This window comes from Acomys russatus, chromosome 5, assembly GCF_903995435.1.
Source record: "Acomys russatus chromosome 5, mAcoRus1.1, whole genome shotgun sequence".
NCBI lineage: Eukaryota > Metazoa > Chordata > Mammalia > Rodentia > Muridae > Acomys > Acomys russatus.
In genome coordinates, this window is record NC_067141.1 from 31444453 (window position 1) to 31585576 (window position 141124).

A 141124-nucleotide genomic window follows, 5' to 3' on the forward strand; every position below is an offset into this window, starting at 1 on the left:
CAAGTCGATAAAGCGATTTTATTTTAATCCAGACCAGCCTCTGAAATTTTCGGGACTGCTGATGAAGACCCACATACCATATGCCTAAATATTCCCAAACCAAACAAGCTTCTAAATAAAATATGTTCTCTTCTCCTACCTCGACATCCACACCTTCACAGTGGCAAAACAGAAGTGTGTGTAAGGCCGGTTTTTAAACGCGTGGAAACTGGTGTTTGGGTAGCCCACTGACAGGGCCGGCTGTGTTTAGACAAGCGATAGTGCGATACATAATTCATAAAATTTTATTTCATTTTATAAAATGTCCATGTAGTCATTTCACCAAAAATGACTAATTTCAGTAATGGTAGTGATCCAAAGAAATGAAAGAAGTAGAGTTTTACCAAAAGATAAACTGAGGGGCTGGAGAAGCGATGGGCTGCTTCCCTTGCATTCTGAAAGTCCTGGGCTTGATGTCCAACAACTACAAAAATAATCAAAGGCAAATTATAGCGAGAGAGATTGTAAAAATTGATTTAGTGAATGTATGTGTACCTGCATGAGTTTGCATGTATCCTGTGTGTGCAGGTACCTGAGGAGACTAGAAGAGAGAGTTAGATTCCCTAGAACTGGAGTTACAGGCTGCTGTGAGCCACCATATGGGTGCTGGGAACCAAACCCTGGTCCTCTCCAAAAGCAATAAGTATTTTTAATCACTGAGCCATGTCTCCAGCAAATGAAAATCTAAAATATTGTCCCCAAAGATATTTTTCTAACTTTCAGAATTATTCATTGAGACAAAGAGGTAAAATATAAATTACAATTAATGTGATAGTTGAAATCCTCATTTGAAATCAAATCTGAATTAGTAATCTTTTTGAAAATGTAATAAAATCCTGTTAACTATTTTTTTTTTCTAAAACAATTAACAATCGTAATGTTCGGAATCCATAAAGCAGTAAAAAACATCAGCAGCATATTCAGTGAACGTTATATCTAAATTTATACGTACAAATACAAGAGCAGCATGAATTGTTTAAACATTGCAAAAGGTCCCTCAGCCACTGCCGGCATCGCTGTGGATATTGCATTAATTCACAAGAATCTCTGGAACTGAGAGCTAGCACACCAAGAAAAGCAGGTAAAGGGCCCCCGCCTAGAGAAGACAAGGCCGGTAATTAGCCTTTTCCCTCAACATGTCAGCTTTCTGTTACTATAACAAAACACCAGAGACAATCAACTCAAGAAAGGCCTCTGGCTCACAGTTTTGGAGGCCTCAGGTCAGGGTTGCCTTTGGCCCTGTGATGAGGCAGCAACGGTGTAAGTAAGCTGTTGACGTCCCTGAAGGAAAGAGAGATAAGAGGGTGCTGATTTCCACTCTCCCCTTCCAGGGCACACCCCGAAGACCTAAAAATTACCATTAGGCCCCACTCCACCACCAATAATGCCAAGTTGGGGACCAAACCTTTCACATATACAGGCTTTTGTCGTCCCAGAATTTGGAGGACACTTAGAGCCGAACTACAGCCTCCTGATAAACACATGTGCTGCTCGACACCCTCCCCCACCCTCAGAAGCAGGGGCAGCATTCCCTCTCAGATCACGATCTGTGATCAGAGCTGCTGTCTCCCTGATGGTGTTGGTAGTCAGAGCCACGTCAAGAGCTGTGTGTGGCTGGCTTTGAACCTGGAGGATTCTTATCTCTTCTTCCTGTCTCCCTGTGGTACTGAAGGAAACCACAGACCTTCCATGGTCACTGCCCCATGAACGTCTTCTCCATGTGGCCAACACATTCAACTTACAGAGTTGTATGGTTTTACCTACAGCCTCAGAGACTCAGAATCTTGAGTCAGGAGAAGCTGCAGGGTCTGGTAGTTCTAAGCCAGTGTGCTTCTGTCTGCTGAGACATTGTCCACTCCTCCAATGCCCTTGTGTATAAAACTCAATATAGCTCAACAAGCGCAGGGCTGGCTTCTCACTTCCCATTAACTTCTTTCTCCCGTCCCTCACAATGTGCCAACAAGGCCTCCTCACAGACTGGTTTCTCTCTCTTTATCCTGGCCTAACCCTGAACTTTATTGTTGTTGTTTTTGAGACAGGGTTTCTCTGTGTAGCCCTAGCTGTCCTGGACTCCCTTTGTTAGACCAGGCTGACCTGGGACTCACAGAGATCCACCTGTCTCTGCCTCCTGAGTGCTGGGATTAAAGCCATGAGCCAGCCTGGTGTGGTGGTGCACGCCTTTAATCCCAGCACTCAGGAAGTGGAGGCAGGCAGATCGCTGTGAGTTCGAGGCCAGCCTGGTCTACAAAGTGAGTCTAGGACAGCCAAGGATACACAGAGAAACCTTGTCTCGAAAACCAACAATAACAACAAAAAGCCATTAGCCATCATGCCTCGGCTGACCCTGAACTTCTATGATGCCAAGGGAGACCTTGAACTTCTGACCCTCCTGCCTCTACCTCCTGAGTGCCAGGATATAGGCGTGCACATGAGGCCTTTGTGTGGTGCTGGGTATTGAACCCAGGGCTTCACATATGCTAAGCAAGCGCTCTACCTACTTAGCTGCATCCCCAGCCTCTTCTCTGCTTCTTGCCTTTCTCCTCCATCAGCTTTAGCTCTGGCTATTCCTTGATCCTCCATGTTGGAATCGGGTTCCTTCCCTCCAAGCAGTGTATACCCATAGAAACAGGGACTAATGGCCTAATGGCTTCTCCACCCCAGGACATCCCACTGGCTGTGTTGGTGTGGCTGGCTGAGCAAGTGAGTGCCACATGCTAAAGGTTCTGGGATAGACTGGCCCTGACTTTCTCTCCACACTCTCTTCCCTGGTTAGGTCACAGGGGAATAAACAGACATCAACCCAGAAGGCCACCATGTAGACAGAGAGGTGGGACTTTGTAGCACCGTGAGATCTCAGAAGCTGACATCAGAGGCCCATGGTATGACTCCTTACAGACTGGCCCACCATGAGCAATCCAGTTGCCTCTCTCCAGGTCCCCTCTTTCATCCTGCCTGGATCCCCAATCTGAGCACAGGTACATGTGACAAGTGAGACCCAGAGGTCCCTGGAGCATCTCTATTCAACACCATTGCTATCTTTTCCATTAAGTTCTTAGGACAGGAGACTTTAGACCAGGCTGGGCCCCTGGCTGGGCCCCTGGAGATCAGGGGAAGGAGGTAAGGGACTGAAGGCACGCTCTGGAGCCAACACGCTCAGGCAAGCCTGTTCACCACCTATAAACCATGGAACCTATTTTGGGACTTGGTTTCTGTCATCTGTGAAATGGGGGCAGAGTTCTGCTTTGTGGCATCTCTGGGGACAATGTGAGATGGTGCTTCGTGTAGAGGACACAGCAGGTTTCTATATTAGTGATGTGGCAGCTGCCATCCCCATGAACTTCAGCAACCTTGACCCTTATTTCTTCATTCAGCTTTCCCATCCACGGGTGCCAAGTAGTGCCACTCAGGCACAGGCCTAAAGTGACCTGGCACAATGGGGACATCCAGAGCTAGAAATGAACCTCTTGTGTCTTTGATCTCAAGCCAAAGAACACCAGAAAGCTGCGTCTGACATAACAAGGGCTTGAGAGGTAAAGGCCCAAGGCTGGAATACTGGCTTCAAGATGTCTCTGGCTTTGAATGTTGGCTTTCTACCTTGCAGTAGCACAGTGGCTACTTTACCTCCATATATCATGTCTGCAATACCTGGCCATAAAAATGGAGGTTGAGGCTAAAAGAAAGCTACCTATCCTAGTGTGTCTTTTACTTTTCAAGAGTAATGTTTCTTCTAAATTCCACCTGGTCAGTTTCCAGTCATGCTCCTTGGTCAGCCATGGAACAAAGAGCAGGTAGGTAACTGAGGCTAGCCCTAATCCACCCAGGGCTGTGGCAGCCATGTACACACTGCCGTGTGACTAGCATATGACGTGTGGGGTAATGGGTATGCTTTGGGGAGTGGAGAGCTTACATCATCACCCAAGGGAAGGACATCTCCAGGCATCATGTCTTCCAGGTCACTGAGCCCCACCCAGAGCCCCCTGTACCCCTGGCACCAGGGTTTATAGAAGTGACTTGATTACAAGCACAGCAGAACAGGAGTGGACTGGAACTCAGGCCTCCTAAAGCCCCCAGCATGAGATGATGTCATGGCTGGCCAGCTCCTTTTAGTGGACTTTGTGGCTAGTACAGGGACCCCTGTACCCAGAACTGTGATAGGGAGGGAGACACTAAACACAGTTGTCACCAACCCCCCAGCCAGCTCATCGAGGTGGCTATCTGGCAGGCAACTAATTACCCTTGTCACCCACTGTCTTCTGGGAAAGACAGCTCTGTAATCTGCTTGTCAGATGGTGAGGGGGGAATTGCCCCTTCCCTGCCCCCTGCTGAGGTCATGGTTGACAGGAGATGACAGGGCAGCCAATGGGGGCTCTGGGGACCAGCTAGACAACAGACAGAAAATGACAAAAGGCAATGGGAGCAGGGGATAGAGAAATTGCACTAGGCAGCTGTACCATGGAGCTAGATAAACTGAGGCAAGATCCCTACATGCCTGAGCTGCTGTCACCATGAGGAAAGGATGAGGTAATGGGCATACTGTCTCCAGTAGATAAGTCTCCAGGATGGGAGATGTCCCTGAGAGGGTTTGGTGTGGAGATAGCTAACCCAAAGAGCTAGAGCAGAGGATGCCTCCAGGTAGATCTTGAAGGAGAGCAGAGAATTCTGGGAAAGGCACCTAGTCAAGGGCACAGGTGAACAGTGATAGGGAGCCACACCAGCAGATCAAGATCAGCCTGGAAACCTCATCAATAAGGGTAGAAGGAAGCCCAGTGGAGACCTGCGGGCAGGAGACGTCCAGTTTCTGTGGATCACAAAGCCCTCCCTCAACTATGGTGCCCTGGTCCCATTCCTATGTCACAGGTGAAGTGCCAGGGTCAAAGGTCACATTCATAAGTAATGAAACAGGTAGCCTAGCTTAGCTCAACTTTTCTGACTCACTGACCACCACTGGTTTCTCTGCAGCTGCAGCAGGGTGAGAAGCAGGTGTGTGGGTATATGGGGGGGTGTCCCTCGTGTGCCAGATGAGGAAGCTTAGACTTAGAAAACGGAGCCATGGAAGCTCTCTAGAGGAAGGTGTTGCATGACAAGGTTGTGTTGGAAAGAACTCTTAGTTCTTTCTCTCTCCACGTGGTTCCTACCTCATAGCCTTTAACCCCTTGCTTGTTTCTTACATAGAGTGATAGTTAAGTGTGTGGGGTCTGGTGTCCAGGGTCTTGGGTTCAAATCCTCCCTTGCCATAGACCAGTATGCACCATCAACTTCTCTGAGCCCCACCTATAAAACCACAGCACAGCCTTGGCATCGAGATTGGTAGGATTCAGTGACTTTTGCCTGTAGACCTGTCACAAGCCAGTGCTGTGGCCCACCTCTGCAGGCTCAGCCTCTTGGGAGGTAGAGTCAGGAGGACTCTGGAGCACAAGAATTCTGGGCTAGTCTGGGCAACACTGAAAGAAACAGAAAGATCTGTAACGGTTCCAGGTAGGAGCAAACGAGTGCAAGACTGGTTACTTGCTCTCTCAGCCCCCAGCCCGATGCTGTGTTTTTACCTGCTAACCTCCTGGATTGTTGCCATCTCTCCCTTGTTCTCTTGACAGCACGGCAGCCTGAGGCCCTTGTCCCTGCTTGCATTCGTGTCTTAGGGCTGCTGTAACTAATGACAACGTGGGCGCCTTCAAACAATAGTGGATTACCTCCTGGCTCTGAGATCTTTAATAAAGTCCTGGTAGGGCCTCCCTCCAGGCCTGTCCTGGGGACACAATCCCTCCCTTCCCCTTCTTGGCTCTCCTTACTGTTCCCTGACTTGGAGCCTTGAGGCTTCAGCCTGCGTTTGCTGTCATGTGACATCATCTTCTTGTGTCAATATCTTTACTATTTTCCCTCCTAAGGATGCCAGGCATATTGGAGTCGGGATCACCCTACCTCAGCAGGTCTGCATGGTCAATGCCAAGTTCCAAATAGATCCTACTCTGAAGTATTGAGGGCAGGCACTTCAGCATAGTCTCTAGAGGTAACTCAACCCCTGATAATCATCAAGCCACAACACACACACACACACACACACACACACACACACACAGAGCAGGCATGCACACACACATGCACGAACGAATGCACCTACATTTGCACACGCATGTACACTTGGCCAGAGTGGTATCTGGCCATGCCAGTGAGATGCTTCAGACAGTAAAGTCACCTGACAGCTGAGTTCCATCCCTAGCACCCACAAGGAGAAAGGAGAGAACTGACCCCTGCGAGCTGCCCTCTGACCTCTACACATGTGACATACCACACCACCCCCACCACACAAAGCAAATAAGTAAAATGATAATAAAATGCTATTTTTTTTTTTTTTAAAGAATGAGTCAGGCAGGGGCTACAGCTCAGTGCTGGAATACTTACCTGGCAGTCCCCAAACCCTCAGCTCAATTCTTCACACTAATTAAAAGGAGTCAGTGTTCTGTCTGTGTTCCTGGACTGAGTAGAGTACCCCCTCCCCTCCCCTGGTCTGAGGCATGGGCTTTGTTTTTAGATTTGTTAAGTCGGGGATGGAGAGATGGCTCAGCAGTTCACAATACTTGTTGCTCTTCTGGAAGACCTGAGTTTGATACCCAGGACCCACATGGCAGCTCACAACTGTCTAACCCCAACACCAGGAGATCCAACACCCTCTTCTGGCTTCTGAGGGTAGCAGGCATACATGTGGTACATAAACAGACATGCAGGTAAAATACTCGTGTACACAAAATACTGACATTTAAAAAGAAAAAGATATATTTTGTATGTGCAGGTGTACATGCATGTACATATGGTCAGAAGCCAGAGGAAGACATCAGATGTCATGTTCCTTCCATGATTCTCTGCCCTACACCCTTGGGAATCTCACCGAATCAGTCTTGGCCTCTCCATAGTACCCTCTACCACACCCAGATTTTCTGTGGGTTCCAGGGATTCGAACACAGGTCTTTAGGCTTGTAGAGCTAGAAATCTTTTGCACTAAGCCATCCTGGAGGTGGGTTTTAATTTATCAAAATCTTGTGGGATTTGCTTAGTCAGCTAGCTAGCCAAGCCACCCGTGACTAGAGTCCTTGGGGACCAGGTGGGCTGGGAAGCATTTCTACTCTCAGAGGTGCAGGCCTGACTGCTGAGCCCAGAAAAGCTGACAATGCTCAGTGCTCAGCATTGCTGCCACTCAGCATAGACGGGGATTCCCCGGGGAGACGTCACAGCAGCCCGGGGGCGGGGGCGACTGACAGGCTCCTTGACATTGCTAATCCAAGGGCCCAGGCTGCCTGTGCTTCTGTCAGTGACTCGCTGTGGGGTGGGGGTGGGGGGTGGGGGATGGGGGCAGCAGCTGATGTTGAGTCAGGATACACTAGGACAAGTGAGGATGGTAAGGTGAGGGGGTCTGCAGGGCATTTCCCAGGACCCTGGACAACTGCCTATGAGGCTGGGGCATTGATGGTCAGCATGGTTGAGCGAGCCCAGGAGGCCTGGAAGAGGGGCGGAAGTAACAGCTGTAAAGGTCAGAGGCCCTTGGGACCAGGAACATCCAAATGCAAATGTGGAATTTACCCTCCTGCAGTGCCCGCTGGCCAGCCAGCCTGCCTGCCGGCTTGCCTGTCTGTATGCCAACCAGCAGCCTGGGCCTGGCAGGAATAGCAGAAGTCCTGGACCCTGCCAGGAGCTCGGCAGCTCTAGGAATTCCTCTCTGCCCTGAGAACCGCAGGAGAGGCCCTGGGTGTACAAGGGCTGGGTGCGACCTAGCACCGGGGATCCTAGTTGTCTACTGTAGCTTTTTCTCCCACCCTAAGCTCTCCTGGCTCCACTGATAAAGGACCTCAAGGGCCAGGAGATAGGACCAATTCTCTTTCCCACACATTCTCCCTCTCCCGCTTCCTCCTAGGGTCGAGAGCAGCCAAGGGGATCTTATGGTCTTTCCATGACCTTGGGACAAAGGTAAGGAAGACCGATGGAGCCCTCTGCTGTGCAGGGGCACCCCATTAATCCTCCAGCAACCTTGTCATTGTCCTCTAGGACTGGGTTTGGAAAAGAGAGTGCCTTGACAAGATGGTACCCCAAACAATGGCAGAGCTCAGTCTGGTCCCTATCACCCACCCTACAGAGATCTATACCTTCCTTCTCCAACTTTTGTGATCAGACTAGGATGCCCCAGGTGAAAGGCCATCCACCATCACTCACAGCAGACACCAGGCAGGCTACACCTCCTCATGTGTGTTTGAGTAGTGAGGAACACACACACACACACACACACACACACACACACACACACACACCACACACACACACACACACACACCACACACACACACACACCACACACACACACACCACACACACACACACCACACCACACACACACCACACACACACACACACCACACACACACACACACCACACACACACACACCACACACACCACACACACCACACACACACACACACCACACACACACACACACCACACACACACACACACCACACACACACACACACCACACACACACACACCACACACACACACACACACCACACACACACACACCACACACACACACACACACACCACACACACACACACACACACACACACACACACCACACACACACACACACACACACCACACACACACACACACACACACACACACACACGGCTGTGCAGCACTGTGCTTCCATAGAGAAGTCATTGTGATAAAGATCTAGGCATACATTTACTTCTAGTTTCTGCCAATGTGGTCCCTAGAGTCATCAGACAAGGGCTCCTCTGAGCTAACCTGTGCCAATTTCCTTGTGTGCTTCCAAGCCCCAGGGCAGAGAGGCCATCTCCTTCTCATCCTGCCAGGTCCCTACCTGTCCCTGCCACCTATAGCTAAGCTTGACACCATGTGGGTGTTCGATCCATCTTATTCTCCCCTGAGTGACAAACCTGCCACTCAGAATCCTCGGGAAGGCCATCCACAGCTTCCTGAGAAGGCTTCACAGGCCAGAGTGCTTCTAGTAGCTCAATCTTAATTTCCTCCCACTGTCTATAGACCCATTCAGCCTCTGAGTGTGCCGTCTCTCCTTTTTTCTCGTTTTTCTCTCCTCCATCCTGGGTATGTATGCCTCTGGGTTCTAAACACCTCCCCCCTCGCATCCCTCCTCCCTCTCAACATCTGTGCTCTATTTGCCACAACTCCCACCTGACCCCCACAGGGAGTCCTTTCCTACCGTCAGGTGATGTCACTTGGGTATCCTGGACCATCTGAGCCTTTAATCGTATTGACATTCACTTAACAAGCTTCTCCCACTGTTGACAGAGCCTCCAGCCCCACCCGTGATGGCCAGGATCAGAGTTCAGAGTTTGTGTAAAGCCATTTGGGGTCATGGAGACGGTGACTCCATGGAGTCACCTCAAGGATTCCACAAAGGGAACTCCTCCCGGCAGCTGGAGTCTTCTCCGTTACCCTGGTGACAAGGTCAGCTTTAAAAGAAGAGATGGCGTGTCATGGGGCAATGTAGTGTGGATGGACGGCTGGGGCTCAGCGCTTCCTTGGAAGGACCCTGGGGATGGCCCTGGGGAGGGAAGTCCTCAGGGAGAGGCTGAGGAAGTCAGGGCCTGGAAATGAACTCAGTACTTGCCAAGGGAAGTGATGGCGACCTGCCCCTATCCCCCACTGTCCTGAGGACAGACCTGAGATTCAGGGGGCCTATATCAGGGAGGGCTCCACATTAGGTGAGGCGGTTGGGGGACCAAATATCTGTCCATTACTCCCTGGTGAAGAGCAATAGCTCTGGATGGGACAGTGCCTTCAGCCTGGGTGACCAAAAGCCTAGCACCAGGAGGCAGCCTGGGACAGGGCAAGAGCTTCAGGGGCTATTTAGGCTAGATGATCTGGGTTTAAATGCCACTCTGCTTTTTGAGGCAGTGGGACCCTAGGAAGGCACCTGGCTCCTCTTCGTCTCAGTCTCTTCCAGTATGGAATAGGCAATGCTCTCTCGGTCCAGTGGTCCTTCAGGAGAAAAGAGAGGCATGTCACGTGTGCCACGTGCTTGGCACAATGTCCTCCAGCTCAACAGACAGCCGGCCATGTAATTGCTGCTTTAAAGTTTCTTACCGCACTGACACAGCCTTGTTCAAATATCAGATTGGCAAAGCTCTTAGTTTGATAACATGCCTGCTGGCAAAGCCACAGGGGAGCAGAGCAAGCAGACAAAGCTGGGCTGGTACAGCTTGGGGACACCACTGTGGAAGGCATTGTGACCCTTTCCACCCAATCAGGACCTCAGACCATCACACCTCCAGGAGGGGCTCCACTGAAGGTTTACAAGCACCCACCGAAGCAGCACATTGGGGTGGGGGGTGTTATTTATTGCAACATTTAAAGTAATTGCCAAAGGCTGGAAACAAGCTAAATGGGCATCAATAAGATCTGTTAAATAACTCATGGTTGCTCCAAATAAGGAAGTCCTGCACAGCCATAAACTAGGGACGAGGGCACTGTTTAAAAAAAAAAAAAAGCCTAGCAGTAACCAAGATGTATCTTCCAGGGAGGAAAGACAGGGACGGGTAGGAGAGGATGTGAACACATGGTAAAAGACGACGGGTGTGGACACCAACGAAGGCCATGGTTCATCCATAATGTATCTCAGGAACTAAGCATGGTGGTATATGCCTGGAATCTCAGAACTTGAGAGGCAGAAGCAGGGGTTCAAGGCCAACCTTGAAAAATTAAACCTGCCTCAAAATTAAACAATACACACCACTTCAGTTATTTTATTTATTTATTTTGTTTTGTTTTGAGGTAGGGTTTTTCTGTGCTGCCTTGACTGTCCTGGAACTCACTCTGTAGACAAGGCTGGCCTTGAACTAGAGAGACCTTCTGCCTCTGCCTCCTAAGTGCTGGGATTAAAGGTGTGCACTTCCACTGCCCTGCTATTTTATTTGTTTTATTTTTTTCAGACCCTCCTGGCTGAGACAAAATTTCAAGTGTGTTTTTTTTGGCTACATGAAATTTTCTAGAATTAGAAATGGCATCTGGGGACCTACCTGAGACAAGGACAGTTGGGACAGAGGCTACCTCTGCACCTTTATCGCCATGGCTCCAGTGCAGGTTTCAGCACCGTGAAAAGGTTTGTCCTCGTTAGCATGCATTCCATATCCTGTCCACTGAGGCTGGCCCAAAGGAAGCTGGTGTGCATAAATGGGCATGTTGCATGGAGCCCACCGCTTTCACTCACATCAGAAAAGGCTGAACAACTCTCTTCCCAACAGGCATCGTCAAAAGGACAACTCCCCCAGATGCTCTGACCCTCCCCGCTGGTGGCCAAAGTGCTCAGGAACCCCACTGAAGGATGCTGCCCCTAACATCTGACACCTGCCACGCACCTGTGCCAGGCGCCTTCTCTTACCAAAAAGCAGGAGCCACAGCGGCTAGGGCAGCCCCTTCATCCACTCCCACGTCCCAGGGGGATGCTGAGCTCCTGACAGAATCGGATCCCTAAACCCACTCCTAGGGTCTAGCCAGCTCTCAGTGGGTGTGGCATCGTCAAACACACCCATGCAGGGCAGCAGGAGATCTGCTGCCAGGAGACCGTCTCCCTGGATTCTCAGTCTTTGAGGTGGTGACGACAGCATGGAGGTGGCAGGGTGCCACCTACCTTTCCAGCACCGGGGAGGGCGGGTGCTGGGCTCCAGCAGATAGGGTGAGGCTTGTCCTCCACAACAGGTCACAAGGGGCCACCTCGAGAGCAGTGCTCTCTGTTTCTGGTCCTGCTATGAGTGTAGGGCTCCAGCACAGAGACACTAAAGATAGGTGGCCTCTTGAGATCCACTAACCCAAAAGGTCCTGGCTCAACTTCACAAGTGGAAGAGAGGGACCTTGTGACTCTGGTCACGCTGGCTGCTTATGAATCAATTAGGTACAGGACCTTGGAACTTAGCATCATGAATTTTTCCCCTTACCTTTATTTTATGTGCATTGGTATTTTACCTGCATGTATGTCTATGTGAGAGTGTCAGATCTTGGAGTTACAGACAGTTGTGAGCTGCCATGTGGGTGCTGGGATTTGAACCCGGGTCCTCTGGAAGAGCAGCAGTTGGTACCCTTAACCACTAAGCCATCTCTCCAGCCCAGCATCATGAATTTTCGAGGGAAGCTGGGAGATCTCACTTTCAGAGACTGGAGCTCAGGGAGGTGACCACTTCACCCTGAGTTTGTAAGGTCCTTTTCCTTTCTGTTCCTCCCCTGGCCTAATGAGTGCTCACGTGCTGGGCGTGGTGGCGCACGCCTTTAATCCCTGCACTCGGGAGGCGGAGGCAGGCGGATCGCTGTGAGTTCAAGGCCAGCCTGGTCTACAAAGTGAGTTTAGGACAGCCAAGGCTACACAGAGAAACCCTGTCTTGAAAAACATAACAAAACAAAACAATGAGTGCTCGTGTATCTGGGCCAAATCAGGCACACAAGGTGATGGCCTTGAAGTGAGACTTTTACCATGCATAGAGCCTAAGCCAGCCCACAGGGACAGAACTGCTTAGAACACAGAAGAAGAGTGTAAAAGATAGGTGGGGTGGCCACCGCCTCTTTAGAACACGAACATAAGGGAGGGAGCAGGAGCTGACTCGGGTAGAGAGGTCCTGGGACAGGTGTCATGAAGTCCTGTAAGGCTGAAGTCGAAAGAGAGGCTTCTAGGGCCAGGATGCTTGGGTGAAAACCCAGCTGTTTTGCTCACCAGCTGTGTGAACCCAAAGTCACTAACAGCCTTTGTGGGCCAGTTATTGCATCTATAAAGTGGGGATGACAATGTACCAGCCCTCAGAGCTGTTTTGAGGACAGAGTAAATTCAAACAAGCCTGGCAGAGACCAGGGCAGTTGGGACAAAGCAAGCACTAAGGTCCAGCCATCTGTCATTTGTTATTAGGACTGCTACCCTGCTCCTCTGCCTCGTATCCCAGTGCTAAGCCACTTGGGTATGTGGTCTATTTCTACTGACTGGAGCCAAAGCAAAGACACAAAGCCAAGCTGGGGAGAAGGGACAGCCCTCCCTAGACAGTGAGGTGTTCCAGCCTCTGCTGGCTTCAGAGCCCTGTTAAGTGACCAAAGTCTGACCTTGGTGATGGTGTCCCTGCCATACCCTATCTGTGTATCAGCTTCAAGGATCACTGTACCCACCAGGGCCCCCAGGGCCTGGCTCTGTGTCCCTAGCTGGGCCCAGGGAAAGAGGTGGGAGAAATGATGTGTCTGGGGAAGGCATGCCCAGGCAGCTCTAATGAGGCATGTGGAGGCCAGAGACTAAGGGTGGACAGGAGGGCAGGGGTGAGGGAGGCAGTTTGACAGCCAAGTGGGATAAGCCGCTGCTGGCGGTTGCTCGGGTGAGCGTGCACGCTCCCAGTCACTAGGCAGTAATAACTGTAATCCCCTCATTACCACTCCCAGAGCTGATGTGTGACTCAGGCGGGAGCTGTCAAGGGTTCCTGCCTTCTAAACCTGGTTCCACACACCCTCCCCTGCCCCACATCTGTGCAACAGCTGGGCTCCAAGGCAGCCAGTACCTGGCAGGCTCTGGCACCATCTGCTTCCCCAGAGCCAGGCTCCTCAGAGGGGGTGCTAGAGTGGCTGGCAACCTGGAAGAGCAGGGCAGGCTCCCCTGTCTAGAGTTAGGAGCTTCCACCCTGCACTCTACTATCTACAAAAGGGATCTTAATAGGTCCTAATGGATGTTTAAAAAAAAAAAAAAAAAAAGACTGGTTCTCCTAACCCTTGAGGCTTAGTTTCTCCACCTGCATGGTGGGAAGCCTGCCCAGCCAGCACCCTCATGCTTCTCTGACCAACCACAGCTAGCCAGGATCTGACAGGATCCTAGGCTTATGTGTGCACATGCACATATACATGTGGGAGGGTGCACATGTGCATATAGATGCCTGTATGCACATTCATGTGAGATCAGAGGATAACTTTGGATGTTGGTCTTCATGTGCTTTCTGGTTTTGTTTGAGACAGGGCTTCCCATTGGTCTGGAACTGCATCATGTTGGCCAGGCTAGCTGACGAGGGAGCTCCAGGGATCCACCTGTCTCCTCCCATCCTGCCATTATTGGGATTACAAACTCAGACTTCGTGATGTGGCATTTTATGTGGGATCCAAGAATGGAGCTCTAGTTTCCACACTTGCGAGGCAAGCACTTCACCAACCAAGCTGCTTCTCCAGCCCGAGGGGGCTCTTCTAAGGACATCTGAACTGCAAGCTTAATGGGGTGTGGATAGGGTGCAATGGAAGGGGGAGGGGTGTAATGTTGCTTCCCACAGCCTTCTGTACCACACAGCCTCAGGCTGCCCGTTCATTTGGAGACACTTGATTCACTTTCTCTTACCCCTGCTAAGGTCAGAGATTTTTCTTCCATGGCTGAAGGGAGTTCTCAGGATTCTCAGCTACAACAATAACAACCAAGGCTTTCTGAAGACCATCTAAGCATCCTGAGAAGGCACAATGGCAGGGCTAGGTGGCATCACCGCAATCCAGTAGGTTAACATCAGTATCCCCGGCTCAAAGATGACACACAATGCATAAGATCACATGATTAGCCAGCGGTGGCATCAGCATGTGACCTAAGCTTCGTGTGGCTCCAGACCCTCTGCAGAGTCATGGAGCCCCAGGTGGCTTCCCTTCTAAAGGAGAAGTTCACCGAGGCTGGAGATCCAGGTGCACCCTCATGTCCCCACCATCTGGCACCCAGTAGGTGCTGACCATTGGCTAGTACACAGAGGAAGTCAGCCAGCAAGTTGCATCAAGTAGAAGATGCAATTTGGTCCCATGGCCAAATGGCTAATGTATTATCTCCCGTTCTCTCCTTTCAGGAAGTGAGACCACACCTGAGACAGGGAAGGGACAGGCCCAGGGTCAAGACTGAGCCTAGGTGCTGGTGAAATGACTCACTGGGTAAATGGTGCCAAGCTAGATGACCCAAGTTCCATCTTCAGGGCCCAGACAGTGGAAGGTGAAAACCAACTCCTACAAGCTGTCCTCTTCCGGCCATGTGTGCACTATGGGGGTGTACCTCCTCATACTCAGTGAATAAATAAATAGAGTAATTAAAATAATAACAAAGATTTAAAGCTGTGTACATGTGCCCAAGGTGCACAGCAGGAGGCCTTCATTGCTGGCATGGGCTGGGGTAGGGTGGGGCTTTCCTTTCTTGAGGGACGCACCACTCCTCCTCCTTGCTGCAGGCTGAAGCCTGGGAAGAGAGCTGGATCGCAGCTCAGGCGGATCCTCACTTTATTGGGCCATTGGGCTCCAGAGGTCTCTGAGAGCTGGCTCCGGGGACAGGCTGTGTGTGCAGTGAAGGGCCACCTCATCCTCCATTGTTGACACACCCGGCTCTTGTTCCAACAGCAAACACTGGGCCTGGAGAGATGGTCTCATTGGCTGGCAGTGTCCTACTCCGAACTCCCCTCCTTACTTAAACAGACAGCTGCTTATCCTGCCTGCCCAGCCCCCAGGGCCTCACTAACACCCAGATTGCTGCCCTATGGACAATTCACACCTCTTGTTCCAGTGGGATCCCCCTCTTCATTACGGGAGAAGCTCATACAATTTTTGAGGCCAGCCTCAACTCTGCCCCCCCCCCCCCCACTAAAGCACCATGTCAACGTTACAAATGAGGAAACAGAGACTCAAGGGGAGAGGGGACCAAAGCACACACAGATGGGCAGGCCAGCAGCCAGTCACTCACTGTGACAGACAACCTCTGCAACTGGGCATATGCTGTTGCTTTTGCCTCAGTGATGCCTGAACCACCAAATAAATGGTACCCCAAATCACCCCACCACTACCTCCAGTGGTTCACAACACCCTTTATAAGCTTCTGGAGGCCCAAGGTCTGGGATAATTTATGAGAGAGAGGGGGAGGGAGAGGGGGGAGGGGAGAGAGAGAGAGAGAGAGAAGAGAGAGAGAGTGTGTGTCTGGGGTTCCCAGCCTAAGATCTCCCAGAGTGAGGCCCTGTCTAGGGGTAGGAGATGAATGGACTTAAACAGAATAGGCCCTTTCCATCCTGGCCTAGCTTGGCTTCTCAAATCCCCATCCCTGCTCCTTAAGGACTGAGGAAGGCTGGGAGACCTTTGGGTTCCTGCCTCAGAATCTCAAGAAGGTGTGTGTGTGTGTGTGTGTGTGTGTGTGTGTGTGTGTTTGTGTGTGTTTATGTGTGTTGGTGTGTGTATGTGTGTGTGTGTCTGTGTGTATGTGTGTATGTATATATGTGTGTGTCTGTGTGTCTGTGTATATGTGTGTGTCTGTGTGTCTGTGTGTGTATGTGTGTATGTGTGTATGTATATATGTGTGTGTCTGTGTGTATGTGTATATGTGTGTGTCTGTGTGTCTGTGTATGTGTATATGTGTGTGTCTGTGTGTGTCTGTGTGTATGTGTACATGTGTGTGTCTGTGTGTATGTGTATATGTGTGTGTCTGTGTGCGTGCGTATGTGTGTGGCAGGGGGCATTCACACACATGTGCATGCATATGGGCACCTTTCCAGGCCCAAGGTTGGTGTCAGGAGTCTTCCTCAATTGCTCTCTCTACCTTTCTCTGGAGCGGGGGCTCTCAGCTGAACCCAAAGCTTGCTGGTACGGCTAGTCTGCCTAGCCAACTTGCTCCAAAGAGTCCCTCTCCCCCGCCTCTACATTCTGAGCACTGATACCACAAGCAGGCCACCATGCTCTTCTAGCATTTATGTGGGTTCTGGGAATCCAGACTTCTGTCTACATGCATGGGTGACAGGTGCTTTAACCACTAAGCAATCTCTCCATCCCTCCCTCTTCTAATGACAGGGTCTCATATATCCCAGGCTAGCCTCGAACTCACTATTTAGCCAAGGATGACTTTGAACCTCTGAGCCTTCTGCCTCTACCTCTAGAGTGCTGGAATTACAACTGGCTGGGCAGGACTGCGTTCTAGAACCTTGGGCTTCACGCATGCTAAGCAAAACAAGTCTACAAACTGAGCTACATTCCCAGCCCCAAGGAAGCTTTCAAGACGTGGTTCCAAATTGGAAATGTAGTTTAATTATCAGAGTGCTTGCTTAGCACGTGTGGAGTCCTGGGATCAATCCTTAGTAGCACATAAACTGGTTTGGGTGGCGTATGCCTAAAATCCCCGCACTCTGGCTGTCCACACCACCGGGAGGATCCGGAGCACAAGGTCACCCATAGCTACACAGTGAGCTGGATGCCAGCCTGAGCTACATGAGAAGATCTAAAAAAAAAAAAGGAAAAACAAAAACAAAAACAAAAAAACAACCAAAACGGCATGGTCTCCTTGTTCCCATTCCTGAGCCCAGGCCTGCCCAGCTTTCTCTGGGCTGTTGTGGGTGATTCACCGCCGGCTGTAAACAACCCTCTGAGCACCGGCTGTACCACCAAGGCCCTGGCACTCATCCTAGCCGTGCCGAGGGGAATCTAAAAGAAGACACTGTGCCCACGCACCCCTGTTGAAAAAGAGAAGGTGGAAGAGAAGCAGGGGGAGGCTTCCAGATCTGTATCTCAACACGTGCACAGGAGCCCAGGATACAGCCCAGGTTTTGCAGGGCCCAGCTGAACCTGAATGTGCGGGGAGGGGGTGCACCAGCAGGATTCCTGGGAGAAGGAAGCTGGAAGGCGGAGGTGGGCTGGTCAGTAGCATGTCCTGTGCAACAGGAACCACCCCCACCCCACCCCTGCAGGGAGGCTGTAATGAAAGAAACCAAGACCCCAGGAGCTACAGACATGGCTCCCACCAAGCCTGAGTTTGATCCACAGAATCCATGTAGTAGAAGCCAACTCCTACAAGCTGTCCTCTGACCTGCTGTGGCTGTGTATGCTGTGTCACATGCTTATGCTTTTATGAATGGTTGGGGCACACACAATCACAAATGCAGAAACAAAAAGACTAACAGCTGGGCGATGATAGCACACGCCTTTAATCCCAGCGTTCCCGAGGCAGAGGCAGGCAGATCTCTTTGAGTTTGTGGCCAGCCTGGTCTAAAGAGTGAGTTTCATCTGGGCAGTGGTGGCACACGCCTTTAATCCCAGCACTTGAGAGGGCAGAAGCAAGTGGATCTCTGTGAGTTTGAGGCCAGCCTGGTCTACAAAAGTGAGTCTAGGACAGCCAAGGCTACACAGAGAAACCCTGTCTTAAAAACAAAAACAAAACAACAAAAAAAACAAAACAAAAAGAGTGAGTTCCAGGACAGCCAGGGCTACACAGAGAAATTCTGTCTCAAAAAACAATATTACTAGTGGTAATAATAATAATAATAATAATAATAATAATAATAATAATAATAATAATAATAATAATAATTTTAAGACAAAAAGAAACGAAGAAACTATCCCAAGAAGAGCAGAGAAGCAGATGTGGTGGTGCAGGGAAGATGTCTCCTTCATCACAGATGAGCAGGACCTTGGAAACCTTCCCAGTCATTTGACAGGTGGAAGAAACTGAGGCACAAAGTGGACTGGAGATTTGCTTGAGGTCCCCAAGGAGCTGGGATGGAGGAAGATCCTAAAGCCACCCATGTGGGCTTAAGGTGAGGGTGACCTCTCTGGCACTCAGAAAGGACTTGAGTTCTGCCCTCTTCAAGAAAGCCCACGAGTAGCCTCACTAGCATGGCCCTGGGTGGGGAGGCACTATACCATGTGTGAGACAGGTGATAAGGGACTTAGAGAAGCAGCAAAGTCTCATGGGAAGAGCCAGGCTCTGTGGGCACTGAGCAGTGAGTCCTCACAGCTGAGCCTCCTCCATGCCAGTCCTAGGTAGGGTTACTATTGCTGTGACGAAACATCATGACAAAAAGCAAGTTGGTGAAGAAAGGGTTATTCTACTTACACTTCCACATTGCAGTTCATCACTGAAAGAAGTCAGGACAGGACCTCAAGCAGGACTGGAATCTGGAGGCTGGAGCTTATGCAGAGGCAATAGAGGGGTGTTGCTTACTGGCTTGCTCAGCCTGCTCTGTTATAGAAGCCAGGACCACCAGCCCAGAGATGGTACCACCCACTATGAGCTGGGCTCTCCCCAATCAATCACTAATTAAGAAAGTGCACAACAGGTATTTTCTTCACTGAGGTTCCCTCCTCTGAGATGGCTCTAGCTTGTGTCAAGTTGACATAAAACTAGCCAGCACAGTCCTTCTCTGCACCAGTGCAGCTGAAATTTTTTCCCCCTGCGGAGCCTTGGTTGTTCTAGAACTCCCTCTGTAGACCAGGCTGGCCACAAACTGAGAAATCGCAGAGGTCTGCCTTCCTCTGCCTCCCAATTGCTGGGATTAGAGGTGTGCACCACCACTGACCAGCTTGCAGCTGCAATTCTTAACTTCTGTCCATGCCGCAAACTGAAACGTGTTGCCTCTCTGGAAATGGCCAGCTGAGGCCTGACGGACTGGTCCAAACATTCAAGCATCTTCAAGCCTCACACCCCTACTCCCCACCCCTGCAATATTGTGCCACACACAACACTTTATGCTCCTCTACTGACTCAGTTTCCCCAGTCTCAACAGTCTTGACAGGTATAGGGCCAGATCTCGGCACTGACATTTCAGAGGCCTGCACTCTCGCTAAGTCAACAGTAGACACAGATTACTTAGCCGCTGAATTTGTGGCTGCCTCCTATGTAGTGGTTTGATAAGCTTTTATTGTCACCTCCCTCTGATGCTGCATCCATGGAGCCCGTGGCAGCTCATTTACCAAGAGACAGGAGGCTGCTAGATAGGGAAAGCTGGGCAAGGAAGGCACAGAGCTCTGGTCCGGAGCAACAACCCAGGCACATTACCTTGAACATCTTGCTAACTCTCTCTGCACTCTTCTGGAAATGGCTCCATGGTAAATTTCCTGAACCTGTGGACCACTCATGGCTACAGTCTTGGGCCCAAAGCAAAGCAGCACATTCTCAGATCCCTAAGACAGTCCTCTGGCCCCAAGCCTTGCTCCATTGATTTGCCATTCAAGGTCCCTGGCCCCTCTCTCTCTCTGGGTGACTAGTAGCCAATCCCAGTGTCATTGCTCCCTTTTCTAAGCTCCCACCATACCTGACTAGATTCATGCTACACATATCCTGGGCCAATGTGTGTGTCAATGCTGGCCTGAGTCCTGTTGGCCCTGGATACCTCAGCAGCACATAACCTGGGTGTGGCCCAAACCTGTAATCCCAAAAAAGTTAATGCTCATATTCTATGACATACACAGTTCAAAGCCAGCCTAGGATATGGGAGACCCTGCCACCTGAGAGAGGGTGACAGAGACGGAAGAAGGGAAAGAGGAAGGACGGAAAAATTAGAAAGGGAACAGGGAGAAAAGGGAATGGAGGGGGGGAGGAAAGGAGGAAGAAGAAGGGAAGAAGGGAAAGAGGAAGGAAGGAAAAATTAGAAAGGGAACAGGGAGAAAAGGGAATGGAGGGGGGAGGAAAGGAGGAAGAAGAAGGGAAGAAAAAAAGAAAAAGAAAGAAAAGTTACTTCAAGAGAAGACTGGGAAACTTATCAAGACTTTTGTCTCCCAATTAAAAATTCAAACCAGTCTAGGGATGCTGGAGAGATGACTCACTGCTTAACTACACTTGATGATGTTGCAGAGGACCTGGGTCTAGCTCTCAGCACCTACTCTATGGCACACAGTGGCTTGTACCTCCAATTCCAGGAGGTCTAGTGTCTTCTTCTAGGCTCCATGAGCACCAGGCATGAACATGGTGGTGCACATACACACAAAACCCTTACAAAATAGAAAGGAATGAAATCTTAAAAGAAATTAACACATAAGGGTCTGGGCATATAACTTAGTGGTAGTTGGCTTCTCTAGCATGCATGGATTCCTGGGTTCATCCCTGCCTTCCAGTGCTGCAAAAATTAATTAACATAAATAATTTAAAAGCTTAAAAAATAAAGATGTCTATTGATGCCTTAGCAAATGATTAGTAACCTAGCAGGGAAGTATAGCAGGACCACCAGAGAAACCAGGGAGGCGTCCTACAGGAGACAGCACCTCAGCTGACCTGGAGGAGGGCTGGGAGTTAGCCAGACAGGGGAAGCTGTTTGAGGGTGGGGAGGATATGTGATGGAGTGCCGGCACGATGCTTTCTGGAGTCTCACAGTAGTTTGTAGAGCAGCCCTTCTTCCTTCTCTCTTAAAAGACTGATTTTAAGTGTGTGTGTGTGTGTGTGTGTGTATGTGTGTGTGTGTGTGTGTGTGTGTGTGTGTCCCAGCAGAGTCCAATAGAGGGTGTTGGATTCCCTTGGATTAGAGTTATAAGTAGTTGTGAGCTGTTGGATGTGGGTGCTGGGAACCAGTCTTGGTTCCTCTGCTTTTTACCACTGAGCCATCTCTCCAGCTCTTCTTTGCCCCTCTCTGATTCCTTTCCATCCTGAGAGTAAAGTCCCCTATTATTGAATAAACATTCCAAACCCTAGGCGTCCAGGGAACCCCCTAGGAGGCTTGAGACTTGGCACATACCCCAGGGTCAGCCACGCACTTCTCTGATCTGAGTTTTGGTTTGCTTAATCTGTTACCTAGGACAGGGCCAGGACACACACACACACACACACACACACACACACACACACACACACACACACACACACCTCTTAATATTGTAATTGACCTAGATGAAAGGAAATTCAGCCAGCATTTCTCTCCCAGCCTGGAGTTGCAGCCTGGGTTGGGCATGGTCTGCAGCTGGACACGGTCTGCAGCTGGGCATAGTCTGCAGCTGGGCAGTGTACAGGAGGTCCTAGGGTTACCGTCACCCCGTCACAGCCAAGTTGTGGACCCCTGGTTCATTTTCCTTCTTGGGAGCCTTTATCAGGGATTTTTAAAAATTAATTAAATTTTTAAAATTTTATGTGCATTGGTGTTTTGCCTGCATGTATGTCTGTGTGAGAGTGTCAGATCTTGGAGTTACAGACAGTTGTGAGCTGCCATATGGTTGCTGGGAATTGAACCTGGGCCCTTTGGGAGAGCAGTCAGTGTTCTTAACCACTGAGCCATCTCTCTGGCCCTCTCAGGAATTTTTTTTAAAAGAAAGGAAGAAATGGTCTTCCTACTTCCTAGCAGGCATGCTTTTGATAAGAAATGTCTTTCCAGCCAAGCACGTTCTTTCCTCAAGAGTCTGCATCACTACTCAGCCCGACCTGTCATGATTCTATGTGGTCCACTCCATATTTTCCACATCTCTAGTCTCCCCCTGAACAATGGGAAGGAGCTAAGGATGTAAAGCCTTGGGGGAACAGATGGGCAAAGGAGACACCAAGACTGGGTAAACAATGTCATTCTTCTCCTTACCTATCTTAGTCACTGTTTTATTGCTTTGAAGAGACAACATGACCAAGGTAACTCTTACAAAACAAAGCACTTAACTGGGAGCTCTCTCATAGTTTCAGAGGTTCAGTCCATTATCATCATGATGGGGAGGAGTGAGCTGGTGGCAAGCAGGCAGGTGCTGGAGCAGTAGCTGAGAGCTCTACATACGAGTCAGCAGGGAGAGAGAGAGATGGGGGGGCCTGGTGTAGGCTTTTGAACCCTCAAAGCCCACTCCCAATGATACACTTCCTCCAATGCCCCACCACCACACTTCCTCATTTATAAGAAGATGGATGGCCCAGGACTGAGTAGAGTTTGTGACAGCAGACACTTGGCCTGAGTGTGTTCTTATGAAAGGTTTCGTTTGTATCTACAATTAGTCAACTGGGCTGAGGGAACTCAGGGATAAATAAACCCTAAAATCAGAGGCCCAAAAGAGGGGCTGGAGCCTCCTCAATCATGGCAAGGTAGTGAGGGCAGCGTGCAGATTAGAACTTGGACCTTCATATTCAATCTGGGTCTGACACTGAATAGAATCAGTGCCCTAGAGCAATGCTTCTCAACCTTCCTAATGCTGTGACCCTTTAATACAACTCCTCATATTGTGGTGACCCCAGGCATAAAATTACTTCCAATGCTACTTCATAACTGTAATTTTGCTGCTGTTATAAGTCATAATGTAAATATCTGTGCTTTTCAGTAGTCTTAAGTGACCCATGAGAAATGGTCATTTGACCCCAGAGGGGTTGTGATCCACAGAGGCCTAGAGGGTAGTGGCAAAGCTAGGCCAGGCTGCTCCCCAAAGGTCACAGACCAAATTTCTATTCTTCCCCTGCTCTTTAAGGCTGGACTGCTGGGCCACCTGCCTGGATTCAGTGGTAGGAGAAAGCTAATCCTTGGCCACATGTTTTTAGGAGGCAGATTTCCAGGTCTATCAACAGCCCAGATCTGTAGTGTTGCTAGAAGCTCCTGGACCCTCCACAGGAGGAAATCTGACAAAAGGCTACTTACTGAGTGACCAATGTCTGTGTTGTGATTCCCAGGGGTTAAGAAGCCAGGCTGCGGATGGAATCTGACACGCAGGAGTTCGAATCCCTACTCTGCCTCTCATTGGTTAAAGAACTTGAATTGTTCCCTAGGCATTTTCATCCCCTGAGCCTCGGTTTCCCCATCTGTAAACTGGGAATGTCAGTGACAGGGACCAAATTTAGCAATATGGGCTCTAAGGGAAGCTTTCCATTCAGCATTCTTCCTGACATCTAGATCGCTGCCTGACACACAGTAGGTCCTCGGTAAAAGGAGCAGTCGTTGTCACCCTGTCCTACTCTGCTTTTGACTCGATACCATGCGTACAGTTGTCTCAGTCATCTGAGGGAGAATGAAGAGTTAGAAGTCTTCCTAGGAATGATGTCTGCACATCTGTAAGCAAGTCCCACGCCTTTCTGTTTGTTTTGCCTCACGTTGCAAGCCAAGTAGGGTTGGCTGGGTGATACCCAAAGGCCCCAGCTTGCAGATTGCTCCTGGACCCACTGTTATAGCCTTCTTGGGAAGGAGGGGAGGGGGGGGGGCCAGGGGCACCTGAGAACCAGCTCCCCATTAGGCTGCCTGCTCGCAGGACACGAGTGACCATAGCAGCCAAGCATCAGTGCAGGAGCCACTCTCTGCTGAGACCCAAGTGACCATGAGTGACCATGGCAGCCCAGCATTAGTGCAGGAGCCTCTCTCTACTGAGACCCGAAGCCAAAGCTTCCTAAGGCTCTCTGGCTGGTCATTAAGGGGTAAGCGGCAGGGCCAGGGCTTTGCTGAGCACTTTGTCTGTACCCACCTCACTCAAGCCTTACCCACCACAGGGCACTTAGCAGCTCCAGCCCAGCCCTCCTCTAGGCCTTTGGATGAAGAGGAAATATTTTGGCTGTCCTCCCAGGCCATAGAACTATTCTGGCCCATTAGCACTTGCTCCCTGAAGGCCCCTAAGATGAGGTTTTATCGCTGCCACCAGGTTGCAGGAGGTAGAGAGTGAATTAAGGCCCTGCTCTGCACGTGTGCTCAGCAGGTGTCTAGGCAGGACCCCGAGGCCTTTCTCAGGGATGTTTTTCTGAAGTGTTTTTGTGGGCAGGGAGATAGACCATATCATCTCCTTCAATCCTCCTATCCCCTTCATGCACGTTCATGCATATACAGACACAGTCATGCATGCGCATATGCACATATATTCATGCTCACACATATATACACACGTGTACACATAGACACGCACACACTCATAGAAACACTTATATACACATATATCCACATGCGCACACGTGTACATACATATATGCATGCACACTGGACACACTCTCACCAGGGTAACTCTAGGCTCTTAAGAGAGAAAGCCACACCTATCCTGAACTCATGAAGGAAATGTCCAGGGGTAGGGAGGTGAAGAGCAGGGAGGCAAACAGGAAGGGCCAGGCTGGGGAGGAAGTCCAAGGGTGGGGCAAAGGGAAAGAGGCTTCATCACCCTGGTCCTATGAGCTCTGTTGAAAGTGAACTTTGACTGTTCTGAGCTTACTGGTGGGTCTGTCGCCAGGGTCCACACCTAACAGTGCCTTTCAGCTCACCTAGGGGAAATTGAGTGCTGGGGGCTCAGGAGTCCCCTCTCAGTGGGAAGGCAGGTATGACATGACCCTCTTCTTTGAACTTGGCATGCAGGGGTGAAGAAGAGGCCCACCCCATGCTCCTCCTTCACTCTTCATCCACTGCCCCTTCATCCTCTCCACAGGCAACAGATACAAAACACCAACAACATGGTACTGGCTCCTTCTTCTGGCCCTGCTTCACAGACTGGAAGGCACAGGGTATTAAGATGGTGATGATGATGATGATGGTGATGATGATGATGGTGTGGTGGTGTGGTGATGATGATGATGATGATGATGATGGGGTGGAGGGGGTGGTGGTGGTGATGATGAAGATAAAGGCCCAGATTAGATTCCTTCCAGACCTGGCTATCTGACTACACAGCCTACACAGTCACCAAGCTCAGAAACATAAGGACCCTATTCTGATAGAGTCACAGGAATGAACGTTTTAAAACTTAAATCTAAGGACTGGAGAGCTGGCTCAGTAAAGTACTCGCGATGCAAGTGCAAGGACCCGAGTTCGATCTCAGTAGCCACACACACACACAAGCCTGATGTGGTAGAACGCACTTGTAGTCCCAGTGTTGGAGAGGGGGAGGCAGGCAGATCCCTTGGGCTTGATCATCAGCCAGTTAATCCTAATCAGCAAGCTCCAGGCTCTCAACAAACAAGGTGGACAGCTTCTGATTTAACTTCTTCTTTCCCTGCTATCAAACACAGCTGAAGCTCATCAGGGTCGCGCGCGCGGGGGGGGGGGGGGGGGGGGGGGGGGGGGGCGGCGCGGGGGGGGGGGGTAGGGCTCAAGACCCGGCAGTGGACAGTCTGGTCTTGTGATGAGAAGCCTGGAAGTCTCAGGCTGCAACCACATCTCTCTTCATCCACGCCCTCACCACGCACGGCCTCCCCTCCCCTTCTACTCCTCTCTCAGAGGCTGACTTTGCTTCCCAATCCCTGAAGGCATGCCTCCTCACCCACGTCTGCACCACTCTGCCTATGGCTACCAATGCCCCTAGCCATTCAGACATGGAGCCCGGATCATCGCTCTGTTCAAGGACATCCCCATGTCACTGAATCCCCAGCCGTTCCCTCTGCGCAGATCATCTCTCCCTGCGCAAACCTGATACCATTCCTCCCACCTCACCCAACCCCCTGGGGCCTGGCTTCTCCTCTCCCTCTCCCAGCTACTGCCCCATTTCCTTGCCTTCTCTCCACAAAACCTCCTGCTGGAGTCTCCTCTGTCAAAGATCCTCTCATGAAGATGTTGCGTGCTTCAGACAACCAGCTTTCTGGAAGCCTTTGACAGTTCTTGTTCATAGGAACATGGTTTCCACTACACTCCCAGGAGTCATCAGTCTCCTTGCCCTCCCCTGCCCTCCCCTCCCCTGCTGACCCCTCCCCACCCCTCCCCTCCTCTCCCTTTCATCTCTGGTTGTTCTTCCCAACTTCTGTTCAGCTTTTCTCTCTCCTCCCAGACATTACTGGGTGCTCCAAGCTCAACCTTTGATCTTGGTCTCTCTCTTCGTTTACTCCCTTGATAAGCTCATACGTTCTGCTCTCCTGGCTTTAAACAGCAGCTATAGATTTATCACTTCAAATCCTCATTTCCAGCCTTGTGCCCGCTCCCTGGACTTGGGAACTCTGACCCAACACAGGCAAAGCTGATCTCAGTTCTCCCTTCTTCTACTTGACTCATCATATACAGCCTCCAGGGAACACACACACACACACACACACACACACGGGGAGGGGGTGAATGCAAAAGTTTGTCCTTGGAGGACAAAAATCATCTTTCATAGCGTAATGGTTTGTGATTTCTCAAAGTTTATTGACTTACGGTAACTTTGGAATTAAAATTCCACAGGGGGAGCAACCGGGTGGGGGTGGGGTAGTCTAAAAAGCTTCCTTGGCCGTGGGCGATATGAGAAAGGATTGGGAAGGAGGGTTGCTGGAGCGAGAACCTCCCAAGTCATCCATTGGCAATCCCACCCTGCCATCACTCAGGCCCAAGCCTGCTGGCTGCCTCACCTCCTCCCTTTTTGTCACAGCTCACATCCAATCCATCAGGAAATCCTTTTGGTTCTGCCTTCAAAATAGATCCGTAATCCACCTCCCCCATGACATCCAACCACCATCGTTTCTCGCCTGGATTACAGCAACAGCATCCACCTTGCCCCTCTCTCTCTGCTTGCCCAGCTCTTCCGCACAGCCACAGAGGCTCTCCCACCGTGGAAGGCAGCTCCCATTTGTCCTTGTTCTTCACAAAGTACTCAGTGCCCCTCTGTCTCCCAAAGTCCTTGCTGGAACTTATCTTTCTCATTTCGTCTCCCTTCCTCTCCTTCTCCAGATCACCAGTAGCCCTGCTGTCACTCTCACAACCCAGGCATGCTCTCACCTTGGGGTCTTTGCCTCTATCCTCTGACCCAGTATTACACCCAGGGCCACAGGGCCACATCCCTCCTTTCCCTCAAGCCTAGTCACATGACCCTTCCCCAAGGTAATTTACATGTCCACCTAGTGGATATCGCCACGGCCATCCCTCAGTCCCACAGTTCTCATGATATCTAATTTATTTTGTATTCTGTATTCGGATGCTTAGCTCTGCTTGCCTGTCTCCCCTGCAGGGCTAGGGTATCAGCTATCCAAGGGCAGAGATCTTTATTTCAGACCCTGCTGCATCCCCAGTATGAGAACTTAGAACTTAGCAGGTGTGCCTGATAAGCCCTAATGCCCCATCCCAGTGTCCTGTTGTATCAGGTTTCTAACTCTTTCCACCCAGGCGCCATCACATGTTCCTACCTTTGTAGCCAGGGTCTGAAGTGAGACAATGTCTCATGTAGCCCAGGCTGACCTTGAGCTCTTTTTGTAGCTGAGGATGACCTTGAACACCCAGTCCTCCTGCCTTCACTTCCTGAACACCAAAATTGCAGGTGTACACGACCACATCTGGCTTATGGGGTACTGGGAATTAAACTCAGGGCTTCTTATATGCTAAGCAAGCACTCTGTCAGCTGAGCTATACATCCTTAGCCTTCTTTGATAACCCTGCAAAGATCTGGTTAGATAAAGAAGAGAATCTGAGCTTTTTCTCAAACACAGAGAGGATCCATGGAGGGCTCTGAGCCCTCAGATGAGCACATAGACAGAGGAGCTAGGTTGGAGGCTGAGAGGGGACCATGAAGGGCAGGGATGGGGACAGTAGTGTGAGGGCAGGGGATAAGGACAGTGGGATGTGGAGAGATGAGGCCATAGGAGAAGGGCAGAGGAGAAGGGTAATGGGAGGTTGTGAACTGAGGAATACTACGTGGGGGAAACGTCTCGCTTCTTACAGTTTAAGTCTGAAATGCCTCCCAGGCTCATATTAAAGTGCTTGCTCCCCTAGCCGATGATCTACTTTTGAGGACCGTGGAGTCTTTCGATTGTGGGGCCTAGCTGGAAGAAGTAGGTCACGAAGCCTGGGACTCTAGAGGTTGTAGCCTTGTTCCTAGTTCCAGCTGCTGTCTGCTTCCTTAGCCAAGGCCATGTGAACAGTTTCTCACACTCCCACTGCTGCAGATGGAGCTGTTCCACTGAGACTTCCTGGCTCTAACAGACTGAAACCCCCTAAAACCATGAGCCAAAATAAACCTCTTCTCATGAAGAGTTGTTTCTGCCTACTATCTGGTCATAGTGACACAAAAGTAACAAATGTAGCACCAGTAAAATGTGCTGGTTAAAGAAAAGAGGTCAAGAAGGGATATGGTTGATGTTTTCTGTACAGAGTCAGGAGGTGACAAGGGAGGGAAATGGAGGCCCGTATCAGAGGGGACACAGTGGTTCTCTGGAGGGGCTTCTCTCCTGCTGCAGGCCCCACTCTTTCATCAGGGGCTTTGGTACTCCAAGACTCTGTGGATTGATCTGTAATCATGAGGAGCTGTTTAGATCCGAGAACCCGTGTAAATAGCTCGCCACAGAGGTGCACACTTGTAATCTGAGGAGTGAGAAGAAGGCAGAGAGAAAGTGATGTCTGGGGTTTGTGAGCCAGACAGTCTAGTCCAATGGGCAAGCTCTAGGTTTAGTGAGAGAGCCTGTCTTAAAAACTAAGGTGGAGAACAACTGAGGAAGATATTGACTTCTGGTCTTCACATGTATGCACACATGTGTACATATATCTGCACACATATGTAGGTATACACATGTGAAGAGAGACACACATACAAGAAAGAAAAATATCTGTAAGCCCATACTCCAGGATTTACCAGGGTACTCACTTATTGAAAAAAAAAATTACTCATGGTCTTGTTTGACCAGAAAGGCAAATATGTCAGGGAGTGACCTTGATGACATTGTGTGGACAGCTTGGCTCAGTCCAAGGTGTGTCCTGGGCAGATACTGTGGTTACCAGGAGGATCAGCAATCCTCAGAACCACACCTTCTCACATCTTCCCGCTGCAGGTAGAGAGAGAGAGACTGAGGCCCAGTGAGAGAAGTGAGCTGCCACAGGATGTGGCTGCTTTCCTCAGGGGTGGATGATGCCGAGGCTTCATAGGTTGAAGGACTTACCTGGTCAGATGGGGACAGGTTAACCATGGCTCCAATACGTTTGTTTAGCTCTCTTCTTCCTGAGAGTTCAGAGCAGTATACGTCCATGATTTCATCTATCCCCGCCCCTCCCCCGCAGTAAATGGTAAGGCTACTTTGTGCAGATGTTAGGAAAATGCCCTGCCCGCCCCCCATAGCCTTCCTTTTCCTCTCTAGGCTCATTTATGTTCCCTTTAGTCTTCAAATCCACTTAATTCAGCAAAGATTTGTGAGACTCATGCTTGATGCAACACAGTGGGCATCTGTGAAGCTTCTGGATTTCCCCCGGGCAAAGGTCATTGTATTGCTTTCTCTCATCCAAGAGGACTTGACTCATACCTGCAATTGTGCACTCTGCACTGTTCATCCCAGATGGCAAGGTTTCATCTTCAGTCAGCTGCACGTCACCACCTAAAGTCAGGCCTTCTGGAGGCTAGTGGACGGACAGGCATACGTCTGGCAGGGCTGTCATGCCGAAGTACTCAAACATCCCTCACCGACCCCATTCTACTGCATGCCTGGCATCCAGAGATTGTCCAGGGTTGGGCTCTCTTCTTAGCCAATGCTTAGCATAAAGTAGCTATTCAACCCATGTTTGTTGGATGAATCGATAAAAATGTGAAAGCAAGAAAATGAAGATGGATAGTAGTAAGTAATCCTTGCATTTAAAGAGTTCCCACTGCCCTCTGTGACAGTGCCTGCCTAGAGTCACAGAGCATAAAGGTCGGGTGGAGGGACAGGCAACGGAAGAACTCAAGGTCAGTCTTAAGAAATAAAGTGAGAAATTAAATAAAGGAAGGATCTCTGATGCACTGTGGGATTAGAAAGCTAAATAAGCTAGGCAGTGGTGGTGTCCGCCTTTAACCCCACACTTGGAAGGTGCGGACAGGGAGTTCTCTGAGTTCTAACCTGGTGTACAGATTGAATTCTAGGATAGCCAGAACTCCACAGAAAAATCCTGTCTCAAAACAAAAACAACAACAACAGAAGAAAAAAGAAAAAAGAAAGAAAGAAAGAAAGAGAAAAGAAAGATGCTAAATACTATTAAGCGAATCCATGGAGGAGTACATTCGAGCTTCAGAAGACTCTGCTAAGACAATCAGGAAAGAAATGTATTGCCCGATGGGCCTCAAAGGGTGGGAATTCATAGGTGGAAACTCAGAAAAAGTTTTTTAGCTAAAGATGAGCCACTGGGCCAACAACAAGGGGCCAAGAGAAAGAAGCCGTGCCAGGGAAGATACCCCTTAGGGCAAAGGCACTCATAGCTAATGTCACTGGTAGGAGGGAGCTATCTAAGATCCTCAGGAGTTGGGGGCCTGATCAGGTCAGAAAGTCACAGCGGAGAAGGACTGGGAGGGAGGGACAGGAGGAGGCACGGTATAGGTCAGGAGCCATGGCTGAGGTACCGGGTGAGAGGCTGTGAGTGTGACTTGGGGAGGTGGCTGCAGAGTCAGAGGCAGGGTGTGAGAAGCTCTGCGGAGCAAAGAGGCTGATTGGATGAGGGGAAGAGTTCCAGGAGGATCTGGGAAACAGATCTAGGGCTTGGGAGAGTTAATGAGGCCTTCTGGGGGTGGGCGGCTGTGTGATCTAATGGGGGCTGCTTCCCCCCCCCCGGGGGGTAAGAGAATGAGTTCACTTCACCTGGGTGGAGATGCTTCATTAGGAATGCAGATGCCAGGCTCAGGAGGGAGGTCAGGGCTCCAGAGACAGGGCTGAAGCAGGAGCTGAGCCTGTGGGAGTGAATGAGATCACAAGGAGAGAAGCAAGGAAGATGAAGGCTGAGAACAGAGCCTTGGGGGCCACCCACAGTTGGGAGGGATGGGAGCGAAAGACAGGGGGGCCTGGGAGAAATTAGAGCAGCCAAGACATAGGGGGTAAGAACTCTTTTTTCCCTCTTCCTACCTTGCTGGGGGCCACGGGTGGCTGAGGGCCTGCCCCTGGTACGTGCCCAGTTTTGCCTCCAAAACTTCACAGAGCCACAGGCAGCACAACCCACTCAGATGACTGGCTCCCATACCACTCCCTCAGGCTGTGACTTTGCGGAGCCATGGCAGGGTGGGGGGCGGGGAAGCTTGACCTCAGAGGCTCAGCCTCCTCACCTTCCTAAGGGGATAACCACCGCAGGATTTCTATGTTGGTTGTTGTGACTATTAAGTGGGATAATGTGTGTTATGCATTTGGCACTCGGGCCAGGCAAGCCCTCAGAGCTCAATAAATGTTGGCTGCTGTTATAATGATTATCATATTGCCGGGACTGGGTTCTGGCACTGGGTCTGGCACAGCCAATGTGCCCAGCAGCCTCTCTGGAGGTCTTGGTGAAGGAGGAGCTTGGTGATCTGCACTAGCCGCTAATAGGGTGCTGGAACTCATCCTAAGCCCAAAGCTAGGGAGGATGGTTGTAGGACAGCAGGTGTCCCGTAATCTGAAGGACACTCACACCCACTCTGGTCTTCAACTTCAGTAAGAGCTGAGGTAGGCCTTGGGCCGAGGTTTGAGCACTTCCCAGTGTGCGATGCTTACTGGCTCTGTGATTGGGTCTCCTCCTCCTGGTAGGACCGGGTCCTGGGTCCTGTCCTTTCCAGTCTGTGGCCAATGTCTACTCCTGAGGGCTCTGCCACACCACCTTCATGCACGTATGCACGCACGCGTGCGCCCTCCCAGGTCTCCACCTGTCCTGACCCTGACTCTACTGACATTTCAGCACCGGGTTGGTCCAACTTAAAGAGTTGGGCTCCAGTTGAGAGGTGGTAGTCCAGGCTCCCAAGCTGGGCGATTACAAGCTTTCCGCTGTTAGGAGCAAAGGCACCTGGTTTCTCTCCCAACCCTCTAATTTTGGTTCTGAGCCCAGCCCAGAGGCGCCTTGCAGATTGGAAGCTGCCCACTACTGGAGCACGGAGATCTTGAGACAGGATTTGGAATGTATGTAGTTCAGTTGGTAAAGTGCTTGCCTCGTATATATAAAGTCCTGGGTTCCATCCCCAGCATTATATAAACCTGGCTGTGGGTGCTTGCTATCTCAGGTCTGGAATGATAGGGGCAAAAGGATCAGAAGTTCACCGTCATCTTTGACTATATAGTCTGTTGGAGGCCAACTTGGGACACAGTAAACGCTGCCTTGGAAGGGTCAGGGAACAGGACTGAGTGAATGTTTTAGTTTCTGTGCCCTCACACACAGAACCCTGAATCTAGGACTCAGAGCCTCAATCCCACACACACACACCCCGTCGGCATCAAGCTAAGATAGATACCTCACTAACCAGGTCCAGAGGCTCCATGGGCACTCTGCTCTGTCACCTACTCCTATCCAGACACCAGAAAGCTCCCTAGGAGGAGCAGGACGCAATTCTCTATCAACTAGGCTGGGGATGGGGGTCCCAAAACAGTCCAGGTGGGAGTTTGATACTGGGAGGACCCTGTTAACTAGGCCATCAGTGGGGATGGGCCATGAGGGCTGGAGCTGGCCAGGTTGGTTCTCTGGAGGAGGCAGTGGCAAGAGCGAGCGAGGGCTTTGAACAAACCACAGACAGTTTCTGCAATATCAAAAAAGAGCTCTTAGAGGCTAATCACATAGGGGAATGGGGCAGCTGGCGAAAGAGCATCTGCTTGGTTCCCATCAATGGAGGATCAAAAAAGCATTTGGTCAAAGAACCTTTAAATACCTTGAAAGGCAGGTGAAGCCGGTTCAATGGGTTCCAAGAAGGATTAAAACACCAGTCTGAGCTGCAGACAGGCTGGCACCAGCCGCAGCAGTGCTGAAGGGAGAGACCACAAAGGCTGGAGGAAAACACTTTTGGAATAGATCCCCTAGCCCACCTCTCTCATGACCCAGAGTCATCACAAGGGAGGGCAAGGAGTGCAAAGCACCTGGTTGAGGCTGTTGGAAGCCACCTTGTAGAGCCTCAGGATGAAGGAGATTTTACTGGAAATGCTAGACCACACGCTTACTGATAAGCAAAATGTTGTACTTGGTTGTATCTGCATTTTTTCCCCCAGAAGGGCCTCAGACACTATCAAGACTGTAAAACGGCCTGAGACACCTATCAAGATGGTAAAACAGCATCCCTACGGCACAGAACGATAAACTGATTCTCAGAAAGATTGAGGTCCTACCCCAGCTCCCTGAACTCAGCATCAGCAAGCTGAAGAGTTTCCAAGGGGCCTCAATCAGTCTCAGGGGTCTGGTATAGGCCAAGAGTCAACACAGAGGCCTGAGAGCAAGCTCCCAAGTAAGGCTGTAGCTGTCCCTAGAGGGGTTGACTAGAAGAAGGACACCTGTTTTCAGCTTTGGGAACAGATGTTACAAGAGCTGAGCCAAGCATGGATGGCTATCAGCAGGAGGGACCATGGAGAAAAGAGAGCCAGGGGCCCAAGATGGCTTGGCAGGTAAAGGCACTGGCCACCAAACCCTATGATCTGAGTTTGGTCCTGGCAACTTGTGCAGTGGAAGGAGAACTGACTGCGACAAGCCATGGCATGTTCATGCCCACACACACATACGCACATTTTTTTAAGTTTAAAAAGAGAATCAAGATGGGTAGAAACACATGGGAGGAAAGAGAATGCTTCTGGGCCTGCAACAGCCTGGGGGACCCTCGAGGGGTAGCTGTGAAGAGATAAGCCTGGGTCAGCGTCCTTGATGCTTTGGGGTCACCTCCAGGGAGCCAAGAAAGACACCTTCTCATGTCTCCAGTGTATTTTGACATCTCTGCAGTACTATTTTTAGGCCTACTATACAGATGAGGAAACAGAGGCCCAGAGATATATAGCAAATGACCAGTGATTGACAGCTAGAGAAACAGAGGCAGGAGCAGAGCACTGCTCTTGCCGTTGTGGAATGGATCCTCTCTTTAGGACTAGGCCTGCAAAGCAGGACTGCCACAGGCCTGGGCATGGGTAGGAAATCCCAAAATACTGATTATGCTTCCTTGGGATGAGCCAGACACAGTGATAGCTGATGCCACCTTCCAGGTTCTTTCTATCCTATCCCTTCAGGGTAATGACATCTGCTTATTGTTTTTTGATTTTTGTTTGTTTGTTGTTTTGTTTTTGGTGTTTGTTTGTTTGTTTTGGTTTTTTGAGACAGGGTTTTTCTGTGTTAGCCTTGGATGTCCTGGACTCACTTTGCTCGCTTTGTAGACCAGGCTGGTCTCGAACTCACAGCGATCTGCCTGCTTCTGCCTCCCAAGTGCTGGGATTAAAGGCATGCGCCACCACGCCCGCCCGGAGCTGTTTATTGTTTTAAGACAGGATCTTTTATAGCTCAGGCTAATCTCGAACTCCTGATCCTCTTGCCTCAACCACGCCCGCCCGGAGCTGTTTATTGTTTTAAGACAGGATCTTTTATAGCTCAGGCTAATCTCGAACTCCTGATCCTCTTGCCTCAACCTTCCAAGTACTAGAATTGGAGGCATGTAGCACCACTCCAAATTCTGGGCTTTGCAGAGGAGGAAGGGGCTGGCTGAAGACAGGAGGGACAGGGTTGTGGGACACGTGTTTGTTGCTGGCTTAGCACATTGTGTGGGCTCTGATGTGACTGTGCCAGTTGGTCTCAGCCTGTCACTCCTGGATCAGGCCAATACTCAGTCTGAGTCTGTTGCCACATGGATGTGACAAGGAGAGAGGTGTGTTTGTTCTGTCACATGCACACACAAACAGCTTCCTCAGCATTTTTATTAATAATTCATCCTGTAGCCTGGTGGGTGGGGGTGAGGGCACAGGAGCTGTAGGGAGGCAGCAGTATGGAGAGATCATACCAGAGAAGAAGCTGACGAACCCAGGAGCCCTGCCTCCGTGCTGTGGCCTAGCAACACAGCCAGGTGGCCGGGGGGGGGGGGGGGGGGGGGGAGGCTGTTTGAGAGAGTGGAGGCCTGGCATCTGCTCTGGAGGGACAGAATGTCCCTCCCTGCTCCTACTCCCAGCCCACAGCTGACCCAGGACACCTGATTTCAATGACTGTGCCAGATGGGAAACAGGCCTGAGGGGTCTAAGGCACACAGCAAGCCTGTGTTCCTTAGGGAACCAGGTGCTGTGAACACTTCCTGCCACGTCATAGAACTCAGGACACAGGGGCCCGGCAGCGTCATGGAAGGAGAGGGCCTCTCTTGAAGGCCCCCCTCTCCAGAGGTCCATGACCTCTTCTAAGTCAGAGCCTGAGGATGGGGCAGGGGTAAGTCACAGTCTCCTGGGTCCTTTGTACAAGGACCTGCGCTGTCTTGCAGACTTCTTTCCCTGCATCCTACCATCCCTTGTGAGTGCTTAGAAGGCACGAACTCCCAGTTGGCTGGATGCTCCAGCAGGAGAGAGTAGCCCTCAAATGTAGCAGAATGGTTTGAGGTTAGATTCTTTCTGAAATGACTTCTTCAAACAGCAAAACATGAGAATGGAGAGTATGCAGCGTCTCTCTTAAGGGTAAACAATAATAATAGCAATCAATATCAAGAATGAAACTGATGCTTCAAGTGTCACTAATGGCATCAGCACATTTAGTCTTACAGTAATCAAAGAAATAATTATTATCTTCATTATATAGAATGAAAAAACCAAAGCCCTGGGACATGTGTCTGTGCAGGCTAAACGCAGCTGTGAATGGCAGAGCCACGTGAATCTGTATTTCTTCTTCCTCTAAACAAAGTGCCTGAGACCCACAGGAAAAAGGGTTTCAAAGTCTTAGGGGGGGTGTGAAAATTTAGCTCGGAAGTAGAGTACTTCCATAGCTAGCACGGGCCCTGGGCTCAGTCCTTAGTATTCAAAACATAAAAATAAGAAAGAAAGAAATCAAAACCCACAATGCCCTGGAGTCTTGTTTTGCGCAAAGCAATCTCATGAGGTTTTCTGTAGCATATCTGAGGGACTGTCCATCCCGGATGTTTGGGAATAGTAGCTATCTGAGAGAGAACGAGGTGACTTTTATTTTTATAAGGGGTAGGAACAAATGGAAGGGTCTATTCATGAATCTCAGAGTGGCAGGCAAAAGTCTGGCATTTAAACCCTAGCAGGTCCATAGAGCTCCCAGGGCATTTGGCTCCCTGGTTTCCTGTAGGGGCTTGGCTTTCACCATTTGTCTCCCGAGGAAGTGGCCAAGGGGCACTCTCTCTGATGTCCTCTTCATCAGCTCTGAGAGACTAGGAGCTTCCAGATGCCCAGCAAAAGACCTGTCAAGTTGCATCATGGCAAGGGATTATGCTATTCCCTTCTCTTCTCTCTCTCAAGAGGGTGGGAGGGGTCTGGAGTGTAGGGAGATTCCTGAAGAGGAGCCCTTCCTGTATCCTCCTGACAGCTGGGATATAGGATGGGGGCACTCTTTACAAGGCATTGAAAAAGGCAGCTGGATTTGAGAGGTGGGATGAGTGAAAATTAGAGAGTCTAGAAACTCAGTCTGATGGCTTGGCTTCTTAGGATTTGCTGGGCCCCCAAAGCAAGCTGTGGCTAGCTCCTGAATTCTTGGCTACCAGTGGACGGTTAGCAGGACGTGGGACAGAAGAGCCCTTGATCCTAGGGTGAGGGCTGAGATTCTGGCCACTGGGGAGGTACAGACTCTAATCTACATATGCCTTCCCTCCCCTCCACCCCGATTCCATTTTTTATTAGACTATTCAATTCCCGGAAATATGTTCTCCACTGGAACAGTTTTAGAGAAGGTTTGCTGGGGGGACTTTCCTTATCTGTTTCTCAACGGGAAAAGCTGTGGGTGGAGGTGAATATGTGTCCGTGGTGGTAGTGGTGGGGTAGCTTCCATGTGAGCTCCAGGGAATGGTGTGTGTTGTGTGTATATGTGCGTGCACAAGCACGATGACGGACATTTGCAACAAAGCTTTGTCCCCATGGAGGTGGAGGTATGGCAGGGCATGAGCCACACACACATAGTATAAAGCCAGCTAGGTGGCTTTCTGGGAGCACGGAAGTGTGTGTGGGGGGGCTGCTGACATTTGTAACCCAAAGATTGTGCTGTCTTACCCACCCCTTTTAGTGCAGGGTAGGAGTCACACCCGCACCGTGGGAAGGGTCTTTGGCTCTTTGTGAGCTTGGTTGTTTTGCACGTGTGTGTTGGGGGGCGAGGAGGTGAGTCCTTGTGTCGATGTGTGTGTCTGGAGGCCTGATACCTGATCCCCGTACTTCGGTCCTGGGCCTTTAAAGTTCTTGAGACATGAGTCTGTCTCCCCCCTGCCCCAGAATCAAATAAACTTTATTTTGTAGAGAAAAAGCAGAGTCTGTCAGATTTGGAGAACGTGGAAGAGATACGGGGGGGGGGGGCAGAGAGCACGCCAAGAGAGCCTCAAAGTTAGCAGGAGAAGGGGATTTCATTCCTATCAGGGGCGTATTAGGTCAAGGGAAATGAGAACGAATAAGGGCTGAATGGGTGCTTTCTTTTGTCATGAAGCTAGAATAAGTGGGAAGGGTCGCGATACCTAGTACCCAAGGAAAAATGAAGATTCTAGTCCTATGCGCTTCTGCAGCGGGCCAGCTCTGGGAAAGGCAAGCCCGTCAGACCGAAGTCCAGCTCGGGCAGCATACTCCACTCCTGGTTTTGATACCCACCAACCCTTCTTCCCCTGGCCCTCTGCTGTTTCCAGTCCCGAGCTAACGCCCTCGAGCGGCCACCGAGCGGAAAACCCGGTGCGGATTTCCAAGTCTTTGGAACGGAGTCAGAGGGCACCTCGGAGGAGGTGGCTAGCTGGGCGACCCTTTGGCATAAGAGTCCACTGCCACCCGTGGCGCACGGACCGAGTAAATCACATCTTCCGTAGGCTGGACTAACCTAGCCATGGCACTCCGCCGTCCTTCCAGCGGGGCCTACCCGAGAGCGCCTGAGGTGCGCGGGGCGGCGGCCGTGCCCTCGGGGCGGCTCCGGGCGGCGGCAGCCAGTCCAGCGCTGCAGTGCAGCCTGCGGCCGGCAGTGGGCGCAGCAGTGGCAGTGGCCGTGGCGCTCGGCGGCGGGCGGGCGGCGCCGGCGGTGCCCCGGGCGCGCACACACACATACACACATACACACACACACATACACACACACTCACGCACGCACGCACACACACACATACACACACACACACCGCCTCGTACACACTCACACACGCTCCGGCGCGCACACGCGGCGCGCAGGCCAGAGGGAGGAGGCTCCGCGCGGTTCGGCGGCAGCGGCGGCAGCGTGCTCCGCGGGCGGCCGGGAGGGCTGGCGGGCGGCCCCCGCTCCCCGGCTCCGCGGCTCTGTGAAGCCCGCGCGGCCCCCGCCTTCGGACCCGCCCCCGGGGGTCGCCCGGCCCCATGCCCTGCAGCGGCGGCAGAGCAGCGCGCGGCCGCAGGCGGCTCTGAGGAGCCCGGAGGGAACCGGCAACGAGGGGACCATGTACCGGGACCCGGAGGCGGCCAGCCCAGGTAAGCGCGGCCCCGTGCGGGCTGGGGCGCCCCGCACCGGCGGGCAGGACGGCTGCAGCGCCTGAGCGCCGTCTCGGAGCCCCAGCCTGGGGCTGCTGTCGGCTGGAGCCGCACGAATTGCACCCCTTTCTACCCGGGTCATCCCTGCCCCGGGGGCGTGGGTTCTAGCGGCAGAGACTCTCAGACCCGGCGGTCGGGACATTGCTAGGCTGGATGCCCGGGGCCGGCTTCGCAGTGTCCCCACAAGGACCTCCCCCCCACCCCACCCCCAGCAGCCCAAGGACAACGTGTGTGGCGGAGCGAGGAGCTGCTGTCCCCGTGAGAACTGGGTAGTGCCCTCAAAGGTACCCCTGCTCCCCATCACCAGTACCTTGGGGATGTCAGTATTGGGGGACCTCAGAGCAAAGAGGATTCTGACAGCTCTGGGCCAAGATTGTGGGCACAGGGGAGCGGAGTGTCATCTGCGGTGCCAACTGTGAATTGAGAGGGCTTCAGGGGGCAAGTGGGAATCTGGTGCAGTGGCGGGGTATAGAGGCTTCTTGGGGGTGGGGAACTGCAGGAGCGATGAAGGGGAAGGCAGGGGTACCTGAAGAGAAAGCGCAGCGGTAGATGACAATGGGGGTGGTAAAACAGTGTTCTCCTAGGCTTGGGGAGGGGGACGCAAAGAACACTAAACTCACTCCAGTCCTACCAAGAAGGGGAAGGGGGCCGCACCCCTTTGCCTTTCTGAAAGGGAGTGGCCTGGGAGCCCACTGTCGGCTTAGCATCTATCTAGCTTCCTTAAAACCCAAGCCAGGAATCTCTCCTTCCTCGGGAAATTGCTCTGCCATTTCCTCCTTGGCTCCTGGCGCCTCCCCTACGCAGTGCCCACCTGTAGACAGGTCCCCTGCAGCTCCTGTCCAGGCTCAGTTCCAGCTCCCACCTGGGATACGCCTCCAGACGCATCAGAACCCCTCTACCCCCACTTTTGCTAGTTCACACCTCCTACCCTCAGGGGTCTGTGTCTAGGCTGCTTTCCAAGGCTAAGACCTATTCCTACCCAAGAGTCTCCAGGTTCTCTGTGGAGGGCCCCTGGGGGAGGGGAGAAGAGCCAAGCTCCAACCCCTCCGCAGAAGGGGACTAAAGACCTGAAACTGCACAGCAAGCTGCTGGACATTGGCTTTGCCTATTTGTGCCCAGTCCACACTTCTACTTGCTGTTTTCCCTCAAGGGACACTCCAAGTTCACTGAGGTTGACCTACTAGGTGCCAGACACTGTACTCACTCAGCACTTGGATCTGAGACTGTCTCCTCTGGAGCTCCCTGTCCTTCTCTGAATGTCCTCTAGGTGTGGGATGAAGGGACATCACCTTTGTGGGACCCTCTCCTCATCTGTCTGAACCCAGGTCACCTACCCTGACATTTTTCCCCAGGGAATGCCCACTTCTTACACTTGGACCAAAGGCAAGGGCATCCTCTTGTTTGGCTTACTCTCAACAGGCAAGCTCAGAGCCCAGCTCAGGAATGAGGGTAGGAGGGGTACATTGGGGACAGTCTCCCTCGGGGCCATACCTTCACCTAGCCACTCTTCTCCTGATACTTTGGCATCATGACGTCCCACTCCTCCAAGCACCTCTGCCCTCTCCACAAAGAGGCAACTTGACGTGCTTGGCATCTTCTGGGCAAAGGGCCTGGATTCTACAGCTGCTCCTGACAGGCTGGCAGCTCCTGGACCATTCCTTTTCAGCTTGCCCATTTTGCCCCCTTGAAACTACAGGGTCTACCAATGCCCACAGAAAGGGTGGTTCTGAGTGTGAAGGAAGCTGGTGAGGTTTTCTTCTCTCTCATGTGGGCACTGGCCTGGGAGAATCAAAAATAGGTTGGAGCAGGGAGGGTAAGTTTGGGTCCTGATCCTTTGGGACCTCTCAGGGCCTTTTGGACACCTTAGTATCACTGTCCACTTCTTAGAATCACTGTAGTTCCATGTCAGATTCCCATCCCTAGCAGCTTACTCAAGGTCTCCCAGACTCTGCCACCCACAGATAGGGCCTTGTGTCCCCCATTTCTAACCACCCACAACTCCCCTTTGCCTAGCACCAGGTAGGAGTGAGATATGCAAATGAATTCCTGTGTGACTCAGACCAGTCTCTCATCTCCCCTCTGGTCCCACAGGAGCCAGTACCTCTTACAGCCTGGTCCCCTCATCCACCCTTCTCAGGAACACCTGTGGCCCACTGTTGTTTTATTACAAAAAAAAAAAAGAAAAAAGAAAAAAAAGAAAGAAAGAAAAAGAAAAGAAGAAGAAGAAGAAAAGAAAGATATTTACCTGACAGGTGCTGTTCCTTTCCCACCTGGTCCCTGGCCTCCAGGCACTATTACTTCTGTTGTTATAAAAAATAATAACAGAAAGAGCGCAGGAGCCAGGTGGAGAATGCAGACCTGTTCCCTCCTGTGCACACCCACCAGCTCCCACTCCAGACTGCCCAGCCACCCCTGGCCTACCTGCAGCCTCCTCTGTCCTCTCCCTCCCACCCTCCATTCTGTGCATCCCAAAGCTGGCCTTGCCTGCCTTCTAAGTCTGTCTCTCTGAATGTCCCCAGGCTGGGCAAGGCCTCAGCAGGCCTGCAGGGGTCAGCGTTGCAGTGGGCAGGCAGGACAGGCAGGACAGCAGTGGGAAGGAGGAGGGAGGGAGAGGTGACCTTGCGGTGAGCTAGTGAGCAAGGCCAAAGAGAGAAGGGCTGGGAGAGAGAGGTCAGGTCCTGAGGACTTCCTGCTCGGTCACCAAGCTTCTGGGACTTTGTTAGTCCCACTGGACAGCAGTGCCTGAAGCCTCCATCTGTCCCACCTGTTAGCGGGCTCTGTCCCTTGCTGTTGGGCAGGACATTCCCTAGGGGTAAAGGGGACACACTTATTTATATATCATATAGGGCAGAGGGCCTTGGCATGGCAAGGTAATTGTCTAAATCAACTGTCTGCTCCCCGGCACAGTTAAGGGTAGAGTCTGATGAAGGGTTTGGCAGGAGGCTGGAGTTTGGACTGAAAGAACAGATGAAGTTTATGGTATAGGGGCCATGGATGGGCCCAGGGCTAAGGCTGGGTGCGGAAATCCAACAAGGCCAGACTATCCCACAATTTCCCTGACAACTGCTCTCCAAAGGACACTCCTCCCCTGGCTGACCCCATCTGCACAGCCTCCATTTGCTGTTATGCCTGTGTCCTGGGCTTGGGGGCAGAGGTTAGAACTTCAGAGCTCTTGGTCCCCATAACAGGTATGGCAGGAAGGGTGTCTGAAGCTGAGCAGGTCTAACATTGGGTTGGGAGAAGATGACCTTTATGTACAGGGGCCCTCTAAGCTGTAGTGTTGCTGTGGAGACAGTCCTCTCATTGACTCTGGTCTGCGCTGTTCCATGGCCTTGTGTGTGTGTGGGGGGGTGGGGTATAGCTTGACCATCAGGCTAGGTGCTTCAGGACCCAAGGATTGAGAAAAGAGATAGCCTTGATGACCCTCTTTGACAGTAGGGACACAAGAGAATATTGGATCATGGCAATGGGCCAGCTTATGATAGGTGCAGGGGGGAGGGTAGCTAGAAGCCAGAGGTGGGCATCAAGTAAGCAAAGAGGTCTTTGGACAGCCAGTCCTGGTCCTAGCTGACCCATAAGCTCCAGGGGCAACAGAGCAAGGGTCCTCTAGCCCTGCTATTGAAGAGCATGTCATGGGGGAAGGGAGAGGGAGCGTATGGTCCCCTCCTACCCACCCCCACTCTCCACCCACCACCTATTCTCTCAGGGACTTTGAATCCTTATTGAATCTGATGGACCATTTTCAATAACTGCTTCCCCCAGGGGGATGAGGCCTAGAACAACAGGGGAGTGTAGCTGGTGAGGGTGCCGTGTGCTGGCTGGGAGGCTCAGTCCTGAGTGGAGGAGGGGGAGTTGATTCCACGGCCTCCTCAGAGACACAGATATCCCATGTGGGCACCGACATCTCTGTGTGTAGTCGCCATTCCATGATCAGTGCCCACAGGTGGCACTCATGGTCAATGAGGTCAGCTTTTTCTGTCAGGGCGGTCACTGCTCTGGCCAGGTGCCGGAGCCGGCCTGTGCCAGGCCAAGCCTGGGTACCCTTCTGCCTTGCCAGGGAAGCCCAACCAGTGGTGCCAAGCGAATTGTGCCAGTTCTATGGACAGGGAGGTGCTGACCTTCAGGCAGCAGGGGGTAGCCCTGCTGGGCTCTGTCCAATTTGCCTCTGGAGGGCCAGGCTTTGTCTCACCCAGCAGAATTCCCTGAGGGTTGGAACGGAGTTGGCAGACAGCATGGGACCTGTGGAAGGGACTGGAGAGTGCCCAGCATCTATGCCTGTGTTTCCAACTCGTTGATAGGAAGGTGGGCTGGCTCTGGTCCGCGGCTGCTCAGGAAGGCTTGGCAGCTTCTACCTGGAAGGGACCCTTGGGAAAGGTGTGCCGCCTGCAGTGGTTGGGCCTGAAACTGAGTTATATGGTGGGCTGAGATGTTTGGGGAATTGGTATATCCACATGATAGAGCATGTGGGGCTCCAGTGAGGGGGAAGGGGAAGACGGGGTGGTGGCAGAAGCTTGGTGATTGTGTGTTACCTACATGTGTGCGTGTGTGCGTGTGCGGGCGGCAGCTGGCTGGCCGTAATAGCTGTGCTCCTCCGAGTGCCGAACGCCCTGCCCGCTGTAAACAGCAGCTAATGAGTGTATTCATAGCGAGGTGCATTGAGGTGTATGGGGAGCTGTGACGGAAAGCTTTGGGGAAGGCCCCTCCCCTGGCCCTGTACTCAGCCTGGCAGGGTGTAGGCTCTCTAGGGATCATGCCTGCCCCTGCCACACCCTCAACCTGCCAACTTGGCCATCTCTGAGACTTCCAGCTTCAAGGAGCAGGGCCTCACCTAGCTGTAAGCATGCATGGGTGCGAACACAGGATGGGCTGTGGGAGTGTTCTGTGTATAGAGATGAGACTGTCATGATGCTGTAAGGCTGTGTGTCTCTGTGTGTGTGTGTGTGTGTGTGTGTGTGTGTGTGTGTGTGTGTGTGTGTGTGTGTCTAGCTGGGTTAAACTGAATTCTTCTGTGTTTTGGTGACTGCTTGATTCTATGCATGTGTGTTTGCACCCCTCCCCCGGGCCCCAAGAAAAGGACTGTCCCATGTATCAGTAGTCACCCTGATAGTGACAGAACCAAAGGTATTGTCAGAGCAGGCTTGTGCTACTGGCTCTGTTCCTTCAGTGTCCTTGGAGTTTGGGGGGTTGGTGAGGGCCTCTGGGGCTGCTTGATGGAGAGAAAGGGGTAACCCTGTTCCTCCTACTGGAGGAGACAGGAGGGGGTGTCTGATACTTGCCTTCCCGAGCTACTGTTTGCATCAGCAAAAGGTGGCCTCTGGTTCTTGTGTCTCCGGGAACCCCAGAAAAAAGAGGGGTGCCAATGAGTCTGTCCTAACTGGTTGATGGTGTGTGCTTGCTCCCTTGCCTGGGCTGGGTAAGTGTGAAAGGGGTGTCTGCATGAAGCCCCAAACGGGGGAGTAGAAGAGAAAGCTGTGTGGCTAATGTGTCCAATTAAATTATTTCAAACCCTGCAGCGGCAGCTGCTCCCGGTGGGGCTCTGGGTACAAATTGGATCCGTCTCATTACTACGGGATAGTGTCAGCAGGGCCAGAGAGCTGTGGCTGTGGCAGGCTTGGCCAGCCTGGAATGGGGCCCTCTTCTGCTCTGCCCAACCTGAGTACACCAGAGCCCCCTAGAGGAGTTGCTCATCACAACATCCCGTGGGGGTCTCTAGGCCCAATGAGATATTAGGGTTCCCTGTCTATCACCTTGCCATCCCTGACCTTATGTGTGGCAAACCCAGGACCCCTCTGAGCCCCTGTTTTTTTCCTCCAGAAGTAGAGTAGGCTGTGCTCTGCAGGTCATGTAGGTTAAGGGAGTCCTTCTCAGCTTGCGCAACACCTCCCTGCCACTAATATTAGCAGAAGCACTGTAGTAGCACACTCTTATTTGTGGACCGCTCAGTATATGCCTGGTGCCACCAGGGAAGATTTGCTTAGGCCAGGGCCCCTGAACTCACCTGCTGTCCATGTGAGTTCATGCAGAGGTAATTGTTGCTGTCTCACTCTTCCTCTGCCTCCTCAGTTTCTTCCTCTGTGAAATGGGCATGATGACATTACTTCTTTCCTGGATGACTGGAGGATGAGGAGAGATGAGGCAAGAGAAGCAGTCATCCCAGAGCTTCGCACGTAGTAAACACTCGTGATATGCAAGGGCAGCTGTTATCAACATTACCCCATACTGAGAGATTGATGTGTGGGACGGGGGTTCCGGCAGCTCCGGAAGGACAAGCGTGCTGCTACTTCCTTAGTGGAAGACTCGGGGAGGATCTCACGGGAGGCCATGGTGGATCAGAAACTGTCAAAGTAGAGCACTCGGCTGGGTGACTGACAGGCGCTCCTCTGCGCGCACAGCACAGCCATCGCAAGCTCGCCCTGGCAAGAACCTGCGATTGCAAGTCAGTTTGGGGGATCCAGTCATGCTGCAGGATCCAGGAGTTTTTGGGTGCAAAGCTTTGGGTCTTGAAGACCAAATAAGAGCTTGATATAGGAAGAAACACAGGTCAGGCACTGGGCAGCTGGGAGAGGGCATGTGCAAAGGCGCAGGGTCCTGAGAGGTCTTGGCCAGTTGAGGCAGCAGTAAGCAGTTCCCGAACTTGACTGTAAGGGAGACCCTAGGTGAATTGTGCCAGATTAGGAAAGGGCCTGGCTTCCAACTGGGCTGTTGACACAGAGAGCAAGACGGTCTCGTGTATTCCAGGCCGGAACATCTTCCATAGCCAAAAAGGACCTTGGATTTGTGGTCTTCCTGCCTCTACCTCCTGAGTGCTGGGATTCTAGCTTTATACCACTGCACCTAGATTGTGAAGTGCTGGGGATCGAACCCAGGGCCTTTGCAAAAATTCTACCCACTGAGCCACATCCCCAGCTTTATTTTGTTTCTGTGAAGTAATGGGAGCCTTCTGCAGAGATTCCTGTAAAGAACTATAACAGTGTGGCCGTGTGGGGGGGATGGGAAGCTTGGCAGTAAGCTGGTAATAGAGTTGATCTCACCAGGGAACATACCTGCCTGTCTCTGTCTTAGTCTCCGGGCCTCATTCTCTCACCTGCATGGGGCCTTAAATTTTCAGGGCCTAGCTGACCTGGGGGCCCTGGCCTCAGCAAACCTGTGTTGGAGAGCGGCTATCCAGATGGCAGCCAATGTGGATGGGCATCAGTAAAGAGCCTGAGAGGGCCTTCTAGCACTGGGGTCACTAGAAAAGGCCTCTTAGAGATGGATAGGAAGCCAAGTGAGTGGCCCCGGGGCCCCGGGGATGTTAGTCGATACTCCTCATGATTAGTTCTGTACCCTACACCCCACTTTGGGTATCAGGGCCAGGCCATAGCAGAAACCACAGAACTCACACTCAATCTGCCAGGTCTGGGCTCCAGAGTCCCAGCAAATCTAAACTGTCTCCATGACAACTAGGCAGGGCATCTCCCTCTCCATGCCCACAGCCCCTGGCACAGGGGCCCATTTCCAGCAGGGTCTGGATATATCTTCCAATTTCCCTTGGGAGCAGTCATCCCAGGACAAATAGCCTTACACTGAGGTGCTGGGAGCGTGCGCGCGTGCGTGCGTGCGTGCGTGCGTGCACACTAGCATTTGAATCCATGTGCATATACATGCATATGACTGTGTGCATGCATATATGTATATGTGTTTGTGCATGCATGCATGCTTTATCTTGATTTTTTCCATCTAAGCTTCACAGCTAGCCTAGGTTGTATAGGTGAGGAAACTGAGGACCAAGGGAGCTAGAGGGTCTTGGCTAGGTCATTGCACAAAGCAGGATAAAGAATTTGAGTCACTCTTACTCCACAGGCTGGGTGGTAACCACTGAGATATGCTGCCTAGAGCTTCCCTTATCCTACTAGGATCCCAGCCAGCCTGTCTCTCAGCCCATCTCTCAGAAGGGAGTGCTTGGAGTTGGTTTGGCTGCAGAGCTGGACTCAGAGGGTGTCCCCAGCACCTTCGTTAGTGCTTAGGGCTGTCCCTATAAACCCTTAATTCTCCACTCCCTGAAGGGAGGAGAGGTCCCTTTTCCATTCTTCTTCAGGTAAAGAGGAGAGATCCTCTTGCCAGAAGACCTGGGGGAAGGGGGAGGAGCCCCTCACTCCCTGCTTGGCACCTGCCAGCCTGGGCGGAGCCCAATGAATTGTCTGTGTGGCCCTCCCCAACCTCATTCCTCCCTTTCCAGCCCCCGCCTGGTTGGGGAGGTGCGAAGGGAGCGATTTCACAGCCTGTCAGCTGAGGCCTAAAAATACCCAGAACTCTGAGATGTTTGGGCAGGGGGAGGAGAGCGTAGGGACCAGGGATTGGGTGGAGGGGTGCAGTTAACACTCAGCCAGAGGAGCCTTGGTGGTATCATATCCCTGCTTGAGAGTGAGGACTAGACCCTCTCTCTGTTCCCATGTCCCCCATCTGTCTCATTTGTGGAAATTACTAAAGGGGGGGCTGGTATCCCTGGGGTTGTGAGAGTTGAGTTATGACAGCCAGAACTGAGGGAAGGCTTGGTCCTTGGTAGGAATCACAGACCCAGAGCCCTCCAGAGCCTCGTGCTGATGCCTCTTTCTCCCTTTCCACCCCCGAGTTGGCTGGCATCTTCAGGCCGTGGGAGCCAGGCTGTGCCTGAGCCTGCTTCCTTCCTGGAGAAGGTGCTTGCTTCTGTTAGAGGAGAGGCGTGAGGAAGGCAGTGGAGGGGGGGGAGGCTGCCAGCAGGTGTGTGATGTGACGCATCAGCCACCCAGGCACTAGAGGGAAGCAGAGGAGAGAGGGTGTGGTGGCCCACGTCATCACCACGTGGCTGTGCAATGGAGCGTGGCACGAGATCTCCACCAACCAACCAAAACCCAGAGGGGTGTGTGTGTGTGCGCGCGTGCGTGCGTGCGTGCGTGTATGTGTGCGCGCGTGTGTGTGTGCACGCGCACGTGCGTGTGTGTGTGTGTGCGTGTGTGTGTGTGTGTGTGTGTGTGTGTGTGTGTGTGTGTGTGTGTGTGTGTAAGTACACACTAGAATTGGCCTCTTCTTGGTGCTGGAATACTTGTGGGCATGTGTGACCCAGCATGGCTATGCCAGGTATATGCTGATTAAGAGCAGATAAACAGGTAAGGAAGGATAAACCTCATGCAGAGAAACAACCAAGAACATGGGGGCTCTGGGTGAAAAGTCGTGAGAGGGAGATGGCTCAGTTGGTAAAGTGCTTGCCTTGCAAGCATGAGGACCTGAGTTCAATCCCCCCAAATACACATTTAAACACAAAATCCCGCCACAGTGGCAGACGCTTGTAATCTTAGTCCTGGGGAGGCAGAGACAGGAGATTCCTGAGGCATGCTGACCAAGCAGCCAAGCCATCTTGGTGCGCTCTAGGCCAGTGAGAGACCCTGTTTCAAAAAAGCAAAAGCAAACAAAATAAGATAGAACTGGTGTGGTGGCTCAGTGGGTAAAGGCACCTGCCACCAAGCCTGAGCCTGAGCTCATCCCTGGGACCCACATGACAGAAGCAAAGAAAAGTTACTGCAAGTTCTCTGATCTCCACATGCATGCTATGGCACCTGGATACCTGCCCCCTGCGCCCCCAGCCGCAAACAAAATCAATAATAAATAAAGATGTAATGAAAATAGAATAAAAACAAGGGACAGCTCTTGAGGAACAGCACCCACAGTTTTTCTCTGGCCTCCATGTGTGTACATGCAAGTGTGCACCTGCATGTACATGCCTGCGCACTCATGTGTGTGTGTGTGTGTGTGTACACATGCACACAATTGATGCACCAGCATACACATTGGCACCCACACATGTAGACATACAAGTAATGGGGTTCAGATCCCACATCTGCTGTGTATGGATTCACTTTGCGGCCTTCGCCAGCTTAACCTTGCAGCGCTCCCATTCCTGTTTGTGAAATAGAGAAAACAGTGCTGCCTCAGGGGGGATCTTGGTATGTAAACCACCTACAACTATGTCTGTCAGCAAGTAAGTACCATGCATGCATGAGGTGTCATTGTTATCTGGCCCCTACACTTAGATGTTTCAGGTGAGAGCACCAAGACCCAGAAAAGGCAAATGACCTTTCTTAAGTCACAACAGTAAGTGAGTGGCTGAACTGAAAGTTAGGCTACTGCCTAAAAATGGGACTTGCTGAAATGTGGGACCTCGTGGTACTGCTCCCTTTCAGGCACCAAGGAAAACTGCAGCTCCGTTGGCATTTGGGGCTTAGATTTTCAGAACTGGGAACTCAGATAATGCCATAGCAGGTGGGTCTTCTGGACAGTGGCCTCAGTATGGCTGGCTAGCCAGCAAGTTGGAACCATATCACTGGCTAGCCCTTCCGCTCAGTTTCCTCACTAAAATAAGGCGCGATAGGGTTGTCATGGGGATCAAATGGGACCCTACACATCACATGTTAAGCAAGTAACACACTGCACCTAGTAAGTCTTAAAAATGTTAGCTGCCATCGTTGTCCTTGCAGAGCCTTCCTACCCAGTGCCCCGACCCTTTCTTGGCTTCTCTTTCAACCCCTGGCCACCCTTGCTCCCTTCCATGTGGTACACCACACACCACAGGGATTTGATCAAGGTCTGACTTGCTGGCAGCCAAGATCCACATTCATCTGCCGTTGCTGCCTAGCAAGGCATAGGACCCCCCTCTGGGACTTAGCTCTTGAGTCCTCTGTGTCCGGCTCTGTCACCCACTTGCTATATGACCTTGGCCAAACACTGCTTCTTTGTACTTTGACCCTACTGCTGAGACACAGAGACTGAAGCACACAGCCACAACTGTTCCAGTCTTGTTACTGTGACCCAGCAGGGTCCCCTGGCTCAGCTCACTGAAAGAGGTTACAAGTTGGCATGGAAGAAAGTCATCTGGCTGTCCCCAGAATGGGAAACATCTGGGGCGTGAGCTAGCTATTGGACTGTCATGCTTGCCCTCACCTGTGGCTGTGTAGGAGGGTGTGCAGGTCCAGCTGGCTGCATACTGACATCATGAAGGCTCAAGGACAGTGATGTGGAGATAACCCTTCTTGGGGCTTTGGGAGCTGCCACTCCAAGTCATCCTCCCCCGTTCTCCACTCCTCTCCTGGGATTTCTTGCAGCCATTCCTCCTTCTTCCCTGCCCTTCCTTTCTCCTTCCTCATGGAGTCTCCTGGTACCTCCCTCTCTGCCATCCTTTTTTGTAATGTTGGCCATTTTATGGGATGACTTCTTTTTTCTCTTTGTGAAGAAGGGAGATCTGTATGTCTCAATGTCGGTTCCCTAGATTCCTTCCTTCCTTCATTCTTTCCCTCCTTTATCCCACCCCTTCCCTTCCTTTCCTTGTATCTATGTTTCTCCAGGTATCATGGCCCTTTCCACTGCCCAGGCCTCTATGGGCATGTCTAGACTGCTTCTAGCTCCTGGTCTCCTGACTCACTACCATTCAGGGACCATCTTCCTAGCATCTTCACTTCCCTTCTTTCTTGTCCTTGAAACTCCTTGATCCTTCACTGCCCCTGCTGCCCTGACTGACCCTGACCCAGGAAGCTTTTGTGACTAGCACCTCCACATACCCTCATCCCTGTGGGTTGAGAAAGGGGTCAGCCCAGGGCCCTGGGACTGGCAGCCTCGCTTCCTAATTAGCAGGAGGTAATTGCCTGGAAGAAAAAAGCCATTTAGAATGAGACTCCAAGACTCCAACTTAAAGCTGAGCCAGCTGGTGGCCTCGAGGGATCAGGAAGAGGGCGAGCAGCCCAGGTCAGGGCCTCAGAAGGCCTCTTAGGAAACGAAGCCCCTGAGGATTTTCCTGCCTTGTGTGCCAGGACCCCAGGCTTGAGCAAGTGGGAAGTAAGCACTATGCTCGCAGGCCCACCATCTTTAACTGAGTTCTGACTCAAATGTGACCTAGGGCAAGCCACTCATTCCTTTGAGCCTTAGTGTTGACTCCTGTGAAATCAGAGTCGGGCCATTCCTGCTGCCCTCACCCCGCAGTGTCACAAGGCTCAGTGCAGTCAGTGGCTGTGACAACACTTAGTAAGGCTACAATACTGCGAAGTGCAAGGCGTTACTGTCTCCTCTGTGTGGCTCCCAGCTGAGAGGCCAGAGCGATGGAGGGGTAGAGTGGTTTGCAGATACCCGAGGGATGGTGAGGCCCCTCGAACACTGGAAGATAGTTGAAGCCTAAGGATAGACAGATGGGGTTCATCTCCACCAGCAGCATCACTCCTAGGCATCACTCTTGCTCTCTGAGCCCCACTTTCTTTGTAGGAGGCTGGACATGATGCTTCCTCCTGCAGGTGTTTGTAAGGCTAAAGACCACGATGTTTGCAGAGCTCTTTGCTTGATGCTTAGCACATAATAAGTGCTCAATGAATGGTACTACATAGCTTTACTGTAATTAAAGCAAATTAACTTGATTCCTTCCCTGAATTTAGAGAATCTGTGGTTTAGTATTGTCTTCAGTGATTTTATCTGCTTTGCTTTGCTTTGCTTTGTTTGTTCCAAGGCAGGCTTTCAGGTATTCCAAAATTAATCTCCTGATCCTCCTGCCTCCACATCCTGAATGCTGCATCATAGGCGTGCAGCATTATTCCCAGTTTACTGGATGCTCTGAGAACCAAACAGTAGGACCTGGTGCATATTAGGCAAGCACTCTAACAACTTAGCCCCTGATCCCTGCTTTCTGTTTTAGGTAGTTGAAGGGAATTTCTTCAGCCAGGCAGGCTAACTTCAAACAATGCGTAGAATCACCAGGTGCAGCTACTTCTTAAAGAGCCTTCCACCTGTAGAATAGGAGTGTCTTGTGGGTGTGGCCACCACCTCAAGCACCTTCTAAGGAAGGACTATGAGAAGGTTCTCGTTTAGGTGGCTGTGAGGTATGGAACTGTCCCGAGGGAAGCGAATTATAGGCGTTTTCTGGCCTAGAAGTGGGTGGAAAGGTTGATGTTTGTCAAGTCAACACCACCCACCACGTGGAGGAGGAGTTTTGGCTTGGTGCAGTTTGGTCATCTGAGTTCAGTCTGCACTGTGACCCGGGCAGCATGACGCCCAACTGGGCCAGGACAAGGACGGACAAGTTGGAGCGTGCCTATGTTGGGCAATGATGCAAGCTCAGAGTGCCAGATTGCCCTAGGAGCAGTGAGGGGGCGGCGGGGGCCAAGCCGTCTGCTGCTCCTTCCCCCGCGCACCCTGCACCACCACTGGGGACCTTCTGTGCTCCTGCTCTGGGTGCAGTTCCAAGACTGCCACCAGGAGGCGGTGTGGCAGACTGCACTAGCGGGAAGAAGGCGTGGTATTTTCGTTGGGGGAAAGACCTGTGACTCGCTGAGACCTCACCATCTAAAGAAAACGCATTCTGGCAGTGTTCTCGAGGCTTCAGCTGGGGGTTGGCCGGGAAAGGCTGGCAGAGAGAGACCGAGCTACTGCGCTGTAGCCTTCGTCAGAAGGCTCCAGTTTCTTGAGTCCAGTGCTAAGGGCGGTGCAGTGGAGGCCACAGAAGACTATTCAGCACCAAGGACAGGGATAGTCGGGCTGCATCAGTTTCAGTACCACGGGCAGCGCCATAGCACACTGTCGCTCAGTCCAAATCGCTAACCCTGAGACCGTCATCTTGTAATATAGTGAAATAACACACACAGGAGGGAGCCTCAGGTGCCGTAAGTTCTAGCAACAAGGCTGAGAACAGAGAGGTGAGTGAGTATCCCAAGGTCACACAGCTGGTGAGTGGCAGAGCTGGATTCAGATCCCAACCAGCGTGGAGTCCCTCTCCAGTTACCTCTTTTCCTTCTTAAGCATCTCTGGAAGCTGCTTCACATAATGTTGCATCTTCAAGAGCCCTTGAGCTGGCGAAGATTAAGTGTACTCCCCTCCCCCACCCAAAGCCCTGGCTGAGGATTTGAAATTCAGCATGGATGAGTCCTTACTCATGTGGCTTTAGTGGCTCCAAGCCTCAGGTAGGAGGAAGTCAGGGAAGGACAGGTGCCCTTTCTGGCCTGTAAGGAAGCCTGTAGCCTGGGGAGGTAGAGTTGAGTCATCAGTATTGAGGAGTTGTGCAGTGCTCTGAGATCCTCCAATGAGATACAGCGCAGCGTTCCAACCTCAGGCTCTGTTCTGCTGTGTATTATTAATAACAATAAGATGCTGATTTAGGCCAAGGCACAACAATGCATTATTCATAGGAGTAACTAGTGGTCAAGGCTCCTACTTAATCATCACACATCCCTGATGCTGCCCCCGCTCCACACCCCTGCTGGAGAGGCCCTTCGTGCAAGCTCCTCCTTTCTTGGGTTCCTGCTGCTTTGACGGATGCAGTCGTTTTCATGGCTACCCAGGCAGCTCATCAGCTTTGGGAACAAGGTGGGCAGGGAGAGCAGCAGGTTCCTGGATAACTTGGCTAGCTATCCTTCACGGAGCTGACACTTGAACCCGTCCATCCTGAACGGCCTTGATCCCCCACAGCTTCTGGCCTCAACAGATCTTTGTGGTCTACAGATGGTCTGTCTCCCCTCCTCTTCTTTTGAGGCAGAAGACCAGTGCTCAAAGCAATTCCAGGCCTCCCTGAGCCAGAAATTGAGGGAGGTGAGGGTGGCTGTGCTGTGGGGAGGAGGTTACTGAACAGAAGATGCCCTCATGACCTCCATTAAATGCGATAATGGATGTGAAACCTCTGGTAAACTGTCCAGCACTTCACAAACTGTTCCACACAATACAAATGTGAGCCATTATTCCCCAGGCCATGATAATGTCTGCTGAAAGAGAGGGCAGAAATAGGAAAGGCGTGGATAAGATCCTGTAGCTCGCTAGGCCTCGCCCCTTGATGAGGAGTCTGAGTGCTTGTGGATCCTGACATGTCCCTATTCAATTCTTGCTGGACCGGCTCCTGGCCCGTCCGGATAATCCTTCATTCGCTGTTTACTCACTTGGCATCTCTTCTGAATTCTAAACTGTCTGCATGCAGCCGGCCTCTGTGGCCCCTGCCAGCATGCTCTCCCTAGCTCACTCACGCATTATCTGTTTTTATTACAGTTAAGGTTGAGGAGGCTTGCTTGTGTTAAGCCCCTATTTTCAGTTACTTGTAACTTTCCAAAAACAATTCCCCTCAGGCCTCCTCGTGTTCTCGCTCCAGGTGAGGCACAGGGTGTTGTGGGCTCCTCCGCTGCTTTCTGAAGGACACTCCGAGACAATGTCCAGGAGGGCACAAGGGAGGGCCAAGACCCATCCTTCCTTGGAAAGGCATGCTGGGATCTCTCCCTTCCTTTTTCCTGTTCTCCTACCCATCTCATTTTCTCTTTCCCTTGCAAGGAGAGAGCTGCCAGGCTCCAAGGTGGGTGGCCTGGAAGGAGGAGTTTCTGAGTGAAGAGAGGACAGAAAATTCTACTGGCTGCCAAACAGCAGAGCTTTGCCTGCCTGCTTGGGCTTCAGGGTTTGGCTGAGTGGTTCTGTCTTCCTTTCTCACCACTTCCTGGCTTTCTCGTGTACAGTGGGTTGGAGGAAGAAGGGAGGTGACACAAGCACCCAAAATGTCCCTTTCCCATGTCCACATTACCTACCCCAGGATGGTAGGCTCTGTCCACTTGTAAATGCTTTCCCACCCCCCTGAGTTTCCATATATTTAGCATGCACTTGTAAGGGGGGCTGCTTCCTGTGGAAAGCTATGACTCCACCTTGAAAGCCATCCTGGGGGCTGAGGGAAGCACTGCACAGTGCAGGTCAGGTGAGAGGATGCAGGCTCGGGATGGAAAGGTGCTGGGAGACGTAGACCCAGCCACCCCCCAACTCTGTTCCACCCCTCCATACTGGCCCTGGGCACAACCTCAGTGTACTCTTTTTTTTTTCCACTCCCAGTTCCAGCACCTGGCCCCCAGCTTCTTCTGGGGCTCTTAAGCGGGCTGAGCTTGTACCAACTGAGAGTACTTTATCGGGCAGGCACCCGGGGGAAGATCCCCAGGCAACATATGCCAGAGGGGTGTCTGAAGTGCTGGGGAAACAGCTCTGGCTCCTACTGGGCAGTTCTTGAGAAAAAGCCCTGTCTTGGTTAGGGTTTCTATTGTGATAAAAGGCACAACGATCAAGGGCTACTTGGGGAGGAAAGGGTTTATTTTATCTCGCAGTTCTCTATCACAATTCATCATTGAAAGAAGTCAAGGCAGGAACTCAAGCAAGAACCTAGGTGCAGAAGTCACGGAGGGATACTGCTTACTGGCTTGCCCTCCATGGTTTGTTCAGCCTGCTTTCTTGTACCATCTAGAGCTGCCTCCCAAGGGATGGTGCCACCCACAGTGACGTAGGCCCTCCCACATCAACTGTTAATTAAGGCAAGTGTGGTGGGGACATTCCTCAGTTGAGGTTCCCTCTTCTTAAATGACTCTATCTTGTGTCAAGTTGACAGAAACAAACAAACAAAAATCTAGCCAGGGACAAGCCCTTTCCCTGACTTTTTTTAAATCTTGTGTTCACTCTGTCTATTCCTTTTCCCTCTAGCTGTGGAATGTTTTAAGACATAGCTCCCCTAGAAGGGAACAGAGGACAGCCGTGGGACATAGGTCCTGCAAACCTCAGGTCCCATTCTAGTTTCACCTCTCTTTTGCTGTGCGCTCCTAGGCAGGCTCCGAATCCTTCGGACCCTCAGTTTCCTTCACTGTAAAATGGGCACAAGAAATTTACTTTCATTCAAGTGTAGTGGCCTCATACCTTTAGTCCCAGAAACGCTGGAGGCAGAGGCGGATGGATCTCCGAGTTCAAGGCCAGCCTGGTCTATATATTGAGTTCCAGGAGAGCCAGGGCTACACAGAGAAACCCTGTCTTACCAGCCCCAATGCACGCGTGTGCATGCAGGCACACACACACACACACACACACACACACAACACACACACACACACACACACATTTCTTTTCAAAGAGGCACTGATGGCTATGGACCTGATTCAGTGTATGAACAACTATGACTAAAAGTACTTGGTAAGGAGGTCAGTGGCGTGCAAGCTGGGGATGCCAGAAGGAGCTGCCAGGAAAGGGGAAAGTCCAGGTTGAGAGCGATGGGAAGGAGGAGGCACAGGCAGTATGCATGTCACCATCTATTAGTACAAACGTGAGTGAGAAGAGCTATGTATATATTTCCGGTGGGCCCAGTAGCCCTCCTATAGCATGATCTGGGCTACACGAGCAGTTGGAAGACATGGCATTACCTTCATGGCCTTGGTTGAGGGAACAGGTCTATGCCCAAGAAAGGGGAACAAAACAGAGGTCAGCTAGTTCTTTCTTGGAGGAAGAAGACACTGCTGTGTCCTTGGTGGGGGCTTCCTGAGGGAAGTGGACTTTCCTGGACCTGGATGCTGGCATGCATTTATTTAGCAATTATCTCCACAGCCTCTCTGTGGGTGTTTGGCTGCAGAGGTTGTGGACCTGGGGTCTCAGACCTCCAGGTACTCCCAACGTGGGAAGGATATGGAGAGCTAATTATGAATCCCAAATGGTGAGCTGTCATAGGCCCAGTGCATAGAAAAGTTTATGGGAGGGCTGGAGAAATGGCTCAATGGTTAAGAGAACTGGCTGTTCTTCCAGAGAACCAGGGTTCAATTTCCCAGCACCCACATGGCAGCTCACAACTGTCTGTAACTCAAATTCCTGGGGACCTGACATCCTTACACAGACGCATAGGCCAAACACAGACAGGCAAAACACCATTGTATATGAAATAAAAATAAACACTTTATTTTTAAAAGTCTCAATAGTACTTTAAAAAAAAAGAAAGAAAAATGAAAAATGAGAGGCAGTGAAGACCATCTTTGGTCAAGCGCCTTGAAGAAAAGACTGTAAGGGTCAGCCATCCAGTCAGCTTGACACAAACCTAGACATATCTAGGAAGAGGTGGTCTTAATTAAGAAAATGCCTCTATCTAGATTGCCTGTAGGCAAGTCAATAGAGCATTTCTTGATTAATGATTGGTGGGTGAAGGCCCAGTGCACTGTGGGTAGTACCGCTCCTGGGCAGAGGGTCCTGTGGTGCATAAGGAAGCAAACTGAGTGAGCCAGGAGGAGGGAGCCTGTAAGCAGCATTCCTCTGTGGCTCCCGCTGCAGTTTCTGCCCCCTGCTTGAGTTCTTGCCCCGATTCCCCTCACTGATAAAGTGGTACCTGAAAGTGTAAGAAAAGCCGGGCGTGGTGGCGCACGCCTTTAATCCCAGCACTCGGGAGGCAGAGGCAGGCGGATCTCTGTGAGTTCGAGGTGAGCCTGCTCGTCTACGGAGTGAGTCCAGGACAGCCAAGGCTACCCAGAGAAACCCTGTCTTGGGGGAGAAAAGTGAAAGAAAAAAAAAAAGGCCCTTTCCATCCCCAGGTTCCTTTTGGTCATTGTCTTTATCACAGCAATGGAAACCTAACTAAAACATCATGTAAAGCCCCCTACACGTGAAGTGACTGGCCTGGGTGGGAAGGAGGGAATTGGGTATGGCTAGGCAGGACAGTAGAGCATGTCTCGTGACGTCGATTCACTCAGAGAGAGGTCACTGTAGCATGGTGGGAAAGCACAGGCTCAAGGACCTTGCTTCTCCAGGCCTCTGCTTCCTCCCTGTCAGTTGGAAACAGTGAATAGCCCAAGGTTCTAGAGGTTGTCTGTGGAAACTCCCTGGTGTGGTATCTGCCACAGGGGTGCCCCAATGAATGTTGGCTGCCATTTAGTCCTGGTGGCCCCACACCAGGAGAGTGGAGGCCTGATCATCAACATGGGAAGAGAGAGCACTGAGACCTACCCTGGGCAGATGGTCAGTGATGGGGCTGGGCTTGAACCCAGGTCACAAGCTTCCAGGAAGCTTACTATACCTGCTTTGCTCTATCAGGGAAGAAAAAGCCAGACAATATGAGAGTGTGCAAATGACAGCCAACTCACGAGCAAGAATTCCAGGCCAGAGGAAGCACCTGAAAGCCCTGGCCTCTTGAGTGACAGAGTGGACTGGACATCTGCTCATGGCCCTGGCCATGAATATGCGTGCATATGTGTGTGCAAGTATGACTGTCTGTGTCAGAGATGAGTCTCCATGCTGTGTGCGCACATGAGAGGGCTGCGGTGCCTCTGTCTGTGGTCTTTGTGCATATCCCTGCCCTCCCCCTACCAGGCAGCCAGTGAGCTTGCCCTCAGAAGTCCACTGCCTCTCCAGCAGCCTCCCCAGGGCATCCCAGCAGCCCACGGTCCTGTTTGATTCTGTTCATCCATAAATCATGGCTCACTGACGAGATGAGAGGCAGTGGAAGCAAAGCCTTACCAAGGACTGCACTGGGTCTACAGTTCACACCTGAGGCCCAGCCTGGCTTCCAGCTGTTGCTCCGACTCCAGATCCTTATGTCCCAGCCCTTCCCCCTTCCATTCCAGAAGCACCCACTGATGCACGCCATAGTTAAGCTTCTAGAGGGCTACTTCCTGGGGTAGGGGGTGGATAAACATGCAAAGTAGCCAATAAAATATGACCCTTGGCCTCTGCTGTCCTGGGGCAAAATGAGACTAGACCAACTGGTGCTTCATTGACTTCTCAGTGAGCTCAGCTCTCTGTCCCAGATATCTCTGGTCCAGGGCACAATGCAGTAATGCTATGATAATAGCTAGCATTTACTGCTTACTCTGTGTCAGGCCCTGTGCTAAGCACATTATATGTGCTAATTCCTGTTAGTCTCCCAGTCGTCCAAGGAAAACTGCTATTTTTAGCCCTCGGTCACAGGTAGAGAAACCAAGGCATGTAGGGATCAGGTCACATGGTTTGGAAGAGTCTGAGTCAGAATTTGAGCCCAGAAGTCTGCTTCTAGAACCACAGCTCTCAATCACTACACTCTAAAGGGTGCTGCAGGCATGGTGTAATGGGAACACTGACACAGAAGACAGCACCTCTCGTTGAGCAGATTAAGGAAGGCTGCATGGAGGTGTTTTCATCAGGGTCCTGACAACTCAAGGGTTTGTAAGGCAAAGTTTGTCACAGAAGAAAAAATAAATAGGGTCTTGGTTTGGAATGTGTGTGCATGCCCATGTGCATGCCTGTGTGTGTGTGTGTGTGTGTGTGTGTGTGTGTGTGTGTGTGTGTGTATGTGTGTGTGTGTGTGTGTGTGTGTGTGTGTAGAAGAGAAAGGCTCTAAGAACTGTCATTGACGCCTCTCCCATCTCTTCCCTTCTATCTTGTTTGGGTGACAAATGAGATAACATATGCAGGCATTGAACATTCAACAAATATTTACTGAGCACGTCTTTGTGTGTCACCAAGGATACTGGAGAGAGTGGAGCACTGACAGCCTCTGTCTTGACAGGTCCAGAAGGGTGGTACACAGTGGGTGCTTAATATATGGCAGCCTCTCAGGGCTATTCATTCATTCTTCCCACACCTAGTATATTATTAAATACCTACTATATGCCAGACTCCAGACTCCATGATGGAATAGTGTTACTTAAAGAACCAATCCCCACCCTGTGCCCCCCGCAACCCTGAAACCCACCCCCTCCCTGCTGCTGCTGTGGAGCTGATATGCTAGAGAGAGAGTTCTATGCATGGACAGCTAGGCCCCTTCAGAAGGGGGCCACCTCCTTGGTTCTCCTTTCTTTGAGGTCTGATTGGGGGTGGTATGGGCCAGAAGACAGGACTCGTGTTGGTCATGAATGCTGAGTTCCCGTGTGATAACATAGGCAGCACAGCCCTGGGGGGTTGGAGGGGGACTGTGAACAGCAGCAAGCCTGAGCCCACACCTCCCTCCCTGGACACCCCTACAATTGGCTCAGCATGCTGGTTCTGCTTAGTTCCTGGTTTGCCCTGCCTCCCAGGTCTCCCAATGTCATCTGTCTGCCCTTGTCTGTGTCTCACCCCTGGGGACCCAGGAAGTCTCCTCTGCCCAAGGAGAGGTCGCGGAACTCTTCCCTGGGCATAGGCTGTCTAGGGCTGTAACATTTCCTTTCCTCAAATGTTAATGTGCTGGTGATAAGGGGACTTAAAACCATGTATGTCATCTGAGGAAGGGATAGAAGAACCGAGGCGGCTTTGCCTGGAGAAGACTTGAAGGAGACATGAGAACTGTCGGCAGGGATTCAGAGACCTGTCATGTGGCAGAGCAGCCCGGGGGGCAGGCTGAGGACCGCGGCTGCGGCTGCGAGTTCCAGGGAGACAGATTGGACTGAGCACAAGCCACAGCAGCCACCTCCGTGGTGTCTGCAGGAGAGCCAGCCTCCTGCAGGAGCAGCTCCCTGTCACCACCAGGGCTATCCAGAGGGGATCATGCATCATGGGGCCTGGCTGTTTGACTTCCAAGGTCCCTTGCAGCCCAGGGACACAGTGACTCCATCCTCCGGGAGCAGTTCCTTCAGGCTGGCAGGCGAGAACAGGCGTGTGCCCCTTGATGGTAACAGCACTTGAGGGCATGCTAGCCAAGGACATCGTGTCACTTTTATCCCCAACATTAGTGCAATTTGTAATGGCAAGCGTTTGTTTCACCCTGCCTTCAAGGGCTGCACGAAGGATGCTGAGGGGGGTGAGGGATCCTGTGGGGGGAGGAGTCAGCTCCTTGAAAGATAAAAGCATCCGTGCTGCAGGAGACCCTAGAGCCACTATTCCAGAAGGAGTCAACTTTGCTCAGCACCCCCTTCTCTTCAAATGTAATTTTCTACAAAAGCCCAAGATGTAATGCCAAGGGAAATGATGCTGATTTGATTGAAGAAGGCTTCGGCTTTCTCTGCATAGAATCTACCTCTACAGCCCCCAAGAGAGTCCCGGAAACACTAGGTCCTCCAAAAAGCGCACTCTGAGAACCACCAACCGATATCCAAGGCAAGGGGTACGGACTGCAAGCCAGGCTTTCTGGGCTTGGACCTCAGTTCTCATCCACTAGCTGGTTGACTGAATGTGATGTCCGAGCCCTCTACGCCTCAATTACAGCATCTGTAAAATGAAACTAACTTCATCTTCATCTCATTTATTGCTACGAGGATGAAGTTGTCCCCATAGGTGAAGTACCCTTGCATTAGGAAGGGTCAACTCTTTCACATATGTTGACACTGATGTCCCAGATATCAAGGACTAATTCATGGCTATAGGGCAGGACCATGGCCTTAGGGCAGCTCATGCTTGCTGCAGTAAGGGGTTTCTGTGACTAGGGATGAGCAAATTTGTATAGAAATAGACTTTGTAGGCTGGCAGGTGGTGGCCTGGTGAAGGCTGTGTAAGGGTGACATTTCCTGGGAGGTCTTAGGAAGTTGGTTTGACCCAAACAGCCTTCTTGAAAGATTGTGTAGTAAATAGACTCCACGGGGTGCTGCAGTGGTGGTGGGAGGGAGCCTAGGGACCTGAGAGCTGAGAATGACCACCCAGCCCTCTTCTATGAGGCCTCTATGAAGGAAAGACCCAGAGGAGAAGAAAGGCAGAAGCTAAAACCACAGGAACCAGGACCAGACAGATATTGTCAACTCTTAATTACCACAATCACTGGCACTGAGAAACCCAGGCAGGCTCCTCTGTAAATAAACTGCATCTTCTTGATTTAGGACACATCCCAGTACACACATATTTAGAGCTTATGTGTGCTCCTTGGTGCTTTTTCTCCGCTCACTCCCCCACATGGTCATTTTTGGTCCAGGTTTTGCATTCTGTACATTTGTTTTGGGCTAATGTTTACAACCCCCTGTGAGGAAAACAGGGGAGGCTGTTAAATATGCTTTTCCAGAGGAGAGACCTGAGCTCATACGAGAACCACAGAGTTAGGAAACAGGATCTGTGCAGAAACCTGGGTTTTCCTTCCACAGTGGCTCTCCGCCCCTAAAGTATGAGACCCCAGAATGCTTAAGATGGAAGCTCCAAGTGGCTCTTGTGAACTTCTGGGACCTTACAAATACTGCTGAGGAGGCTGGAGCCCACAGGCATGAATGAGAAGGCTGAAAGAAAGCCTGGGGCTTTAGGATGGAGCTGAAGGCAGGAGAGGGCTTCCAGCCCAAGGAGAGTTGATGTGGGCAGAAGATTACAGAGACTCCCTTTTGATTATACATGTCATTGTTGGGTCTTGGCCAAGCCATAAGGGAGCCTGAAGGTGCTCAGAAGGCAGATGTCCTTTGAGCCCGGTTGCTGTTCTGAATTGGGTGTGGCATGTGGAAGCACAGGAAGACCACACAGAAGTAGTGGCTCTTCCAGAGTCCTTGACGCACCTGAGGGGCCCATGTGTCCTCTCCCTTTGCAAGGGCAAATGTTTAGAGATACACAGATAGAATCACCAGGCAGTGGGTTTCTTCCATTTGTATTGATGAAGAAGCTGAGGCACTGAGCAGGGAGGGACTTGCCAGGTTCAGGTAGCAAAAGGCAAAGCTGGGAGTGGAAAGTGCCAGAGAGAAGGTGGTAGTGGTGAGGTTGTTCTGGGGGCTCTAGGGTTCGATGTGGCCCTGGCCCATAATGCTCTGACTGTGCCTGTCCTCGTCAGGGGCGCCCACCCGCGATGTCCTGCTGGTCTCTGCAATCATCACCGTCAGCCTTAGCGTCACTATCGTCCTCTGCGGCCTGTGCCACTGGTGTCAGCGCAAACTGGTAAGGCTCTTGTTGGGAGACCCTTTGGGGCCCGGGCCTGACCCTGCACTCTGCCATACTGCAATCACTGGCTTCCTAATTCTATGGAGCGCTTAAGCTGATGACCTGTCTGCCCACAGTCAGGAACATGTGCACAGAACTTTACACTGCAAGCCTGCACATACTCACCCCCTTCCTTTGCCTGGGTCTTGGTCCTATACATTTTTTTACACTCGGACACACACACGGGGGGGGGGACACATTTGCAAGAGCATTGCACGAGCGCGTGCGCTTACATGGCCCACCTCCGGCATAAAGAACTGCAGACACACACGCGTAGACTGAGAATTGAGGCCCTTGAAACCCCGGTGCGTCTCACCCCTCCTTTCCCTCCCCACCCCCAGTGGGCGTGGCCAAGGCATGTAGCCTTCTGACCAATGAGGAAGCACCTCCCGCCTCGCGCGCCCCCCCCCCCCCCAGCCGGTTGCACATCCATCCTGATTCTCCTGGTTTGTACAAGCACAAACGGCTTCTTTTCATTTTTAACGAGGGCTGGGGAATTAACGAGCGGGATTAGGCTATCAATAAGTAACGAGATTGTCAGGAGAGACATTCATCACCCGAGGGCGCCGGGAGGAAGAGCTGTGAGCCACCGGTTCCTCCCGAACTCTGCTGCTAGGCAGGTGCTGCCGTGGAACGGGGAGGGGAGGGCGGGCGTTTCAGCCTTCAGTCCTCCCTCCCACCCTGCCCAGAAACGCAGTAGGACTTGTGAGGGCTACGGGGAGCGATCTCAATAGAGGCCCCGAGATGCCCCAAGTGCAGGCAGGGATTAGGCACTCTCCACCCCTTATGCCCACCCCACCTCCGGCTCAGAATGAGATAGTTGGGGGTAGCATACACAGGACAGGCTGAAAGCTGAATCGTGGACCCTGAATGAGTAGAGGCTGCATGCCCCGACCAATGTAGGAAGAGAAAGGGTAGATACCTTTGGGAAAGGATTTGAGGGCTCCTAAGGAATCCACGAAGCTGATAACCCAGCATGGTTCCTTCAAGGGTGCAAATTCATTTTCTGTGTGAGTCTCTCCATTCTGGAGAAGAACCAGAGCCTCAGCTCCCTGTGTGAGTGTGATCCACCCCCTGCTGTGGGCAGGTGTGTAAGCTTGCTAGCTGCCTTCCATTGTTCCTTGGTCCACTGTATCTGCCTCAAAATTCCAAGAGAGGTACCATAGGGAGTTGAGCTTCGTGCCCTGGATACCAGTGTCGTCTGAGACCTTGGAAGTGGCTGCTATGCAGCCTAGTGTGTGCCTTGTTGCCTTGTTGTAGGGAACAGTTAGACTGCCTGTCTGTGTTTGGAGGCAGAAGAAGGTCGCATGAGCTGATAACTGGGTGCGTGCGTGCGTGCGTGCGTGTGTGCTGAGCCGGGGGTGTGTATCATTTTGTTAGATCCTTGTGTAACTGGAGCCTGCCCTATGTCCTATTCTCCCCTGCATATGCACTGGGCCACTCTGTGGGGGGGGGGGAGGGGGCGTGCTGCGCACACACGTGTGAAGGCGCTCTTTGAAAGACCAGAGTACAAATAGCCTCAATCCCACAGGCACTCATCTCCAATGGGAACAGAGTATGAGGAAAGTGTGTAGTGGGTGGAAACTTCTAGCATTCAGTGCCTGGGGCACCTAGGAGGGTCTGAGGCAGCATTTTTTTTTTTTTTTTTTTTTTTTTTTTTTTCTGGCCTGACCACACTACACCCTCCAGCCAGGAACCTTCCCACGACTCTAGACCTGCTCTTCAGAGAGCATCGCTTTCTCAGTGCCCTCCATCCCAACCATACCACCCCAACCTCCTGGCACTATGGATTCCCCATGGCATGGCCCTTTTTACCCAGACTATTTCCTTGGTCTTTAGAAGGAGCTTTAAATGCTATCCTCACAAACAGCAGCTGGGCTCTCCTTTCTTTCCTGTCCCCTCAGTCCCAGTGACATGATACCTTGACAGCCCAGATCCCATTTCCAAACATTAATAACTTCCTTAATCTCCAGCTGGCTTTCTCTAGAACATCCTGGCAAGCCCCTACCCTCACTTGGGCTCCTTCCAAACCACCCTGCAGACCAGCCCTTGAAGCTCGCCTGGGTTTTCTATGATTTGCATTGTCCTTTGAAATTCTCCCTGCCCTAATCCCAGCCCTGCCCTGGGTCCTGTCCCACATAGCATGCACCCAGGCTCCTGCTCTGGAGTTACTCACTGAAGCCAACAGGAAAGGTTCTCTTAAGCTGCAGAATCTCTCCCAAACACCTCAGGCCATCAAGATCACCAGCTCGAGCCCTGCGTGGCCTTGAGGAAAGGGCAGCTGGGCATCCTCAGAAGAGGATATTAGCCAAAGCAAGCTCTCCTGCCAATATCTCAAAGGAAGAGAAGAAGGTGTGTTTCCAAGGTCTCCCTCAGAAAGGCCCAGCCCCATACTGCCCTGATGCTGGAGAAGAGTGTGACTCTGGCTCCTACCTAAGGTCCTTCCGAAAACAGCCCTTGGTTGACCACAGCATGGTCCTGCCCCTGATGGTCCCAGTCAGTGTTGTGAATTCTTTGGGATTTGAACCTCTAAGTAGTGAATGGTGAGAGGGACCAGAGAAAGGTGAGAGGAGAAGTGTGGTTTTGTGGGCCTGGGAACCCCAGCATCTCTGTATTTGAATGTGAAGATTTGAGCTCAAGGAAACAGCTTGAGGCCTAAGCCCCAGTGTGGATAGGGAAATAGAAGGGCGCTTCTAGTTGGTACTGTGAACTACCTGTAGATATCAGGTACCACTCTAGGTGCTAGAGAGAGAACAGCCTTGCTTTTGTGGGGCTTTGTACCAGGGTATAGGAGCTGACACAAATAAACAGAGAAAGTGATGCTGTCTGTCTGGACCAGGAGTCTCTTCTCCAGTGGACCCACCTAGTGACATCAAACTATTCCCAGAGAGTAAAGAGAGGTCAGAGAGGGGGAAGACTTGGCCAGGATGACATGGGGCACCTGTGGCCTTCCTGGGGCCAAATCTAGGTACTCTGAGATACAGAGGTGCCACAGGTAAAATGGAGGGAGGGCTATGCATTCCACATACTTCCAGGAGTTTTGCTGCAGTTTCCTGAGATTCCAGTGGCTGGGAAGGGGCTGCAGCTGGCAGAGGCAGGTGGGAACATGGCCGTGGCAGCTCTTATTCAGTTTGGAAGAATGGAATAATTGACTGTTATGGCTGCAATGTTGGTGCACGTGAGGAAATGTTGAGCATACACGTGTGTCTATATGTCTGTGTTTCTGTCTCCACTCTGCTAGGTCAGGGTCAGTTAGTATCTAGTGGTAAAGGGGGCTGCAGGACAGACCTGGTCCCTGTCCAGCCTGCATCCTCGAACTGCCTGCACCAACCGGGGCCTGGCCCATGGGATGCTCGTGAGAAGTGAGGACGCTTGGTGGCAGCCAGGAATGTTAATGGGGCCAGGCTCTGCATGAGCTAAATTTAGAAACCCAAACTGAGAAGGTGAATGGTGCTCACCTTCCCAGCAGCCGGCCTAGCGGGTGCTGTTCTTCCCTGCACTGGTGGACCTAGGATGCCCACCCCTGCCCTGCTTCTTTACTGCCCACACTGAGCTAAGCAACTCAGGGGAGCTGTCTAGGGGCCAGGCTGTCTTGGAGGCCCCCAGGGTTAGGATGTACTCTCTCTTCTGAAAATTATCTCTTCCGGAGGCCTTGTCCCTCCTTCCTAGCCCTGGAGTCCTCCTAGCATGAGGACCCCCCCAGGGAGCCCCTAGGCAATGACCAACAACCCTGGCAGGCCCAGGCACGTGGACTGCTCCCCGCCCCCGCCACTCACGTCATTGGCCACTGCCAACCTTGCCCTGCAGGATGCCGCCCCCACCATCTGGGGGTGGTGACGTGGACATTGTGACGTGGCCAGGCGCCTGAGAGCCGTCTGTCCATGGCAGAGGGAACTGTGTTTCTGGGAGCCGGGCCAGAGGCCCAGGAGACAGGCAGACAGGATGGCCTGATACCTGAGGGTCAGGCATAAAGGATCCCTTGTGGGTAGAGGCAGGTCCTAGAACCCACAGGGGGCCCAGCCAAGGGACAGATACCCCACAATGGCATCAATCCCTCACACTGACTCTGGGTTTTCTAGTTTCGCTCCTTTCCTTTGGTGGCCCTGTTCTGGGGGCATGGGGAATGTCCATATCTTACCCCTCAGGAGTAACCCTGATACTGTCTCCACAGGGCAAACGCTACAAGAACTCCTTGGAGACGGTGGGCACGCCAGACTCGGGGCGTGGGCGCGGTGAAAAGAAAGCCATCAAGTAGGTGCCAGGCTGCTAGCTTGTGGGGTACACAGATAGCCCAAATGGGAGAGGCCCCTTCTTCCTGTCCTTAGACATGGCCACACACATATCTAGTGTCCTTCTCACTCCCTGAGGCCATGGATGTTCCCAGCTCCTTGGTCTCAGAACCCTGGATGACCCCAGGGCTCCCTTTTTCTGCTTATGCCCCAGACCCCTAGACTTTGCAGCCTCCTCAAGGTTGCCTCTCACCCACAGCTCTGTATGTGCCATGCTGATTCTTCCATCCAACTCTTAAAGTCACACACACTGTCCCCGCCCCGCTGCCAGGCCCCTGGGCCCTCCAGCCTCCTCCCCAGGACCTTACTGATGGCCATGGAACCCCTTCCTCATAGGCTGGAGTCTTTTTCTCACATTCCACTCTTGCTCCCGAGGGCAACCTGGAACAAACCATGAGGGCTTCACCCAGCCTCAGTGCTGAGCTCCAGGGAATCAGGCCCATGGGGAGAGGCTCTGCCCTCCTATTGTATCTTGCCCCCCTTCGAGTCTACTGGTTGTAGCCTAACTAGGGTTCCCTACTGAGATCTAAGAGCCTAGTCCATAGACTAAAAGTACCCTGGCCAGCTCTCTGCTGAGAGTCACTGGGAGACAATAGAGAACCCCAGGTATACCTAGGCCTCAGGCTCTGAGATTAGAGCTCTCAGCACCTTATTCTCCATGGAGACCAGGTCTTCACAGGGAGTTCTGTCCGGTCCATCTTCCACTCTAACCTGGATGGGATCAAGCCTGCTGGCCAAGGGGCTTTGCCTGGAAGCTGAGCCCCACGCCCCCAGTCCTACCTGTACCCCTCTCCTGTCACCTCTAGGCCTCCACTTTCACTGCCCCTTCCCCCGCACCCCTGCATACCCTTGCCCTTTGTGCATCTCTCATTCTTCCCCTTGCTCCCTTATCCATTCCCGGGGGGCTCCCTCCCTGCCCCTCCTCTTTTTTCATCTCTTGCTCTGACCCTGTTTGGGGCTTTCAGAGAAGTTGTGGGGCGGTTGTCTGAGGCGGGGGGGGGGGGAATGACTGGAAGGGTGGGCCGACTGAGGGCCTGGGTGGGTGGAAGGCTCAGAAGGAGACCACGGGGAGTCTTTGAAGCTGAGTTTGGTTGCACGCTCTAGTGTTCAAAGACAGGAGCTGGTGGGACTCAGGGGCTGCTGCAGAGCACAGGCTCTGAGCTTTCTGAAGGTGGGGGTTGAGGATCACGTGCGGGGGAGCAGGAGGCCATTTCCAATCTGGGCTAGTTGAAGCCCCAGGTGAAGACAGGTTCTCATAACCTGCCTAGACAGGGGTGTTCATGACAAAGCAGGCATTCTAGACAGGGTCCTTCTTAAGAGAAAAGGAGGGCATCAAGGCAGGAAGCGGGCTATAGCCAGGACCCAAAAGGGCTCTCTTTAAAGCACAGTGAGTGAGGGCAGAGTGTTCCTCTGATACCCTATAGACCCATGGTCCACAGCTTAAGCCTGATTCAGCCTGAAGGGCTATCTCAGCCTGCTTCTACCTCCCAGACCCTCTGCCCCCGAGCACAGAAACCAGTATTCATGTCTGTGTTCATGTGTTCCCCGTCCTGGGCAATTTATTTACTGCACAACTCCCCCCATGGGCTTAGGACTTCCTCCGAAGGAATCAGGTTGTCCAGGGTTCTGGAACACTGCATTCTCCAGCAGTGATTTCCCAAACTGTGTTCCTCAGAGTACCTGTGCCTCAGAAATGATGACCACATCCACAGGTTCACAGCCACCCTAGTCTGGGAAACACTGCTCCCTCCAAGTCCCTTTCGGTGATACTGATGGTCATTGACACATTTAAAATTCGGATAAGCTTCTGCAGTAAAGGAACCAGTTTCCCCAGCTTTCTTTTATGAAAGATCTTTTGGAGCACCATAGTAGAAATCCAAGTGGCCCCAGCACTCAGGGGCAATGATGCTGGGTGGGGACCTGGAGGCGGAGTGAAAAGAGGGAGACTGCCAACCTGCTGCATTCCTTTAACGCCTGATGCAGAGAGTCTCCATCCAAGGAAGGCCTTTCTGGGGTGCAGGGCCATCAGAGTATTTCTGATGGGCATGAGATCATTTGTATTGGGAGAATTTTCCACTGGAGACCATGGTGCCTCCCTCCCCTACCCTGCTGCCCCACTGTCTCTGTGAGCTGGCTCACTTCATGCATACACTCTCCTATGAGACATTTTCAAGGTGTATCTAGACAGCCAGGGATGTCAAGGCCACCATCTCCTCTGGGCCCATGGTGGCAGCCCAGCTTCTCATCTCTCTCTCTTTCTTTTTTTTTTTTTTTTTCCTTCTTTTTTTTTTCCTTCCTTGTTCCTGAGTCTCAGATGGAGCACCGAGGTCAAGACCTAGCTTTTAGACATATGAGAAGCAGCTCCCCTCACAACAGCTGAAGACTCAGGGGAGAATGCCCCATAATGCCAGGCCCCTAGTCATGTTTCCCCTCACCTAAGCAGGCACACGGGCTAGATCCTTCCCCTAGACCCTTACTCCAGCAGCATTCCTGTCACCCATGCATGGCTCCCTTCTAGAATGGTTGGTCCTGTGTCCTGGGAGCTACCTCTTTCCCTCAGCACTGTCACTTTGGGATCCCAGGAAGTTAGCAAGTTGTCAGTAGCTTCTGGATGTCCAAGCCATGTTCTGCAGGAGCTCAGCTGATGTCTCCTCTATATCCCCACACAGAAATCTCTACATCCTTTGTGATCTCAGCATGTCAGCAGGGAAGGACAAGGGCACAAGAAAGCATCCCAGCAGGCCAGGCCAAGTGACATACTATGAGTCCAAGGCTGGGCAGGTCCCATTGGCCCCACTGACTCCTTCCACATAGGCCCCAGAGCAAAGGATCTTGATGACCCTTGATGACCCTTGATGATACCCTCTCTGAGGTCAGAGGCCAGACTACCTCCCTCATCTGGAAGCCTCAGGCAATTGGCCCAATCACCCTATTTGTCTCAAGTCCCCATTTGTTTAAAATGATGCCTTCTGCTCACCCAGTCTCATGGAAACCCTGTTTTCCAATCTCACAAGAGGTAGGAGGAAGCCAGGGGACATGGTAGGCCACTGGAAAGAAGATAGGAAAAGAAGAAAAGCAGGTCTTCTCCTTTGATGGGAAACTGAGGCCAGAGAGAGACAGGTCCAGCTACCAGCAGCAAGACTTGTCCTACTTTCCAGCACCTTCCAACATTAAACTAGCACCTTCCCCCTTCTCCCAGCGTACCTTACCCTTTGCCATCCAGGCCTTGCCTGCCACCCCCACCCCCATTCTGACCTCCCTCCTCTCTCATGGTCTTTCTCTCTCCCACCAGCTTCCTAGGCACGAGGCTCTCCCGTCTGCCTGCAGCCTGTCTCCTTCCTGTGCGGCTTCCCTGGCCAGCCTTCCAGTGCGTGTGTGTTTGTATGGAGTGTGTGTGAGTGCAAGGATGCCTGGCCCAGGTTGCAGTGCCCATCCGCCCTCCTGCCTTTCTTCCTCTGCAGGAGCAGACCCTCGAGGCCCCACCCTCTGTGTGCCCCCAGGGGCCCCACGTCCCTTCTGGTCCCTTCTGCCCCCACAGGACTTGCAGTTCTGGTCTCTTCTTGTATCTCCCTGTTTTCTCCCCTCTCTCTCTGCCCCTCCAGCGACCTAGACAGAGACTTTTGGAATAACAATGAAAGCACAGTGCAGCAGAAATGGAGCTCCTATCCTCCCAAGGAGTTTATTCTAAACATTTCACCCTACGCCCCTTATGGCGACCCTCGACTGTCCCTCAAGTGAGTGACTTTACCTGGTTTGATCAATATGTACTGAGTTATCCGCGCACGACCCACCCTTCCCTTCTCCTGCCCACCCCCTACTTCCTCTCCTGCTCCTCTCCTTCCACTTTCCCCTCCATTCATCCCATGGGCAGGCTGGCCATGGAGACGAGCAACCCCTCCTGTCCCCCTGCCTGCCCATTCCTCTCCTGTGACCTCCCCCAAGGGCCAGCCATGCAGGAGTGCCCCCTCCGCAGCCACGCCTGGTCCCCGGCCACGCCCCCTGGCTCCCCACCCTCTGTGCAGTCAGGATGGGGTTGCCCGTTTTGGTCCCTCCCTCTCGGTTGTGGCTCGCTTTTTTCCTCCCCCCCCCCCCCGCTGTGTGCTGCGGCCGTGGCTGCTGGTGGTCGGTGGTCGGTGGTCGGTGGTTCGTGGCGGTGGTGGCGGTGATGGTGGTGGTGGTGGTGATGAACTCTGACTAACACGGCTTTCTCTCTCTCCCTGCCTGGGGGCCTCCTGGCCTGGACAGCCCGCTCTTCCTCCGTCGTTAACCCTTCGTTGTCCTGTGGGATAGAGTTGGAGGTGGCTGCCCTCCCCCAACCCCCACCGCTCCTGCCCTAGGCGGTGGGGAGGGGCCCCCTCCATTGTCGTGGTGCGTTGTTCTCTGACCCCAGCCCGCCCGGTCCCCTCTCTCCTCTGCAGGCTCCACTGTTAACCCATTTGCAGTGCTGATGTCTCTCTTTCTCTCTGTCTGTCTCTTGTTCGTCTGTTTCTCTCCTCCTCTCTCACTGTCTCTTTTTTCCTTTTATCTGTCGATGTTTTTCCTCTTCTCCCTCCCCCCAACCCCCATGTGTGGCCTGCCCTCTCTCCCCCACCGCCACCCTCGGTGCTCCTCTGGCCTGGCTGCCTCCTGCCTCCAGTGGCACCCTCCTGTCAGGCGCCAAAGTGGCCACTGCGGCGGCGGGGCTGGCGGTGGAGCGGGAAGGCCGGCTGGGGGAGAAGCCGGCGCCGGTGCCACCACCCGGAGAGGACGCCTTGAGAAGCGGCGGGGCTGCCCCCAGCGAGCCGGGCAGCAGTGGCAAGGCGGGGAGAGGCCGCTGGCGGATGGTGCAGAGCCACCTGGCCGCAGGGAAGCTCAACTTGTCCAAGTGAGTGATGGCACCCCATGGCTGCCAGAGCCGAGAGCTCAGGCCTGTCCCCACCAGGGTGGACAGCTGGACCCCTGGCATGCCCGCTGCTGCCTCCAGAGGTGCCGTCCTTGGCCCCTGGTTCATTCCATCATCCACGAGACTGCCATCGTCCTCGCAATCCGGCACAACCAGCTCAGCCATATGCTGTCACATTCAGGCCTCTGGCAGCCTCCCATTAACGTCTTCCTTTGCCGGTGACCAGGTCATTCCATTCTCTGTTCCCAAAGCAGCTTCACTCCAGTCCTTGGGCCATCCCATCCTCTTTGACTGGCCACGCCATCTCAGCCATCAGGTCATTCCTCTGTGGGCAGCAGGCCCTAGGTTGTCCCACCATGGGACCATCCCATTCCTGAGAAAGCAGGCCCATCTCTCCTAGTGTTTACACGCTCATCAGCCAGTGGGCCTTTCCTCTTTTGATCAGCTGATGGCTCTAGACCCAGCCTTGAGCCATTCCATTTTGAACGACATCATCTGCTTGCCCCAGCCTTGCTTGTACCATGACACCATCTACCACAGGGTCTCATCTGTGAGCAGCAGACAGGCCACCCTGAACGGTCATCTCATCCCAGCCATCCCCACTGGCTGGCCCTGTCTTGGTCAGTGAGTTGTCCCACTGTTGGGAGTTCTTGGGGGTTGAGATTATTGAGCCCCAGCAAGCAGCTCCTTTAAAATATCAGAGGGTGGTCAGAAGAACAGTCTTTTTTTTTTTTTTTTTTAAGTGCTGCCTGGGCTTACCAAGCAGTAATGGATTGTTCACACAGCCTGGTCTGTTAGCCTGCTAAGGCTACCTTAGTCTCCTCTTGGCTTTCAGAACTTCCAGTCTCCCACAGCAGAGCTTTTGCAAGCCCCAGAGCTTGTGAGCCATAAGCACCTCACAATTTTGAACATGGGTTCTACTTTGAGCTGTTGACACTGTCTCATTCCCAGTCAATGAACTACCCTCCCCCTTAGAAGGCCAACAACTTTGACACCTTCTTAGTGTTGGGCCACCCAGCTCAATTCAGGGCCCTCTTGGTCCTCTTCAGAAGACCCCAGCCCCACCCCATTCAAGACCACAGAGGACTAGCAGGCTGAGTGCTCATTTGTTCATTGCCTCAAGTGGACACAAGTCCATTTCTTCCTGATACATGGTCTCAGGAATGTCCCCTAGAGATGGATGCCTCATAGCCCATCAAAGAGCCAAGCCCCCGCCCAAGCCCCAGGCTCCCCCAGCCAGTCTCTAGGTTGACTGGGCTTCCGTGGCATTCACCCACTGGCTTCAGGCCTGGAGGATCCAGTTTTAGTTTCCTGTGACTGAAAGATTGTAAATTGGACTAATTTGGGATGTGATAGGAAATTGAAATGAGGTCGGTGAGGAGACAGAGAAGACGGTGTGCACCCCTCCCCCAGCTGGCCTGCCCTACCCACATTGAGCTGTGGGCCTACCAAGGCTGGCCAGACCTTGGCCTGCCATGGAGAGAGCCCTGATTCCTAGCCCAAATCAGGCTAGGCGGCTGCCTGCCTAGAACCCCAGCTACAGCCACGTTTTGCTTTCTTCTCTCATTCTGTCCTTCTCTCTCTCTCTCTCTCTCTCTCTCTCTCTCTCTCTCTCTCTCTCCTCTCTCTCCCTTTCCCTCTCTTTCTCTGCCCACCCCACAGGGGCCACCTAACTATTGTCTTTTGGTTCCCAGAGTAGGTTCAGGGGGGAGCATGGCTGAGGTCTGGCTGCTGTGGTGAACGTGGCTTCCAAGGGCCCTGGGACCTCCTTCTACTACTCCTGGGAAATACTTTGTCATCCCATGGCCCTAGGGGTGGACCAACCCTCTCTGTAAAGGGCCAAGTGACATCTAGGAAATATTTAGGCATTGCAAGCCAAGCCACATCTTTCACACTGCTCAGCCCTGCCATTGTAGCGGAAAAGCAGCCTCAGATGGAAAGTAAACAAACGCCAGTGGCAGCGTTCCAGTAAAACTTTATTTATAAAAGCGGGCAGTGGGCCAGATTCAGCTTATAGGTCATAGTTCACCACATCCCGCTCCAGACAGCAGAGTTGGAAAGGAAGAAGAGGCTGGAGCCTCAGACCTGGAGAAAAGGGATTTGCTTGGAGGTGTTCAACACAGGGTCTGGCACTTGAGTGATAGCTTGCCCCAGTCCTGTTGTATGAGTTGCTAACCAGAGTTGATCTCTGGTCAGAGCACAAAACAGGCAAGAACACAAAAGCTTAAGGGAAAACACAAACTCCTGCCCCCCAGGCCCAGGCATGGGAGCAGTTAGTGGTACAGACCTGATCTCAGCTCTGAAGAAGGCCACTAAAGGCCTTCTTAGCCTTCTGCCTACAGCCAAGCAACTAGGGCCCAAAGAGGTATAAAACCTCATGTAAAGTTGCCCAGTTAATAGTGGCAGAGATGGGCTGGAGAGATGGCTCAGTGGCTAAGAGCATAGTCTGCTCTTTCAAAGGTCCTGAGTTCAATTCCCAGCAGCGTGGCTCACAGCCATCTATAATGTGATCTGGTGCCCTCTCCTGGCCTGCAGGTAGACATGCAGGCAGAATACTGTATACATAATAAATAAATAGATAGATAAATCTTTAAAAAGAGCTTTGAACCCAGGTCTCTCTGGCTCTACATCACCTCTCACCAGTCAGGACCTGCTTTCCTGGCTATCCTTCCCCTGTTTAGAGATGCTGGTGGGACAGTGCACAGGCAACTGCCTGTACGTAAGAAGTGGGATAGCTCACTCTCAAAATTAGAGTGAAGTCAGAACAGTGCTTCCTAGAATTCCCCACTCTTGTCTGCTCTTTCTTTGGTCCGCACATCTGAGTGGGACTGGTTCCCTAAGTACCAGGGCAGGATCTTCTAGTAGGAAGTTAGAGACCTGCCCCAGAACTGAACCCCAAGACTGCTCTGGCCATGGGGCAGGCTTTTGTGTGTGAATCTGCCTTCTCTTCCCCTCCCCTCCAACAAAGGATGAGGAACGGCTGCCCTGCCTCCTCAGCCATTACTAGGCCAACCCTGTGCTGGCCTGGATTTCTTTTCTGTCTCCAAAGGACAGTAGTAGCTAGAACACAGAGGCAGATGTTCCTAGTGTCCCCTAGTGACATGGCAAGGAGGTGGCAGCAGCTCCCTGCCCCTCCCATTCCAACATGACAGGCAGTCATAGGGCCCTGGGGACCTGCCTTCACCACGCAGCTGCCGCAGCTCCTGCGGCCCACTCAGACCAGCAGAGAGGTCGGCCCAGACAGAGGTACTGGGGAACCAGCAAGCTAAGTCCAGAGGTGGGTGGGTGGGGCCAGCCTGGGGACCTCAGGGTGGGTGAGGTGGTGGCAGCGACTGCAGCAGTGACAACTCCGATGGAGGCCTGGCGAGGTCCAGCCGAGCGTGCCCTGCACTGGGGCCTCCCAGCCCTGGCCCTCGGCTTCTTTCTCTTCCACTGTGATCCCTTCACCTGCTTCTCCTTTCTCTCCTCTCCTCCACCTGCCCCAAGTTTCGAGGACTCCACCCTGTCCACGGCCACTACCCTTGAGTCTATCCCCAGCTCCGCGGGAGAGCCGAAATGCCAGCGACCCCGCACACTGATGCGGCAGCAGAGCCTGCAGCAGCCGCTGAGCCAGAACCAGCGGGGCCGGCAGCCCAGCCAGCCCACCACCAGCCAGAGCCTGGGCCAGCTGCAGGCCCATGCGGCCTCGGCACCGGGCTCCAACCCCCGGGCCTATGGTCGGGGTCAGGCTCGGCAGGGCACTTCAGCCGGCTCCAAGTACCGGGCAGCTGGGGGCCGCAGCCGCTCCAACCCAGGCAGCTGGGACCACGTGGTGGGGCAGATTCGAAACCGAGGCTTGGACATGAAATCCTTCCTGTAAGTCCTCCCCTTGACAGGGGCAGCTCCCCACCTTCCCCACCCAGCTTCTTTCCCCACAAGTCTCCTTGGGAGCCGTAGGAGCAGAACACTTTCGTTCCTCCATGTCCTCAACAGTGTGTCTGGCAGGTTTAAGGGGTCCTCTTCCCCAGCCTTTTGTGACTTATATCCAGAGCCCCACTATGAAAGTCTTTGTATCAGAGCCCCTAGACCTCTGAGAAGCCTAGAACGCCCTCACTGCCCCTGAGGCTTGAGAAGAGAAGCTCCCCTTCCCAAGTTTAATGAGAATACAAAGTGCTCTGGAGGTCCCTGAGATCTACCCCTCCCCCATTAATGCCCAGCGGCTCCTGTCAATGTGCCAGCCTTGCCTCACTCTGTCCTTCCCTCCTCCTCTCCCCAACCCATCCCTGTCACTAAATCTCCAGAGCTCTGCCATCCTCCCTCCCATATCCCTCCTCTGTAACTGGACTCTGCTGACCTTTCTGCCCCAAGCATTCTCCCTCGTTTCCCCGTCCATCTATGCCTGACCTCAGCCCTATCATAATGACCCCTTCCCCGATGAGGACAAACCTGAGCCACACCTGCAGAGCTGCCAAGTATGGTATTTCTCTTAAGGACCCAGCCTGGAGAAGCAACACCAAGGTCAAAAGCCATTGACCTTAACTGCTCCCCTGGCACTTGGCTGACCACCCCCACCCTCACAGGGATAGTCACTCTAGGAGCTGAGATATGGGCCTATGTGCCTTGGTCCAGCCACGAGGGCATCATAACCACCACACAAGTGTTCCCTGTCCTCGCACGTAGGGCAGCACCATAAGTCTGGGAGGAAGTGGAGAAGCCCAGGGCCAAAGTGGAGCTCACTGGAAAGATACAGGGCTTCCAGAAAGCAAGCAAGTTTCTCAAAGCACATAGAGAGCCCAGCCAGAGCTTCCGGCTCAGACACCAGCCATGCTTCAGAAAGACCCTCCCACAGAACCAGCTACCCACACCTGGTTACAAGAGGCCTGTGCTGTGGCCTACCAGCCATTCTGCCCAAGGCTGCCCCTGGGAAATCGAGGAAGCCTGTCCAACTGCCTCTGGGGAAGGCAGTCAAGTGCTGGCACCAGAGAAGATGCCCAGAAGGCCTCCTGTCTTGGCAGTGGATTGTTCTGGAATGGGTGCTATTGGCCATGGAGTAGGAGGTCAAAGGAACTGGTTCTGTTATAGCAGGAACTGAAGTGAGGGTCAGCTGGGTCCCACCTGACCGTAGGCTGGAGTACGCCCACCCTCTTTCTGTTCTTCCTGCATTGCTTAGGCCAGGGTCCGTGCCTAAGCCCCACCCCCACCCCCCAGCAGCAGGAGAAGCCCAGATACCAACTCTTCCTAAGCAACCAGAATCCTGATGGGCATGACTTAAATGCCAGCATCCTGGGGCATGACTCGGATGCCAGCATCACATGCCCACGCTCCTGCCCCCACAGCAGCTCTCTCGCCCTCTTACCTGCTGGCCACCTCCAGGCTCAGCGCATCTTCTATTTATCCCTCACAGGAAGGGGTTGTGTGCTCAGTCTGTAAAGGCCAGATACTTTAGGCTTCGCAGAACACATTCAGTCTCTACCGCATGAGGTTTTCCTTTTCCCCCTTAGTATTTTCAGACTTCAGAACCCATTTCTAGCTACGTACAGTACAGAACCATTGACAGGTTGAGGTCGGTCTTGCTGAGGCCCCAGAATCCGCTTGAGAGGGCCATACAGGCCTTGCAGGAACTTGCCCTCCCCTGGCACGAAGAGTGCGTCCTTCCTACTTGATAGGTATAACCTCATCCAAGCAGACCAGCTTGTCTCACCCACGTCCAGCTCTGCCCCTCGTCCTTGCCCTCGTGGCCTGCGAAGCTGCAGAGAATGACAGTCTGGGTATTTATGCAGAGGAACAGCTCGGTTTTCAAAGAAGACCAAAAGCAGTATCTGAAAAATGCATTAACTGGGGGAAAAAAAAACACACGTGTTTTCACTGAGTTCGCTTTCCCCCAGCTCAACTAGCTCTGAACAGCCAAATGGAATTTTACCGACTTAGACATTAGCGATAGGCAGGAGCAAAAGAAGCCAGGATCCAGCCTGAGGGAAGGGGAGAGCTGAGCCCCAAAAGTTTGATGCCAGCACAAGTGTCAGCTTGGTGGGGCTGTGGCCAAGACAAAGACTCAGAAGAAGAAGGATACCTCCATGCTTAGCTTCTGCCCCTCACTGAGACCCCCGTGGCACCTCCCATTTTCTACAACTCTTATGTCCTTGTCCCTCACTCCAGATGCTATGATCGCCCTGATTTCCTGTTTTGACAGTCTCTCTAGGGAATAATCACAGAAGCTCTTGCTTTCCATCAGTGGCTGAAGTGATAGATTCCTGACCTAAGATCCACCCCCTTCTGGAACATTCTGTCAGCCTCACTGTCTTTCCCTTGGCCTCTTTTGAGGCATGTTTGCATGCCTGCCCTCTCTGAGAACCCTTCTTCAACTCTTTGTTCTGATGGGCTCTACAGACACTCTCTTGAGCTCTATGAAGCCCCTGCAAACTCATAGACTGCCAGCCTTGCAGTAGAGCAGCCACCAGAATTTGCATTTCCTTCCAGGAAGTGCCGTTGACACCAGCCAAGGCCCACACAAGTGCCCAGTGGTTCTCTGAGGAGGTCTCCACACATGTGTGGCCTCCAACCCCATGCTGCCACCTACGCACCCTCTCCAAATCACTCTCATCCTTTTGGTACCTGCCCACCATTCTGCCTTGGCCAACCTCCCTCAGAGCAGCATCTCACTGCAGGCACAGGCTCCCTGCAGTCCTGCCAAAGCTTCTCCAGACCTTGCCAAGCTCCTGTACTTTCTCTCCACCTTTGTTTCCTGATGCCTTCTGAACTGCTTCTCTGAGGAAAGGCCTCCACTGGACAGGTCCTGGAGGTCTCTGAATCTCTGGGAAGGTGGACAAGACAGAGGTCCTGCTATGCCTGGGATCCCAGAAGGGACAGAATTGGAGTTTTCCTATGATGGGTTGTACATCTGGAAGCCTGGAAGAAGCTGCTTAGCTGGCTTCAAGGACATCTGGTTGACCATGACCCAGAGCTCTATGAAGGGCATCCCTGATCTCAGCGTACAATGCCCATTGGATATCAGATTTTTCTAAAGCACTTCTCCTGTGTCCAGAACCTCCGTGCCCAAGCCCTGTACATGATATTGAGAGAGTTTCTTCCCTTCTCCCAGGGAACAGATAATTGGAGTGACTTAAGCTGGGAATGCCATGTCCTAGGGCCTCTGCTCCACTCTCCAGCCTGTGTGTTCCCTGGGGACTATCCCAGATACCTAAGTCCTCTCCTCAGGCTTGTGCCTAGCCCCTTTCCCGTGTTACCCCGGAGACACCAACTCTTGGCTCCGCTCTCCTTCCCCTCGGTTCTCCAACTATTTACAGTTCTGAAGATTGATTTCTTTTCTCCAGGGCCAGTTTCTTACGCTTTTTCTCTTCTCTCTCTTTGTTTCTGTCTCTCTCCTCCCCTCACCCCTGCCCCTGTTCATGGGGCCACCTCCTTTCACTCCCTCCCCGGCTGGTGGGCTGCCCATCCTGGGCAGGGAAGGCCGGATGGTGGTGCTATCCCTGGTATTAGGGCTTTCGGAACAGGATGACTTTGCCAATATCCCTGACCTGCAAAACCCAGGAACCCAGCAGAACCAGAGCGCTCAGGGGGACAAGAGGTACGAGCACGGGCGAGGCCTGCGGCGGCGGTGGCAGCAGCAGCAGAGAAGGAGGCATGGAGAGGCCACCTGCCTCAGCCGGCCCCCGACTGCTGGACGAGGTGGTGGTGTCTTCAGCAAATGCTGGAGTGGAAGGAGAAGCCCTCCAGCCGGTGTTCTGTCCCATGACCACTCGAGTGGTGTCCCATGGGTCTATGAAGGGACCATCCTGGGACCATTCTGGATCAAGCCTGCTCCCCAGCATGCTTGTCCTGGCCTGGAGCAAGCCCATCTCCCTGCTTGCCTCCCTCTGCCGCCCCCCTCCATCTTTCATCTCCCCCCTCCCCCGCCCTTCCCAACCTAGAAATCCCTGTTTCTCTGGTGGTTGGTGAGTGAGGGGAGATGTTGGGGGAATGGCAAAGCCTGTTCTTCCTCATCCCCACCATCTCAACCTCCCCCTGGCCTGCAGGACCTGTTGTGCCACTCAGCCATGGAAGAGGAGCCCCTGGTGGGAAGAGGGTCTGGGTGAGGAACCATGGGAGAGGCCTGGTAACCAGAAGGAACCAGAGGGGTGGACCCTGAGCACAGCCTCCAGGAATGGGATATGAGGCCACGTGTTCTGCCAGGCTCCCTGTCCCCATTGCCTTCCTCAGGGCCCCATAACGGCCAACAGGAGCCAGGTGGCTGGATCTGCTAGCCTTCGCCGCCTGAAATTCAGGGAAGGAGCTCCTGCTGTCCCCTTTGCTGAGGAGTGGCTGGTCACTGCTCATAGGCCCCCGTGTTGAGGGATGGATGGGTACCGTTCATAGGTAAAGGCAGGGTTGAAGGATGTAGAGCTTATTAGCGCTCCCAAAAGTGGAGCCTTCACCCTCTTGTTCCCTTGACCTGACCTTAGGCTGGGCTCACATCTACTTGTGCTCAGTTCTGCTGCTCATGAAGCTAAAGACAGGGTGTGTGGGCCTGCACTGGTTTAGCTAGAGCCTCATTCCGTGACCTCAGACAAGTCAGAGACCCTGTCTAGGCTAGTGCCTCAGCTTCTGTCAAATGAAGCATTGAGCAGGGTGACCTCTGAGGAACACACAACGCTTCTAATGAGGAAATGGGCCCTAGGGCTGGGACACTTGTCAGATCCTGTGAGCTGGGCAGAGATCAGGTTTAGACTGGTAACCCTGATGCTCATTAGAGCCCTTTAGGGACAGGAAGGCACTGCCCCAGGCTGCTGCTAGGGGCTTGTAGCTTAGAAGAGATAGACTGTAGCTGACAGCTGTCTGGCTATCTCACAGTGGCTTCTGGAGACCAGCCCTCTCTTTCCTTCCCACCCTGAATCCATGTTGCATGTCTGGGGGGTGGGGGGGGGGCGGGTCACAAGTCCCTACAGAGTAGGAGGGGAGAATGAGAACTGTTCCTTCACTTGGTGGCACAGCTGCTGTCAGTCCCTGTGCCCCATGTATGTGAAGAAGGGGTTGGGGAAGTAGCAGAGCCTGCCACACACACACACCCCAACCCACCTGGGTCTGACAGAAGCCACAGGGTCTCAAAGATGGGCTCTAAGTAGGTCAGAGGGCCAGGAGGAGAGGGTAGGGCCAGGGACAAGAGGATTCAAGGGGGACTGGAACCCTCTGGAAACCTGCTAAGAACCTAAGCCCTTTGCCAGGGAGGGTTGGGTTTGGGGGGCGGGGGCTGGGAGGAAGGTGTGAAGCGTGAGGGAGCAGATGCAGGCTGGAAACAAGATTTCACATCACCCATGTGTTAATTAACCAGCTCCATTTTCACCCAACAGCCTATTTATACTTCCTTGCCACTCAGGTCTCCATATTTTAGTACACCCATCCCTTCTGATCATGACATCAACTTGTTCTCTGCCTGCCTGGGAAAGGTGGGTATGGAGGTGGAGGCCTTGGGCCCTCACCATCACCCGGCCCCACTTTCCAAGTGGACACATGCCATTCCCACCTTCTCATGCCCTCCTGTATTTGAAACTCATTTCTCACAGCACTTGGGTGTCTCCTAGTGGTGGGGTAAGCTGCGAGGGACTGCAGACTCAGCTGACTCCTCCCTAGTAGGTGTCCCTATCCCATAGCTTGGCATAGGTGCCCCCACCAAACTGTCACACTTTGGGAACCCACCCTTTTTGACTTTTGGGCCTTACAGCCACAGGCTGGCTCATCTGTCCCTTCTTCTTCTTCTAAGTATGCCCTCTCCACCCCAGCTGACCTCCTGACCAGGTGTCTTGCCTGCTGCTCAGCCCCCTTAGTCTGTCAAGCAACAGGCTCTTGAGAGATGGAAATCTGTGGGGGAGGAGAAGCCTCTCCAGGGTCCAGGTGAAGAGGACAGGAATCTAACAAGTTACAGGGCATGTGAGGGGCAGTCCGCCTCCAACCCACCCAACATTTCTTGGGTTCTTTTCCAGAATCCCCCCAAGTCCTGGGCCTCAGCAGATAGCTCAAGGTACTCCTAAGTGTGGGAGTGGGGTGGGGGAGTGGAGGCCTCCACCCTTGCTGTGTCTGTCCCACCCATTCCCCCACACCAGCCACTGCGTGCTCACAGCCATCCTTCAAAGCATTTCACCTTTGCTCCTCCTTGGGATCCAAATGGTTTCCACCGTGGCCCCACCCCCAAGTGGGGGTCAGAGCGGACCAGGCCACCCCCCATTGCTGCTCGCCTCCTCCGAAGCCACCATGTTTCTTCCGCCTCTGTGTGTCCCCCGCCTCCTCTCTGCCTCTCCTGTCGGCCGCCACGCTCCTCCTTGTCCCCTTGTCCACCCAGCAGCCTTCTCCACACGTCTGACTAACCTTTCTTAGCCTCTCCCCCCCCCCCCTCTGTCTATCTCGGTTTCTCTCTCTCCTTCCTCCATCTGCTCCTCACAGGGGTGTCCCTGGCCCAGTGACCAGCCCCTCAGCCTCTCCCTCTGCCTATCCCTATGCCTGTCTCTCTGTCCTGTGACCTCCGACAGCTTCAGGGGTGCTGACCATCTTTTCCCAGGCTGCTTTGCAGCTATGCTGATGCTGTGGTGTGGCCAAAATAACTCCGACTCTCTCATACCTTCAGCAGTCAATCTCACGCTCTCTCCTCTCCTGCTCTATTTTTAACCTGACTTTACCTCTCCAGCTATTTCAGTCTCCTCTTCCTTCCCGTGCCTGTCTGTGTGAGCACGTGTCCATGTGCGCGCGTGTGTGTGGTCGTGTGTGGGGGGCCTCGTGTACACCTGCCACTCTGTGCACTGGTGTGTCCTCACCTCTAGGGTGTCCAGGGAGAGGGCAGGCTGGTGGGTGGATGTGTCGTGCTGTGTTACGGAGCAAGGCCAGGGTCTCACGGCAGGTGTGTAGTGTACCTGATGACCTGCTGTCCCTGCCTTTCCTGCTTCTGTTTTGTTCCAATTCACAAGCACACTTTCGCATGGCTGGCTCTCCCCTTTGGGGATCTAAGTATGCCTCCAGCTGTGTGTGTTAACCACAAAGGTGCTGGCTGCCCTGCCCGTTGCCCGTGCTGTCTTCTCCCTGTTGCTCTAGGTATCTGTTGGGCTTGTGTGGATTTTTATGTGTGTGTATATGCGTCTGTGTGTGCACGCCCTGCTGTCGGATCCTGGTGTCTTCCCCCAGGGCCTGGCATATTCTGAGCATGTCTGTATCTGCCTGCTGTGGCCGCCCGTGTACTTCAAGCTGGTCTGTGCCAGGGGATGTGGCTTGTAGCCAGCCTGTGTGGCTCTGTGCTCTCAAAGCTGTTTTAATTTTAGCCTGCCCCAAGCCCTACGCCATCTCTTCCTCACTCCCTGTCCCCACCTCTTCCTCCTCATGAGACATTCCAGCCTGGTCCCTGGGCAGGGTCTTAGTTGCCCCTTCCTACGTCCCAGCTGAATGGAGCCTGGGCTCACGACCTGGCTGTTAAGCCAGAGATCCCGGCCCCGCTGGACGAGCATGGCATCAGGTGTGAACATGGTTGCCTGCTAGATGGTGACCTGCCTTTCTCTGACTCTGGGTAAGAGTCTTACCACATGTGGTGTGTGAGTGGGGAACCGGGTGGGGACTGGGGCACATGGACGATTGCCCTCGACAGCTATGAAAGCTGAATGGGCATGGTCTTGTTTTGGGTTTGTTTATTCCGTCTGTTCGGCTGGTTGGTTTTTGGGTTTTGTTTGTCTTTGTGCCGTGTTAGAAATAGAACCTAGGGTCTTGAGTGATGTTGGATAAGCAAGCGCTTTACCACTGAGCTACATCTTCAGCTGGTAAGAAGAGCTTGTATTTAATCATATCAAAACTTTAATGCTCAGGGCTGGGGTGATAGGTAGGTCAGAAGCCAGGCGTGGTGGCGCACGCCTTTAATCCCAGCACTCGGGAGGCAGAGGCAGGCGGATCGCTGTGAGTTCAAGGCCAGCCTGGTCTGCAAAGTGAGTCCAGGATGGCCAAGGCTACACAGAGAAACCCTGTCTCGAAAAACCAAAAATAAAATAAAATAAGATAGGTAGGTCAGTTGAAGACTTGCCACACAGGCACAAGGACCTGAGACCTTGGGAGGCTGTGTGAACAGAAAAGCTGTGCGTGGTGGCTTTGTAAACCCTATGCTGGGAGATGAAGTCAAACAGGTACTTGGGGCCCGCTGCCTAGCCAACCTTTGCAAGCCCCAGATCAGTGAGAGACCCTGTGTGAGACCCAGTGAGAGACAAGATAGCACCCGAGGAATGACAATCAAAGCCTACACGCACATGTACATACAAGCACACATATGGTGCTCTTTCACACTGGTCACACGGCATGCATAGGTTCCAAGCACATGTCTGGTACCACATGAGATGGCACAAGAACACTCCTGTCACAGCAGACACTGCCAGAAAGAGCCATGTGGACAGTGGTCCCAGCCTTCCCTTGGCTATAGGGTGAAGAACACCTTGGTTCTGATGAGGCTGAGCAAACACAGGTGGGGCTCTGAGAGAGAGGCTGTGGAGTGTTTGCCGAGGGTAATGACGTGGAAAGACACCTGGACAGGCTGCCTGGTGCCTCCCCGTTCCAGATTGGGTGGAGCAGGTTCTCTGAAGAGCAGGGTAGCTCAGAGAATAGCTGTGTAAGCCAGAGAGCTGAGGGGCTTTGGGGAGTAGCCAGAAGCATAAAGGCTCCCTTTAAACAGCCAGGACAGGGCAGCTCAGCCAATCACTTGGGGCTGAAGTTCAAGAAGGCTAAGTCCTGAGTGTGGTCTGCAGGGGGAACCAGGCTTTCTGTGAACAGAGCTTTCACTCCTGCTGGCCCACAGGAATGGGCAAGGGCTGATTTCTCAGAGAAGATCCTGTGGCCACCCAGGCCCATGGAGTCCCGCCCATCCCAACCCAAAGCCCAAGCTTATTGGCATTCCCTCCCTACCCCCTCCTCCAGGTTGCCTGCAGGAGGAAAGGCTGTAAATACAGCCCCAGTGCCCGGCCAGACACCCCACGATGAGTCTGACCGCAGAACGGAGGCCCATTCCTCTGTCTCGGACCTCGTCAACTCCCTCACCAGCGAGATGCTCATGGTGAGAAGGGTTGGGGATGGGCTGGTGGGGGTAGAGGGGTGGGGGGGGGGGTGGGGCGACCAGAAGTAGGCAACTCAGAGACTTAGTCCCAGCATGATGGCTGCTCAGTGTTTGGTGACTGAATGAGGCCTGTGCCACTGACCCCCACCCCTACCCCTGCCCAGCCGCTCTTTCATCAAAATGCCTCTCCGCGCCTTGGTTTCCTCCTTTGTCTTCCTTTGATCCTCTTTTGAACTGAGAAAAAGCCTAAGAGATCCCACTCATACAAGATGGTTTTATGTCAGGCTGTGGCCTTGAGGCAGGCGTCCCTTCCCTCAAATGCCATTCCGGAGCTCCCAGGGGTGACTGTCTCTTAGCCCATCACTCTCTGCTACTGACAGGCCTAGGGTGTTGACGAACGCTGAGGCTGCACCTCGCATGATGCCACCCCCTGGTGGCATCAGTGTAGCACAGCTACTTGTACTTCTCAGCCTCCCTCTGGGTTAATCCCCAGAGGGAGGCCTACCCCCTATCCCCCCACCCGCCCCCAGGCGCGGCAAGTTGGCAGACAAGTTAAGGATCTGGTGGGCCAGGAAGAGGGAGGCCTACCCCCCCCCCCAGTTTCCTGCCGATATGACTTGTCTCAAGTAACAATCGCACACAGAGTCACAAGGTATCAGGGCAAGGATTCAGGGTCTCCAGGCATCAGGCCTGAGGTGGAGTTCGAGTCCGAGTTTCCCTTGACCTGGCCAGCCCTTTGCGACTTTCTTTCCTATCTCCAGCTCTGTGTAGGCTGGTTGTCCTCTGCTTTGGGCAGCCCGTTGCCACAGACCACCCTGTTTCCTTGCATAGCCCCTTTAATTGGTGCTGTTTCCCGGTAGTCAGGTTCCCAGAAGGGACAGCCCTTTCCTAGTCAGCTGGCTGGCCCCTGACTGCCCTGAGGGAGAGGCTGGCAGACTCCCACAGCGGAAGGAAGTACAGACCCATCTCTCTCTCTCAAGTACTCCACAGATGCCCGGAGGTGGGAAGGCAAGTCTAATTACCCAGCCCTCTGCCAGTGCCAGGCCATTGATATTAACAGTGACAGTAAAGACAAGCCAGGCAGACTATGTCCTGTGACCTCACCCTGTGGTGCTCCCCAGACCCCAGGCTGCTGAAGCTGAGGGTCAGGAATCAGAACCTAGAGGTAGACAGAAATCATCACCACTGGGGAACCTGGGACCTTGGGACCTGGCACAGGCAGTGTGATGTCTTTTAAAGCTTTCTTCTGGGACAGAGATTTGGGGCAGGAGAGAAGAAAGCTAGGCAGCCTGGTTTCCATGGAAATGGCTTGTTGACTAGGGCTCAGAGCTGGGCCTTGAGAAAGCCAAGCAAGTGGGTACAGAGGCTCTGCCCCTTTCAGAAGTGAAATCCACCTAAACAGCCCAGGTTTCGCCTAAAGGACTGAGGCGGGGCTGAGGCCACCCACACCTACAGTGCCCTAAGATGCCCCCATGATATGAGAGGGAATGGATGCAGGTAGTCTTGGCTAGCTCTGCCTATTTGTGCCATGAATGCATTCACCCTCCTGGGAGCCCTGCAATCTTAAGTTCCATGGTTCCCAGTCTGCAGGTTCAACAAGTTCAGGGGAAGAGGGCTGAGGGAAAAGTGTGGGGGTGGGGTGAGGGAGAAGTGGGGATTGGAGGGGGCTCTACATGGGAAAGTCACATCCTGAGTGGGTCTGGGATAGAACCCATGGGCTGTGAGATCAGCCAGGAGGTGAACAGGGGCATCTGCAATGGGCTAGGGATGTAGCCCAGCTGGTAGAGTGTTGTGTGTCGTGCAGGAAGCACTGATCCTTACCACCTAATAAACTAGGTGTGGTGGCACATGTCCCCGCAAGGGGATCAGAAGTTCAAGGATAGCTTTCCAAGAGAGAGAATTGTAGGGCAGCCTGGGGTACATGAGTCCCAGTCTCAAACAAACACTGTGTGCGAGCGTGCGCTTGCTCGTATACACAGAGGGAGAGGGAGAGGGAGAGGGAGAGGGAGAGGGAGAGGGAGAGAGAGAGAGAGAGAGAGAGAGAGAGAGAGAGAGAGAGAGAGAGAGAGAGAGAGAGTTTTCAGTGCAATTCCTCTTTAGCCACTGGGTGGAGCCAGAGGTTAAATTCAAACTATGGTCTAAGTTCAGGTGCTTTCAAGTTCTGACTGGCCATTCAATCATGGGGCTTGAGGTGGCTGGCCTAAAATCTGTGTGCTCCAAGCCGAACTTTGAACATAATAGTGTGTGCCTCGGGGTGTAGGAAGGGACAAAAGAGACCAAGTATGTGGCATAGGGGAGAGTTAGCATGCAGCACGTGGCCCATGGCAGCTATTTGCCATCATTGATGTGACTTGGGCCCTTCTCCTTGGTGCGAGCAGGTCTTTGAATTGAGGGGCTGTGGGGAGGGGCCTTACTATGACTTGGGGTCTGAGCCTGTTTTGGTAGAAAGAGTGGAGCTTGTGGTCAGAGAGGGTTCCCTATTGCTGTGCAAGCTTGGGCATGTGACTTAACCTCTTTGAGCCAGTCTCCTCAGCAAAGGTGGGTCACAGCTGCCTGATCCGGCAGTAAGAAGGTGACGTAAGATTCTTCAACATGGTAGGTGCCTCTGTCTGCCTTATGTCACCTGTGACATTCTGTGTTGAGAAGCGGGGATTGCCTCTCCAGGAAGCAAGAGGGGCCCAGAGATTTTCTGAGGGAGTGTGGGTGTGAGAGCAAGCGCCATTTTGTCCCATCTGCAGTTCCCTGGGGCCCACTCCTGACAACCATCTATCACCAAAGGAGAGGTAGACCCTAAGATACCCAGGCAGCAGGACCCCTGACCTGGCAGGGTTAGGACCTCAAGTCCTCCTATTATTCCTAGTGAGCTGTAACCCAACTGGGAGGTCCCCAACTGCCCGCTGCCCCCCCTTTCCATGTTGTGATGAAAATATGGCACTCAACCCTTCCTGTGACCACCCACTACTGTCCATGCCTGTCCAGGCATCTATTCTGAGGATGGGGACTGGGAACAGGCATAGCCTGGAAGTAGAACCTCACTCCCCAGGGACCAGCCTACCTCAGTCACACTCCCAGAGGACAGCCTGGTGAGCCTATCTCAGTCACGCCCCTGGCGTCTCAGCCTCCCCTCATCTGAAGACTTCTTTCTTATCTTGTAAGCAGCAGCATCCACAGCCCTCAGAGAGCTCTTTGTAAGAGTTGCTTTGCCTCCCATGAGTCCATAGAGCTGGACAAGGAGAGGAGGGAGACCAGAACAGCTTAGGGTGGCTCTTGGAGCCGAACAGACTTACAGTTTCATGGGGAGGTAAAAAGTGGGGTCTCCTGCTCACCGCTCTGGGGTCTAGGAGGCAGAACCATCCTGGCCCTGTTCCTGTCCCTTTCTGGTTAACACAGGGCTCCCAGGACCTGAGTATCCTCCACTGGCCATGAATATGATAAGCCACTGCTACCCCAGCCAGCCACATGCTGGGAACGAGGAGAAATGAGCTTAGAGACCTCCAGCCCAGAGAGGCTTCCGGACCCTGTGATGCTGCCCAGGAGCCTGGTGGAGACAGAATCCCCACCAACCTACCGTTTTTTCCCACTGCAGCTCTCCCCAGGCTCCGAGGACGATGAGGCCCACGAGGGCTGCAGCCGAGAGAACCTGGGCCGCATCCAGTTCAGCGTTGGCTACAACTTCCAGGAGTCCACACTCACCGTGAAGGTCATGAAGGCCCAGGAGTTGCCAGCCAAGGACTTCAGCGGCACCAGTGACCCCTTTGTCAAGATCTACCTGCTACCCGACAAGAAGCACAAACTGGAGACCAAGGTGAAGCGCAAAAACCTGAACCCGCACTGGAACGAGACCTTCCTATTTGAAGGTGAGGCTGGGGCCACGCCCACTTCCCCACCCACTGATCCCGTCCCCGTCCCCCCCCCCCCCCCCCCCCCCACCCCCCCCACCCCCCGCCCCGTGTGGCCGCGGGCAAGAAACAGGCCTGGGATGGCAGGGTACTGCCATAGGAAGCCTTAAGTCTTAAACATAGCCTGGTTCAGCCAGAGAAATCCAGTCCCTGTGGGATTACAATTGCTCTGAGGTGCCCTGGTCTTCCAGGGACTCTTCCCCAGCTGGCATCCAAGCCCATCAACACCTGTGTATTCTGAGACTTGACAATGTGATGAGAGGCCTCTGTGTTTCTGGGCCCCTCTTGCCCAGGTCAGCATGGGCACCAGGTTAGGGATGGAACAGTTAATCGGAGGCTTGGCATCTGGAAGCATCTGGAAGCTTGCCAGCGTATGGATGAGGCTTAGGGGCAGAGACCCAACCCTCAGCTCCCTCACACAAGCATTTGCTCTCCACCATCTTTTTGCTGGGCGCAGGAAGTTCAGAAAAGAAGGAGAAATTACTACAGCTCTCCAGTCACTCCTGTCTCATGGAGGACAAAACCGGCCTGAAAATTAAGCCATGTTCCGTGGGAAGGAACCCTGTATTGGCTCCTTTTAGCATGCAAAGAAAAATCCCTCAAAAGCCAGCCGTTCCAGCAGGTTCTGATGGATGAGTTTTTGACGTCTAGGAGACTGTTTTATGTAGTGTTGGAGAAACTGATTTAGCCACAGGAACCTCTTAGAACCACTAATATTCCCAGGACAGCTGTCTTCATGTATCTTACCTGAACAGATTTCAAGGGTCAAGGGTCACCTGGGCAAGGTCCCTTGGGGCCTTCAAGATGAGCAAGACACATCTCCCTTAGTAGGTAGAAAGGACAGTCCTAAACAAATCAGAGGAGTCCTCTTCAAGACCCACTTCTGTCAGAGGCTCCTCTATCATTTATTCTCTCTCTCTCTCTCTCTCTCTCTCTCTCTCTCTCTCTCTCTCTCTCTCTCTCTCTGTGTGTGTGTGTGTGTGTGTGTGTGTGTGTGTTCAGGTGCATGTGCACATGTGCATGTATGCACGTAGAAGGCAGAGGCCAACCCTGGGTGTCTTCTTTGATTCTTCTTGACCATGCTTTAGAAAATCTTCTGTGTGTGTGTGTGTGTGTGTGTGTGTGTGTGTGTGTGTGTGTGCATGTGTGTTTACATGAGGAAAAACCTTGTGTATGAGGGGCCCGTGGAGGTCAGAAGTTATGAGCTACCTGAAGTGGGCACTGGGCACTGAACTCTGGCCCTCTGCAAGAGCAGCACTTGCTCTCACAACTGCTGAACCACCTTGCCACGCACATCCATCTTAATTTTTGAGTCAAGTCTCTAACTGAACCAATTGGCTGGAGGAGCTGGGCAGCAAGCTCCAGGGATCCACCTGGTTCCACCCAAGCCCCCTTTCCCCAGTACTGGGGTTGCAGTACCCACCACTACACCCAAGTTTTACATGGGTACTAGGGATCCAAACTCGGGTCCTCATGCTTGTGCAGAGTGCTTTACTCGATGACTCGTCTCCTAGCCCCCAGTTATCTAATCTCTTAACAAATATGCATCTGGGCCAGTGAAATAGCTCAGCAGGCCAAGCAATCGATGCCAAGCCTAATGACCTTTGCTTGATCCCAAGGACCCACATGATGGAAAGAAAACCAGTTCCTGCCAAGTTATCCTCTGACTTCCACGTTCACACTGTGCCACGTGAGCACATGCACATGCATGCACACACACACACACAGAGTCATACATCCATGTGTTCACACACATCAATGTAATCTTAAAATGTAAGTGACTACCCTCCCCTGGCAGGCAAGCCATAAGATAATGGGGGAAACAGATGGGTAAATCTGTTTGGGCTTGCCTTAGAGCGAAGAAAGGAAAATGATGGAGTGTGTTACAGGGCAGCCTGCCCATCTGTGATGCCAGGAAAGAGAGCCTAGATGGAAAAGTTGACAACAGGCTGGAGCAGGCATGGTGGGGGCTCACAGGTTAGGTCCTGATGCAGGCAGAGCCTGATCAAGGGATCAGGGAAAACATCTATAGGGATGGAGCCGGGGCACTGAGAGAAGAGTGGGTACCAGCCCACAGACAGTGGGGCCACATTTTGGAAGGACTGAGTGTGCTGCGATGTTAAAAAGGAGTTGGCTGTGGCAAGCTGGCTATTTTTTTAAAAAATCAATCTGGCCGTGGTGTTGAGAATGGGCCACAGGAGGAAGCTTGGGAGCGCGAAGGGAGGTTTGGACACTCATGGCTGTTGGGCAAGGGGGTGCTGGTAGCTTGGGTACACATCATGGGGTCTGTGTAGGAAGAGGAGATGGGCAGACTGACCATCGGTCTTGGGAGGAAGTAAAGGAGAAAGCACTATCCCAGAATACTAGTTCATTTTCACAGGTATCTTTCTAGTTTCCCTGCCCCCTTTATCTTCCTAGGACTCACTATGTGATGGCCACACAGCCTGAGGGACAGCCACCTACCTGCTCAGACTTGATCCAGAGAGCAAGGGGGCCACTGCCCAGACCTGAAATGGACACACAAGCAATGAGCACATTAATGGTCTTCGTCCTACTGTTGCCTCTGGGACTGTCACATAAACTATCTGAGCCTTGGTTTCCCCATCTGTTGGGTCACATGAGACAGAGTTCTTGCTGGCACTTCAGAAAGTGCTACTGCAGTCAGCTGTGGCCTGCTGGCCTAGGTAGCAGAGAACACAAGGCCAGCCCCAGTCACAGGGCCTTCCTCCTTTCTTTCCCACCCTCATTCCTTTCTTCCTCCCTTGTTTCCTTTTTTATTCCCTCCCCCATCCTCCCCCCAATCCCCATCTCTTCCTTCCATTTTAATTTCTTTTTTTAAAAAATATTATGTATACAGTGCTCTGCCTGCAGGTACATCTGCAGGCCAGAAGAGGGCATCATATCTCATTATAGATGGTTGTGAGCCACCATGTGGTTGCTGGGAATTGAACTCGGGACCTCTAGAAGAGCAGCCAGTACTCTTAACCATCTGAGCCATCTCTCCAACCACTGTTTTAATTTCTTTTCTTGTTGCTGTGATAACACCCCTCACCTTATCTGTTCCACCCCAGGGTTTCCCTACGAGAAAGTGGTGCAGAGGGTCCTCTACCTCCAGGTCCTGGACTATGACCGTTTCAGCCGCAATGACCCCATTGGGGAGGTGTCCATCCCTCTCAACAAGGTGGACCTGACCCAGATGCAGACCTTCTGGAAGGATCTGAAGCCATGCAGCGATGGGAGTGTAAGCCCCTATGTGGTCCTCTACCTGGAGCAACGTGGTCAGGGCTGGCGGAGGGTACTCAACCACTCTCCGCCTTAGGATGTCAGCAGGGCTGGCTGGAGCACTGGTGGGCAGCCGCAGGGAGCTGGGCTTTAGAACTTGGAGAGACTCACCTGAGCTGTGTGATGAGCCCAGGGTTCCGTTGGGTGATTTGGGAGCCCTGAGTAAGCACAGACTTGCCAGAGGGGAGGAGAAGGTGTGACAGTGGTGACAGACAAAGGGGCTGGTATCACCCAGGACAGGGCAGGAAGGACCTGTGGACAGCTGGACTCTCTGACTACCTTTTGCTCTAGTTCCCTGTCATTCCTGCAGGGAGATCAGGGGAAGCATATCCCCTCCACCCTACCCCCCACCCCACCCCCGTGACCCAGCCTCGCCCCTTTTGTTGCCCTACAGGGGAGCCGAGGGGAGCTGCTCTTGTCTCTCTGCTACAACCCCTCTGCCAACTCCATCATCGTGAACATCATCAAAGCTCGCAACCTCAAAGCCATGGACATCGGGGGCACATCAGGTACTGAGGCTCATTGTGACAGGATGGGCAGGTGGGGGGTGGGGGAGCTTCGAGTGACAGGAGGGTCACTTTTGATATGAAGAATAAAAGTGTATTGGGGCCCTAACCTTGGGCCCTACCAGTCCTAACTCCTCTGAGTAGAGATACTAGAACCCTTTGGACATACTCTGGGTCAGTGGCGTCTTGCTCGGCGGGTCTCCCTGAATCAGGAAGAAAGGCATGATCATGGTGGAGAGACTCTACTCTTAGCTGCTTGTGTGTGGGCTTGGGGAGACCTGTCCTCTCTCGGTGCTTAGAATAAGAACACTGAAGCGATGTCCAGGGTCTTTTTTTATTCTACCTACTGATTATCCCCCAATTCCTCTTTTCTTGCCCTGGCCTGGCCTCATTACCCTCTTAGAAAGCATGCAGGCAGCTCCCACTGAAAGTTTTGCATCTAAAAGGGCATGAGGATCCTCAGGTGGTCCCAACACACACGCTCTACCCCTCTGACCCTTCCTCTTACCACTCCCCCACCCAGACCCCTATGTGAAGGTATGGCTGATGCATAAAGACAAGCGGGTAGAGAAAAAGAAGACAGTGACAAAGAAGAGGAACCTGAACCCCATCTTTAATGAGTCTTTCGCCTTCGACATCCCCACGGAGAAGCTGAGGGAGACCACCATCATCATCACTGTCATGGACAAAGACAAGCTCAGCCGTAATGACGTCATTGGCAAGGTAGAGCTGGGCTGGGGTGCATAGCCAGGGCCACAGCTTGGGGGGAGGGGGGACCAAGGTTGAGCACAGGCCTGGATGCCAGCAAAGACCCAGCCAGACAGGGAAAGAGGGGACAAGAAGTGCCTTGAGTTCCCTCTAAGGTTTCTGAGTTCTCAAACTGGTTCAGCCCTGTTTATGGGAGGGGCTGTGGCAGAAACCAAAGACCTGGCTTCAGCTGATCTGCACAAAGCCGGGCGGGGCGGCCCGGAGCAAGTCACTTGGCTTCTCTGAGCTTCTGAGTCCTTGTCTGTAAAATGAAGCTAGTGCCAGCCCTGCAGGGCATCCCACAGTAAGGCCAGAACCGCCAGCGATGGGTGGCAACTCTGGAAGAAGGTGACCTCTTCTTGCATGTTAGGCAAGAAGCCAGGCCTGACTTGAGTTTTCCTACAAGTCTATGACAGAAACTCTCCATTTTTCTACTTTGAAAAGCGTGTTCCTATCATTCTGACTCAGTGTTAGGAGTATGGGCACAAAAGTCCAGCTGCCTGGCTTCTGGTTTTGTTGTTGCTCGTTTGGGACATTTATAAGGTCCAGGCATACACTGCCACTGAGCTATACTTGTGGCCCTGGACTCCACCCTTTAAGGGCTGTCACCTCTTTGAGCCTCATTTTCTCTGCTCAGATGAGAGTAAGGAAGTCGTAGCTGCAAGTGTAGTGGGATCAATAAGGACATAGATGCTTAGCCTGGCGTTTGGAGCGCACAAGCAGCTTCTATTGTAATAGAAGTTAGTTTTGAAATGTTCTTACCCATAGCGCTTGTGGTCATCCAGTCAGTAACAGAAGTTTTGTTTTGAGACAGTCTCCCAGCCTGTCCTGGGACTCGCTCTGTAGACCAGGCTGGTCTTGAACTCGATTAAACGTGTACACTGCCATGCTCAGGCTAGCCTCAAGTTCATTATGTAGCTGAGGATGACCTTGGATTTCTGATCCTGCTGCCTCTAACTCCTAAACACTGTGTACCTGCTTTATGCAGTGCAGGACATTGAATCTGGGGTTTCGTGCGTGATGGGCAAGCACTCTACTGACTGACCACTGGCCAGGTCATAGCAGCCTGACCAGGAATAGTGCAGGGATCAGGGCAGAGGGAATGAAGGAGTGGAAAACACAGGTCCCTGGGCATATGCCTGTCTTAGTTACTTTCCCAGTGCTGTGAAAAAGCACCACGACCAAGGCATATTATGATTTAATAATATATTAAATAATAATTTAAGCATTTAATAGGGGGCTTGGTTATAATTTCAGAGGGTTTTGAGTTCATGACCATCATGGTGGGCAACATGGGAGCAGGAAGGCAGACACAGTGCTGGTGCAGTAGCTGAAAGTTCACATCTTGATCCATTAGCCACGAAGCAGAGAGAACTAACTGGGAGTGGTGTGGGCTTTTGAAATGTCAAAGTCCACCGCCTGCTGGGCCTCCCCCACCCCACCCCACCCCCAGTGACATACCTCTTCCAACAAGGCCACACCTCCTAATCTTTCCCAAAAAGTTCTACCAGCTGGAGACCAAGCATTTAAGTGTAAAGAGCCTCTGGGAGTCATCCACATTTAACCCCCAACAATGGCGTGTTTGGAGGATGGCCTGGCATCTGCAAGGGAAGGGGCCTATCTGGAAGCATTCCTCAGACACATGAAAAGGAGGACCTAATTGTTGGGAAAAGGAAAGCAGCTAGCTTTGTGGAAGAAAGCTGGTCCTGGGAGTATCACTCAGCCAACCACGGGCACAGGTTCTGCAGTGGGCAGGGCCCACTGATCCCCCCCTCCAGCCCCAGAGGCTCTTCTAGCCCTTCACGCAGTGTTCTGCCTTCCAAAATCAAGGTCTTCCTTGGAGACTACCTTTAGCTCCTTTAGCATACCAGCCTTCAGTGAGCCAAACCAAGCTAAAAGTGGTTTTGGTCTTGCTTTAGCCTGGGGTAGTTTAGAAAGCCTAAAGACCTTGGAACCTTTCTGAGTCACAGGCCCAGCTCAGCTCCCGGAGGCTGGGAATCTGGCCTTGCTCCAGGCTGTGGTATCACGCTGGACTGAAGTTTCAAATGCAAGCAGGCACACAGGAGCACTTGGCTGTGACCCTCTGGTGGGAGGGGGGTAGGCGTAGTGGGGAGGAGTAGCCAATGAGCCTCAGAGAGAGGGAACTGACCGAGAGCTCAGTCATGAGAGGGCAGCAGATGTGTGCCATCACCAACTGTCTGGAACTCAGGCTTTATCATCATTGCATTGCACAAAGGGGCCTGAGTCTGAGAGACAGAGTCTGAATAGTTATTTGCTTGTTTTGTGTTGGTGTTTTATTGTTTGTTTTTTGACAGGGTCTCACTCTGTAGCCAAGGCTGGCACTCAAACTCACTGTGTCCCTCCAGGCTAGCAATCCTTCTGCCTCAGCGTGGTGGTTTTAGGTGTGAGACACTACACCTGGTAAATAATTGTACAGGAAAGTAGCAAAGATAAAATCGAGTACTCATATCCCTCTTGCCTCAGTTGCTAGCCCCTCACATTGCATCTGTTACAGCTTAAGGAACTGACATGGGATCTTGCTGTGAACCAGCCAGATTTCAGTTGCATCTGCCCCACCTCTGCTCCAGGGTCCAGTACTAGCTAGCACTTTGTACTCACTTGTCAAGGCCCCCAGGCTCTTTTCCCTGTGACGGTTTCTTGCCCTCTAAGTTGTCATGTGATGGCCTTAAAGTGCCCTGGCCAGGGTCCTGCAACACTGGCTGTTTCTCTTCTAATGCATTTAGTCTTGAGCACCCACCAGTGTCCAGGCCAGGCTCAGCTGAGACTACCTTGGGAGTTCTGGGGCAGCCCTGCAATGTTATGGAGCCCTTACACAAGTCTGGGCTAGACTAGTAGTCTAGAACCCCCAAGACTTGCCTTACACCATTTTGAGCTTTTAAACTCTGGCTGAAGGTAAGACTCTGATCTCTGTGTGTCTTAGTTTCCCCATCTGAAAACTGTGCCTAACCATGTTGTCTACACACCTGCCAGGTTTGTAAGCATGCATTGACCTCCAGATATAAAGCTCCTAGTGCAGAGCCTGGTGGGGTAGGGGCAGGAAATGACAGGAGATGAGAGAGACAGTTAACAATGGTGCCCCTTCCCAGGACAGGGAAGCTTGCCCCAGCCAACTGCCTGTGTCCTGACCTTCACTGCAAAATAGGTTGCAGTCTGATGTCAAAGGGCCAGGCAGGCCCAGGCCCTTGAGGGATAGCACAGGCAGGAAACTAGGTCAGGTTGGCAGGGAAGGAAAGGGGCAATCTCTAGGGGCCAGGCTGTTACTATGGGACAGGGCCCAAGCCCCAGAGCCTGCCGTAATGCGCCTTCTCTCTCTCCCCAGATCTACCTGTCCTGGAAGAGTGGACCAGGTGAAGTAAAACACTGGAAGGACATGATCGCTCGTCCCCGGCAGCCTGTGGCCCAGTGGCACCAGCTGAAAGCCTGAGTGGGGCGAAGGGAGGCACCAAGGGCCTAAGCCTGGGTCCCCATCATGTCCCTACCACTTTATGCACAATGCCCAGCCCAGCCCACCTGCCATGGGTGAGGGGAGAACCCTGAGGGCTCAGCCAGGGAGGGGTACCAGAACTCTACTGGGCCCCATTTCTAGGAAGTACCAGCCCCACCCCCATGAGTCCAGCTTGGGCGTGGGGGTTCTGGGAGCCATTTCCCTGCTTTGCCTCTTTCTTTCTTAATTTGCTGATACTAAAGAAGTGGGGGAAAAGCTCAAGAGCCAGATGGGCAGATGAGCAAATCCCTCCAGAGGCCCGCCAGGTGGGTATAGCCCTCCGTTTTCTTTAAGGCAGTGCCTGGAGTGGAGAGAAGCCACCCCTTCCCTAGCCCCCCCTTTTTGGGGCCCAGGAGAGGAAGGCCGAGGCGTTTGGCCACGGCTTGGTCATTACCCCCCCCCAGCTTCAGGTGCCGGCTGGGCCCTGGACGCCAAGGATAGTATATAGCCTGTGCTCCAGGGTCCTGGAGACGTGGCCCTGTGTATTTGTGTTGTGTCTACCGTGTGTGTGTGTGTGTGTGTGTGTGTGTGTGTGTGTGTGTGTGTGAGCCCACACGGGTGTGCACACGTGCACGTGTAAGTTCACGCGAACATGTGTGAAAGGGGGTGCTCACTCCCTGTCCCCCTGGGGCCAGCAATGCTGACTGGTGATGGAAAGTAGCAGAGTTTCAGTGGATGAAGTGGGTGGGGCTGGGTCGGGTAGAGGTCAAGGCCACAGGGAAGGTAGGAGAGGAAGGATAGGAATAGCTGAGTCGAAGGAGTGGGGACCAGGACAGATGCTCCAGCTGCCTCCTGGCACCCACTTTGCCTGTCTCGGTAGCCCCCACCCTCATAATTCCCCAGTAGCAACTCCCCGTTACAATGCCATTTCTTGGGCCTGGGCTTACACTTTGTAGGCACCTTACTCACCGTGTGCATGGCCTTCCAACAGGGCATCTCTCCCATCCTTTCTCAGGCATCCCTAACCCCTCCCCCAGGGATTCTCACCTCCCTAGATCTCATATCCCAGCCAAGTTGGCATCTGCTCCACACTCTGGCTTAGATATATCCCCTTGTCTCGACCCCTGACCTCCACGCCTCCATCCCTTTACTTGCATAATCTGATCTACCCCTGACCTCCTCCAGGCTGTCCTGATGTACCTCCCCATCCTTTCCAATCCACCTCCCGCCCCCGCCCTGTCCGCAGTGTAGTAGCTCTTTCTGCCCCTCCCACCCACCACGCAAGCGAAGAAGCAAGGAACGGTCCAGGAGTCTGAGGTTGCCATACCCAAAGAAGCTGCCTTTTCACCTCCCACCCTCTGCTGAGACTAGAGCTGGCTTCCCCTTGGAAACAGCAGACTCCAGGACGACCCTTCTTAAGTCCTGTCATCCCTCTCTGCTGTATTGAGAAAAGACCCAGCTTGGTGACCGAGCCTCAAAACCACTTCAGACTTGAACCCAACATTCCCAGAGTCCACCACCAGGTGGCACCAGAACACCACATCTGTGGTAGAAGTTGGGGAACCAGTTTCCTGCCCTGGGTGACAAACCTGACACCCCAAGGACTGAAGAGGCCCTGGACTGGATCTGCATATTTAGAGAACAGTGGAAGCATAGATATTTGGGCACATTTTCCTTCAGTGGGCTTTTAAGCTCAACTTTCTGCTCTAGGCAGTGAGATCTCCTTTTACCCATATCAAAATGTTCTTAAATTGAATTTCACACCCTGTTCCCTGGGACCTGGAGGAATAATCTCTTATGTAGTAGGTGAATCATTTGTAAAGAATTCCATTGTAAAACAAATAGCTACCCGTATTACTTGTAAATCTAAATGTTTCTATTCTGCAGCTTTAAGTGAGATCTGCCCCCCCTCCAGTTGGGTGTAGCCCCTGGAAAGGGACCCCAGAGGCTATGTGGAAATAGAAGAGGGTACTGTCCAAGAGTGGAAATTCCAGAGAATTTTATCCCATCCTTCCCTCCATCTGCCTCGATCTCCTGAGCACTCCCACAGAGCCATCCGAGGGACCAAAGCAACTTGCACCAGTGGGAGTAAGAGTGGCAACAGGTTTATGCAAGGCTCCGCTCATGCACCTCATAGCCAGTCAGCTCAGAGAGCATACCCCCCTGGCACAGAGTTGCGCCCCCTGGCACAGAGTTGCGCCCCCAACTCCCCAGACCTTACTTAGGAACAGTGGGGACTCAAGCTAGGAACCCTCAGTCCCACACATGTGGCTGGAATGGGGGACACCAGCAGGAGGCTCCCAATGGTGGGCCAAGAGCAGAATGGATCTGCACAGGAGACAGCTGGATGACGTGGAGTCAGGGCACGAGACAGTCAGGGCAATCAGGGGGCCGGGGGAAATGGAGGAACGTGAGGGTGGGAAGGGCACCAGAGCTCTGCCACCACCATCCTAGGATCTTGGGCAAGTCACCCACACTCCCTGGGCCTCAGTTTCTCCATCTGTAAAATGATGGTAATAATACTTCACCTACCTCATGGGGGAGGTTGTGAGGCCACCATCACCTGACCTAGGGGATCAAGGCAGGAGGGCTCTGAAAGTGCCACCCCGAGCAAAGTTGTCACTGATGCCTGAAAGCAAGGCCCACCTGCCCATCCACCCTGCCCCACAGAGCCTCTAGGGACCACCAGAGCCAACCTGTCTCTTCACTGTGTCCCAAGCCCCTTAATGAGCATCATCTGACATCCTGTGGGCACCCCAGACTTAGTTGTTATGTTGTTGAGGTATCCTTTTTTGTGACCATCATCCATGTAACTGCTATACAAATTCCACCTGCCCCAGCAAACCCCTCCACCTGCCTTCTGGCACCAGAGGTCAGGGAAGGGACAAAGGAAAACAGCCACAAAAGGATTAAAAAAAAAAAAAAAAAGCCAAGGGGATTCCCAGCTCAACTGGACCCCCAGGGGTGGGAATTGGTGGCGCTGTTTGTATTGTGTTTGAGTCCTTGAGCGCAAGTGTTTTATAAAAATAAAACAAAAATCCACTATCACAAAAAGAGAAAAATACAGCAAAGAGAAATGAAGAAAAAAAAAGGGAAAAAGAACCATACAAAAATTTCCACCATATGCACCCTCTAAGCCAGCAGAATTTTCCTCTTTGCAAAACCATATTTTTGTGAGAATGGGCCCTGCTTTTTGTGGCAAGGCCTGTTCTGATTAATAAAGGATCGTGAAAAAGTAGGGCCTTGGCTGTTTCCTCCGTGGGTCCCAGCCCTCTACCTCTTCCCCCAAGGGGAGCAGTAGCTGGGATTGGGGGGACTGGGGAGTCTCGGGGGTATCTCCACTCAGCCCATCACCTCTGGGACTTGACTTTTCACTGGTGGCTTGGGCCTGCCTGAGCTTTCAGCTCACTTTCACATCTAGACTGTAATCCCCATACTCACTAGCTGCCCCAAAGCAGGGAGCATTGCATATCCCAGGGCAGGCCTGAAGGCATGCTTAGATCTCCCTGAAATCTCCAGGTCTCCCCTAGAGCTCACTTAGCTGGACATGCACTCCCTCTCTTACCAGGGACCCCTTATCATAAGTAGAAAAAGCAAAGAGGGGACCCCCACCCACCCACCATCTCACCATCATCTGCTCAGCTAGTATGACTTGGAGCCAATGTCCCTTTTCCAGGTCTTGCAGGGAAAAGAAAGGATAGGCTGAACTCTAGGTCAGCCTGCTGGACCTATGGCCTTTCTCCAATGTATTGTCTACTCTGATGCTCTATGGCTGGGGAAAAAAATCCCCCCAATCTAAAGAGCCCCATTGGAAAGTTCTAACCTGAGGGCCTGAGAAATTGAACTCCAGTGCCCTCACGTCTTTGACTCTGGCAAGCCATGTCCTTTGCTGTGCTCTCAGTGTCCTCTAGTCACAAAGAAGCAATAATTTCCCAACTACTCCCTGCTAAGTCCAGGGCAGCTGGCCTGCCAGTTCTCAGGGTACTGCAGAAGGCAAATTATGTCTGCTTCAGATAGGTACTAAGGAGACCCCATATCTCCATGGGCCCTGCCCCACTCTGGAGTGAATAGGGTTGCATATCCTCTGTCCCCCACATCTGGGGCGAGCAGCTGCCTCCTCAATCTGTACTGAGAACCCCCAATCTGAAGCTGCCCACCTTTCCCTCTTCTGCCCCTTCAACTTCCTACAATATGGCTTAAACATCCCTTTTAAAATGTGTATTCAGGCCGGGGTGCAGCTCAGAGGTATAGCTCTCGCCTACTGTGCACAAACATCTGGGAGGTGATAAAAAAAAAAAAAAAAAAAAAGTTTCTGTTGGCATCTATTCCAGAGGTTGAGGGAGTCTTGGGGTCAGGTAAGTAGTTTCAAGGACACCCTAAACCACCCTTGGTTTGGTTTTGCTCTTCTCTGGGGGGAAAACAACAACATCAACCAGGAAACAGCTTTAGCATAGGCGGTCCAGCACAGCAGAGGTGTCAGACCCTTGCCACTGGCACAGGGTCTTTATCCTGAGCTTCTCTGGTTCACTCTTTCTGCCTGCTCTGAGCTACACATACATCCCTCTGTGTGCCTGAGACCACTTTCTCCTGCAAGTCCCTCCCAGGTCACCGCTTCCAAAGGTCTCACTGGCCTTCCTGGATTCTGGGGTCTCCTCTCCCTCTCTGAGAAAGACAGCTGAAGGACAATCTGGACATGCTTGATGCCCCAATCCTGAGCCGCCCCCACCTGTTTCTTGTGAAGTCATCCACTCCCTCCGTGTCTGGGTCCTTGTATGTGTCTGTGTTATATGTGTCTGTGTGTGCACAAGTGTGCGAGTGTGGTGTCTCTTAGATTGTGAGCCCTTGGGCAGGGTTCCCTGTCTGAATACACGTTCCGTGTGGCACGCCTGGCTGTGGTAATAAATGTCCATCTTCAGAATCACGGTGCCCCGATGTCTTGAGGAAGCTTTGGAGAGATAAGAAAGCTGGGGTCTCTGCATGGGAAAGGAGGGGCCCCGAGGGAGGGTCTCCAGCTCCCAATCACCTCATTTCCTCCTTTACCAAAACCCTTGCGGTGGGCAATAAATAACAAAGCTAGGAAAGGCTTCTGCTAACATCCTAGTCTCAGATGCCCTGCCAGCCAATCAAGAGGTCTGCTAGTCTGGAAGCTTGGGGACCAGTCTGGAGACTGGAGGGACAGAGGGAAGGAGATGGGCTGTAATTCTTATTCATCTCACTAGCCACCCTGCCAGCCAGCCGAGGACAGAGTAGCTCTTCCATAGTGGGTTATGTGCCCACAAATAGGCCAATGGGCAGGTCACAGACTCTCTTGCCCTACCACCTCCTCTGCCCTCCACTCAGGTGCCCTTGGCCTTTCCTCCTGCTCTAAGTGCCAGGTCCCTTGGCCTCTGCCTCTGCTGGCCACACACCCAACTCCCTAGAGCTTTCCTGCTCTGTTCCCCCATGTGCCCCACCTCTGACTGCCCCCCGAGACTGTGTGGGGAACCACAGCTGAGGCTGTGGTTACAAGTGTCACACATCTTATCCTTCTCTCCAGGGGCCAAGTCAGAAAGTTGTAGGATGGCAGTGATGATGGGACCCCCTCACACACAGTGCTTTCTTCACCACTAAGGGGAGCTGCATCAGGGCAACTGGCAATAGGCGCTCCCTTCCCAGGTGCCCTCTTTTCCACAGAGAGATCCATAACAGTGCATCAGGAGTCAGCATGAACTCTAGCCAAAATAACTTTCCGGAAGAAACTGGATCCACTTCTGATGCCTCAGTAGCTAGCTCCTGCTTGGTTGGTAAACAGATAAGGGTGTCAAGCTGGACAAAGAAGAAAAGGGAGGGGCCAGAACATGAACACCTCAGGATGGCGCCCCCCCCCCAGGCCACTGTAGGGCATTGACCAGACCATCTGGCCTTGGGGGAGCCAGGCTGGGGGAGCAGAAACATCTGAAATGAGGGAAACCTGAGCTGTAACTGCACGTGAAAGGACGCTGGGTAAATGATGAGTGGAGTCTTAGCCTGGAGCATCAGGCTTTTAAATGCCCAAGTCCTCAGCTACAGATGGAGAAACTGAGACCCAGGGATCAGAGACTTCATCAGAGTCACTCAGCCAACAAGAGAACTAGGAGCAGGACCAGACCTGGTCCACGGGGGCTTCTCCTGTATGTGACAAGTTCTGGGTCAAGAGGCCAGTCCCTTGTGGCCTGCAGCTCTCCCCCCTCCAACCCTCCTGATAACTTCATCTCCCAAATCCTTACCCCCACATTAACCGGGATCCCAGGAAGGCCCAGGGCCCCAGATGGAACCTCAGCAAAGACAGAGGCAACAGCTGGGTCCCACATTAATATTATTCCTTGTTGGGGGCAGGAGGGAGGCAGCTCCTAATCTCCCCACCTTCTCACTCTTTCTGTGCATCTAGCCTTATCTCCCTTCAGAGCCATGCCCAGCCTCCTCCTTACCCAGAGCTCAGGCCAATGTACCAGCCCAGCTCCTGGGCTGAGCCTGACCTTTTGGCCTCATATGACATCAGCTCTCGTTGCCATGGTGATGGAGACCAAAACTAAGGCTGAGAAAGGCAAAGGAGAAAGGAACAAGTACAGTCACAGAGTGAGTAGGAGGGGCCGGTACTGGTGAGAGAATACAAGAAGGCCTGCCCAGCTGATAGGAGATCCAAAAGTCAGAACCTGAGAACTAAGCTTCAGATGATCCCCACACAGAACAAACAAAGGTAGGGTGAGCCAGAGCAGGAAGACACCCAAGGATACCAGGAGACTTTTTTTTTTTTTTTTTTTTTTTTTTTTTTTTTTCTGCAACGGGCACTTATTCCCCAGACAAGAGAGACACAGCAGCTGGCCAGGGTCATCCTGACACAGAGTTGGGGCACATGGGTGGGGGAGGTGCACCCACAGTGGTGGAACTTGGTGCTCCCAGGCTTATAAATAAATAGACATGTAGGAAACACACATTCTTTCTCCAAGAAATATAATTTATGTTTACAACCAGTTTTTTTTTTTTTTCTTCCTTCCTAAAGAAAACACTACCTTCTGGGGCCCCAGCCCCTGACAGTGTCCCTGAGTGTCCTCTGGCCCTCTCCTCCTGTTATTGCTTGGGTCTGGCCCTGGGAATTGCAGAGCCTGTCTCCTCACCCCTTTCGGAGGCTGTCCCTGGTGACGGAGTAGAGGCACACGGTGCCCGTCCAGTGCCCCATGCCGTGCCAGCCACCCTGGCTGTGCCCATGTAAGGAAATGGAGAGTACAGGCACTAGAGAGGCCCTGAGCAGCCTCCTAGAGAGCAGAGCCCCTCTCTCTTCGGGACAGGAGGCCCTTAGAGGCACAGTGGCATCTTCTCGAACTTGACAAGTGAGGGCACAGGCTGTAGGAGAAGGGAGATCTCTCTTCGCCCAGCAATAATTCAGCCCATGCTGGGGAAAGAAATCAGGAGGAAAAGTGGGGTGGAGACCCTCTCTTCGGTGCACCATACAGCTGTCCAGGACCCGGTGGAGAACTGAGGAAAGCTGAGCTGTTAGGCCCCAACCTGCGTCTGCTGCTATCTTGGGCATAGTTCCTATGTCCTGTCTCTGACCAGACCTCCCACAGCCCCCCTCCACACACACACAGAGGGGCAGGTTTGCCCATACAGTCCACCCCAGAGGTAATGACTTCAGCAACATCTAAGGTAGACCTAGGAGCTCCAAACTCCAGGCGAAAGTGATAGGCACCCTGGACATCCAGACTCAGAATGGGGATGATTCTATGGATAGTGGGGACCCTGGCTCCAGGTGAGAACCGGCTCATCTGCTGTACCATCAGTGGCTCTATCCCAGACTTCTTGGTTTGAAAACTGCCCAGAGGTCAGCCCAGGGAATCTTTCTTACTACCTAGGAGTGTCTCAAGATGGCCTCAGGCCTGCTTGTGCCAGGCAGCTCGCTCAATGCCGCTCTTTCACTGCCCCCAAGTAAGAGGCCCAACGACAACAGATATCCAGACAGCTGCGGCCTCCCACAGCCCCTCCTTCCAGAGTGACCAAGCCCATCTACTCAGGGCAGGCTCAGGTGCCCAATCCTGGAGGGGCTTCCAAGGCTCGGAGGCTGTCCCTAGCGGGCCCCAGAGCCCTAGGTCCTGCACCCCCTATGAGCAGGTCTTCTTCCTCCTCATCCTCAAAGGCCCGGGCTGGACGCCGGGCTGGAGGCCGCGGAATGGGCTCGTCGCGCTCAGCCATACGCTCGACGGCGCCCTCGCCCACTAGGAAAACGGTGTCTGCCACGCGCGGGGGTCCAGTGACTGGGTTGTGGTCATAGGAGAAAACTCGCAGAGCGCGCAGCGGGTGCAGGTCGGGGAAGCCGCCCAGGCGGTTGCGGTCGAGGTCGAGAATGTGCAGGCGGCCCATGCGCAGCAGAGCGGGCGGGAACTCTTCGAAGCGGTTGCCGTAGAGCCAGAGGCCACGCAAGCCCGTCATGCGCGGCAGCTCTGCGGGCAGCGCGCGCAGCCGGTTGTCGCCCATCTGCAACGATTGCAGCGCCACTAGGCGCAGCAGCGGCCGCGGGAAGCGCCGCAGGAAGTTGCCCTCGATCCAGAGGCAGCGCAGGCTCTGCAGCTGCGCAAAGTCGGATGGCAGCGCAAGAAGCCGGTTGCCGCCCAGGTAGAGGCGCGTGAGGCGCGGCAGGCGACACAGGCCGTCGGGCAGGCGCTCCAGCTTGTTAAAGTCCAGAGCCAGGATGCGCAGCTCGCGCAGCTCCTCGATCTCCTCGGGCAGCTCGCGCAGCCCGGTGCCGCTCACATACAGCTTCTGCAAGCGGCTCAGCGCACACACGGCGCTAGGCAGTCGCCGCAGCCGCCTCCCGCTCAGCTCCAGCTGCTGCTCGCCGCTGCGCAGCTGCTCCTCGGCGTCCGACGGCAGCTCGTCCGGCGTGGACTCCGCGATGCCCATTGTCACGGGCCCCGGCCCGGGCCGCCGCTGCGTCCACCCGGCATCGCCCCGCCCCGGCCGCCCCGACGGGGCCCCGGCCACTCCGGCCTCCGAGGCCCCCCGCCCCGGCCTGCCCGTGTGCCGGGAGGGGGGCCGTGCCGTGCCGGGAGGAGGCGCCCGCTTGGGCCCCGCCGCCCGGCACCCGGTTCGGCCACCCACCCTCGGGCCTCCCCTACTGCCTCCGCCGGAGGCCGACTGGATCGAGTTAGAGCTGACTTGCAGCTTAGCGACCCGTCGCCCTGGCAACCCCCGACGCGCGTGCGGCTGCCAATGAGACCGAGGGAGGGCGGAGTGGGGCGGGGCCAAGGCGGCAGGAGAGAAGGGTCCCGAAGCTGGAGCTGGTCCCCGGATAGCTAGCCTATCCTGGAGCCAGGGCGAGCCAAGGCGGCCGCTGAGCGCAAACTTGGCACAGGGCTAACGCTGAGCCCCGACGTCAGATGTTGTCTACACCTGCCGCAGCGGGCCATTTGGCGTAGCCTCAAGTCGGGGTGGGTCCAGGAGAAAGAAAACCGGCACTGAAGAACGGGATACTGAAGGAGAATCTGAAGGAGAGGTCACTTGCTTTTTTTCACGTCCAGAGGCGTGCAACCAGTCTCCTAGTGGAGATCACTTCAGGACAGTAACTCAGAACAGTGTTGTGCTCTGCCCTTTTTTAGATCGTAGGAGTCGTGGGAACGCTTGTCTCCGCCCTCGCTGGGTTGCGACCATTGCTGGTGCTTTCACATCCCCATACCCGTAGCTCCTACCCAAACCCCTCCGAGGACACCCAAGGTCTCTGTGTGTCTATGGTGGGCAAAGGACTGGAACAAATGGCCACCTATAAGTGCCACCGACAATAAATCACTTTAGTTCTGCTCTCACCAACAGCCCTTTGACCTGCCTCCTCCCCTCCACTCTTGTTAGATCTCCACGCGCGTCTGCCACTTTGCTGAAAGCTCCTACCCATAGTTTAACGATAGAGGCACTGAGCAAAGCTCGGAGAGATTGGACTTAAGCTGGTTGAGCAGAAAAGCTGGCATTTGAAGTCAGGCAGTGTGACTCAAGAGCCCTAATTCCTCCTAAGCATGCACCTTGCCAGTAAAAGAAAACACATCATTCCTGACCCTCCGGTGAATTTTTCCTCAGCAGAGTCTCTGACTCACAACGCAAAAACTAAAAAAGGAATTATAAATTTCATAGAAATGGAGAGAAAAGCAGCCTCCAGGGATTAGGCAAATCTGCTTGAGGGTGGTGCCAACAAGAGATTGTTGCATCCTCAGCACTCAGTCGGTACATTCTCCCCCCAGACTTCTCTGGGGCCTAGCCCTCCAACCCTTACCTACTGCCATGACAATTTTAACATTAAGACAGTGGAAGGAGGACACATTGGCTCACTTCTATCACCTCAGCTGGTCAGCCAGCTTGTGGAACCACACAGCAAGAACCCAGGTGGGGTGGCTCATGCCTGTAACCTTTGGGGGATGGAAACAGGAGGATTTCTGCAAGTGACTTAAGGCTACCTGGATAATTAGCAAGGCCCTGTCTCAGAATGGGAGCGGGGAGAAGGGGAGGACTAGGATAACTCACAGCTGTCATTCCAGCTATGTTAACCAGACTGGGCAGCAAAGTAAGAACCAATCTGAAAAAATAAAGAATAATAATAAATATAGAGAAAGAAGGAAAGGCTGGGGGTGTCCGTCCCTCGGTGCAAGTGAGTGTATTTTGACAAATGTGTGTACCTATGCTACGTCACAGGGTGTTTTATTTCTTCCTTTTGTTTGTTTGTTTGTTTGTTTTAAGCTTTAGTTCCTTTCTTCGTTACAGAGTTTCCCATAGCTCAGGCTGGCCTCTAGCTCAGTAAATCACCAATTTTCTGGTTCTCTCACTTCCCTAGTGCTGGGATTACAGGTGCGCACCACTATGTTTTGACTGTGCGGTGCTCAGGATCAAACCCCGTGCCTTAATAACCGAGCTACATTCTCTGATCCGTAATAGATATTTGTTAGTGAAAAGAGCAGAGGGGCAGGGCGACAGCAGAGGTCTTCAGGCAAGGGGTTTCCTAGAGTGAGCAGACAATGGGAGACACAGACAGAGGCAGGCTGTTACCAAGAAGCAGCCATGGACCTCCATCCTGGGGGAAGCTAGTAGAATGATGTGAGGACCCCAGTCAGTCAAGGTAAGGGATCCATGTCAAGAAAAGAACCCAGCCCAAACAGCAGACCCCAGATGGATGGATTCTCAGCCCCGGCTAGACAGGGTTCAAGTTCCTCCAGTACTCAGACCTTGTTAAGTCTCAACCCAACACTCTTCTTCTCCTCACATGAGAAGATTTTGCAGAGGAGGTGGGCACTCAGATATCAGGAATCCAGGACAAACCCAGCCAAGCATGACTACCCTTCAACCCCCCACATCCCTCCAGCGTCTTTACCAAGGGACATTCGATGTGGAGGAGGGAACCCACCCTCACCACATGCTCAGGCTGGCGCTGCAGCACCAGGCAGCCCTCCTGGACTCCGAAGGCATCCTAGCAGCCCTAGGAGTGCCTCCACTCCAGTACCAGCCAGGCGTTGCTCCTGGGGCCAGGAGCACGGAGGCCAGCCCTCTGCCTCCTCTGGGTCTTTTTCTTGCCTCGGTAGCTCTTGTACCTTTACCTCCCACCAGGCCCTTCTCAGTGGGGAAAGGTAAAATGTGCTGCATTTTGGGGCCCACACAGATTGGCAGTGAAGCAATCATCTCAATGAGTCACGCTGGCACTGCGGGCGCCTGCTCCCTGTTGAGGTGTCACTAATGAATTAGATTCACCCCCAGCACAGGGCTCTCCACTAACCTTTCCCCACTCCCCAGGAAAGCAGGAAACTGAGACCTACAAGGAGGAGCCAGGGCTCTGACAGCTCCAGGTTCCTGCCCAGACCCAGCCGTGCCCTATGCCCACACACACACTGAAAAAAATACCCAAGGGGCAGGTCCTCAGGCCTTCAAAATGGCCTCTCTAGTGCCAACCACCAGTTATAACAATCTTACCCACCCTCAAATCTATATAGTTTTTTTTAATGCAAAAAACAACTCAGTGCTCTCTGTGATAAATGTCCCTGTACCCAGTCTCCAGCGTTCATGATTGTTCACATTTCCCTATGCTTGCTCTAAATCCGTTTTCTTTTAAATAAAAGAACAAAAACCTGACAGTTATACAGAAGGAGGCTTTTGTATCCCCTCCCGTGTCCCTGCAGGCACCTCTCCCCTGCTGGCCCTGCCCAGGCTCCTCCAGAGTTCTCCTCCCTGCCTAGAGCCAGGTCCACTGGCTGCTTGCTGAGACTTAGTCACCAAATGTCACATTAGTGGAGGTTCTTAGAAAGCAAAGACTCCAGCTTTTTGGAACCAGTCAGGAAACGTCAGGGCAGGGAGGAGGCTTAGTGCCTCTTGAGGGAGGGTGCTTTTATTGGATGCAAGAAGCTAAAGACCCTGGCTTCCAAAAACCCCTCAGAAGGGACTCACCCACTGATGTGTTGTTCATGGTCTCCTGGAGATCGAGTCTAATTCTGTCATTTGGGGAAAGGAAAATGATGGCATTTTTCATGCCACAGGGCTGTCCCTTACTTGCCCCAGCTGGAGCATAGCTCCTCAGGGTCTCTAAGGTATTCATTCAAAAAAACATCAAATATCTACTTCTAGGCCTGGGCACTGGGGATTGCTGTGAATATGCACACCAAGACAAAAGACTGTACCTCTGTGGACAGTATTCTGCTAGTGGAGATAGTCAACTAAAAAGGAAGTGAGTGGTGGTCAGACTGTTGGGGTAGGGATGAGGCAGAGAAAGAAAAGAGGGCAGGGGAGCTGCATCTGTAAGAGACTAGCATTGTCCTGACAAGAGGGGTGAGAGGAAGGCAGGAAGATGTACTGTCCTCAGAGGTGCATTCCTAAAGGTGATTGGTGAGGTCCAAGTGGGTCAGGGCTTTGCAGAGCAGCCCAGGAGCTTCCTGGAGCCTTGGAGCTACCAGGGTTGTGGCTGCAGGCGAGGCAGGGAAAGATGGTGAGGAGGAAGCACCTGGTTTTGGTGCTGACTTTGGATCCGAGGTCACTGAGAGACTTGGAGCAGAGATCATGCATTTGAATAGCAGCTGCAAGAAGAAGCCTGCATGGCACCTTGCTTCTCTCCCACACGATAACAAGCGTCGCCATTTACTGAGCACCCACGGGCTGTCTAATTTACCCTTCACTGCCGATCCTCCAGGCAGGTACTGTATCTCCCACCACCCTCCCACTCTACAGATGAGGAAACAGAGAAGGTAAGCAGTTTTGAGCAAGGTCACACAAGCTGGGAAGAGTCAAAGCCGAGATGCAGCTCCATCTTATCATGAAGACAAAATCTTTCATACCTCGGATCATTGACTCACTTGGCTGAGAGAAATCAAAGAAACCACGCAGCATGCCCAAATGCTTGCTTGCCCTCAGCCTGAAACAGCAAGATTTCCAGGAGTGCCCCACTTGAAGATTTTGCTATAGCTGGAGAAGACAGAGTGGCTGAGAAATAGACACCCCCCACTCCCTATCGCAGCCTAGGGGTTCAGCCTATTTGCCTAACTGACAGATGGAAGGGAACTCACAACTGAAAGGACCAGCCTCAGAGTCGCAGATTCAAAAGAACAAAGACCCCCCACCCCCGCAAGTCCAGGGGACCCAGGTTCAGGGGTTCCTGGTAGCAAATTACAGGCAGCCTCTAGCCTACTGTTACCCTAGAACCCTGGGGTACATGCATAATGGAATGGAACTCAAAGGGCTGTCACCCGCCTCCTCCAGCCTGGTGAAACATGAGGCCCAGTTGTCTCACGTTCCTTGGAACCCTAGTGCACAGTCACCTGCCTACCGTGTTCAAAGATGAGTGTTCTGCTTCCCATTCGACCTTCAGCCCTCACCCCAACCCCTCAGACAACAGAGCCACAGCAACAGAGGTCAAGAGCCTGATGAAGGGGAGTGGCTGACTTGGTACTCCAGACTATCTTTGTAGGTCCTCACGGGCCACCAGGTTGCAGAATGAGTTCCTGACCAGGTGGTCCTGTCATGGGTTGTTGGACGAGTGAGCTCCAGGAGGGCGAGGAGCCTCTCCATTTTGTGATCTCTTAGGATCACCTGTCCACTTGAGCTCTTCGTTCTCTCTGAACCTCTCAAGTCTTCCACCTGGAGGATGGGCCTGAGTTAAGTATAGGAGAGGGGTGGGGGGGGGGGTGATGGGGGGGGGGGGGATGGGGGGGAGGAAGAAGGGGAGGCGCTTGCCTGGCCTCAAAATCAAAAGGGCATTAGTTGGTAAAGTACTGGTCTCAAAAGTATGGGGACCTGCACGTAAAAAGCTGGGTGTGGTGACATGTGCTTGAAACTTCAGCACTGGGGATGGGGGAGGCAGAGGTTTCCCTGAGGCTCATGGGCCTCCAGGCCTAATTGGCAAGTGAGAGACCCTAACCCCAAAAAAACAAGGCAGATGGCCTCTGAGGATACTCACGCCATCCTTTGGCCTCCAAAACTACACAAGGACACATGTGCTCTTGTAACTACACACACATGGATATACGAACAAGCACACATACTTACACACACACACACACACACACACCACCACCACCACCACCACCACCACCACCACCACCATAAATATAAACAGTGAAGGTTAGGGCTAAAAATCCTGTCTGTAAGTAAAAATAATTAGCATCTTCATGCAATGCCGGTGTGTCAGGTGCACACATACATGCACCCAGGCCAGAGGAGAACTTTGATTGTCCCTACTCTCATGTTTCCTTCCATGTTCCCTTGAGACAGGGTCTATGACTGACCCTGGATCTAGGCTAGTGGTTAGCTCACCCCAGCGATCCTTCTGTCCCCATCCATCAGCTCACCCCAGCTCTGGAGTTACCCAGTTTCTTATGCAGATTCTCTCTCTCTCTCTCTCTCTCTCTCTCTCTCTCTCTCTCTCTCTCCTCTCCCTCTCTCCTCCTCTCATCTCCTCTCCTCCTCTCCTCCTCCTCATCTCCTCTCTCTCTCTCTCTCCTCTCTCTCTCTCTCTCTCTCTCTCTCTCTCTCTCTCTCTCTCTCTCTCTCTCTCTCTCTCTCCCCTGTGGTGTGTGTGCACGTTTATGTGCACACATGTGGGTGATTGTTCATGTGGGTGTGCATGCATGCAGAGGACCACAGTTGGTGTTGAGAATCATCTTTGTTTACTCTTCCTCTTTATTCAATGAGGCAGGGTCTCTCAATCAGGAGATCTTGCATCTCTGCCTCCTGAGGCCGGAATTACAGGGGGGAGCTGCAGGACCCACCCAGCAATTATCTAAATTCTGGTGATCCAAACTCTGGTCCTCGTGATTTCGAGGCAAGTGCTCTAACCACTGAGCTGTCTGCCCAGCCCCTAAGTCCAGGGATTTGAACTCAGGACATCATGCTTTATCTGCAAGTGCTCCAACCGCTGAGCCGTCTACCAACCTGATTTTGGGTGTGCTTTCTGAAGTGGTGTGTCCTTCTCCCTGCCTCCAGTGCCAGGCCCACAATGGGCAGAATCACTCTGCCCTGGGGGGTGGGAGGGGGCCGTCTACACAAAGCTCAGGGCTGGTGGCTGGTCAAGCGAGGCATCAACTTCGGATTGGCGGTTCCTCTGAAGACACTTTGCTACATCCATCCCCCTCCATTCACAAGCTAAGTTGCCTTCCCAGCCTACTGCTCTCCAGGGGAACTAGAACAAAGAGGCAAATCCTCGGCTCAGAGTTGCAAAAGAGGCTTTGAAATCCAGAGCCCAGACTACAGAGTTTTACAACAGCCAGGGCTTGAAAGAGAGACAGAATTTTTGTAGGTCCAAAGCCTGCCTTTGAACTTGAAGGGCCAACAGCTGATGCCCATAAACCCTGGAAAGGGACAGCATGCATCATCCCAGAAGCCAAGAATCTACCCAGAAGACTATCCAGGCTGGGCCTGCAGGTAAGAGAGGATAGCAGCCCTGATCTCACAGATGCCAGGGAAAGAGGCCCCAGCTGTGTGGGGTGGAGTGGGGTGGGGTGGGGTGAATGTGGGGGTGGGGTGGGGTGAATGTGGGGTAAGTGTGGGGTCGGGGACGGCACACAGGACACCAATTATAATGGCCTGGGAATGTGACCTGCCTCTACCTATCACAGAAGCCTTGCTGCAGAGGCAGAGGTGCCGGCTCCCTCTGTTTCTTTCCCCACCAGGCTCAAGCAGAAGTTACTAAATCTCCACAATGGGTGTGGGTGTGACAAGGCACAGCATGGAGGCTGCAAGGGGCTGAGCGTAGAGGTCATAAGCCAGCCTGCAGGGGTGGTGGTTCTGCGGCCCTAGAAATCACGGGTTAGGTCAAGGGAGCAGTTGGAGGAGGAGGAGTCATGACAATACTCAGGAAGATGTGGTAGCACTCACCCGCCACCCCATCCTTTGAGGGGTGGAGGCAGAGGGATCAGAAGTTAAAGCTGGCCCCAATTACTTAAGTTGGGGGCTAACCTGATACACATGAAAACTCTGTCTCAAGAAAGCCCAAACTGGGCCAAGGAGATGGCTCAGTGGGGAAAAGAAAAAAAAAAAAAAGTACTCACCTTGCAAGCCTGACACCTGAGGTTGATCCCCAGTATAACAAAGGTGGAGAGAACTATAATATTGCCCTCTCATCTCCACATGCTGTCACACACACACACACACACACACACACACACACACACACACACACACACACACGGGGTGGAAGAGAGACCCAGTGCACTAATACTAATTTTTATAAAGATTTGTTCTTATTTTATGTGTATGGGGTTTTGCCTGTACTTTGTATATTATGTGCACTACCAGCTCACCCGGTGCTTAACGAGGCCAGAGACGGCATCAGATCCCCTGAAACTGAAGTTACAAATGGTTGTGAGCTGCCTTGTGGGCACCGAGAACCCTGTCTGGGTTATCGACAATTCAGCTCCAATAATAACATACATACATACATACATACATACATTTATTTATTTATTTTTGTTCTTTGAGACAGAATCTCACTATGTAGCCCAGGTTGGTCTGGAACTTGTTATGTAGACCAGGCTGGTCTCAAACTTGTACACATCTACCTACCTCTCCTTTCCAAGTGTTGAGATTAAAGGCATGTACCACCATGCCCTTTTAAAAAAGGTTTTTTAAAAACAAAACCAAAAACATGTGAGTAGGTATGTCTCTCCCACTCACAAGCTGTGTGGAAGGTATTCCACTCCCTAGAGAGAAGGAAATGGTAAGAAAGACGACAGAAATCCTGATTGGATTTCAGACCTTAAGAATAAATACATTCACTGGAAATTGAGTGAGACTGGAAATAACTAGACTGGTGTGTGTGTGTGTGTGTGTGTGTGTGTGTGTGTGTGTGTGTGTGTCTGTCTGTCTCTCTGTCTCTCTGTCTCTGTCTCTGTCTCTCTCTCCCGCCCCCCTGCCCCACCATCACCTTCCACTCCTTGAGATAAGGTTCCATGTAATATAGCCCAGGCAGACATTATACTCACTATGTGAGATGGCCCTTAAACTTCTGATCATCCTGTGGTCATCTACCATCCAATTGCTGGGATTACAGACATGTGCAGCCACCACCAACATTAGGTAGTGCTGGGTATCAAGCCCAGGGCCTTCTGCATGCTAGGCAAGCACTCTACCAACTGAGCTACAGCCTTAGTTACACAGTGAGACTCTGTCTCAAAACACAAAAATAAATAAATAAAAAGCTTTTATTGGAGCCGATGACCCAGACTGGGATCCCAGCACCCACAAGGCAGCTCACAGGCATTTGTAACCCCAGTTCCTCCTTGAGCACCAGGTGGCATCCTGATGCATGTTTCCTCTTTTGATGTTAGAGGCTCAACTTAGTGCCTGATGCGTGTGTATGTTGTCACTCAGCCATAGTCTCATACATTTTTGTTTGTTTTGTTTTGAAACAGGTCTCTTGTAACCCAAGCTGGCATTGAACTCCAAATTCTCCTCACTCCGCTTCTCAAATGCTGGCATTACAGATACACACCACCATGCCAGGTTCAACTAAACAAACAAACATACATTCATACATACATATGGGGCCTTACTATGTCATTTGTAGATGTACACCACTGAACCCAGCTAAAGATACAGCTTTCAGCCTCTGAAGACCCTTTGAAATTGCACCCACCTCATGCACTCTGTGCATATCTTTCTGTGTCTCCCGGAAGATCTGCCAGCCCCACACCAGCAGCTGGGTGTTGTCCCAGCTCATAGACGGCATCATGACCATCCACTCCTTTCTCAGTAATGGCACTCCATATGCAAACAGCATTCTTCAGGGCCTCACAGCTTCTGGTCTCTTCTTATACTGGAGAATTCCACCTGCCTTGCAAACATTTCACCCCCATCCAGACTCTAGAAGTTGAAAACACTGGCAACTCAGTTTCCCAGTGTGCTGGAGAGTTTCATGTCAACTTGACACAAGCTACACTTATTTTTTTTAAAGGTAACCTCGAATGAAAACATGCCCCTACCAGAATGGCCAGTGGGCAAGCCTCTGGTGCATTTTCTTGACTGATGATGTAGGAGAAGCCAGCTCACCGTGAGTGGTGCCAACCCTGGGCTAATGGTTCTGGGTACCATAAGAAAACAAGCTTGGCAAGCCATGAGGAACAAACCAGTAAGGAGCACTCCTCCCTGACCACTGATTCAATTCCTACCTCCAGGTCCCTGCCTTGAATTCCTTCTCTGACTTCACGGGATGATGAACTACAAGCCATAAGAAGAAATAAGCCCTTTCCTTCCCTAGTTGAGTTTTGCCACAGCAACAGACAGCTAAATAAAACACTCAGCATACCTTGAAAGCTGAGCACAGGTATGTGACCTACGTACCCCCGGAGACGGCCCCCCCAATAAGTACCACATAGATTTTTGAATCAGGGCCAAGAACAGCCAAGCAGGACCATGCCTAGTGAAAAGTAGCTGCAGCCAGGGCTATATCTAGAGCAGTGTGGGCACACAGGATCACAGGCAAGGACTGTGTGCCTCTAAGCCTTGCCCTGGCATCAACTTGATTATGTGAGAATTCAAAACCTCTAAAATGTTCTAATTATATTTATTTGTTGTGTGGTGGGGAGGCAAGGGTTTGCACATTCAGAGTGCCCTGCATTTGAAGTGCCAGGGCTGCCTGTAATCCCAGCACTTGGTAAATAGAGGCCAGAAGATTGTCATAAGATTGGCACTATCCTGGGCTACACAGTGGGTCTCGGTCGCCCAAGAAATAATAATAAAACAGGGCGCAAAGCCAGCAGGATAATTCAGAGGTTGAATGTACTTGCGGCCAGCCCTGGTGACCTGAGTTGGATCCTAATGACGGGAGAATCAACTCCTTCAAGGTGTCCTCTGATATGGCACATTCATATCCCTTGGACCAACACAAAGCAAATGAATAAAGTATCATTTTAAAATTAAGAAAAATAAAGTTGACAAATCAGTTTCTGGGTCTCTCAAGGAACTTTGAGACCTAGGTAGCTATCACTCTGGGAGTAGCATGAGCCACCTCACCCATCCCTCACCCTACTCCTAACCTTTTACTGTGAACCAAGGAGCCCCTGTACCACCAGCTGCTGTTTCTGTGGGCCCAGGAACAGGTTTGTTATGGGTTGTCAGTATGAGCCTCCTGCCTAGGGCACCAAGACCCACTGGGAGACAGTGACTCTATTGTAGTACTGTACCTAGGGTCCACACCCTGTTACTGGACACTGAGTGGAGCTCATAGCATCTTCCCTGAAAACAGCTCAGCATCATCCAAGCCTAGGTCAGGTAGGCAGGTAGCTCTCTGACTTGGTTGCTGACCTGGGACCTCACACAAACATCTTACAGGTTCTAACACATACACTCACATCCTCTTCCTTTAGCAAAAAGTAAACAAAGCCCTTACTATCACTGGCTACCAACAAGAAGAAGCTTCTAGGCTCCTGTCTATCCCAAGCCCCTACCCAAGAAGGTCCAGAGACAGTATTTGTTCACTAAGCCACGTGATTTGGGCAGGTGGTGTCTTCTCTCTGGTTCAGGCTGACCCCATTATCCCAAGGGGCTTTGGGAGTTGAGGAAGATGTGTGTTCCTCAAAGACTTTGCTTGGCAGATCTGTTTGGAAAAGCACCTGGAGGAAGTCAGGACTACCCAGCCCCACCCTGTCCCTTCAAGAGAAACCCTGAGTGGGCGGCCTCTGGTCCCATTCCTCCCTTCTGCCTGTGTGGTTGTTTGGGGAACAGTTCCTGGGGAATGGGTGGCTCTCCAGATGGTCAGAGGGGAAACCGGAGAAGTTTGATGTACTCCATCTGCCTGTGTGTAATAGGCCCAACATCTTCAGCCCCCAACCCGCCCAGGGCCTCCAGTTCCCACAGTCAGATGCCTTTGAACAACGCCCCCCAACACACACACACACACATACACACACACACACACACACACACACACACATCACTCTCCTGGGAGGCCTGTTTTCCGAGCTGGCCAGCTGTCAAGCCTATGAGCTGCTGGTTTTGTGTTATCACGTGCTCCGGGCCAGATGGTACCTGTCAACATCAGCTGCCATGCTGCTATGACGGGCAACAGCCTCACACATGTCCCTGTGCGTCAGAGGTACTGCCTGACCCAGCTTCACTCCCTCTCTGCTCTGCACTGCACCCCCACCTCAAAGCCACCACCCCCCTGCCTACATGTGTCCTTAACATGCCCCCACAGGGATACGCTCTGTGCTCTAGCAGCAGAGGGGAAGGCCCACGGAATATTCTCCGCACCTGGCAAGCCGTGGGAGCTTAATAAAGGTTAATCATGAGCGTGGCACCCTTAGAATTTTCCCAAGCTATCTGTAGTGTGGGGAAGGAAGCATTCTGGGAGAGCTGACGGCTGTCAGCTGCCATAAAAATCTGGCAGAGTGTGGCCCTGGGAACAGGTGGGGTCCAGTTCTGCTGAGGTGTAGCCTGCCTGCCAGGTTGTACAGGCTGACTGCTCACCCACCAGATTGGAATGTAGGGTCCTGTTTGGGCCAACAGGAAAGCTGCTATGGTCAGTCAACAGCTGGATGAAGGTAAGGAGAGGCTAAAAGGGCAGTGCAACAAACAAACAAACAAAGAAAACAAAAATCAACAGCAGCTGTCCTGAGGGCTGCAGCCAAGGTAGCAAGGCAGGAGGCAGCACAGCAGAGCCTTAGCTTTCTGCTGCACAGACGCAGGAGAGCCTGCTGACCAACATCCTCTTGTCAGGGAAGGTGACACCCAGAAACACACATCTGGTACTTCCACTCCCACTTATTCATCCATCTACCCACTCACTCACCCATCCATTCATCTGCCCACCCATCGATCCATCCACTTATAGTCACCAAATTCCTCTACACACTCTGGACAGCACTGTGGTGGGCTCCTGGGTGTCCGCTGTGAACAAGACAGGCGCTATCTGTGCCCCCTGCCAAGTCTCATTCATCCACCAGGAGGTGAATGTAGAGAGCCCATGAGCAAGGTCTTCAGATCTGAGCAGCCTGTCTTCTCCGGGGTATTCATGCCCCAGCTCAGCCCATCCCCCCACACTGTCCTCCTATACTCAGCTCACTTTAGGCCCATCGCAAAGGTCTCCAAGGAAGCAAGCTTGGCTTGCAGTTGAGTCATCCCACTAGGCTATAGCTGTCATTTGAGGGTCCCAATTCCATCCCTTACCAGCAGGCCTTACTCACATTCCACATGGCTGTGTGACTACTGACTACACAGGCCTACCAAGCAGGGACCTACAACCACCACCATGGCTCAACCTTGACCTTTCCAGACACCCGTCCTGCCCCCGGTACTCTAGGCTGTCTTGTCCTCACAGTTCTTTGGACTGGGGCAGAACACCCAAACAACAACCCGTGGATCAACTCCCCGGAAGCAGGACGTAGCTAGCCCCTGTTGTAGGCAGAAACAGAACTTCAAGGAGCAAACAGTACTTTTCCTCATCGGGTGCCCCACCTCACATGTCCTGGAAACTGGCACGCTGGGCACAGAATAAGGTGAAGCCATGGAGAAAGGATGTTGTCAGATTCCAGTGTCTCTGATACAGACACCAGGTCCCCTGTTGGGCCAGGCAGAGAGACAGGACAAGAGGAAACACGAGCTGTAAAATGATTCCCATGGGAGTAAAATGGGGTAGAAGTGGTGAATGTGTGTGTGTGTGTGTGTGTGTGTGTGTGTGTGTGCGCGTGCACGCGCGCGTGTGCACACTAGAGTTTACCTTGAATGTCTTCAATTGCTTTCCAACTTATATTTTAAGATAGAGTCACAAATTCGAAGCTCTTGGGGTTCAGCCAAGCTGTCTCTGGAAACTCCGGGCATCCCCATCTCTGCGTTCCCAGAAGTGAGATAAGAGACACACGCCACCATGCCCAGCTCTTGTCCATAAGTGTTGGGGATCTGAACTCCTCTATGCTTCTACAATACACACTTTACCAACTGAGCCATCTCCCTGCCCCTTGTACATCTATTTTCATGTGTCTGTGTATCTGTGTCCTTGGTCATCATTGTGTCTAAATGTGCATGTGTCTGCACATATGAGCATCTTAGGTCAACATCCATATATTGTGTACATGTCCTTCTTGTGTTTCCAAGTGTGCTCATCTTACCACCTTTCTTTTAAGTTTTCTGGAAAAAAGATTTCATGTAGTCCAGGTTGGCCCATGTAGCTAAGGATGATCTTAAATTCCTCATCCTCCTGTTTCTGCCTCTCTAGCGTTCCTCAGCTATGTGCCACTGTGCTCAAGTGTGTAACTGAGGTTATATTTTGTTGGCATAGATGTACCCATGTATTTGTATATGGGTGTTTTCTGGGCTCTGTGTGTGTGTGCTCCCTCCCTCCCTCCATCTCTCCCTCCCTCCCCTTCCCTCCCCCTCTCCCTCTGACTCCCCTTCCATTCCCCTCCCCTCCTTGCCTCCCCTCCCCACCCTCTCTCCTCTCGTCCTTCCCTCTTCTTCTCTTCCTCTCCTCTTCTCCTCTCTCTCCCTCTCTCCTCTCTCTCCCTCTCTCTTCTCTCTCTGTTCCTCTCACCCCACCTCTCATGTTTGTGTGTGTGTGTGTGTGTGTGTGTGTGTGTGTGTGTGTGTGTGTGTGTGTGTTTGAGTATGGAATGGCTAGATGAATTGTAGATGCCCTCACCCCACTATGAAGTTATGACAAGATATTGTTGGGGCCCAGGCCATCACTAGGTTGGTGACTCAGCCCTCATGGCGGAGGCCATAAACCCAGCAGGTCCCCACGCACAGCCTGTGAGGCTGTCACTGGGCCCTGAGTCTGCCTGGTTTTAGAGCCCAGAGACTGTGTGTCCCTGACTCCCCTCCTCCAACACTGGAACCAGCTGGAGCCTCCCACAGCCCACATGGAGCCCCTGCCGGGCTATGGACAGCCCCGAGGCCTGTTATACAGGACTACATGGGTGCAGCTGCACTCCAGGGCCAGCAAAACTGCAACATGGATGCCCACTGAGAAGCACAAATGGACACTGGGGTAGTGGATGGCTGCCAGACCCTGAGTGGCCATCCTCTCCTCATACCAAGCTGGGCTTTGGAAGGACATCTTCAAGCTCAGGACTGCCATCTGTCTGCCCTCTCCAGCCCCTAGCAACTCACAGGGTCTGGGCTCCTGAGGTATAAAGCAAGGGGTTGATGCTAATAGGGCCATGGCATACAGTTGCACAGTTGCGTACTGAACAAATATCTGGCTGAGTGACAGCATGTGCTGGGAGCCAGGCTAGATTCTGCCTTGCAGGCGAGGAGCTCCAGTGCCCAGTTGACCCATCTTGCCACATTATTTGCTCACTGGGCACTGTGCTTAATCGGGTATCCCTGTAACAGACAACTTGTTCTCATTCTCCAAAAAGAAAAAAAAAGAAAAGAAAAAAAAAAGATGTGTCTTCCTCTGATTGCGTGGCTGGAGGGAAACCTAGCCTTTGCCATGAGCCCTCCACCCCGTGCTAGTGTCTAGTTGCCCATCTAGCCCCTCCATCTCTCTGGCATTCTTCCTGACCTGTCCCTATAGACCTCTCTCCTCTGAGGCCATCAGTGGGAGCAAAAAGTCCTGCTTTAAGCAATGTTCCCATTTTAGAGTGGCAGCCAGACCTAGGAAATTCAGTAACTGGACTGTCACCCCCACCTACCTTCTGCCCCCTCCCACCCGCACCCCAACCGGAGTGATCACTATCCTAGACAGCACAAGCTGAGGGGCATATTTCAACAGGGCGAGAAGCTGAGTATGGACGCACCTTCCTTACACTGTGACTCATATGCTCCAAGTCCCCTGACTCCGAATCCAGCCCTGAATCCTCTACCAAACACACCCTAGCTCGACACCTTTGCCCAGCACCACCCTGCCCCACAGTGACTGCAATACCATGCTGGTTCAGGGGTCTTTATTTCCTTAGTAAAGCAACTGGGGGAATCTTGTGGAACATAGGGAAAGCAGCTTGTCCCATCATGGCAAACCTGGGTGGATGGAGCAAAGATAAGGTCTGAGAGAGGACCTGAGGGCCGCTCTGAACACTCAACAGAAACAAAAGGCCTCCTGACTCCCATCCCTCAAGCCTTACTTAACCCAGGGCTTGGGAAGAGAGCTGGCCAATGATGCTGTCCCCCTGGGGAGTAGGTGCAAGAGGGTATCCTGTCCCCTTACCCTCCAGACTCAGCTGGGAGGCCCGTATCGGTTGCTATGAGGTGTGTCTCGATAGAAGGGGTCAACCGAAGTCAAGGTTCTGCAAGAAGAAAGGAAACTGATAGAAGGAAGGGTGACCAGGCCTGAGCCTGTCTCTGCCTCCCTCACCAAGATCCCAAGAACTAGCCAGGGCCAGGCAAGGACAGCCAAGCCACAGACATTCTCTGCCTGCCAACTGGAGCCTTTACCGTCCAAGCTGAGGTTTTGAAGAACTGAGCAGGAGTCACAGGAGGGGCGGGCTCACAGTTCATTCATCTTTAAACTCATTGCCCGCAGCCCTGCCACCATGGTGGAGGTGCAGGGGAAGGAGCCACTAGACAGAGCTGAGGGGACGAATTTGGGCGGGTAGGAGGCCAGAGGCCAGAGATCAAGACTAGGTGGAGGAGGCTGCAAAGTGAGGTAGGGGGGACAGGGCAGAGCTGAGGGGAACATAACTACCTTCCCACGTGAGGGTGCAGGTGCCGCAGCGTCTCCGTGGGGTTAGAGGTGGTGTCCATGCAGGTCACTGGCTCGTTGAGGGCGTAGCCTCCTGTTTTCTGCGGCTGGATGCCACCTCGAGTCCAGCCTTCTCGGTCCAGCCCCTTGGGGATGCTCTCGTAGTACCTAGTATGGTGCCAGGGCTCTTGGCTACAGCGCACCTCTTTCTGAGGCCTGTCCCCCCACTTCACTACCAACAGATCTTGGCCCTTGGGGCTCTCCAGTCTTCTTGCCTCTGCCCATAAGTCTCCTCTGCCTGTCACAGCTGAGCCCTTGTCTACCAAGGACACTCACTCAGGAAGCCTGTCCCTGTTCCTGGAGCTGAGTAACTTTACCTCGTTCCAAATAGGTAGGAGAGGGAGGGGCTGCCTGACAAGCCAGAGACTTGGAATGAATACTTGGGTATTGGGGGCCAGTGCACGTGTGCTGGGAGAAAGCCTGGCTCTCCCCACTCTAGAACTCTGCCCCCGCCCCAAGACCACTTCCTATTGGAGTGTAATTCTAGCACTTGGGAGCAGAGACAGAGGGAACGATTGCCACAAGCGCCAGTCTAATCCACAGAGAAAGTGCCAGGCCAGCCAGGGCCATATAGCAAGACTGTCTCAAAAGAAGGGGGAGGAGGGCCAGAGAGAAGAGATGCCTCAGCCTTTAAGAGCATTGATTGCTCTTCCACAGGACCTGGGCTCAATTCCCAGCACCCACATGGCAGTTCATAACAGTCTATAACTCCAAGATCTGACACCCTCACACAGACACATACATATAGGCAAAAACACCAATGCACATAAAATAAAGATAAATAAAATATATTTTAAAAGATTTATTTATTTATTATTATGCATACAGTACTCTGCCTGCATGTACACCTCCGGGTCAGAAGAGGGCATCAGATCACATTATAGATGGTTGTGAGCCCCCATGTGGTTGCTGGGAATTGAACTCAGGACCTCTGGAAGAGCAGTCAGTGCTCTTAACCTCTGAGCCATCCCTCCAGCCCCAATAAAATATTTTTTAAAAAGAAAAAGGTATTATGTTTTCTTTTTGCTTCTCCTAAGTGTCCTTCCCACCCAGCCCTAGTCTCAGAAGCGGTTCCCATGACTCTTGGGAGCACTGAGCTTACCTGCTGAGGGAGCACTCAGCTTACCCAGCATGTGATGGATACAGTACCTTAGCAACTGATGTTCTTGTCGCAGTGCCCTGCATTAGTTACCCTGCCCAAGCCCACCAGCCTAGCCCTGGCATCTTGCTCTGCCTGTCTGGGTGAGAGCTCCTGTTGAGTTGATAGAGCCTGTTTCTCCTGAGCAAGGAACCCCCATAAGGCTTAATGTCACTTACTGTGGGGACAGCTTTTTAAGCAGTGACTGCCCTGGCTCTCTCACTCTTAAGCTGGGGCAGCTCAGAGCTCTGTGCCTTACAGCTGTTTAGAGTTTATGCCACAGGATAGCTGACCTTGTAACACCCCATCACCATCCTCTCTTCTGTTCGTGTAACTTCCACATGCCCCCCAAAGCCCGCTCTCCCAGTAAAGGGGCCATATATGATGGCCAGCTGAAGGTCTGTGTCTGGGGGAGTTCGGTGTGGGTCTTGGTTCTCCTTCCATGGTTATGCCCTTAGAACTTGCTGTCTAATTCATATTTAGTCTGTCAAATGGGTCTCGGCTTTTAGTCAGGAAGGGAGCCTCACCCTTGGTTGTAGGTAGTCAGGTACCGTTGATCTCTGTCAGAATCATAGTTGCTCCGGACATAGCTGGGGTTGTTAAGAGTGAACCCTGTGGGCTCCTGCACAAGATGAAGATGGTGGAAGGTCAGGACTCAGGAGCATCGTTTGGGGTCAGGGATGGGTGAGACAGCCTTACCTTGTTCCCCACAGACTCCCTGCCAAGCAGGGCAACATTTGTCTGTTGCATCCGCTGGGGTGGCTGGTAAGGCCTGTGGCTCATGCTGGCTGGCTGTGGGTTTGGAGTAGGCATCTGTAGGGAGGAGAACCACAAGGCAAGAGGCTGGCTGGCTGGCTGAGGTCATATAATGGAGGAAGGATGGGCAGAGGTGCTTCTACCCCCTGCCAAGATATTCCATGTTTCAAAGTACATAGCTCCGTTCCAGCCCCCAGCTTTACACTCCATCTGTGACACCCTTCATCTATCTCTGCCTCTTCCCACTCTTTCCTGCTGGGCCCTTGTCACTCACTCTGGGGTTCAAGGTCCTTTCATTCACTCGGCTGTATCCTGTCTCCCAATCAGAGCCTCTGGCCAGCACAGGGAGGAATTCGCTTCCCTGGAAGGGTCAAAGCAGCTGTGAGTACCACCCTTTCTCAGTCCCAAGCCATGTGCATCTGTCCCCACAGGTGGCCCCAGCCCCCTCGTAACACAGAGCTTACCTGAGGATGACTTATAGGGAGGTAGTCCGACTTGGTGACACTCCGTCCCGGGTGGAGGACCTGGCGAGGGATGTACAGTGGGAAATCAGCCTAGCCTTGCCCCCTTGTCCTCAGTGGCTCCCACACCCTCTGATTCCAGGCCCCACTGTGTCAAGTATGCAGAAGAGCTCTGTATAGATAGATGTGGCTGGGCTGACTGAGGAATAGGTAGAATCTGGGTGGAATGAGCAAGCCCATGGTCCTGAATGGGAGCCAGCAGGGGAGGTTCCCAGCTGGGCCCTGCCCCTTTATGTACGTGGACCTCAGCATTCTCATCTATAAAGCAGGGCTCTTAACCATGGTAGTGGCGTTCTCTCATGCTCTTTCATTCCATACTTGACTGGAGGGCTTTGTGTCAGAAGTTTAAAAAGTAACTACAGCCCCCCAGTGTTGAGAATTTTGATGCTCCTGAGATGGCACTTACAGGGTCCCCGGGAAGTGCCTGTGAGGGTGCCTGGAAGGCAATGGGATTCTTGGTGGATTCTTCGGTGAAGCCAGACTCTTCTTTGGAACCAATTGTCTTCTTGTGCAAGAGATCTGCAAAAGGCACAGTCCTCTGTGCTTAACGGGGCCACTTAAGTATCCCAACAGGAGAGGAACGGGCTCAGGGCTCTCGGCCAGCCCAGCAGAGGGATGAGTGGAAACCAACAGGCCAGGAGTGGCTGTGGTGAGGCCCAAGGGAACCTGCTACAGCTGCAGGACAGGGCACTGAAGTCGTCAGCCCAAAGACACAGCTCCTTCAAGCCACCTGTTTGTCTGTCCTCCTTCCTCTCCTTGGTGGCTTCTGAGAACTGTACTAGCTCCAGCTCCCCAGGACTTTCTCCTAGGGAACGGAGAAGGGGAAGCTAGGAGGGCCTACCTGGATGGTTCGGAGTCTCCTTGATATACTTGGAATTGTACTCAGACGTCATGAAGCGTGGGCCCTGGAACATACAAGGCAAAGACAACAGGAGCACAGTGGGCCAGGGTGGAAGGCAGGCATCCCAGGAGGGTGGTGGGAGCTCTTTGGATGTGTGAACTCCCAGGTAGCCTGGAGGGAGGAGACTAGCACAACACCCCAGCAGACATCTAATATGCCCTATGAGGCATGGCAGTGCTCCAAATGCCTCAGTGAAAATTCCAACTCATACACACAGTGCCGAGTTCCTGGAAATACTGCTAAGGAACCCAGACAGAATCGAGGGGCCACGGTGAAGGGGGAAAGAAAACACAGAGAAGCTTGGTCATGGGACACACGGGACAGGCAGGATGTGGTGAGCACTTCGAGAACTATCAAATTGAACATGCCTTGCTCTCTGCAATTTCAGGGCCCAAGCCCACACACAATAGCTCCCTGAGAGAGAAATGACAGGTTCCGGCAGGGAGAGGAGGTGGGTGTGGCCCTTCCCATCCCAACCCTAGCAGACACCCACTCACATAGTGCGAGTTCTCCCACTCCATAGAGCCCTTGTCCTGACGCTGGTGGAGCAGAGGAACCTCCTTGGGCTCTAGTCCTGTGATGGTCTGAGGCCCATGATCCTGGGTGTCGAAGTGGACCTTCCTGACCTGGAGGAGTGACGGCGCAAGTGATCATCCCAGCAGGCGAGAGAACGCCAATCACTTTCTACCCTCCACTCCTACAGAGAGCCTTTGTGGCAGTCTGTGTGGCTCTATTACAGTGACGTCAGAGGGGTCTCTCCTGTATCAAAGCTGGCAACACCTTGTTCATAGCGACTTTCATACTCTGACAGCGGCCCATGGGGACTTTGGGTCCTCAGGCTGCGGCAGGCACTCAACTCCTTGCTGGGCCCCTCAACCAGAAACTTCTGCCTCAGGGCCTCTGTACTCCCAGCTGACTGCCTGGAACACACATCCCTTAGGCAGCTATGGCTAGAAAAATGTTACCCTCTTGAACCTTGCATCTACATCTCTCCTTCTCCCATGTTATATTTTCCTTTACTCTTACCCCTTCCCCCCCCCAAAAAAAATTTTACATTTTAAAAGATTTGTTAGCTGGGCAGTAGTGGTGCATGCCTTTAATCCCAACACTTGTAAGGCAAAAGCAGGCCGATCTCTATGAGTACAAGGCCAGCCTGGTCTACAGAGCTAGTCCCAGGAAAGCCAGGCCTACACAGAGAAACCTCTATCAAAAAAAGAAAGAAAGAAAGATAGGCTGGAGAGATGGCTTAGAGGTTAAGAGCACTGGCTGTTCTTGTAAAGGACCCAGGTTCAATTCCCAGCACCCACATGGCAGCTCACAACTGTCTGTACTTCCAGCTAAAATAAATAAATTAATTAAAAAAGAAAAGAAAAGAAATGAGAAAAAAGACTTGTTAGCATTTTATGTGTCTGTGCTTGTATGTGCCACATGTAGACAGTTGTGCACAGAGACCAGATGAGGGCATCGGATACCCTGCAGCTGGGTTTCAGGCAGTTGTGTCTCCTGATGTGGGTGTTAGGAATGGACCTTGCTTTCCCTGAAAGAACAGCAAATATCTGGGCCATATCTCCTGTTATCCTCATCATCATTATGCAAACTGAGACACGGGGTGTCATATAGCCCAGGCTGGCCTTAAACTTAATGTGTAGCTAAGGATGACTTTGAACTTCTTCTTCTCCTTCTTCTCCTTCTTCTCCTTCTTCTCCTTCTTCTTCTTCTTCTTCTTTGGTTTTGGTTTTTCAAGACAGGGTTTCTCTGTGTAGCCTTGGCTGTCCTGGACTCACTTTGTAGACCAGGCTGGCTGGCCTCGAACTCACAGAGATCCAATTGCCTCTGCCTCCCATGTGCTGGAATTACAGGCGTGTGCCACCACGCCCCACTGCTTTTGAATATTTTATCCAGTTGCCTCCCTCTGCCTAGTGCTGGGATTACAGGTATGTAACACTATGCCTGATTTATGTAGCACTAGGGGATAGAACCCAGAGCCTCATGAATGTTAGCCAAGCCCCTTACCAACTGGTCTACAGCCCAAGCACACTCCCTCCAAATTTAAAATGTATTCCGAGCAGATTGGTTGAGTGAATGTCTACCTGTCTTTGCGACCATGGCAGTGATTTGAACGGAAGTAACAATGATGGCAGAAGCGAAGAAACTGGGGTGACTATGACAGTGACTGTGAGGTGGTAAGGGTGGTGGCAAAGGGCTTGAACATATGAGTAGGATACTGACATCTGTGACGATGGAGTAGGGGTGAGGGTGGTGGCTGGGCTGTAAGAATAGATGCAGAGGGGAGGGATAGTGGGGAGACTTTGGCTCCTCCATGCTATGTCATCTCAGCTTTGTGCAGTAGTTGAGGTGCTGGTTCCCGTTTGTTAGGAGGAGCCCACCCTCCCTGCCTTCTTGTACACATCCCTGGCTCACCTCCCATCCCCAGCATGGACCCACCACTGACCTCCTTAGAAAGCGGCCCAGTGTTGAGCTTCTCTCGCCCATAGGCAGAGGTGGTCTGGTACAGGTTCCAGGGCAGGGGCTGCTTGCCGTCAGGCACTTCTAGGGGACGGTAGCTCTGAGTGGCCACAGACTTGGAAGTGTCACGGATTTGTTCCCTAAGTGTTGGGAGAAAGCAAGAGATAGGACCTCCAGGTCCACCTGCTTTGTTCTTGGGCTGAGGGCGGCATTACTCATTTCCCAGAATCCTCCATCTCTCCCATCCCTCTCGCAAATGTTTCAAGAGTCCACTGGCCACAGGGCCCAAACTGGGCAGCATTCTCAGAGCCACTCAGGCCTTGCCTTGGAGCCTGGGACAATGGTATCCCTGATAGCTAAGATCCAGCAGGACAGAGGAGGGTGGAAAGGAGTAATGGGGACTGTACCCCATGGCAGGATTGTCCACGGTGTCCAGTTGGGGTTGGTAGGAGACCAGGGGCCGATAGTTGGATTTGTAGCCTGTGCCTACATGGCTCCCCATGCGGGGCTTGAACTCCTCCCGACCTGCCATGGGGGAAAAAGGGAGACAGGACCAAAGGTCATCAGGAGGGATAACGAGTGGCTTCCTAAGCAGGGCCAGCCATCCCCCAGGGCCCAGGGCCACTAATCCAGGGGACACCCAACAACCCAGGTGATAGGAGCTGTGTAGGCCTGGCCCTTCAGAGGATGATGAAGGCAGGAAACAGAGCCAATGGTGTGGGGACACGAGAACTGTGTGAAGACTCACTGCAGTGACAGGGCCAAGGGAAGGGGTAGCCAAATAAGGCCAGCTTGATAGTGTGAGCCTTTGGGCTCAGGGGACAGATCAGCTCTGTGTGGCAGGTCACTCTGTGCTAAGATTAACCTGGTCCCTCTTCCTACCCAGGATCCTGAAAGGGTGGGGGGGAGGGGGTGTCCTCACCATAGGCTGTGCAGTAGCTGGTAGCATAAAACTTCAGGGGGTCAGAACAGCCACCGGAACTCATCTTCACATAAGGAGAAGCAACCCCGAGGGGGAGTTTTCCCATCATGATGCTGTGAGGCAGGGCCCCCTGGGCCTGAAAAGAAACCCAGGAGACCGCGGCGGTGACAATTGCCTCTCATAGATCCGAGTCCTTCTCTGTTCCCGTTTTCAGACACTTTATCCCAAGGCATAGGAAGAACCCACCTTCAACTCTCACACTCTAACACTGGCTGGTCTCATACCAGCTTTCGAATACCTCCATTTTAGAGCCAAGAAACTTGAGTGCCAAGAAATGAATTGAAGCTCTTAGCAAAGACACAGAGCTGGGATTGAGACCTGGGGTATCTGACTCCTAGTTCTCCGGTCTGACCTCCTCTATGTACATGAGCAGACGACCACTGAAATTTCTCTCCTGCGAGATGTGTCCCCACCCCTATCTATCTCTTCCTCAGTTCCTTCCCCATCCCCCTCCCTCCGTAAATTGACTGTGCTCTCCTGGGGCCCTAGGCTGTAGGCCCCACCCTCACCTGCCCTCTGCAGCTGGCTCTGAGGTCGGCAGAAGCCACAAGAGGCTGGAGCTGCTCAAGAGAAGCCTGCCCTCCTGAGGAGGAGACAGCCAAGCTAGAAGAAACAGTGTTGCTTAGCAACCAGCACTTAGCAACAGTGTCTCAAGCCTCTGAAGCCCTTCTCAAGCCATGGCCCACTGAGAGGCTGACCAGTCCAGGAAGGGAAGGACAGGCATGGCCGAGAGTTAGTCCTGCCTCCATGGCTCTGGCCCCAGCTGCCTGCACAAGACCATGAAGAGCCCTTTGTCTAACTGTTGTGAAATAAAAGACAATCCTGAGCCCCGTGGTGGCCTACACCTTCAATCCTAGCACTCGGGAGGCAGGAGGCAGAGGCAGGTGGATCACTGTAAGTTCCAGGCCAACCTGGTCTACAAAGCAAGTCCAGGACAGCCAAGCCAAGGATACACAGAGAAACTCTGTCTCAAAAAGCCAAAAGACAAACAAACAGAGACAATCCTGGACAATCCTCCCACTTGCAGTTTCCACTTCTCACCAGACACTTTACATCCTTTATCTCCATCCTCCCAGGGGCTCTTCCGGGAGTCTGTTATTATCCTCTCTTTGCTGGAGAACAGGCAAAGCAGTTTGACCAGCCTGAGATCTCAAAATCAGAAAAATGAAAACCCAGTGGAGAGTCCACGTGGGTGGATTCTGATTCCACTCTTAGGCCGCTTGGTAAATTAATGTTTACTATGCTCTGCTCCAGCCAAATCTATGCTAAGCCCTTTTACACACATTACCTCTTACAATTTCTCAAACTCCCCCACGAGCTTGGGGCTCTTGGTGTATGGCCAATAACTGCAGTAGTGGTTAAAATCATGGCTCCAACCAGGCCTATTGGCTTTGATGAGATGTCTTTCCACTTTACAGCCTCACTTCTCATCTTAAGTGTTTGACATCTGGCAGAACATGTGGGCCCAGCACCTGATGAAAGGAAGTGGGCCACATTGGTACTTACCTGCAAGCTGTGGTCTAAATGCAGCAGTCGTCCCCCCCCCCCCCATCCCCACCAGCTCCACGGGGACTTCAGTAATAGCCTGGAAGCTTCAAGTTGATTTTCAGTTTTGTAAACATTGTGACAGTTGGATCTCCAGGGGTGGTGAAGAGCTCTGGTCAGTATCTGCCAATTGCTGGGGTACAAATTCTACCATCATGGCTGCTTTCAAACAGCCAGTGCAGTGTCCCAAATGGGGACTTTAAATAACTTAATTTTTTTTAACACAGCAGAGTTTAACAGCTAGCCTGTCAATTTTCTGCCTTCAGCCATCAAAAGTGTGTGAGCTTCTCTTCTGGGACAGGTGACCTGGGAAGAAAAAAGGGACATGGAGGGAAAGGGGCTACCCTTCCTAGGATACATGCATGCCACATTAGCCCTAACTGCATCAGGACTATGAGGACGTCATACTCCAACAAAGGAACCCTGGATTCAGAAGTGATCGTGGTCTAGGGGGTGCTTCAAGAGCCTCATCCTCCAAAGTCATGACTCTGCTCAGATGTCAGGGGCTACCAGGACAGAGCGGTGAATGCACTCAGCCTTGCTCGCAGCTCACCAACAGAGAGGCTCACGGGCACTCCACACACAAAACATGGAAAGACTGAGACTGCTACTGGTGGGGCTCACTCAAGGCAAAGGCAGAGGGCAGCGTTCCTCTAGGCAACCCTGGAGAAGAGGTCTCAGTCTGCGCTCAGATTCTGAAGCCGGGTGACACGGACAATGGTTCTGCCACTGAATGCACTTGGCACAGGCTATATGTGCCTTAACAGCCCAGGAAGGGGACATGGAGACAATAATGGCAACTGCTGTAAAGTACTTAGCCAAGCACCAGTAGACCAAGGCCATCAACTGGATTATAAGAAAGCCCTGGAGAGAGGTGCCATCTGCGTGTGCATGTGCGTGAGTGTGTGTGAGTGCAAATGCATGCATGCATGCATGTATGTATGTATGTATGTGTGTGTGTGTATGTGTGTATGTATGTATATGGGTGTATGCATACATGCACATTGTATGCACCTGCATGTCACAGGGCAGCCTCAGTGTATGACCTCAGGCCCAGTCCCAGTTTCTTTTCCTGTTGCTGGGATGAAATACTCTGAAAAAAGCAACTTAAGGGAGAAAGGGTTCAGGCTCACAGTTCAAAGTACAGCCCAGCATGAGTTGAGAGATAAGTCAGAGTAACAGGAGCCTCAAGTATCTGGTCTCATCAGATACAATCAAACAGCATGCAGCAGGGTCAGAGAAGTGGTTCAGTGGTTCAGGGCCCTTTCTGCTCCTGAAGGAAATAGCACCTTCAGATGACTCACAATCATCTGTAATTTCAGCTCTAGGAAATCCTACACCCGCTAAGAAAACAGCTAACATATACATTCTACTGTTTGGGTAGCTTTCTCCATTTTATACATTTATTTCTCCATTTATAACAGTTCTCAAGGTTACCCTCCCTGATTAGGGAATGGTCCTGTTCACAGTTTAAATAGATCATCCCACATCAATTAATCCAGGGGCAGAGGCAGGGGGACCTCTGTGAGTTTGAAGCCCTATCTATATACCAACTTCCTGGACAGCCAGGCCTGCAGGGAGAGCCCTTGTATTAAAAACCAAATGAAACAAAAGAATCCGCCCAGAAGCACACCCTGGGGCCCATCTCCAGTAAATTCTATGTCCTGTCAAGTTGACAACGAACGTTAACCATTGTAGGCTCCTTCCACATGTTTCTGAGACCCGGTCTCTCGTTGGTCTGGAACTTTTTGCCACATAAGTCATGCTGTCTGGTCCCTAAGCTTCCAGAAGTCTGCCTTTCTCTGTCTCCCGTCCTGCCATGACTGGAATTGCAAGTCCGTTCCTCCACACATAGGTAGGTCGCTAGAGATCAAACTCGGGTTCTTGATTGAAGGCAAGTGCTTTACCTACTGAGCCAACTCCCATTTACAAAGGCTTGGGCCAAACATCTAAGACAGGAATTCCACCGGATCTTAGATGAGGTCATGGGATGGGGTGAAAGAAAGACCTACTCGGAGACTAAGTTCAAAACGGCCTCCTCTGTAGGACTCCTCTGAGCCCGTTTCTGTGCCTGCATGCCAAGACGATGTCTGACCTCATAACCATGTCTGGCATTCTGCACAGGCAGAGGGAAAGAGGATGCTCCACCAGGGAGGTAATGGCAGATATGAAGTGGCCTTCACCTGGGTTCTGGGACAGATTCTGTGTTGCTGGATCCTGTATAGAGAAGAAAGGTAGGAGGAAAGTTCCAGGTAGCCCCTTAGGGCACCTTGGGCTTCTGGAGCTGACAAAAGTGGCTGCCTGGGGCTTGTTACGCCAGGTTGCAGCAGACCTGTTTTCTGTTGTGTGGCGACATCTAGTGGTTGTAATGCAGAACCTCACGTGAGGACGTTAATAGAGCTGGGAGTCCTTGGAGGAGCTTGCAAAGTGGACAATGGCTAGAGCCTCCTGGTTCATCTATGCACCCCGGCAAACCCACTCTTCAGAGCCAACTGAACAGGCCTGGCTTTCATGAGGAGATGAAGCCTAAGAGATGCCTACAATAGATGAAGGTCCTTGTTGTAGCCAAGTTGCATGACTTGGACCTCTCATCCTTGTCCCTAGGTTTTTCTACCTGTAACCGGAAGCTGACTAACAACCAATCCCTCCCATCTAGGTTGAAAACCCAGGACCCACATCACCCACACTTTCTCCCCATAGTTGCTAATACTCATTAACTCCTACCTCTGCGCAGGGCATCAACCTGCGAATCATCTCCTGGCTTTTTACTTTTGAGGCAGGCCTCCATGTCTACTTGCGATGTAGCCACTGATGGCCTTGAATTGTGACCCTGCTGTCTCCACCTCTCAAGTGCATGGGTTACAGTACTCACTTTATACAGGGCCAGGGGCTGGACCCAGGGCTTTGTGTACACTAGGCAAGCACTTTACCGACTGAGTTACATTCCTAGGCCTCGCCTCTCTGCATCTCATCAATGTTTGCTCCAGCCCAACGGACCAGACAGGAAGAATTTGCTAATAAGCTTACTTTACAAATGGGGAGGCCAACTGCAGCCCCACAGGCAGGAAGAGGTGGACCCTGGATCCAAAGCCAGCTTTAACTTGGAAATCCATTCCCTTCCAGCCGTCGAGTACTCTGCAGAGTGCCGGAACCACGGCAGTGAGCTGCTGAAACCACTTGGTTTGACTTAATAATGGATTTTGCAAAGTAATGGCTGCCTCAAGGCAGGAGGAGGATGGCATCCCTCTCTCCTCTACATCTAACTCAGTTTAGATACTTATGCTCTGGGCTACAGGTCCCCATAAGAGAGTTAAATGGAGTGTGTAAGATGCCACATCATCAAGCACACATGGTTTGCCCCTGGTTAGTGCATCTTGATGTCTGAGCTTGATGCAGAGCTCTCAGGAAGAGGCAGGCCAGTAGGTCCCATCTTAATGGGAGGGTACCATCCAACTGGGGCACTCAAGCAAGAGCCTCACAGGCTGGCCGTCACAGAAGACTGACTTGGGATTTGCTGGGTACCAGTCGCCATCCCCATCGCTTCCCACACATTAGCACATCTAAACCTTACCACATGCAGTGGGAAGAATCAGATCCTCCAGTTCGTGGATGAAGGAGCTGAGGCACAGAGACACTGCCTGACTAATCTAGGCTCACACCGCTCCTCCGTAAAAGGAGCAGCTGCTACTGGAAGCAAGTTCACTTCCCTCCAAGGCCCTGCTGCCAAGCACTTTGAAAGCACCTTACAGATGTGTCAGGAACTCTCCAAGGTCTTCTCAAAAAATATCTTACTTTTGAAGACATGTTTTTAAAAAATCTGGTTGGTTGGTTGGTTGGTTGGTTGGTTTTTTGCTTTTTCTAGACAGAGTTTCTCTGTATAGCCCTGGCTGTCCTGGAACTTAAAACTTGATTTGTAGATTCACCTGCCTCTGCTTCCCAAGTACTGGCATTAAAAGTGTATGCCAGGAGCTGGGGAGATGGCTTGAGTTTAAGAACACTGGCTGCCCTCCAAGAGGACCCAGGTTTGGTTCCCAGCACCCACACGGAAGCTCACAACTGTCAGTAACTCCTGTTTCAGAGGATCCAAACCCCTCATACAGACATACACGCAGACAAAACACCAATGTATTTTTAAATTTATTTCTAAAAGTGTATGCCATCATGCCCAGCCTTAATCCTTTTCCTGTGGTGGGTGGTCTCTCACACCCAGCTCCTCCAATGCCCTGGGCAAACAATTCACAGAAGAAAAGCATCAATAGTGGGGAGAAGAGGGGTGTGGATGTAGCTCAGTTGGTAGAGTGCTTGCCTAGCATTCATGAGGCCCTCGGTTCGATCCCCAGCACTGGATAAAACTGGTGATGCCACCACACCTGTAGTCACTGCATTTAGGAGGTCAAGCAGGAGGCTCTTAAAAGGTCATCCTCTGCCACACAGTCAGTTCAAGGCCAGTTTAGGCTACATGAAATCTTAACTCAAAATAAATAAATAAATAAATAAATAAATAAATAAATAAATAGCACAAGCTTTGGGGCCTTGTGGACATGCTCTTGCATCCGAGATCTGTTACAGACTAGCCAAGGAGGCTTGTCCTAGTTATGACAGTGAGATGTGGCTGCTTCCTGGGCTGGAGGAAAGAGATCACACAGCCTCAGAGTGAAGGGAAGTCCAAGTAGTGCCTGCACGATGGACCCCAGTGAGTGGCGGGTGATGTTACTGTTTGGGTAGACAGGTCATGTGTCCAGAGATGTCAGTGGACAGCGCCATCTTTAGCTTCTCTGCACTCGGACCAGTGAGCCTGAGTGAGGCAGGAATGGCAGGAGAGGGCTTACCTTTCAAAACTGCTTTGAGAGGCTGGGGTGACAGGACAGTCGGTAGCATGTTTTCCAGAGCTTACATTTTTTTAAAGGAGGGGAGGAGTGCAGAGAGAGCTCGGTGCTTGTTGTTCTGGCAGAGGACCCAAGTTCAGATCCCAGTACTCTCATGAAGGTTCACAACCATCTCTACCCCAGTTCAAGGAGATATGATGCCATCTGACCTCCAAGGGCACCACAAACACATGCGTGACCAAACTTTTCCTGGGGAGACACAACATATATGTCTACTCACCCTGGATAAATAGCTCATGACAGACCAAAGTACCTACCACCAAAGTCCAACTTAGTGAACCAATGAATTTTATTGGGGTTGCTTACAGGAATATGGGCAAGGGGTTATACAGGAACAGAAATGACTCAAAGACAACTGCATCACCAAAGCCCACCCCAGCATGGATGACAGCTCACAAAAGCTGGGAACCTGGAATATACTGCGCAGCCTGTAGGCAGCTCAATAAGTTGGAGAGTGTCCTTTCCAGGTGCCTCAGTTGGTCTAAACCTCTTCCAGGCAGCTTGGGTGGTTTCTGCTTCTTCCAGGAACCTGGTCTGGTCTCAAAGTCTTGTTTTGCAGCTTGCCTCATTTGAGAGTCTTTGCAGCTTAACTTGTCTGAGAGGGGCTCTCAACTCTTGTAGTTGGAGGAGAGAGACCTAGTGAATCTGGTCGGTTTCAAGGACTTCCTAAAGTTATTTTGAGTCCTTTAACCATCCTACCTAAGGATCTTCCCTAGAGGATGAAATGTTTGAATCTCAGAGGAAACTGTTACAAAATAGGTACATACGTGCGTGCGCACACACGCAAGCAAGCAAACAAGCAAAAAGACACACCTTAAAAAAAAAAGCCAGGTGTGGTGACATGTGCCTGTAATCCAACTTCTTGGAAGACAGAGATAAGAGGATGATAGCTTACTAGTCAGCTGACCCAGCCTACTTGGAAAATTTCAAGGCAGGGAAACATCCTGTCTTAAAACACAAGGCCAATTGTGGAAACAGCTCAGTCGGGAAAGTGCTTATCATGAAAGCATGAGGACCTGAGCTTGTCTCCCTTAACACACACACAAAAAGGTTGGAGGCAGCAGCCCATGCCTGTGGTTCCAGCCCTGAGACAGGAGGACGGATCCATGGTGCTCACTGCCCATCCAATCTAGTTGAGCTGTGAGTTCCAAGTTCAGTGAGAGACTCCATCTAAAAGATATAGGTGCATAGTGATGGAGGAAGATACCTGACATCGACCCCTGACCTTCACACGCATGCACACCCAAACACGTACACACCGACATGTAAAAACGATTTAAAAAACACAGTGGACAATGTCTAAGCAATGACAGTTGGGGCTGTCCTCTGACTTCCACATGCAAATGCAAATGTCCACACACACACACACATACACACACACACACACACACACTTCAGGGACTCTGTTCATGGACTGTCATCCCTGGGAAGTGAAATGCTGTCTTTCCCCAGCTCCTTTCCTCTTAAAGATACCGGCTCCCAGGATGGGTGGGAGGTCTGTCCTCTTAACTCTTGTTTCCCTCTTCGGCCACCATGAACGTTTCCTGGAAGGACTCTACAGTGCTGATTTGATGGCTGTTCTGGATCTGCTTGTTCTGTTCTCTCACTGTCTCCTCTGGGTAAACGTGTTGATCTTGCACAAGACTTAAATATTTATGACTCCCTCAGAAGATGCAGCAAGATGGAAGAGCGAGCCGGAGCCAGCCTCACTCAGCCTCACACAGCAAGGGAGATTCTCTGCAGGCATCAGAAAGACAGACAGACATGCAGGGCAAAGGTAGAGGGAGAATCCTGCAAAGCCCAGGGATCTGGGCTCATAGCCCAAACCCCAGCCTTCCCTCCCTCGGCTGCATGGTGGAACCATGGAGAAATGATTCATAGTGGAGTGGAGGATCCAGAAAAGGCAGTGATAGAGTGCTGAGCACACGGAGTGCCAGACTGACAAGATTCAGTGAATAGGATGGGTATTACTATAGTCACAGCCTGCCTTACAGTAGGATTGGCTGGTGCCACTCCCATCTGAGGTCCCTGTGGAGGTATGAGGGTATGGGACCTGGCAAACGGAGCAGCCTGGTACTGTATTCCGGCAGCCTGCTGTGACTTGAATGTGTCCCCCAAAACCTACCTGTTGAAAACAACCCACAAATTCATGCATTTGGTAGTATAAAGATGTGGTCAGAGTTAGATGATGGTGGGCAGGTTGGGCTCATTCGTGGTTTTACATGAAGAGGAAGGGACCCCTGAACAGACACCCTTTCTAACAGGTCCTGACTTGTCCCTCTGTCCCTGGCTGACTAGTACAAAGGTCATCACCAGATGTTGGCACTCTGCTCTGGACTTCCCGGTCTTCAGAGCTGGAAATGAAATCCGCTTCTGTTTCTAATTGACCTAGCCGGTGGTATTCTGTGATAGCAGCAAAAATAACTAGCTAAAACAGCCTGAACCCACTACAGCATCCCTGTCTGTGACCTGTAGTACTCCACATGGACACATGGAGTGCTCTGCGGGAGGGAGGCCCAGGGCGGGGGCAATAAAGATGTCTCGCCAAGCCCATAGTCAGCCCTCAATGACACATAACACAAGCAAGAAGCAGACATGTGTTGCTAGGAGCCACCGAGTTCTGGGATCACTACACAACTCAAACCATCCTGACCTTTATGCGTTGTTATCTCCAAGACTGACTGACTGACTGACTAAGGAGTCCATGCATGTATAGGTTTATGTGTGAGGTTGCTCCTGGGCCACAGCATGCACTAGAGATCAAAGCCCTCGGGTGACAGCCCTTCACACTCACTTTGTTTGAGGCACAGTCTCCCCACTGTTTGTTGTTTGCACTTCTGCTTCAGACTCCTGGCTGGAGAGCTTCTCTGGGAGTTTCCTGTCTCCTCTCTCATGTTGCCTTACGCATTCTGAAGCTACAGAAACAGTGCCCTGAGCCCAGCTTTACACAGCTTCTGAGGACTTGAACTCAGGCCATAAGCTTTCCCAATAAGCACTTTTACCCACTGAGACATCTGGCCCAGAGGCCATAATTTTAACTTACTTGCTTTTATTTTATGGTGCTAGGGTTGGAGCCCAGGACCTTACAGGTAAGCTAGGCCTCCACTGAATTATATGTCTGTGATCAAGCATCATAATTTTTAAACACTTTCTTGCTATACTTTGCATGTTGAACATCCCCTCAATGGTTAGTGTGCTAAAGCGTTGGTCTCCACAGTGGTACTATTGGAAGATAGTATGGCCCTTTAAGAGGTGGAGCCTTGCAAGAGGTCCTTAAATCATAGGAAGCAAGTTCTTGATAAGGATATGGTGACTTTTGCTTCCTGGCCACCAAGTAAACAGTTCTCTGCCACACACTTCCTGCTATAGCCAGCTGACTCCCCCATCAGAGACCATAGGAATGGGTCTCTCCAGTCCTAGACCAGAACTTCTGAAAGGATGAACCAAACAACTTTTCGTAAGTTTGTTATCTCAGCTGTTTCATGAGGAGAATGGAAACCCACAAGCGGTTTACTTTAGAATAGGTTGCAGTAGTTTTTAGCAGCCGTATAAAATCTCCCTTCCCACAAGACACCCCTGCTCTCTCCCTGCCATAAAGACTGCAGCCCTGCTTCCCTGCTTTGTTTGGTGAGAGGAAAGCCATGTTTAAGATCTTGCATGCTACCAGCTACTGGAAGGATCGAGAGGCCAGTCTTGAGATCCAATGGGACCTCACTTGGCAGCTGCAGCAGCCACTAGAGACTGAGGTCTTGGGTGGTAGCCTGGCAGAAGAGAGAGTTAGCAGGATGCAGGCAGCAGGCCCCAAACAGCATTGTGGCGCACCCAATGGGAGACAGCTCCCTGCTGTACTAGGAGGTATAGACAAACCAGAGAGACACTATGGGCAAGCTGTGTGACATCTCATTGCCTCAGCTTCTCTAAGTGGAGATGGTAAGGGTACTCCTGTTTTTCTGTACAAGATATGAGGAGTGAGATGTGTTAGCGGCTCACTAGGGGCTGGAGTAGTGTCTGTTTCCTGAAGCAAGCCTGGAATCCAGAGTTGGCTTCTTTTAGCATCTCAGATCTTCAGAGGTCAGGGAGACAGGAAGCGTGTGGCCCTTGGCAAGAGCGACGGGCCTCATTCATTACAGCGCTCTCCCTGAGGAAGTGGAGGGCAGTGAGCTGCTTGGAAGGCTGGGGCTTCCTTCCTACCCTGACCACTGTAACTAGACAAGGAACATGCTCCTCATTCCAGCAGCCTTAGAGAGCCTCTTGATTCTCACTGCTGGGAACTTTACTTTGGGGCTCAAATCAGAGCCACTTATCTGTAGGCTTTTGCTTATCTGTGTTAAACAGAGTCTTATTGTGTAGCCCAGGCTGGCCTCCAGCTAGAAACCTTCCTGACTCAGGTCCCGAAACCCCGGCTTATAAACATGTACCACTGTGCCCTATTTATGCTAGAGGTGAAGCCTACAACCTCCAGTATGCTGAGCTACATGCACAGCTCTCTTTCAGTCCTGCCATCCATATATATATATATATTTTTTTTTTTTTTTTTTTAAATGTGCATGGGCATGTTGCCTGCATGTATACATGCATACCATCTGTAAGCCTCCTGCCCATGGAGTCCAGAAAAGGGTATCAGACTGCCATAGAATGAGTTGCAGGTGGTTCTAAGTTGCCATGTGGGTTCCCCTGCAAGAACAAGTACTCTTAACCTCTGAACCACCTCTCCAGGCCCTAGCCATCTCTTTTTTAATCAGTCGATCAACCCATGAAGTTCTGTGTTATGTCTGTGGGTGCATGTGACACCCCATATGTAGAAAAGACAGATGACAACCTGTGGAAGTCAGCTCTCTTCTATCACCGTGTGGGTCTTGGGGATAGAACTCAGGTCATCAGGCTTGGCAGCATGTGCCTTTGCCTGCTGAGTCATTTCACTGACTCAACTGGTATTTTTTTTTTTTTCAGACAGGGTTTCTCTGTGTAGCCTTGGCTGACCTGGACTCACTTTGTAAACCAGGTTGGTCTTGAACTCACAGAGATCTGCCTGCCTCTGCCTCCCAACTGCTGGGATTAAAGGTGTGTGCCACCACCGTGTGGCACAACTGGTAATTTCTTAAGTAATTTAGGAATACCTTTTGTGTGCCAGATGATGAACCTGGCTCTATATAACTAAAGAGAACAAACCCAAACAACAAACAACAAAACAGATCTAGCCTTTGTTCTGTGATGCTTAAATCCAAAGAGGACATAGGCTTTGGTTAGAGAATCAGTAGATAGATTTAAATCTGAGAGACGAAGAGGGGTGTCTGTGAAGAACTGGCGCCTGCACTCAGAACTGAGGGAGGAGAGGGCTGGAAGAGGGAAGGGAGGGAAAAACCTGGGTAAGAGCCCCGTGGCAGGACACAGTCTCAACAAGCTGTCAGGTTTTAGGCACAACCTAGACGCTGAAGCACAGAAACGGAGAGGGACTGGTTCAAGGTTGAGGTATATAGCAGGCCACTAACACAGGCCTGGTTTAAGGTTGAGGTATATAGCAGGCCACTAACACAGGCCTGGTTTAAGGTTGAGGTATACAGCAGGCCACTAACACAGGTCTGGGATACCAACTACTGCAGAAGCCTAGGCACATGGATTGCAGATTCAAGGCCTGCCTGAGTTACAGAGCTCATGCCAGCTTGAACCTAGCAAGGCCAAGAAAAGAGGTATGACATATAATCTCTGTCCTACTCAGTTTTCTACCTCTGTTGTAATGTCTGGGATAGACAACTTCCAAGAAGGACAGGCATATTTGGCTAATAATTTTACAGGGCTCAGTCCTTGGCCATTGGACCCTGGATCTGTGGCAAGGTGGAAAGTGGACAGCATGTGGTGGCACACTCCTCACAGCAGCCAGGAAACCAAAAAAAAAAAAGAAAGAAAAAGAAAGGCAGGTACAGCATCCCAGTACTAATGTCCTTCCTCCTCCAAGGCTCCACCCTCCACCCATCCCAACTCCTCCAGTGTCTTAGCATCACAGACTAACACCCAGGCTTTAGCACGTGGGCTTTGGGGGACTACTCTCAACCAACCTCTGAGCCATCCCTCCAGCCCTTAGCCATTCCTTTTTAATCAATCAATAGATCGATTCATTTTCTGTATGTTCGTAGCAGCTGCAAGGAACTCTTGGGGGTCATCTTAAAGGATTTCCCTC

General features: G+C 52.2%; 3 protein-coding genes across 9 annotated transcripts; 1 reads left to right on the top strand and 2 right to left on the bottom strand.

Moving 5' to 3' along the window:
- The first annotated feature begins 38718 nt into the window (after positions 1–38718).
- Syt7 (synaptotagmin 7) lies at positions 38719–97072 on the top strand. Of its 6 annotated transcripts, XM_051146119.1 has the most exons (13): positions 38719–38902; positions 62382–62485; positions 66699–66778; positions 70419–70550; positions 71453–71680; positions 75185–75553; positions 79140–79262; positions 84602–84737; positions 88324–88594; positions 91708–91877; positions 92313–92427; positions 92948–93147; positions 96512–97072. In XM_051146119.1, the coding sequence occupies exons 1-13, from the start codon at positions 38872–38874 to the stop codon at positions 96614–96616; spliced, it is 2064 nt and encodes a 687-aa protein (XP_051002076.1). In that variant the 5' UTR covers positions 38719–38871; the 3' UTR covers positions 96617–97072. The 6 variants fall into 6 exon arrangements, with proteins under 6 accessions (XP_051002076.1, XP_051002078.1, XP_051002077.1 ...); XM_051146121.1 differs by lacking the exon at positions 71453–71680; XM_051146120.1 differs by lacking the exon at positions 70419–70550.
- Positions 97073–103568: 6496 nt separating this feature from the next.
- On the bottom strand, positions 103569–105591 carry Lrrc10b (leucine rich repeat containing 10B). Its single transcript, XM_051146125.1, has one exon. The coding sequence runs from the start codon at positions 105527–105529 to the stop codon at positions 104651–104653; it is 879 nt and encodes a 292-aa protein (XP_051002082.1). The 5' UTR covers positions 105530–105591; the 3' UTR covers positions 103569–104650.
- Positions 105592–120943: 15352 nt separating this feature from the next.
- Positions 120944–130040, bottom strand: Ppp1r32 (protein phosphatase 1 regulatory subunit 32). Of its 2 annotated transcripts, none has more exons than XM_051147065.1 (14): positions 129560–130040; positions 128459–128594; positions 127944–128061; positions 127523–127676; positions 125568–125696; positions 125011–125074; positions 124576–124688; positions 124113–124172; positions 123923–124009; positions 123592–123705; positions 123420–123514; positions 121698–121862; positions 121221–121299; positions 120944–121033 (listed from the first exon to the last, which is right to left on the bottom strand). In XM_051147065.1, exons 1-13 carry the CDS (start codon positions 129584–129586, stop codon positions 121230–121232), a joined length of 1332 nt encoding a protein of 443 aa, XP_051003022.1. In that variant the 5' UTR covers positions 129587–130040; the 3' UTR covers positions 120944–121033; positions 121221–121229. The 2 variants fall into 2 exon arrangements, with proteins under 2 accessions (XP_051003022.1, XP_051003023.1); XM_051147066.1 differs by lacking the exon at positions 129560–130040 and adding an exon at positions 129028–129144.
- Positions 130041–141124: the final 11084 nt, after the last annotated feature.

Bases quoted from the DNA above. Each gene is read 5' to 3' on its own strand.
- Ppp1r32 (XM_051147065.1), bottom strand. From the start codon at position 129,586: ATGGAGATAAAGGATGTAAAGTGTCTG. The intron at 128,062-128,458 runs GTGAGGACACCC...CCCCCATGGCAG, and splicing joins CAGCTACTGCACAGCCTATG to GTCGGGAGGAGTTCAAGCCC. The intron at 121,300-121,697 runs GTAGTTATGTTC...TTCTTCTTGCAG, and splicing joins CTGCACCCTCACGTGGGAAG to AACCTTGACTTCGGTTGACC.
- Lrrc10b (XM_051146125.1), bottom strand. From the start codon at position 105,529: ATGGGCATCGCGGAGTCCACGCCGGACGAGCTGCCGTCGGACGCCGAG.
- Syt7 (XM_051146119.1), top strand. From the start codon at position 38,872: ATGTACCGGGACCCGGAGGCGGCCAGCCCAG. The intron at 66,779-70,418 runs GTAGGTGCCAGG...CTGCCCCTCCAG, and splicing joins GGTGAAAAGAAAGCCATCAA to CGACCTAGACAGAGACTTTT. The intron at 71,681-75,184 runs GTGAGTGATGGC...ACCTGCCCCAAG, and splicing joins GGGAAGCTCAACTTGTCCAA to TTTCGAGGACTCCACCCTGT.